The following is a 144179-nucleotide window of genomic DNA, read 5'->3' on the forward strand; positions in this document are numbered from 1 at the left end:
AAGGGGTCATACAGGCCTACATGCACTTTTTTAAGCTGTTTGGACTAAAATGTGTGTTAGGAGAGTGCGTACACAACCACTCTATGATGATAAAGAGCCGTCCAGTGGTTTTCTTTTCATTTATTACAATAACATGCCCCTTCTGAAATCAGGCCAATCGCAAATGCCTGTCACTGTGACGCCACACCACAAGAGGTCGCTCCTACACTAGTTGATTGACACTGGTGTTTTAGCAAAGACCCGCCCCGAGTGAGAAGAAGCTGTCGGCCATTGTTTTTCGCCGCTGGAGCAAAATGCCGCCTACGCGAGTGTGGTGTACAGTTGTTGGGTGTAATGGCGAACACAGCAGTCGTCATTCACTACCGACATCTGAGCCGTTTAGGACGCAGTGGCTAAATTTAGTTTTTAAAGCTAACGTCCCCGCCGATTTACCTAAATGCGTTTATGTTTGCGATAATCATTTTTTACCAGACTGCTTTATAAACGCGGATCAATATAAAGCAGGTTTTGCTAGAAAGCTGCTCCTAAAAAATGGATCTGTACTAACGTCGTTTTCCTGCTTCATCTTCACAAGCCTCAGTGAGTAATTTCTTTTTCTATGAATCTTTGCAGATCGCCTTTTCTAATAATCACGATGAATGCGGAGTGTAAGTTAACTTATACTCTCATAGGACATGGTTATGGTTTCTTCTCTATGTACATCCGTCTCTATATAATCCCTAATCGACCGTTTATAATAAACAATGCATTAAGGTACGTAACTGTGTACGTAATCGGAAAACTATATTATGCTTACCTTTGTTACGTTAGATGGTTTATAACGATGTGTGTCGAAGATTAAGAAGACATGTAAACACATCAGTAAACACATCGCGTCGATGCATGTCCATTCTTTTAATTTTTGCGTTGTCAGGCGATATTACAAACTTCCGCGTAGGTTCCGTACTTAAATCAAACCAAAAACTACTGAAGAAAACAGGCTCAGGCTCTATATTCCAGCGTTTTCCAGTTTGGACTGCATTACCCACAAAGCACTGCGTTGGGGGCATTGCTTTGTGGGTAATGCCTTCCAAAGCATTGCCTGCACTGGACTACACTCCTGTGGCTATACCCCACGTGTGTTGTGAAGAACATGTACTGAAATACAGTGGTGTGAAAAACTATTTCCCCCCTTCCTGATTTCTTATTCTTTTGCATGTTTGTCACACAAAATGTTTTCGATCATCAAACACATTTAACTATTAGTCAAAGATAACATCATTGAACACAAAATGCAGTTTTTAAATGATGGTTTTTATTATTTAGGGAGAAAAAAATCCAAACCTACATGGCCCTGTGTGAAAAAGTGATTGCCCACCTTGTTAAAAAAAAACTTAACTGTGGTTTATCACACCTGAGTTCAATTTCTGTAGTCACCCCCAGGCCTGATTACTGCCACACCTGTTTCAATCAAGAAATCACTTAAATAGGAGCTACCTGACACAGAGAAGTAGATCAAAAGCACCTCAAAAGCTAGACATCATGCCAAGATCTAAAGAAATTTAGGAACAAATGAGAACAAAAGTAATTGAGATCTATCAGTCTGGTAAAGGTTATAAAGCAATTTCTAAAGCTTTGGGACTCTTTGAGCCATTATCCACAAATGGCAAAAACATGGAACAGTGGTGAACCTTCCCAGGAGTGGCCGGCCGACCAAAATTACCCCAAGAGCGCAGAGACAACTCATCCGAGAGGCCACAAAAGACCCCAGGACAACATCTAAAGAACTGCAGGCCTCACTTGCCTCAATTAAGGTCAGTGTTCACGACTTCATCATAAGAAAGAGACTGGGCAAAAACGGCCTGCATGGCAGATTTCCAAGGCGCAAACCACTTTTAAGCAAAAAGAACATTAAGGCTCGTCTCAATTTTGCTAAAAAACATCTCAATGATTGCCAAGACTTTTGGGAAAATACCTTGTGGACCTTTTTGGAAGGTGCGTGTCCCGTTACATCTGGCGTAAAAGTAACACAGCATTTCAGAAAAAGAACATCATACCAACAGTAAAATATGGTGCTGGTAGTGTGATGGTTTGGGGTTGTTTTGCTGCTTCAGGACCTGGAAGGCTTGCTGTGATAGATGGAACCATGAATTCTACTGTCTACCAAAAAATCCTGAAGGAGAATGTCCGGCCATTTGTTCGTCAACTCAAGCTGAAGCAATCTTGGGTGCTGCAGCAGGACAATGACCCAAAACACACCAGCAAATCCACCTCTGAATGGCTGAAGAAAAACAAAATGAAGACTTTGGAGTGGCCTAGTCAAAGTCCTGACCTGAATCCTATTGAGATGTTGTGGCATGACCTTAAAAAGGCGGTTCATGCTAGAAAACCCTTAAATAAAGCTGAATTACAAAAATTCTGCAAAGATGAGTGGGCCGAAATTCCTCCAGAGTGCTGTAAAAGACTCGTTGCAAGTTATCGCAAACGCTTGTTTGCAGTTATTGCTGCTAAAGTTGGCCCAACCAGTTATTAGGTTCAGGGGGCAATTACTTTTTCACACAGGGCCATGTAGGTTTGGATTTTTTTCTCCCTAAATAATAAAAACCATCATTTAAAAACTGCATTTTGTGTTCAATTATGTTATCTTTGACTAATAGTCAAATGTGTTTGATGATCAGAAACATTTTGTGTGACAAACATGCAAAAGAATAAGAAATCAGAAAGGGGGCAAATAGTTTTTCACACCACTGTAGGTTGCTGGGAACAGAGCTAGTTTTTACCAGTTAAAAATAGTGTTTTTTTTTAAACAACCATTAAGAATTTTTAATTAAATATATTACAAACTTTTCATCAGGACCCTAAAGATCATATTAACATTTAATGAAAAATGTTTCTGGATGATCCCTTTAATAGCAGTCTGTACTTGCTTAACAAAGCTTATACAGTACAGGAACATGTGGAATCACAAACAGCTTCTTTATTGGAAATATATGATCAATATACAAATGAACTATATACATGCTGTTCTGACAAGGTTGCTTTGTGAAATCATGGAGACCTGAATTGAAAAAGAAACAAATACACGTGTAAGTTCACTTTTATTTAAATATGAGTGTAAATATAAGCATATTTGTACTGCACCATCCAAAACAGAAAGTTCAGTTTTCAAATGTTCTAAAAGAGACTGTAAAATGTTTTTCCATAGTTAAAATGTTTAATTAAAACAGTCATGAATGCTGTAAAATTTTAAACCAATGCAATAATAATAATTTAAAAAAGCACAGCCTCCTTTGCCAGATAATGTAACATCTGTAACCTCAGTCTGGGGGAAAAAGATCTGGGTCGCCAGATTACTGAGCCACCGCTTCGTCTCCCCCTAGTGTATCTACATGTGTACTTCTTCCCCAGTATCTGTCTAATCACCAAAGCAAGTTCACCTGTGTCTACCCCTGTGTGTCTCTATATATACCACCCGGGCCCGTAGCCCTTTGTCTGTTAACTGTTATGCACCAGCGTGTTTTATTGTATGTTTGTGTACCTTTTGACTCCCTCCCCCAGGAGTGAAAGGCGTCTGCAGGACAGGGCAGGTGGCCGAGGAGTGATCGGGTCTGTACAAGGACTGAAAGACCGTGAGTCATCCCAGTCAGAGTGTGAATGAACTTTACTAGAGAAGATATAATTTGTGTATTTCCTGCCCGCCTGCAGACCCAGCCCGGTAAGTCTCTAACCTCTAAGGAGGGTAGCGCCATTTCCGGCGTTTTTTCTTGATTTCGTTGTGTTTGTTTTTTGTTTGTTCTGTCAATAAATAGACATTGCTTATCCCTGCATCTGCGTCTGCAGTTTCTACAACAGCACAATCATGACAGATGAACAGACCTTCCTAGACGCAGGAAAAACGCCCCTACCCGATGAAGAAGCCCCGACATTAGAAGGCAGCGGGGAATCCGGAAGGATGTAAGCGGTTCCTCCTGGCCTATGAGCTCTACCTGGCAGACTATCCAGAATTTGCAGAAAGAAAAAAGATCAGTTTCATCACACAGCAGCTCACAGGTCCAACGATGGACTTGGCGGCAGCAGTGTGGAGCGCCGGCGGGATCACGACAACGGATTACAACCAGTTCATCAGAGCCTTTCGCGCGGTCTTCGATCTCCCAGACCACAGGAAATCAGAAAACAATCTCGTTCATGTTCGTAAAGGCGATGAAGGTCAAGGGGGTGCAACAATGGCCGGAACCCAAGTCAGTCAAGGCGCTACAGAGTTTTCTTGGGTTCGCAAACTTCTAAAGGCGATTTATTCAAGGCTTCAGCACCGTGGCAGCACCGCTCACAAACTTATTAAAAGAAAAACCACAGGGCATTCCAGCACCTCAAACGAGCTTTCACCTCTTCACCTGTCTTAAAATTACTCGACTCTGAGAAGCCATTCGTAGTAGGGGTCGATGCGTCGGAGGTAGGGCTAGGAGCGGTGCTGTCACAACGCCACGGCAATGTCAAGAAATAACCCAAGGAGATCAGAAAACGTAGCTTAAGCGGTTAGCCTAGTGTAGCGTGAATGGTAAACCCAAACGCGAAGTGGCATGAATAGGCAGGATAATCACACTGTTTAGTCTAAGGACTCTCACGATTGGGGAGTAAGGGAAAAACACAATCTAACCCACAATCTAACCCGCGTCCTATAAACACACACTCAATACGAAAGCAAAACCACAAAGTGAGTACTCAAGAATTGGTGAATGCATCCGAGGTGACATCGGCGAACTCAATGACTGAGCGTTGTGCTGTGGTTTGTTTACTCCTCCTATTCTTCCTGATTCGCGACCGCATTACTTTCGGGTACCAGTGCCGGTCGCGGATTAAGTGTGCATGACAGGCAACCCAGAAAAACTCCACCCCTGTGCTTTCTTTTCACAAAAACTAAGTCCTGCCGAACTAAACTATGATATCGGTAATCATGAACTGCTGGCAGTAAAAGCGGCGTTAGAGGAGTAACGACACTGGTTGGAGGGAGCTAAACATCCTTTTTCTGTGCTCAAAGATCATTGGAATCTGGAGTACATCCAACAAGCCAAAATACTAAACTCTCGCCAAGCCCGATGGGCGCTGTTTTTCACACGCTTCCGATTTGTTATAACTTGCTCGCAAAATAAAAAAGCGGATGCGCTCTTCCGCTATTACACGGCGCCGGATCAAAACCCCTATCCGAAAACCATCTTGCCCGCGGGGCACTTGTGGTGGCTCCAATCGTGTGGGACCTCGATTCGGAGATAGCCCAAATAACACGGTCACAACCCGTGCCCAGGGGCTGTCCTCCGAATCGAACATACGTTCCGGAGTCACTACGTGAGCGAGTGATGATAGAGGCGCACACCAGTCTAAAATCTGGCCACCCCGGCGTTTCACGCACCATCCACCTGTTAGAACCAAAGTACTGGTGGCCAAATTTACGGGAAACCGTGAAAACAGTAGTTTCGTCTTGTGTAATTTGTGCAGCAACCAAGAGCCTTGGTTGCCAGTTGGAAAACTAATGCCCCTACCAACACCTCACAGACCGTGGTCCCACATTGCAGTGGACTTTGTGACGGATCTGCCGGTGTCAAAAGGGTACACAACAATTCTCGTAGTGGTGAACCCAGTGATGGGTCTATTTGTGGTCACAGCATCATTCCTAGCCTGTCATTGACAGATAAAGAAAAACAGATAATTTGGAAATGCCTGTCAGCCTTGTTTTACATGTTCTATTGTCCTTTAAAATTAAAATTAAATTAACACTTGAAACTAAATTATAAAACAACATATTTTCTTACATTTAAAATTACTGAAAATAAATAGAAATGTATCCTATTCACAGCATGAAATTGAAATTTACAAAATATATATATAAGAAAAAATCCCATAAATCTAATCACAGCTTAGATAGGATAAACTGTTGTCAGGACAAAAAAATGGGTCAGACAAAGATAAATTTTATAGAAGAGTGGTCAATCTGTTTGGAGTTTGTCAAAGAGGATGCTAGAGACATAAATATGTGCAAGTATAATTGATCAAACCAAAACTCACCTGTTTGTCTTGTCAAACTCCAGTGCTAATAAAGGCATGAAAATGGTAACATTGTGTGATTTTCTTTCTTAAACTTCCTGGTTGTACCACTACAATGTATATTTTTGTATTGTGGCGTTTTTACGCCGGAAAGAATGCTGGAGAGACGAGTGAGCTTATTTGCTGCCCAATGCAAATGGCTGGGAGTATTTTATTTAGCAATGGCACGAAATAGCATACACAAACACTTCCCACCATTACTAACACACCTAAAAACATACACACATACCCTGGCCGAAGCCACTGACTCAAACACCTTTTCCCAACAGGGTGAACACATAACAGTCCCATCCCGCAAAGCATAATGGTTCCCAAGCGAAACCCCGCCCACGCCACAGTATTTTCCCTGCACCAACATTAAGTCCTAATAAGTTATATATTCGAATTAAGTTGTAACAGGTTTTACATGTTCAAAGTCTGGGTAGAATAGGCAAAAAGCACTTGCTTTAACCACTTGAATTACAGCGATTAATCTAAATACAATGGAACTTGGATATATATCTGGCTGACGTTTGCAATTTGAACATATTTAATTTAAATGATCTGTGCTAAATAAGGATACAGGAATATAAGAGTGGGAAGAGTGAAATTGTGAAATCCCCATTTATTTAGCCCGTCTCTTTCAAAGTTTTTCAAAATTTTCAAAAATGTACAGCCTCAGACCATATTGAAAAGCAGGAAAACATGCCTCATAGCTGCCTTTCAAAACAAGGCAAAATGGGATGTGTTTGAATGTCACAAAAAACATTGTGGCTTCGTGCTGCTTTCTTTGCCTGTCAGTCCCTTGTGTTCTCATAGTAGTTTCATAACTCTTAAAGTGCAGAGAGCTAGAGAGAAAGACAATGAAAAAGCAAAGAGAAAACTACATAAACATTAAGCATGGCAGACTGGTGCACTCAGTGTGTGTGTGTGTGTGTGTGTGTGTGTGTGTGTGTTTCACTGGAAGAGGTAAGCTATGGGTCACCATGCAGATGGCACATGGTGACCACAGAGAGGGGGTGAAAGAACGAGATTATGGATAGCTTCAGTGATCCTGCTGGGCACTGGGAGGTCTTAATCCTACTCTTTTGCTTCCTTTTCTCTCTCTATTTCTGTCTCTCAATTTCTCTGTCTACCCAAGACCCCCCACCTCCGACAGAAAATGTTGTAAAGAAAAAAAGAAAAAGGCTCCAGGTCCCATATCTCAAGTTAATTTGCTGGCATTCTACACCTCATTTGAGTCCATGCATACAGCACATCCAGCACAGCTTCCTCTGACCCACTTTTTGCAACAGTGGCACAGCACTGTTTGGACAGATATGCCAGCAGAACAAACACATTTTGGACACAACGGTTTGACATGATACCCTCCATTGGGTAAAAAAACTATCGAGATGTAAGCGCTATCTGTCATTCACACATTTGCTTCCACTGGTTTATAAGAAAAAGAAATTGTCCCATCTGAGCTGCCTTGTTATCCTGACCTTACATACTGTGTGTACTATATTTGAATATTTCACACAGAATAAGTAGTGCATTGCACAGCCAAGCGTAACCAAAAACAAATCTCTCTCTCCCTCTCTCTATCTGTCCATTTCTTTATTTTTCCTCCTCTCTTTTTGTCCCATTTGTGTCCCGTTCTGTCAGTGGACTTCACCATGTTGTTATTTTCCCAAACAAAGACAATTTTTTTTTTTTGCATCTCCTCTGCTCTTCCTCCGCTACACATGCCCTCAAGCCTCTTTTGCACTTTATAGTCTGACTGAAGGGGATTCTTAATAATGACAAAGATGAAATGATTTTCTGTCTTTTCTCTTTGCTCCTCTCTTATCTTTTGTGGTGAGCTCTGCTGCTGCTGCATGAACATAGATGGACATGGTTGGATTGTAAATAGTCACATTTTTATTAAAATACTAAATTTGTTGTATTCAATTGTGCTTTTTTCTTTTTGCTTGTTTAGGTTATTGAACATATTGTACACTATATAGAAACAGCATTTTACTAAATAAAATACCTAGCATGGTGCAGTGCCATGTGCAAAAGTCCAATCCTTGCTTTGGTTCAACTGAGGCTTTTCTTATGTTTACTGTAGTATCAGTAAACATGGTAAATATTGAACTTCCTTTGTACATACTGTACTGTATGAACTTGTTATTACATGTATGGATAGCAGCGGAGAAAGTATTACTAATAATGAATGTAAATAACTTTTTTATTTTCCTCTCAGTGCTGAGTAACTGTTGATACCAGCAGTTACTTTAGTCAAAAAGAAGACTTTTAGAAAAAGATTTAACTTATTGTCTCAACAAGGCATTAAACCCAACTCACAAACTTGATGTAGTTTAAAACTATTTTCCTCGGGTTCAATGAGCCATGACTTAATCAGTTAAACAAATGTAATACTATAGGTTCCTAGATAGCATAGCATTTGTAGACATAATATTTTGCCTTAGTTTACTATTATTTGCATAATTTAAGGTTCAGCCATGGTTTGTTGTCATTCTTAGTGCTTATTGTCCCTAGTTTATATAGTGCATGACACCTGAATGAGGTTTCTAGTGTGAATACAATAGGCCTCATTTACTGATCTAGTGATGAACCAGTAATGATGGCCAAACCAACCAAAAAATTACCTTACCAGATTTACAAAAGTTTTGGGAATGCTGATTTTCTTTGTGCACTCAGGTAAATTACCAAGCTTGTTCACATTCTCTGATTACAAACACATTTACTGTCACGTCCGCAGGTCTTGTGTTTGCGTGGCATAAATGCAGAGGCTGTGATGGTTTTAAATATGCTCTTTATTGACAAAGTAAAACAAAGCTAAAACAAACTTCACTTAGAGCACTTCGAGATCTTTAAGATGACTTTTACTAGAAACACAACAATAATAACAACAAATGCTAGGTGCCTGACTGAACTTCATATAATATAATATAATAATCAACTTAATTACTCTCCTCAGTTCAGGTGAGTGCTCCCCTCACCTGACCGAGGTGCAGTCTGGGACATGAAGTCCAACTCAAACTAAACTACAAAACATAATCAGTGGGTGTTTGGCGCCCTTTAGGGGTTAACCCTTACAGTTGTTGTTGGTCTTTCGGCTGCTCCCGACAAGGGGTCGCCACAGTGCACTATCCAGTCCGCATTACAACTTGGCACAGGTTTTATGCCGGATGCCCTTCCTGACACAACCCTCCCATTTTATCCGGGCTAGGTAAACAGTACCCCCCTTAAAAACGCTCCTCCGGAGCATCACCGGAGGTCCGGGACTCCCATGCCAATGTTCCGAGTCTTGCCTCCTAACCCAGAGAACCCCTGAGCAAGGCTGCAGTGACTGCATAATCACACCCCAAAGCCCCACATTGGCTGAACCGGCACCGGGCCGATGTCCCGGAAGCAGAGTGACGTGGCTGCCATTGGGGCTTTAATGCTGGGCAGCCCAGCTGGCACGATGTCTGCTGGGTCGGGCTGAGGAGGGAACATGACGTCCTCGGCGTTGGGTTGAGGAGCGGGTACGACCTCCTCTGAGCCGGGCTGAGGAGCGGGTATGATGTCCTCTGAGCCGGCCGGGGGTTGAAGAAGTGCGAGCTCCTCTTTGTCGAGCAGAGGCGGAGGAGGATGAAGCACAACGTCCTCGCTGTCGACCTGAGACGGAGGATGAAGAAGCGCGACATCCTCGTAGTCAAGCGGAGGCGGAGGATGAAGAAACGCGATGTCCTCGATGTCAAGCTGAGGCTGAGGAAGAGGAAGCGCGACGTCCTTGCTGTCCAGCGGAGCTGCTGGAAGCACTGTATCCTCCATGTTGAAGGTACAGTCTGGGACATTAAGTCCAACTCAAACTAAACTACAAAACATAAACATAATCAGTGGGAGTTTGGCGCCCTCTAGGGGTTAACCCTTACATTTACCTGTAAGTTACATTTAGTGATGCCTATCTAACTCCACAAAAAAGGCACCAACTGACAGTAAGCTAAAAAGTATAAAATATTGATTAATGCGCTAAATCCTGTACTTTTACAGCACAGCACAGGACACGGTTTTAGCACACTGCTTTGTATATCTGTCTCTGCCCAGCCAGAATTTGTCATAGCATCACACAAAACTAGTTGAATAAATTGAATACAATTCGGGAAGTAGTTAGGTATTTGCCAGAAGTTAAACCTATACCATAAATGAAATCAAAATTTTAAGTAGAAGTGAAGTTGTAATTCGTTAGGTGCCAGATTATGTTACAGTATCTAGCACTTTTTTCCAATCAAGGTGATACTTTACAGTGTGTAGACAAAGTATGCAGAGGACACATAAATGACTGTAGTCCACCTAAGCTGCCGAAATCCTCACGAAACACATACTAACGCGTGACACAGCATGACGTTCTCTAAAAAAAGGCAAGTAGACTATGAAATGACTACCAAAGAGCAAAGGACTGATTAATGTATATTTATTCTTTATACAGGATGTTTAAAACCAGTTTGTCTGGTTTGTGATGAGGGCCTATAAAATACCCAAACTGAGAGCGCAGTGTTAAGTGCTAAAGTCTAAATGTTGAGTAGAAGTGAAGATATGAGCAGTTATGTGCCAGATTATGTCACAGCATCACACAAAATTTGCTGGACAGAATTTATTTGCAGTAATTACATATCTTATTGAAATTATACCTGTATCATAAGTGTAATTACAATCTTAAGGTTATGTGCAGGATTTAATATTTTACTTTAAAATAAGCTACTAATAAGCTACTAGCTCAATGTAAACACACACCTAGCACCATAAAATATTATTTTAAATTTTAAACTGAATATCTCTCTGGGATTAGTTTATATTTTCACCACTGAAATAACAGCACTGAAGTAGTTTAATTGAATTTTAACATGCTGGAGTTAGCATGCTGGTAATTTTAAGACCAAAAAATAAATAAATTCACTCTATGATTACCAAACAGGGCAAGTACTTGAATAATAATGAAAGAAATACAATGAAGTGTAAACAAGCCATAAGATTCTTAACCTTACGAAATTTCAGAGAGTTCTGCCATATAGAAAGACAGGCAGACTTGTATGTGGGCTTTAACCTAAAATAACAGTATCACAGATTACATTAAAGCTAATCAGCTTATTGTTAAGGAATGTTTATGTTTACCCACTACCTCAACATCATATTTTATGTTCTGTTATGTTGTGGTTGCGCACTGTCACTTTGTTGTTGTTGCTCTTGTTTGCACATTTGCACATGCACTTTATGTTGTCTATAAAACCTGTAGTTATACTTAGCTAGTTAGTTTTTGGTAATTTATGTCGTCATTTATGTTAGGTCTTTCTGTTCTGTCTCTGCTAGCCAGCTAACTAGGCCTCTTGGTTAGCTAGTTTAGTGTTTCTGTTAATTTATGTTGTAAATTTATGTTGCATGTACCACCTTGGTCCTAGAGGAACGTTTTTTTGTTTTACCGTGTACTAACTGTATATGGTTGTAATGACAATAAAGCCTACTTTAACTTATTTTTAGATTTAACCTTTAAGCCTTTTGTACGTATAAACTATTTTCTGTCAATGACAGATAATTACCCTAGTCCATATATAAAATTGTATAACTTAAGTAAAAAGTACCTCTATGTCAATTACAAAATTTAAAGCCTATCAATTGAGATTCCCATCACTGTGTATTTACATTCTAAAATTGCAACTCGGTAGGATAAAAATGTTTATCCAAACTAAAAATATTTTCATAAATTTCTTGTAAACAGTTAGTGTTTCTGTGATCAACTCATAAATAAATGCATTCACGTTCACTTGTTTTTATATCTGAAGCACAATATTACAATAAAAAGTGCAAAAAGTATGACAAATATTTTGTTTTTTAAAAATTGACCTATATAGGAAGAGTAACCAGGGCTTAGAATTGGTCATTTATGGTCTTTATATGTGTGAAGCCTTTGCTTGGCTACATTTTAATGCCAGATTTTCAGCAGGTGTGAGAGGCAACTCAGTGTGAGGTTTAACATCTGTGTGCTCAAGGACCAGCAGGTGGTTGAGGCAGAGTGCAGGCCATTCAAAGTCCCAGCACGAAGGCTGGTACACAGTAAGGTGTGTTGCCTTTTCATATCACGCATGTACAGTACACACAAGTGCAATGCGAGTTGATTTCATGGCACGTGTACACACTGAAGCAAAATAACACTAGCAGCTAAGGCTAAAATATCCAGATGAGAATTTATGGAGTGACATACAATCGCGTCCCCAATTATCCTTATTCTATAAGACATAAAAAGATCTTTTTAAAAGCAAAAAACATTGTAAGTGCTAGCAGTGGCAATTACCTGCCAAGCCTCAAATGTGTGTGTGTGTGTGTGTGTGTGTCCTTCAATATCAAGCAGTATAAAACACAACTGAATTTACTATTTTAAATAGTCCTAAGTAAGAACTGAGCTTATCTTTGTTACTTTTTCCCCTATGTGTGCTTCTTTTAAATATCAGAATCTACCAGGCAAAGTCAGTTCCATGTGTGTGTGTGTCTGTGTGTGTGTGTGAACTTCATGACCTCTGAACATGTGCCTTTTCATCGGATGGACTCTTTTTTTTTCCACAATCCTGCAATTTGCATAAAAGATACAATAATACACAATCATGCACAAAGACCTAAAAGAATTAATTCACATTGCAATCAACTTTGTTCAATTTAAATTTTTCCAATTTTATTAATCCTTACACATCTTTTAAATAACAGTTAATTGTGCACAATGTACTAAATAAAAGTCCCAAACTACAAAACTAGTTGAATAAATGTGTGAAAAAAGTTGAATATATGTGTGAAAAAAGATCTAAGTTATTTTTTCATGCTTTTATTTCCCAATTTTTACATGTTGAATTTATCAAAGAATGTCAGCTGTCAAATATTATTAAGGTCATAATTTAACAATGAATTCTCTTTACCCATATATTACATTATGGAAAGGTTTAATATATAATTGCATTTACCATGATGTTCACATGACTGGCTAGCACCTTTTTTTTTTTCAAATGGCATCATTTTGTTATGCATGTTATGAAGAGAGAAATCTAAATGAACATAGGGCACCTAATGTAATGGAATTTGAAGAAGTGGAAATAAATAGCTGACAAAAAGTGGAATAGATGCTTTATGCTAGAAATTAAAAACACACCTATCTTTTCTACTTATAAGAAATCATGGCTTTATGCATGGATGGCGCTATTTTTACTATAGGCTGTGGCAATGTGGAAAATTGAACAAGATGCCACTGGATTGACATTATGAAAAGTTATAAAGGATGCTTTATCCTAATTCTAATGAAGGTCATTTCTGCGATAGCACATGATCTGTGTGCAGGATGAAAACTTAATTTGATGAGTTGTTTATGTTCAATTAAACAATTATATATTTTCAATTAACATGCTAACACCAATCAATAGATCAGTTTAGACATATCTACCCAAGATCTAGAGGGTTGATTGTGGGATATGATCGGGTTGCATGATTTCTTTACCTTTGGCTAAGATTCTATCTGTGCCACTCTCTCACTCTTACCTTAAAACCACCCATTCATTTAAAGCTTAATCTCACTGAGGCACAAAGTGCATATTTTTCATCAGGTTACTGAAGCCACACAGAGATATGGGAGTTTGAGATAGCACCATCACCAGGGTGATACTGTAGCATCATCCTCCAAAACAATGGCACCAGCTACACACTAAATCCATGGATCTGCTTTTAGTCAGGCTTGAAGGGGAAGTAAAGCTGCACAGCTAAAGAGTCTGTTCTACCAAAAATGCAGTCAGAGCCAATACATTCACTGAAAAAGGGCACTAAATATGTTAACACTCACATCTTTAGAGTGAGGTCAGAGCACAGTTGTGGTGTACCAGCCCAAGGGCACTAGCTGCAGGCTGTTTTGGGCCCATGAGTCAATTTGGATGGGTACTGGCCTAGAGCCTGACTTGAATCACTGCGCTGAGCCCTAGTTAGCTCAGCTCAGTCAAATCATATTATAAATATGATTCTGCTATCAGCCTGACTAGTACAGAGTTGCATAATTCATGCCAAGCCCATGACATCTACACCATTACCTGATGAGCCCATTTGGCTGTTAAACATTCAAAACCATATAACTTTGATAATATGCCGGATAATTCTGCTCCTCAGGACATAGAAAAAGGGGTTCGAGCAGTTAGGGGGCCTAAAGGGATACTTAGCTTTGCCCTTTTGCTGCTGCCTATTACACTAATAACACAGCTTTTGCCAATTATATTCATACTCCTCTCCCTAACAAGCTAACCTTTTCAGATAGCCACTAATAATATTACCTTTCTCTTTCTAATCTTTAAGACTGTTTTAGAGAGCCAGGAGGCTGTACTGCAACAGACATTGGAACTGGACACACACACACACACACACACACACACACATACATAATGGAAATTTTTCTAAGAAAACTTTGAAACAATTATAATAATTTTAATTTATTAACCTGTTTTAATGTTAAGGAACTTCCTAGTAGTATAAAAGTATATACAGCAATTTATGTACAAATAATATTTGGTCTATTTTACATATTGGTAGGGAATGTAGTTCTTAATGATAATTTTGCTTTTGACACATCGTATTGTGACCATTGCACCATCACAATAATAGCCAGAAGGACGTATTGCAAGATTTATTAAAATAAAATAGACCAAATGAAAATAGAAACCTGAAACAGAAGTCAAAAAACGGAAATGTAAGCAAGGCTTTGGCTTCAAAAAGAAGGCCTCATATTTTCCTCCAGAATACCCTGTTATACAAAGGAGTTCAAGGGGGCCAGGTCCTGTGGCTGAAAAACAAGCCCAAATCATTACCCCTCCACCGCCCTTTTTGACAGTGAGTAGAAGGTGGTTCTGTTAAAATGCTGTTTAATTTTTCCCAAATATGGAATTTGGACACTGGGAATTAAGGCATTTAACTTTGGGTTAATTTGTCTATAGGACAATGTTCCAGAAGCTTTGTGGTTTGTTCAGATGCAATTTTTTTAGATCCATGTACTTTTTAGAATGTTTTTTCCTGGCAACCCTTCCAAACAAACCATACATCCAAACAAATCATAGCCTTCTTCTAATTGTCCTGTCATGGACATTTATCATGCTTATAGAGGCCTGTAGGGTCTGATATGTAGCTCTTGTTGTTTTTCTCTGAGCACTGGACCTTGGGATGAATGTGCCGGGGCATCCACTCCACAGAATATTAGCAGCTGTCTTAAAGGGCTTTCACTTGTAATTAATCCTACTCACTGAATAATGTAGAACTCCAAATATGGACATTGTTTTAAACTTTTTCTTGATTAATGTGCAGCAACCATTGCTTTTCCAAAACCATTGCTTACAGTATGTCTTTTCCTTTAACACAAACTTGTCACACACCTGAAACCTACAAATCAGCAAAGTGTCAAAACTTTTGCACACTTCTGCAAGTCTGCACATTTGCTGATGATTAATTAACCAAGGGCTGATGATTAGCAGCACCTAGTTGCAACTTCTCACTCACTTATCTTCTATACCGCTTTATCTTGTATTCAGGGTCACGGGGACCTGGAGCCTATCCCAGGAGGCTTAGGGCACGAGGCAGACAGGGTGCCAATCCATCGCAGGAAACACACATATACACACACTATGGGAAACTTGGGAGCACCAGTTAGCCTAACCTGCATATCTTTGGAGGAAAGATAGGATGTCCTGGGAGGAAACCGGAGTACCCGGAGGAAACCCACCAAGCACGGGGAGAACATGCAAACTCCATGCACACAGAGACGGGAATCAAGCCTGGCTGGAAATCGAACCCGGACCCTGGAGATGAAAGGCGACAGTGCTAACCACTACACCAACGTGCCGCAGGGCTGCAACTTACCCTTTTAAAATCTGTGAAAGCATTAAAGAGGTACTTAATATTGCCCACAAGCTTTTTTGTTGTTGTTTCATTTTTGTTACATGAATAATGACCTGGTAAAAACATTATATGTAATTATTCATCTGAGGTTGTATTTCCCTAATGCTTAGACCCACTTAGATCATTTTATTATGTTTTTATACAAAAACACAAATAATTAAAAACCTATATTAAAATTAAGAGGGGTGGTACTAATCTTTAAATGTAAAATTATACAAACATGTGCTTAAGGAAAAGAGTAAACCCCGTTTGACATGATTGTATTGCAAAATATTCAGCATCAGGATTGTCAGGCTGCATCACACCATTACATCATTTATTAGTTTCCTATAACAACATATACCAGGTAATACTCAAAATTCAACATTAAAATTAAACGTAAATATAAAAAGTATATCCCAATAACGAATTGTAAGTGCAATATGCATACCTATTAAATACACTATATTAGTGGTTCTATTCCTGACTGACCAACCCAGCCCTGCATTATTTTAGTATTTTTTCTGCTCCACCACACCCAGGTCAATTAAGAAAAGTCTGTTAATTAGTTTATTTGTTACACCAGGTGTTCTGGGAGCTGAGAAAGCACTAAGATGTGCAGGGCAATGGTCCTCCAAGACCGGAGTTATGAACCACATAACAATATAGTGAAAAGTTGGTGGACACCTGACCCCGCAGACCTTTTCGAACAACCCAATCCAGATGTAGTCTCTCTTTGCAGTTATAATTGTATATAGTCTTCTACAAAGTCTTTCCATTAGATTTTGGAGTGTAGCTCTGGACATTTGTCCATTCAGAGACAAGAGCATTGACAAGAGCATTGACAATGTCAGGTCATCTCAAAGGTGGTCAGTGGGGTTGAGGTCTATCTTCGGCAAGCCAGGACTAGCAGGGCATGGACCTGATTTTATGCACAGGACATAATGAAATGGTTGTGGAAGAAATGTTACTATGTTTTTGAAGTATCGAATTATTGAAAACAACGAAGGAGATTGCTGAAATTGGATTATGAACTGTCTAACACATTATTAAAACCTGCACAGTAAAATCCCCACTGTTGAGTTTCTGAGACTTTCAGAGTTCATTAGAGTCTAAATGAAACTACAGTATGTAAACAATCTTAATATAACATTGGGTACTTGTTCAACATTGGGAATGTTGGTGCATGAAAAGATAGTGGTACACAATCAACTTTGTGGAAGAAATGTGGTTGTAAAAAAATCAAGAATGAATGTGATCAGAGCTCTGATAAATGCTTGGTGGAGTGGCATAATAAACAAATGACAGTGGAAATCCAAGCTAGGCTTAACAGTAAACGTGAGAGCATTTTCATGCACAATCTGACAAAAAAAAAAAAAAAAAAAAAAATCTAAGAGCTAGGACTAAGCAACTATATGGCCATAAGAAATACAATTATTAGAAATGCTAATTGACAAAAAAACTTAAATTTGCTAGAAAGCATAATGAGAGGATTTTGGAGCATTGAAAAAAGGTTGTATGGTCTGATTATGCTGTTCAATGCAGATAGGTGTGTCAGTGTAAAAGGGGGAAAACATTGAAACAATGCACTCATTATGCATATAAATGGGAAATGAGACAATATTGCCAGCTGAAACATATTAATCATGGCACTATTCATCTAGTCAAAGGCTCTTAACTATTTGCTTGTTTAAAAATCACCTTTTTCAATTTAGCTAGGAAGTGGCTAGGCAGTAGTTTAACAGATTTTACACGTTAATATGAACAATTTTACTGCAAAATGCAGAAGTTGTGGATTTTCACTCATTTTGCTAAATTGTTTTCCTGAGGCTCACAAGGTTGTCTTTAACAAAAAAAAGTGTTAAAGGGTTATACATTCTTCTTTTAGAAGCTTTAAACTATTACTAGAACTGGTTTTGCAGCATTTATGAGCCATGATGCACTTCAATATTTACATAAGTAATATTTATAAAAGTACATTTAACAGACAAATAACACCCACAAAATTCAAGCGGCAGAGTTATAAAACACGGTAGGGAGTGTAGCTCATGGTCTGTTGGGCTGTCTGTCTAGTGGTCTGTTTGTATGGACCTGGAAAGTGACAAAATAAAAGAGCAAAGTTGCGACGCAGACACTGAAAGCGGAAGGAGTGGTATGCGAGAGGTGTGCAGTGGCCAGGGGTAGCACAGTGGTTAAGGCATTGGACTACGGTTCGGAAGATCCCAGGTTCAAACCCCACAACCACCAAGTTGCCACTGTTGGGCCCTTGAGCAAGGTCCTTAACTGCTCAGATGCGTAATGAGATGAAAAAAAAAATGTAATCTGCCAAATGCGCCCATGACAGGAAGGCATAAGTGGAATGGTGCCCTTGATCCTCGCACTGAGGATAGCCGTGAGCACTGCGAGAGCTCCCCCCAGCACTGAAACTCTTTAACAGAGCCAGATTGCAGGACCCTTATGATCTTCATCATTCTTTATTAAAATGTTTTGTGTGCAACACAGCACACAAATTTCCATGATCTAATAAGCTGCCAATGGTTCACTACAAAAACACAATAAAAGCATAGATTTTCTATGTATTCTATTGAAATTCAACTTTAAACTGCATGTTTACATTGCACAACACAAATATTTGATTTATAAATTGGAGGGAAACCTGTTCGCACTGATATCACCCAAGCAAGTTTTCACAAAACTCCCAATATGGATGTATGTTGTTTTGCTGTGCATATATTACATAATAAAAACATAATGGAAATGATATATAATAGCAATAGCATGCATAGGTATAAGTATACACAAACACAAAAATACACAATTGGAAAAGTGAAACCAAACACTTCTCCCTGAAACAAACATACAGGATACAAAGTTGAGAATCACATAAAATCAAAGAAACGTGCATACTGTAGAAACATCCACCCCATAAAACAAAGGAAATAAAACACACAACAATAAATACAAGAAAAATGCAGACATAAGCAAACAAAAACATACAAAACTATACGAAGTCCAGAAAGTGTGAACACGTAAAATATAAGAAGAAAGAAGACAAATAAAACACACATACTGACACATACTATCACACACACTTACACTGGCTACCCTCTTTGTATCATAAGACTCTCACAGTAAGGCAAGCACACAGGAATAAAGCCTCTGAAACATGGGGGACAGATTATAAAGGAAATAGAGAAATGGCGCACATTTATGAATAGTTTGCAAGCTGCTATTTCTGAATGCACACTGAGGAATTATCATTTGTTGAAATGTGTGCCAAGAAGTGTATAGCTCAGCGCAGCCTAGTTTAAGCTTTGTTGGTCTGCCTTGCTTGTGCACATTTTATGACTGCACAGGAAAAGGAAGCAGCATAGAATGCCTGCTGCTGACAGCGCTTTCATTTTTAATGTGTATAGCTCAATTTTCCCCTTCTACCTCTGGGAGATGCAGTGAATTAACACAAGCAAAACCTCAGCAATAAGCACGACCTAAATAATCTCTGGCTTAGTCGCAAGTACCTGGATCATACACACCGGGATGGTACGAGGCTGATAGCGCAGCTTTGCGCAAGCTCAGCTCTTATGATATGCAGAGACACAATGAGGAAGCTTTTATCAAATGCCTGAATAGACTCATAGCTGGCTTTCAAGGAGACAGATTAGCCAGGCAACCAAGCTGAAAAGATACACTGTAGATGAGCACTTCTTTATAAATCTGTGCTTGTGTGCGTATTCAGGATACACGGAGTTCACCCATTCACATACTCACAGGTTGTCACAAAGCAGTTCAAGATGCAATGCTGTGAAGTCACTTGGTTTCCTTTTATACTGATGCCTCTTTAAAAACTGTTTGAAATGTTTTACTGTGTGGTTATAACCAAGAGCTGTATCTCTTGGTATGGACAATTTATGTAATAACAATCCATAAAGCCCTGGTCAAGATAATAGGGAGATGGTAATTGTACAAACAGTGTATGACAAGAGAAAAAGGAGTTATGGTGCTTAGAGACAAAGACATACAGCCACTTCTGTCAGATTTCCACTTAGCTATTCATCATAGCTCATGGCCATAAATCTCTAGAAGCGACTAGCAGGGCAGACAGTTAGATATCTCAGTATCCCCTTGGTCTTTCTGTCTGCCTGTTTTATTTGCTTCTAAAACAGTCAATTAGAGAGCAGCATCAAATCACCTGCTTCCCAAAATTTAAAGGGTCTCATCTGGGCATCACCCATCACAGTAATACTTTTTTTTTACTTGAATACTTTTTTTTTTATTTAGTTTGCAATATTATATATACCTGTGTGTGTATATATATATATAGTTTGCAATACCCATCAAGCATGGGAAGAACAAGCAAACACTATGCAGAGAGGAAGCCAAATTTTAGATTTGTCACTTTTTTTTTTGATTAAATACTATATCTATATATATACTGTACTAGGGCTGGGCGATAAAACAATAACGATATGTATCGCGATAGACACGTGATCGATATCAATGAAAAATGATAAAACGTTCGATAATTTTTATTCTTTGTCGATAGGTGTTAGCTTCCCCGCTTTATTTTGTCGTTTCTTGCGGCAGCGCAACAGCCCATTAATTCATGCCCATGCAGTAATGAGAAAGACCAACGAGTCGCATGCATGTCCATTCTTTTATTTTCTGCGTTGTCAGGCGATATTACAAACTTCCGGGTGGATTCTGTACTTAAATCAAACCAAAAACTACTAAAAGAAAACAGGTTCAGGCTCTATATTCCAGCTCATCTCACATTTCCGCGTTCACGCACATTGGACTGCATTACCCACAAAGCATTGCCCGCACTGGACTACACTTCCGTAAAATCAACCTCTCTCCCGCAACAGCGGGTATAATTGTGTAAACTCTTGCTCTCGGTGTGAGAAAGTTCTTACAATGACTCGCGTCCACGCTACAAGGGCTAACTGCTAGTCTTCTGGTCCGCTTCCGGTTGCCCGTGACAGTTGCATTAACAAAGGCATCTGCTGGATTCCTCTTCAAAAGCAGAAAATGCACTTTGCACTATTTTATTACGCTGGAAGACCTCCGAGCTGTTGAGCGGAAGGACTGGGCAAAGCTGCGGGAGTCGCTCCACGAGCAAGCCTCCGAGGTGTCGCCGCAACGTCGAGGCCCGCAGGACTACCGCTGCAACATTCTCAGGCCTGAGGACAGCATACCCCAGCAGCCGTTTAAACTAGTTCCAGGACATCCTAGACATTAAGGATGAGTGCATTTTGGGGTTGGACATTTTAGAAAAGTGGGGTGCGGTGCTGAATTTAAATGACGGAACTCTGCGTGGTAACTTCGGGTTAGCTAGGTTGTTAATACCCAAACCACAGCCGCACGTGTTGGTAGCACACACCCGGGGGGGCGGAACTTCCGGTGGTCGCGCCATGTAAACATCCGGTAGCAGACCGAGCGAGTAAACTGGGCGGCCTTATGCAGCGTAGCAGTGCGGGGTTGAGTCAGACACAGACCGACATTTGGAAGTCCTTTTTACAGAAATTTGCAGATATTTTCGCGGTAGATGAGCGTGAGTGCACTCATGCCAATTTGGTACAGCACACGATCGATACGGGAAACGCAGCCCCTGTTCGGCTACATTCGAGGCGCCTTCCATTAGCTAAATGAGATAACAAAAGTTGGTAAGATGGCCGAATCGTCCGGACCGTGGTCTTCACCGGTTGTGCGGTTAATTCTTGACGGTTTTGTGTTGATTACCGGCGGTTAAACGGCGGTTATCTCCGTTGCCGCAGATAGATGATGCGCTGGAACATGTTGTGGCCTCGGCTTGGTTTAGCTCGTTGGATCTGTGTAGCAGGTACTGGCAAGTAGAGCTCGCCCCGGAAGCACAACCTAAAAGCGCGTTTTCGAGCGGGCTATGGCAATTATGACGCATGCCTTTCTGCCTATGTAACGCTCCAGCTACTTTTGAACGGTTGATGGAGAAAGTGCTGGCAGATATTCCTCGCAACCGTTGTGTGGTCTGGATGATTTGTTGGTGCACGGGAAGGAGTTTGAGGGCACGCTAGCTAACCTACGCGAGGTGTTTCTGGCTATCTGGTGGGCGAACCTGCGGCTTAATCCCAAGAAGTGCCAGCTGTTGCGGCAAGAGACGTTTTTCTGGGTCACATAATTAGTGCCCAAGGATTGCTACCAATCCAGCCAAAGTCGCTGCGGTAAAGAATTGGCCTGAACCGCTAAATGTGTTGCAGTTACGCACCTTCCTCAAGTTAGCCTCTTATTACCGCCGGTTCGTGAATGATTTCGCCACGATCCCAAGCCCACTGCATGGGCTAACGAGGAAGAACCAGCCATTTCGCTGGGACAGAGTGCATGTGTGTGCTTTCGCTCAGTTGTGTGAAGCCTAGGTCACGTCGCCCGTCCTCGATTATCCTGACGTATCTCGCACGTTCATCCTCGCTCACCACACAACTTACCATGCTTACCAGCGATCGGCAGAAGGATTGGGATGAACATTTGCCTCTCGTGCTCTGGGCATATCGCACAGCAGTGCAGGAGTCCTCACAGCTAACGCCAGCTGCTTTAATGTTCGGCCGCGAGCTTCGCACTCCCGTGCACCTGGTGTTCAGACCACCTCCCCACTTGGACTTACCCACAAGCCTGGGTTGGATTATTTTTGTTCGTTAAAAGACAAACTGTTCTGTGTTCACGAGTTGGCCTGTAAACACTTGGCGGACGCCGGTGTTAAGCAGCGCCGTCTTTATGACACTCACAGCCGAGGGCAAGATTTTGCTATTGGAGAGCAGGTTTGGGTGTATTCCCCCGGAAGGAAAAGGGCTTATGTCTCATTGGGTGGGCCCCTGTACGATAATTGCCCAGCTCTCCAATGTTGTCTACTGGGTGCGGTTGGTGGGGTGGGCGCGAGTGGTCGTGCTTCACCGAGGCATCGCTCCCTATCAGCCGCATGCCCGCCTTAGGGAAATGGTTGCGCTCCTCCCTCCTCCGCAAGAGGTCATGGTGACCGGGGACGGTAGTGTGGTTCCGGCTGGCGACCATCATGCCTTGCGGGAGGGGTTGCTGTGTATTAACCCTGTTGGGGAAATGTGTTTGGGTAAGTGGCTTCGGCCATATTGTGTGTGTGTGTGTGTTAGGTGTGTGTCCTGTTGAATGTGCTCCGGTTCATGCTTAGGCTGAATTGCTGGTTCTCTGGAGTTAATGTGCTGTTCATGCTATACATGCTGTGTGCTGAATAAAGTACTCCCAGCCATTTGCATTGGGCTCACTCGTATCTCCAAGTTCCTTTCTATATATATATATATATATACAGTATATATATACAGTAGTTCCTTTCCCTTCCTCTCATCTCCCAGCCCTTCTGTTCACCCCAGGCTTGCTAAATCCCTCCCCCATAGTTAAAAAAAAATAAAAAATGTTTACTGTATACAATGCATATTCATTCTATGGCATTAAGTATATGCCATAGAATTTATCCCACGTGTGTTATTGTAACTAAAATGCTTTGGGAAGGTGTAACAAGCTGTAAATGTGTGTTCTCAGCATACTGTTTATTAGAGGTAATCCACTAACTATTGTCTGGACTAATGTTTGGTACACAGGTATGTAGTATAAAGTAGGGATGATCTACAGTATAATGAATTTTTTTTTTTTATTGTTTTTTCTATAAATTTGAAAAAAAAATAAAAAATAGGCAAGGGTCAAGAAAGGAAGTTCAGAATACAAAAACTAGTAAGAGGGGAAATAGGGCTCAGTAAATTATGCATACATTGACTAAGAGTTTGCATTCAAACAGTAACGCATGAAGCTTAAATAGGCTAATCATCAAATAAACATTTAAGAGGTGACTATTAAAAACAGACATGCATGTAAAACAAGGGTAAAATACCAGCTAGTAAAAGCAAACAAATTTACTATAAAATGATGAGCTGTGACAAAGCATTGTGAAAAACATGGCTTTATGACACCGGTCTCTAGAATAAAAACACATGTATGTATTGGAAACAATAGCTGTGACTTCTAGGCTAAGTATGTCTTGAGTGAACTGTATTTCTAACCTGGTCTAAAGTAAAATAATTAAAAAACATTTAAACTTTCAGCTGAGGGGCACTGTATCACATCTAACAGATAATGGCAGGCAGAGGAAATAATCTGTTTTGTTTAGTTAAGAGAGAGAAAGAGACATTGCCAGGCTGTTGACCAGTTTTTAAACTGGTACTTTGTTTTTTTTTGTTGCTTTATTGTTTTGTGTGTGTAATCCTGAAAACTTGTGTTAGAATAAACAGTATATATTTTTTTTTTACTTTTAATTACTAATGACACTTGGGGGGCATCATGCTATTGTCATAGATCATTTTCAGTAAGAAGACTTTACAATGTTTTACAATTAAGATTATTTAGTATGTTTCACTAAACATGTAGATTTTGCTCCAATAATAATATATTTTCCAATAAGATCTTATTACTTGACAAAAAACTTGAAAAACCATCTATCAGCAGCTGTGGTTTATAGGCAATTAATTTCATATGATTGAACAATCTCAGATCAGGCCTAGCTTCTCTACATCTGTCTCAACCCCCATTTCATACAGAAATTTTGGTGTAAAAGCAATGGGACTCCCTGAATATTTTCTTTTCCTGAGTGTTAGGTAATACACATACTGTATTCCCATTGATTTGGTGCTAAGCCATCTCAGTGTGGCTTTCACAGAATCTCGCTATCAGAGTAGGCAAGGTGTTTAAAACATAAAACATAGGCTCTCTGTTAATTACCTAATGCCAGGGGAAGCTCAATATTAATTGGGCCCAGGAGTGTACAATGGAACCTTGGATTTCGTAATTTGGTATGTGAAAGTTTTACAGAATGAGCAAAACATTTGTATAGAATTTTAACCTAATAAATTGTCAGACTCGAACCCAGGTCTCTGGAGTGATGGCTGAGGAGTTTACCAATAAGTCACAAAGGTGATAGGTTTGGACCCAAATGAAAGCACTCAAGTTCCAGATAGAGTAGATTTATTTTAAAAAGTAACAAAATATCCACGGACAATTTATAATCAACAAAGATTCTTCGCAACTAGAGAAATTAATGAAAATAAACAAAACCATAAACTCTTGAACAAACACAAAACCCTCCACGAGGGGAGGAAACAGCGAGGAAATTAACAAGCAAATATAAAAGGACTGAGGGGCTTATGAGGTTCAGCAGGAGATGCAGAGCAGGGGCTCAAAAACCGAGTGATAAGGGGAAAAAATGAACGGCTTAAATACACGGGGGGGCGGGGGGGGGGGGGGGGGGAGGGGTCTGAATAACAAACACGGAAACAAAAGGAAGAACTAAGGCTAAGGGGAACACAAAGGACCTCTAGAGGCCTGAAAAACAAACTACAGGAGGAACAAAAGGCTGAGATAAATGATATTAAGTTCCCTTCCAAAGGCTACACTCGATGCAGCTTGAAAACGCTACAGGAACATCTTTTCGTGTTGCTGGTTGTGAAGCATGTGTGTATCAAACACGCCAAATTTTGGCTTATTTTACCTCGGTCAGGTGACGTCATCTGATAAGACGCACCTGCAGTTTATAAATAGGAGTAAACCAGAAACATTCCTTAGATCTTTTTGTCTTCATGACAGCCTAGTTGTGTTTGCGTGTCTGTGTGTAAACCAGCATAAATAAGGAAGTGTTTAATCACCAATATGGCAGAGTTTTAAAACGAGATGTCCCTCCGTGTGTAATAAATCCATATCGGAGGGCGATCTCTATACTCACTGTTTCGATTAAAGTGCTTCGCACGTGGCTAAGAGAAGCTTCTAGCCGCGGTGCATTCCTGGGGCTTACGCGTGAATCTGGCTGGTGCAGGAGACGGATTCCCCTCCTTTCTCTCGCGCTCTCGCCAGATCGGGAAATTCCTCCAACCACTCTCAAGCGTGCCCTGGCGCTTCTTGTGAATGGGCAAGGATAGACATCCTCTCTCACTTCCGCAGAGATTCAAATAGCCTCCAAGCACTTGACATTAGACGGCAGGTTCTGTCGGTTGGCCCGGGGGGGCGGAGCCTTAACAACGCACTCTCCCTTTTCTTAGCAACCTCCATGATGAGTTAACCCTTTTATGGAGTGAGCTGTATTCATCCTGTGTTTTCCTGCCATCGACTTATTTATTTATTTAAATATAGTTGATGTGGAAGCGCAGGGTTATATGATGACGCCCAGATAGAAAAGACGCTTCCAGGCTATCTCTCTCCTGGGACATCATTCTCCCTGAAAAGCTAACACTTCCTTTCAAGCTGTGTAGACTTTAATCTTCCCTGGAGGAAAAAGCAGCAGCAGGTCAGGTTGGTGCTCCATTGCACACCATGGCGGTTTTGCAGGCCTACCAGGCTGACCTGCTGAAAGACTTGAGCACTGGCGGGACTCTTGAAGATAGGGCGTTCTGGAATTACGCCGGGCCACAGACTTATCTCTTCGTGCAACAAAGCAGACGGCTCATGCTATCGGCCATTTTATGGCTGCGATGGTTTCCGCGGAGAGGCACTTGTGGCTGAATCTCATGGGCATCAAGGATAAGGATCGTGCATTCCTCCTTGATGCCCCCATCTCGCCTTCTGGCCTGTTTGGCGATGTCGTTAACTCGGATGCCACTAGGTTAGTGAGGCAAGGTTATATGGACAAGCCTTCAGGAAATTCCTTCCCCACCGTGCTCAAGAGTCAGGACTGTTGGCCACCCAGTCTCGACCGGGTCTGACTCTTGCGAGGCATAAAACACTCAAGGTGTTTTTGAGCTGGGCACCCCCTTGTATAGATTGGGGTGCGGCGCCCCGCGCTTCACAATCCACCTCAAAGAGGTCAGACTGGCATATTGTCTTCTTCACAAAGAAGTCCTGAGGCTCATGTGCCCAGGACAATGGGGGTGGCCCCAAAATGGGGAGAGGCACGTCGAATTCCATTCGAGAATGAAGTGTTCTCCCTGGCACCTCCAGGAGGTTGGTGTTCATGCTCCGCCACCACTGGTGTTTCGGGCAACACCGGTTTCCAATAAAGTGTTAGTTCTTTGGTTTCTTCCTGCCATGTTTCAGGATGCTGAACATTTAACATCCCCCCCGTTTAACCAAGCCGCCGAGACTTAGTATCGACCAGTATCGGGTCCTTCCATTTGGTCTAGCTTTCTCACCCGCACGACTGGCTGGCCCAGTCTCAGTAGCTAGCGCTTCGACATCAGGATGTTGTCCTAGCTTATCTGTGTTTCTTAGGATTGAGAACCAACGCCACGAAAAGCGTGCTCTTTCCTGTTCAGAGGACAACATATATGGATATCACATGGGATTCGATCAAAGGCGGGCACAGCTGTCTCCCGCTCGTGTCAAATCCATTCTCAACACTTTCAGGAAATCAAGCTAGACCAGAAAGTGACTGTTCATCACTTTCAGAGATCTTTAGCTCTCATGGCAGCTGCATCCACGGTGATACCTTTGGGCCTTCTGCACATGAGAGCATCTCAGTTGTGGCTAAGAACCATGGGATTTCACTCAAGGGCCAATCCCCAATAAGGGTTCTGCCCCAGGGGCTTCGTGCCCTTTCTATGTGGTTCAGACACCAGTTTCTGACTCTGGGTCCCACTCTAAGTCCGTCTTGTCATCGCAGGATGCTAACGGCAGATGCTTCCCTCACGGGCTGCGCTTGCGCCGCTTGAATAAGCTTGCGCACCAGGTTCTGCTTTGGGCACAGGACAAGTTCCTGTCCCTCAGGGCGATTTACATTCCAGAGCATATGAATTTGGGAGTAGATGTGCTGTCCAGTCAAGTTCTGACACACGGGGAATGGAAAACCCACCCCAAAGTAGTCAGTCAATCTGGGAGATATTTCATGTAGCAGAGGTGGACCTCTTTGCCTTGCAAGAAACAGCAAATGTACTACTATCTGACTCTTCCAGCTCCCCTGGGTCTGGACCCCTTGACCCGTACGTGGCCCAGATTCCGCCTTTATGCATTTTTCCCGATAGCTCCGCTCCCGGGAGCCTTGGCGAGGGTCGCCAACAGGGTTGCTGATAGCGCACTGCTGGCTGACCAGAGTGTGGTTCCTAGATCTAATATCTCTCCTCGAGGGCTCACTGTCGGTGATTCCAGTGAGGAGGGATCTTCTGTCTCAGGCGCAGAGGACAATATTTCATTCCCGGCCTGAGCTTTGGAACCTTCACATTTGGCCCCTGAACAGGACCAACTAAGTCAAGCTGGTCTTCCAGCCAGCGTAATTGAGACTATTCTAAGTTCTAGGGCTCCCTCCACTAGAAGAGATCTGCCACGTTCTGATTGCTGGGGTTTCCGTGGGAAAGCACTCTGTAGTTGCCAGTTTCATTCATGGAGCTAAACGGTTGAGGCCACCCACTAGAGCCACTGTCCTTTCGCGGGATTTATCTATCGCGCATTTCGAACCACTAGAGTCAGCGCCTGTCAGGTTTCTGACCCTTAAGATGGTTTTTCTATGGCCATTACCTCTCTGAAGAGAATTGTAGATCTGCACGCCTTGTCAGTCTCCCCATTCAGCCTAGACTTTCTTTCCTCCGCCTTTTACAGCTCCGGAGCAGGAGAGACTTCACTTACTGTGTCCAGTACGTGCTCTCCAGATTTACGTCCACCGCACCAGCTAGTGGCGAAAGTCAGAGCAGTTTTTTATATGCTATGGGGGCCGCAACCGGGGGGCGGCCATCACTACACAGACCTTGTCACACTGGGTGAGAGATGCTATTGCCCTCTCCTGGGCTCACTTCGCCTCTAGGAATTAGGGCTCATTCAACCAGGGGGATCGCTTCATCCATTGTGCTGGCAAGAGGTATTCCCCTCCAAATAGTGTGTGACGCGGCAGGTCGGTCCTCTCCGCACATATTTGTTAGATTTTATAGCCTGGATGTTCATGCTACTCCGGGCTCACAGGTCCTCGAGTCAGCCTCCCAGAGATAGTTCTGAGACCTCCTCGTGCCTTTGTGCGCACACGCTACACAACCTTGGGGTCCAGACACTTGCAGTGCGGTAGCGTTGGTATTCTCGTTCCCATAGCGTTTTTACGCAGCATCGAGTGTAGCCTTTGAAAGGAAATGCCTTGGGTTACTTTGCTGTAACCCTGTTCCCTGAAAAGGCGAGAACAAGATGCTGTGCTCCAATGCCGCACTGCCTGCGTGACTGGACGTCCCTTCAGACAAAATCGATCTGAGAAATGTTTCCGGTTTACTCCTATTTATAACCTGCAGGTGCGTCTTATCAGATGATGTCACCTGACCGAGGTTATATAAGCCAAAGTTTGGCGTGTTTGATACACACATGCTTCACAACCGGCAACACAGAAAGATGTTCCTATAGCGTTTTCACGCAGCATCTCATTCCCGCCTTTTCAGGGAACAGGGTTACAGCAAAGTACCCCAAGACGATCTTGATATACAAGTATTACGAGCAGGCAAACATGCCCTTTGTCTGCCAAGCTTCACATGATCACAACTAAGTAAACGGTTCTTACCCATAATCCCTTGCTACGGGATTATGGGTAAATGTAATCCCACGCTCAGTCACTCGTATAGTCAACATCCGTGTGTGTGCAAATACTGTTTATTATAACATGTGTGTGCGCTCACATAAAGCAAAAGCAAGTGTCATTAGAAAAGTTCCTTGTTAAAGATCCAAAGTCTCTCTCTCTCTGTAAGAAAGCAGAGATTCCTTTAGTGTGTGTGTAAGGGTCATTTAAGAGGTTCCATGACACTTGTGCATGCACTCACACACTAATGGAATCTTTTTTTGTTCAATGTGCTCTATACAGTATAAGATATATGTAAGTTAGCTGCTGACTGTTTCCTGTTTTTAAACCTATTGGCAGCATTACTTTTATCAAAATGTGATTCCCTCATTCCATGATGGGTGTTTTGCCTTTTACACAGATCTTTTTTCACCCCTGCCACAGCTAAAAGGCACAACAACAATGGCACCTGATTATTCATTGCCTACAGAACGCTGAGACCCAAGCACAGCACAATATTCCCACTATAAACAGGTTTCAAATTCCTCTTCTTAGAGTTGGGTAACCTAGAGCACAGAATATTTCTCTTGTGTTGACTCTTTGTGCTTTTTTTTGTTTATATTATGTTATGCAAAGCTGTATAATAATTTTATAAGCCTTATAATAATTTTGTAGCATTATGTCTCAGTAGTTTGTTTTTTAACTCTAAAGACTCCCAGTTTTGACCCTTCCTTATTTTTTCACATTCAGGATCTGACCCCTAAACAGTTACATCCTTCTTTTAATACATCACTCATGTACTTACAGTAGATATATTTTAGACACATATGTGTTAGTTAGCACCCTTAAAATCTCTTTAGTTTGTCTCTCAAGGGATATGGTTTTATTTTTTAATTCTATGTATAATTGAATGTTTCACTATTAGAGGTGTTTAACATATATAAAAAATAAATACATAATTATTGCCATATAAGGAATGAGGAAGAATGGGACGATTTGAAAAGGTCAATACAGTCAAAGAAAAAATTCAGAAAACGTAATAACTTAGAATATATAATTTCTTGATATATTTAATGATTATTTGATACCAATTCAATAGGCATCAAGTAAAGCACAAGCTTTTAAAGTTCCTATGTTCATGTGAAAAATGGACATGTGTAAGGGTCTGCAAAACTTTGACAAGATCCAAAATGTGATGCTAGCTGACTGACTCAGAGCATCTCCAAAATGACAGGTCTTGTGAGAATATGATAAGTGCCTACTAAAAGTGTGAACTGGAAACAGGGTCATGGACACACAAGACTCATTGATCCATGTGTGAAGTGAAGGCTGGCCCATCTGATCTAATCCGATAAAAGCTACTATAGCACAAATAGCTGAAAAGGTTCATGCTAGCTATGACAGAAAGGTGTCAGAACCAAAGTGCATTGCAACTGGCTGTGTATGAGGCTGCATAGCTCCAGAACATTCAGAGTGCCTATCTTGATCCCTGTCCTCTCCTAAAAGGACCAATAATAGGGATGTAAGTGTCAGAACTGGAACATGGAGCAAAGGACCAACAATAAGGATGTGAATATCAGAACTGGAACATGGAGCTAAAGAAGATGGCCTGGTTAGATACTGGTTAGTGATTAAAAATCCTCAAAGTGGCTCACTTTTTGGTCTTACTTTAAGGAGTAAGAGTAAAAGCAATTTATCAACTTTATTGAAATAGTTTTTAACTGCTTAGGAATTTTAAGGAAATTGTGTTCAGACAGAGCATGCATGGTGCAGAGAAATTTTGGTAACAATGAATGATAAAAAATGGAATAATTTTTGTGATAGATCGCATGCAACTAGTCATTTAACAAATATTTCTTATGCTGTCTCTGCAGGTGATGGCTACTTTTTTTTCTTTTTTTTAACAATATCAAAGATTAAGATGGTTAAGATGGTTTACTTGGCACTAATTGGCATCCACTACGCCCCCCTTTTTTTCTTTTAAAGGTAAGAGGTGGGCAGAATTTTGTTTACTTTTTACTAAATCCTCCACAAGTAAAAGGGTATCATCTTCTCTCCAGTTTAGATTTGCACAGCTTAATTATCGGGGCTTGAAACTATTGGGATGGGAGCCATCTAATTAGTTTTGTCTATATGCACAAATTTTCCACAGTTTAAAACTACCAAACACTATTAATTTTAACTCACATTCTGGCTCTGAGTGTCATTAAAAGTGATGTCACATGCTTCCCTAGGAGCAATCCCATTCCCTCCTGAAAATAGGTGTAGAAAACTTCATGAATACATTTTATTTTCTACTCTAAGGTTGAAGTATTTTTAAATTACAGTATTTGTGTTAAATTAGCTTTTAGCATGATTACTATGAGTGAATAGGGGTCAGGGGTAGCTCAGTGGTTAAGGCATTGGAATACGGTTCGTAGGATCCCAGGTTCAAATCCCACAACCACCAAGTTGCCACTGTTGGGCCCTTGAGCAAGGCCCTTAATCCTCAACTGCTCAGATGTATAATGAGATAAAAATGTAAGTCGCTCTGGATAAGAGCGTCTGCCAAATGCCTAAATGTAAATGAATATGGGGTGCTTAGTAATTATGAACCATGGTGTTCCCTTTTACATTGAGTGAATGGCGGGGTGCATGTGTGCCACTTAACTAGGGTAGAGATGGCACCAGGATGCACAAATAGGAGGAGACAAGCCAGCAGAGGCAGGATGGTGCCATGGGCAATGTACTGTTTAGAAGCCTTGGGTTGTGGCATTCATGACAATGTTTCTATGACAGATACTGTGTTAAACCTTTACAGCATGGAAATCGTATTCCATATATTTTCACTAAAAAGGAAATCCTGGATGGGTCAGAACTTTTTTGGTGGCACAGAAGGGCCTGCATTCAATTAGGCAGGTGGTTTTAAATGCTATGGCCGATCAGTGAAGACTATTTTCTTCGAACTTGTAACGGAGCAGTCGGCTGCATGGTACTTTATCTTCTGGCAGGGTTAAAAGCAGGTTTTCCTAAGTGCTGTCCTTTGCTACAGCAATACAAGTCATAGTCACATTAGTGGCAGCTTGGCAGGTCCAAATTGCCCCTACAAAATAGACAAACACAGCATGGCACACATCCAGGGAACAATAAAGAAAACAAAGTGGCACTACCAACCTCATGAAAGAGAGAGAGAGAGAGAGAGAGAGAGAGAGAGAGAGAGAGATGGAGGTGAGTGACTCCAATCGTTTAGCCTCAACTTTAATCCTCAATGCCTGACCCCAGCACAACCAGTATATAATGAGACCCTTGTGTTCAGTCACTAGCCCTGTGGAACTAAGTGCAAAGGCCAGTGTCCTTGTGGGTTCCATACACTGACTATGATCAAGACCAATAAAGAATTTCTCATTAAAGAATAATAAAAACAATATCTATGGAGAAGGTAAAAGAGTGCAGACTTATACTTATACTTATACTGCAGACTTTTTTGTTTTGCTGTCTCTCTCTCTCTCTCTCTCTCTCTTTCTTTTGCACACACACACTCGCACACACACACTTGCACACATACACACACACACACATATAATGTCTGTTGCCCCAATTTTTCCTGTGCAAGGGTTATGTGGCTTCCAGTTTATCTGCAGTGTGTGGAATGGACAAAAGGATGAGGAGTGGATCAGAGATGATCATTTTTGTTCACCTCACTGCCTTTTTCCTTTTTACTCTGATTAGCTCCAATAATGCAGAGTACTTATTTCCAACACTAATGGAAAAAAACAGGGAATAGTGGGGATAAAGATGAGTAGAATGGGTGGGTGATGGATTGGTGGCAGAAAGACCTATTAACCCTTATTTAAAATTTTAAAGTTGCTACTTGTGGACTGTACTGTATGTGTCTTTCCTAGAGAATGTACTGCAAAAAGGGCATTCTACAGTACCCCTGATTTTCAGGATTCACGTAAGAGTAATTGCAGCTGCAGCTGCAAAATTATTATTATTATTAGTAGTAGTGGTAGTGGTAGTAATAATTTTGTTGTTTTATCTAGTTAAACAAAAAAAATTAAGATAAACATTTCTTACAATTAGGTATTTTGTATTATTATTATTATTATTATTATTATTTTAATCTCTTCATGTTCTGCAGAGTTAAGTGAGTGTAAACTGCCCATATTCTTTTGCCACAGAATCAACATTAAGATCACAACATGAATTGTCCATGAAACATTGCAATTGAACAGCTTTTGATATAGAGTGAATAAATGGCAAACAATAAAATAATACACATTTTAGTAAATTTTCCAGAGAATTGTTTGTCTGGTCTTTGCTCACATCATCATTAACCTACTGTATTGCCTTCAGTCAAAATTGGGGCCTTTTTTCCCAAGCATAATGCCATATATGTAAAATGTTGTTTTTTTGTGTGTTTTTTTTGTCTTGTACCACTGACAAAGCTATTGCTAGTGATATTGTGGATGCAGTCTGACATTTTCCTAAGCTTTTGAAGTTGAAAAAGAACTTCTTGTAGCTTGAGAGAGGAGTAGAAGTTTTAAACTGTGTGTGTGTGTGTGTGTGTGTGTGTGTGTGTGTGTGTGTGTGTGTGTGTGTGTTAATGAACATAAACCTTTGGCGGGTTGTAACAACAGGCTTGGGGAATTCCTGCTCCCAAGCACACTGTGCAGTAAATCATCAGAAACAGAAGCTTCTTGTGACAGGAAGGAAATAATTATCATAATTCATCATTACTATAAACACATATCATAACTGATGAACTGTATGAGCAGATGGCCTGGGGGAATATTACAGAATGGCCATAAAATGAAAATTCTTTCTGAGCACGGTAGGAGAGCAGAAGGTTTGAGTTTTCCAATTTATCACACAGATTTCTAAATACACAGTACTCCCAGGATCATTCACTTGTATTCTGCATAAAAAGAGGCACTCTAATGGGCAAAGTCTTTTATTATTACAATACAAATTACATATATCAGTCTATATACAAATAAATTGAATATAGCATTCATTTAATTCAGTATGTCCTGTATAATTATGTTGAAATGCTATCAGAAAGTGTACTGAAAATGTTACAAATTGGAAAGCATGAAATCACAGAGCTGTTGATTTCTCCAGTTAGATTGGTCAAAAGCTGTTGATTATATATATATATATATATATATATATATATATATATATATATATATATATATATATATAATTATTATTATTTTTCCCCCTCTCCTTATAGTACCATCTAATTCACAGGGATGTAGATTGTGGAGACTTCACAATATATGGCTAATAATAAATTGATTCAAACAAAACTGGAGCTTTCTGTAAAATAATGGTGTTTTAATGTTAATGTTAAGAGTCCTGTGTGTTGCTGCTTTGTAAGCTCCACATTCTGCCACAGGAGTATCTTAAGAAAATTTATGTAATGTAACGATCAAAATGTAATGTTATAATAAATTGTTAAGAAGCATAATGCATCTGGGATAATCTGGGAGAAGCTGGGATTATTTATATCCTATAACAGTAGATATAGCATTAATGTAATTACTCACTTATGTCAACATGTTACATACTATAATTTAGTGACAGTTACAGAATACTGCATGTAAATAAATAAAAGAAACAGAATTGCAATATGTTATGTCATTTTACAGTTGCTCTACTAAACTGCTTCAGACAAGTATTTTCCAATACACCATTTCACTTTAGAAATAGCTTATGAGGACTAAATCAGTAAATAAAATGTCATGTAAATGTTCTTATTCAGGACAAACATATCTATCTACAGTGGTGTGAAAAACTATTTGCCCCCTTCCTGATTTCTTATTCTTTTGCATGTTTGTCACACTTAAATGGTTCTGCTCATCAAAAACCGTTAACTGTTAGTCAAAGATAACATAATTGAACATAAAATGCAGTTTTTAAATAAAGGTTTACGTTATTAAGGGAGAAAAAAAAACTCCAAATCTACATGGCCCTGTGTGAAAAAGTAATTGCCCCCCTTGTTAAAAAATAACTTAACTGTGGTTTATCACACCTGAGTTTAATTTCTGTAGTCACCCCCAGGACTGATTACTGCCACACCTGTTTCAATCAAGAAATCACTTAAATAGGAGCTACCTGACACAGAGAAGTAGACCAAAAGCACCTCAAAAGCTAGACATCATGCCAAAATCCAAAGAAATTCAGGAACAAATTAGAACAAAAGTAATTGAGATCTATCAGTCTGGTAAAGGTTATAAAGCCATTTCTAAAGCTTTGGGACTCCAGCGAACCACAGTGAGAGCCATTATCCACAAATGGCAAAAACATGGAACAGTGGTGAACCTTCCCAGGAGTGGCCAGCCAACCAAAATTACCCCAAGAGCGCAGAGACAACTCATCCGAGAGGCCACAAAAGACCCCAGGACAACATCTAAAGAACTGCAGGCCTCACTTGCCTCAATTAAGGTCAGTGTTCACGACTCCACCATAAGTAAGAGACTGGGCAAAAATGGCCTGCATGGCAGATTTCCAAGGCGCAAACCACTTTTAAGCAAAAAGAACATTAAGGCTTGTCTCAATTTTGCTAAAAAACATCTCAATGATTGCCAAGACTTTTGGGGAAATACCTTGTGGACCGACGAGACAAAAGTTAAACTTTTTGGAAGGTGCGTGTCCCGTTACATCTGGCGTAAAAGTAACACAGCATTTCAGAAAAAGAACATCATACCAACAGTAAAATATGGTGGTGGTAGTGTGATGGTCTGGGGTTGTTTTGCTGCTTCAGGACCTGGAAGGCTTGCTGTGATAGATGGAACCATGAATTCTACTGTCTACCAAAAAATCCTGAAGGAGAATGTCCGGCCATTTGTTCGTCAACTCAAGCTGAAGCGATTTTGGGTGCCGCAGCAGGACAATGACCCAAAACACACCAGCAAATTCACCTCTGATTGGCTGAAAAAAAACAAAATGATCTTTGACTAATAGTTAAATGTGTTTGGTGATCAGAAACATTTTGTGTGACAAACATGCAAAAGAATAAGAAATCAGGAAGGGGGCAAATAGTTTTTCACACCACTGTATTGTGTGTGTACACACATGGACACATGCACTCACATGCACACACACACACAAACAAACATATACATGCTCACTCACGTACACACTCATTTGGCAGTCTGGTGGTCATCACAAAAGACGGTGACATGTTCATTAAGCAGCAGGGATCCTATTACGGCACTTAGAAGCCTCTCTGTCATATCCCTCACACATAATTAGTCAACAGAAAGCTAATTGCCCTCCTACTCATGCTCTCTAGCCATTTCTTTCATACACACACACATAATTTAATTTTTGCTTGTGGTTGTCCTCATGTACACAGGGGCTCAATGTCCTTGTGTATAATGTAGTTAGAGTATTATGTTTTGTGTGTGTATGACAAAGACTCTGCGTCCCGGAAAGAACTTCAGAACCACCAGAGATGACACATGTGTCTGTACTCAGAAGCTTCAAAAGCAGTGCTGCATTACAATGACACAAACACAAGCTCCCTGCAGGTTTGTGCAGAATGGCCTCCTAAGGTGAGGAAATGGAAGAGTTTGAAAAAAAAACTTAGAGTTAGCGCATAGAGACACTGAGCGTGGCAGTGGACTCCTGTACCTGGCTGCAAGGCACACTACTATACTGTACTGCAGCCTCAAAGATCTCATATACTTTATTATATAAAAAATTAAAATAAAAGGGAAAATGGCCTGAAGAGGGAAATAAATATTCATTATCTCTTTTTTTTCCCCTGAGATTACTCACAGAGAGTATGGAGCCAGAATTTTTACCCAGTGTGTACTTTTGTGTGTGCAACTGCCTGATTTAGCGAATTTGTTTGCCTGTTTAAATCTGCCTTTGTTTACTCATCATTTCCTCAGCCTTTTAGGCAAAGTACAGTATATGTGGGTAAAATGTTCTATAACAGAACATTACTGAGCTCTTCACCGCTGAGGATTTTAGAATTCCTCCTTTTCACCTCCCTAGGCATAAATGTCAGTAGACTCATCTGAATATTCATGTCAACAAATTTTTCTTTTGAGATTGGGTCTATAAATTCTGTTATTTTTGTCTGTGACTTCTGAATTTGTGCTAGTCTCTTTATCAACATTGTGAGCCTGCAATACTCACAGTACGAATTCGAGCCATATTAAAATTGGAGGCAAATTGCCATTAGTTTAATTCTCTTCCCCAGCAGTGAGGCTGTCTGTTTGCAGTACACATGCAGAGTAGTGTGATGGTGCTATTGGAAGACTCTAGGGCTCAAGAGATTGGTTTAAAATGGCGCCTGAGGGCTGCTGGACTACTACCAGTGAAAAGACTTATTGCTCTACAGAGAGCTGTATTCATTTAAACACACTGGGATGGAAGCAGCTGCGAAGAGCCCGACCTCATAAAACTGCATTCACAGTCCACTGAGGCTGTGGCCTTGCTTTAATTAGGAGTCTTTAGTTCCTGTCTAGTGCCTCTTACTCTCTGTCTTTCTTTCTTTTACCCATTCTTTTATTTTCTTCTTTCCATCTTTGCACACTCCATAGTGTTCTTTCATCTCTATCTTTTCTTTCTCGCCACCCACATCTGTGTCTTTTCCCCCGTTCTCATCTTATATTATATTTTGTTGGCCATCATTATCCTGATTAATTTACCAGCTAATTCACACTTCTTATTCATGCTTACTCCAACATTCACATATATAAACTGTGATAAAACACTACTTTGTCTAGAGCAGTGGTTTAGTTTTGGCTATTTCTTGTGAGTTTACTGGGCAAAGAGTGCCACCAAGAGGAATCAGGTAGATTACAATGCAGTGTGTGTGTTTGCGTGATTGCATGCGTGTATGTGTGTGTGTGTGTGTGTGTGTGTGTGAGAGAGAGAGAGAGAGAGAAAGAAAGAGAGAGAGAGAGAGAGAGAGAGAGAGAAACTGTCTGTGTGACTTTAGGGGGAGCAGGAAATCAGGCACAGAATGTCATAACACACTGTAGCATGTGACCTCCCAGTTCGACTCTTGTAATTAGATATTATCATGTCATTACACAGAACTGTTGTATGAAATATGCAACAAGTGGACATAGCATGTACGCTGACTCACACACATACACACACAAACACACACGCAGAGACCGAAAGAGAGAAAGAGAGAGAGAGAATTCCACTTTTTTCATAAATAATTCCTAGACTGCTGAGCTGGATAGAATAATTACATACCCATTGTTCTCTTTAAATACAAATACATAAAATAGTAATTTAGCCCAAGAAATTGTAATGTATATCTGTGTCTATATAAAGATACCCTAATAAAGATGCTCACTCTAGGTTCTTTCTAGTTAATTTTATCATCTTCTTTATGTATCTGTACAACTTTGTACTAATAAATGTGTAAAATATTAATGCATACTGTTTAAAGAATGAGAAGGTCAATTATATAGAGTTTATATTATATAGACATTATATATTATATATGTAGATATTATCATAGACTCCTGGTGTATTGCAATGTATGGTGATATTATCTTTTTATTAAACATTTGATTTATGTTACACATAGGGTTACACTTCATTGAATGTATGTAACATTAATGTGATTGAATATATTGGAATGGAATCTCTCCTCCAAACTGTATGTGCAGAGTTTGCATATTCTTCATAAATTTCTTCCAAGTACTCTGCATTTCTCTTACAGACCAAATAATGCACTATAGGCTGATTTGTCAGTTCCATTTGGCCCCATAGTGTATGATTGAGTGTGTGCTTGTGTCCTGTGATTGGTTGGCACTCCATCCAGAATGTCTGCCACCTTACTTGGAATCGGCTCCTAGCACCTATGCCCCCTACAACCTCCTCCCAGATAATATTACAGAATATTAATGCAATACTTTAGAAAAAAGAAAATCGAATTCACAAATTTTTTTTACCATGTCGAAAAATTCACAAATGTTGCTCATTTATCACAGTGGTTTGCTGTGAAGACCAAACTAATGAAAAGACGATTCAACATCTTTATTTTTGTGATGTAATATCATCATATGTAACATCATTAGTAATATCATTTGTGTCTCATCAGTGCAGACCTAAAGAAGGTAATGTTGAGCAAATATCATGTCTTTTTGTCTACAAATGGTGAACTTGGGTAAAACTGTGCACATTTAATTGCTGTGAATACAAATTTAACCACCTAGTACAAAAAAAAAAAATCAAACACTTAAATCAATTTGATAATTCCCAAATGAAATGTATTGTGTAATTCCTAAAATTATTTGGCTAAAGTTAATTAATTTAATAAAGTCAGTAATCAGCAGAAGTTAACCTGCCATGTGATCTTAGTATAAACACTGGAAGGTCACAGAGCCAGTTAGAGAATCAACCTAAACAAACAGCATCATGATTACCCAAAGAGCTTTTCAGGAGTAGATTCTGGCAAAGCACAGATTAAAGCTTGGTTAGCTTTTAAACTTTTACCATCAACTAAGGTATGTTTTTTTGTTTGTTTGTTTTTTATTGCATTTACAGTATTTTCCCCCTTACCTAGACACTTTAAATCTATTCATTTTCTTGTTGTAACACTGAAATATATGGATCAAAACTTAAGAAAGTTGTTGTACATCTTGTGCATTTTGTGGCTACAAATATTTGTTTTTTCTTTTCCAAAACCTTGTAATTAGACCAAAGTAATCTCATAACCTCTAGAACAGTAGTTGAACCTTTCTCAAGGTTATGATATTACTCTGGTCTAATCACAAAGTAAAGAGATCTAATTGTTGTGACATGAGTTGTACTACGTCATGAATCTGGTTATACATACAGTATATTAGACAGGTCACATTCGCACAAAACACTGGTAGCAGTTTAATTTACCAGTGTATATAATTTGTTAATTGTTTAAATTGTATCATTCATTGTATTAACAGTGTAAAGCTCACTGTCACTCATTAACTACTAGTACCAAATCTTTAGACAAATGACAGTGTAGTTGATCCAGCTAAGGTGGAGAGCAGACAGACATCAGCATGATAATTATACACAACAAGTGATGCTTACGATGAGGGATGTCACTGAACTGACCCTGACTTCTCTTATATTTTCTAAAAAGATAACTACTTAATAGAGCCACTTCAGTCAACAACACTATTAGCAGCTCTCTGAAGCACCACTGAACTCCCACAGCCTCACTGTGAAGAGCATGAAGCACAACGTCATGCATATGTGTTTAGGTTAATAGGAAAAGGCTTGAACATGATTATTATTATTATTATTAATTATTTTATTTTTTATATATATATATATATATATATATATATATAGAGAGAGAGAGAGAGAGAGAGAGAGAGAGAATTTTCATTCTTTGCAAAAAGGCCTACTGAAACCCTGCTCTCCCTGGAAAAGAACCTCACTGTTGTTTAAGATTACATGCAACCCTAAAGACCTTGTGAAGAACTTTTATGATGCTGAATACAATCATAAATTAAAGCAAACTGAAACTGAAAACAAGTCAAAAGTTAAATATATCAAATTTGTGAGAATATGAACTGGTATAACATTGAGTGCAATTCAGTGTACAGCTTATTGTTATAATGCCATTAGTACATGTGGTGCCATAAAAACAATTACAGAATAAATAAGGGAGGCATTACAAATCAATCACGATAAATACCTTAAATTATTATTATTTTATATATATATTTAATATATAATTAATATTGTGGATTCAGTATGTGCGATTTAAATTAGGTGTCATGCTTCAGAAAGTAAGATTAGAATTTAACAAGATTAACATACAGAAAGAGAGAGGGAGAGGGAGAGAGAGAGAGAGCAGCAACAGGTACACTTTCTCTTCCTCCTTAGTACGCAAATACTTACCTGTTGAAAAAAATAGACCAATCCAAGGAACAGGAAGCAGACAGGCTAAAATTCTCATTGGTGAACCAGGACTCACATTCTCCATTATAGTTCTGTAAGCCAAAGTCATTGCAAAACAGTGACAAGGACACCTTACAAGTCTGCACTGTGCAGTGAACATTATTCAACATCTCTGGTAAGTAATAACTTTATGACTTACGCACAAGCCCCTATCAATTATATATATAATATTATGTTGTATTACACTTAATTTTATGACCTAAATTATTTAGAAATCAGGGATTAATAAAGGATTTCTATGGTATTCAACTCTATATTAATGTGTGTGTGTCTGTGTGTGTGTGAGAGAGAGCTAAAGGGAGAGAGAGAGAGAGAGAAAGACAGAGAGAAAGAGATGAGAGAGAGAGAGAGAGAGTGTTTGTGTGTGTGTGTGTGTGTGTGTGTGTGTCATTCCATGCTTTGGAAAACAAAGTGGCATATTTATATTTTGAATTTCTTAGAAAAATATGTTTCTAAATTAAATGAATCAATAAGTCAATGTAAAAAATTTTTTCAATAATAATATGAATTATTCTTTATATTGTGGTTATTTTAAACTAATACTTGATTAATTATTATTTATTGATGTGTTTACCATAGCATATTTTGAAAGATAATTTACAGCTCTAGATATTACTAAGGGTCTAGTCTAGGGTTCAGGTGTGTAAATTACATCAGTGAAAGAAATAATGCTGATCATGTAATCAACCTCATTTCACTGGCATTGGGACTCTCCAGATGAGATCTGATTATAATACATTATTAATCATATATTTCAGTACAGTTTCAGTTGCTATGAATATAATGGCAAAAGTTTATAATAAATTAAAATAAACATAGTTTAAAATAGAAACTGCCAGTGTGACAAGTAATCAATTCTTAGCACCGTAACAAAAATAAATACTGTATAATACCATCACTGAAACTTACCAACAGTGCATTTACCAAGCAGTCTACACATTCATAAGTAATTATGGGGTTGGTTTGACATATTTTTCACACCCCACCTCACCCCACCGAAACACCCCCACCACGCACACACCCACAACAAATAAATAAATGAATAAATAATTAATTAATTAAAGTTTGACAAAGAGAGTAGCAGCTAGAGGCATAGATTAGAGAATGTGCCTCTGTGCCAAAAGAGCAATGACTAAGGCCTAGATTGTACTGTTAACTGAAAAAGAACAGGTGAACCTTTATTTATGCAAAGCAGTAAGTGTCATTCCTGTGTAAATGCGTTTTTGTTTGTTTGGTTAAGCAAGGCATGAAACACACCCACACAATTATGATATACATTTTGGGCAAGATACAGGTTCTTTTATCTTACTTTGGTTCAAATTGAAAATTTTATCAGTTATATAGCTTATAGTTTTCTTTGATTGTAACACCTTTCCAATTGCAGAAATGTTACTTTTTTTCATGCATGTAGTTCTGGACCATGGTCCTTCATAGTGGCTGCAGCATGAGCATCCCTGCTAGTATGAGTATTGAAAGCCAGCTGCCCACCTCCTGGAGCCCTCACTACAACAGCACAGATGGTACTGTCCACCTTCATTATATTAAACCACCCTCATGCTCATTTCAGCATGCTTCCACATGCAGCCTCAATAATCAGCTAATCAAATCAAACTTTTATATGTACAAACTTTCAAAGCTAAGATAAAATCACTCTCTCTTTACAAGTTCATAATATACCACAATTTTTAACTTTTATTATTATTTTTATTGTAGTATAGAATGTAATTAGGGATTACAATAGTATATTACTTTTGACAAACATATTTTTATTGCTTTTCTATTTATTCCTATTTTATTGCCAGACCTATTTAAATATTATGAACTATTTAGCGTTTTGTTATTTATTTGTTTTTGTTTGCCTGTTTGTTTGAACTTTTTCCTATTATTATTATTATTATTAGTAGTAGTAGTAGTAGTAGTAGTAGTAGTAGTAGTAGTAGCCACTTCTGCTTCCAGTAATATATGAATAGTAAATGCACCTGATACAATTATACTGTACAAATAGTATGCTGTCTCCTGCTATCATAAGCAAACAAACTTCCAATACCCAACTCTGTCATCTTTTTTTTTAAAGTGCCCATGGTGTCATCAGGTTATGCTAGTCGTCTGTGGACCCAGGATCTCCATCCACAGTATTGGTCCAAATATCAGGTGTGGGAATGGCTTCAGCAGACCCTAGATGTGCACCAGATTGATGCCACATCCATCCCATTCAGTAACTTTGACCTGGATGGAAGACAGCTGTGTAGCATGAGCTTTCAGGACTTTACTCATTTGGCAGGATCTGTTGGTCCTGTCCTCTACCAGAGTTTGACTGATCTCAAGTGGAGCAGTAAGTTTTAGCTTGGGCTCAAAAATCTTACTGTATACTTAATAACGAAATAAACTGAACAGGAACTGCTGGCATCAGGCAAATAATTTAATAATGACTGGTTCAAAGTATCATAGCTTTAGACTGTTTTGTAATAAGTAACAAAACAATTACCAGTGTGTTTACTTTAGTCACATACAGTATACTGTGTGTGGCAGACACCTAGATGTTTACTCCAAATTAAAAACTAATGAATAAATAAATAAATCTCCCATGTAAAATGTGCATTGTCTAAAGTAAATGATATGTACTGTATAGCCAGAAAATGGCCACAGACCTGTTTTCACAATAACAAGATGGTGTACTTGGTAGCATTTCCACCTCACAACTTTAGGGTCCCCAACTCAATCTTAAGCTCACGTTACTCTTATGTTATTTCAGTGTTTTCTCTTGGTTCTTCAGTTAGCTTCAAAATGTAAACATTACCAACATTTCCCAAAGGTGTGAATGAGTATGTGAATGTGTGGGTGTACTGCCAACTGACAGGCCGTGTGCTTTAGTTAGGTTCTGGCTTCACTGTAACCCTGACACAAATGAATAAATGCTACTTTTAGTTTCAAGAGTGAACTTTTTTTTTTTTTGCAGAGCTATTCAGTTGAAGTGTGAGAACAAGAAAAACATGTTTTACTTGTTTGAATCAGGGAAATAAAGAAAATCAACACCTTACAGCCTGTACTACACTGGGCTTCATACTACAGTTAGAGAAATAGAAAGAAAAAAAAGACTTTTCTTAGCATAAACTCATTTTTATGTCATTTGGACAGGTCAATATGGCTCTTCGGCAGACATGTTTACGCCAGGGGATATTAAAACAGAATTAGATGGTAAGTATGTTTTGACAAATTCATAAAACATTTTTTCTTTGTAAATTGTTTTAAAACTGTTTGGAAATTGTTGTAATTATTAATGATGACTTTATAAACCAACATGTATGTTTAATAGATCTTCCATGTTCAATCTGCCCAGAGGAGCCCAATTTCTACACCACCTCAGGTAGATACCTGTTTAATTTTGATTAATTTTGATTGAGGATATTAAAGTTTCATGCACTAATCATCTCACAATTATCCTTTAACAGAGCATTTTGACATTAAAACCCCGTTTCAGCCAACGACAGTTATGACTCCACCAGCTCCCTGTAGTCCAGGTATGAAGCATAACCCAGTCCAAACCAATCAATACACACCTACACAATGATCATAATGGCAAATCTGAGCTGATCATGTACTACACGGGAGATGTTCTTACCACATTAGATAGTGACATTACTGAACTGTAGCTCTTATACTATTACTTACAGAGTCATACTGTATAAGGCAGTGTTAACGAAAAAGAAATTATGAGCTATGCTGACACTACCCCACATTATGTTCATTTATAAACCAATTTCCTGTCAGGTCCATAAAATGTATCCTTTAATGTAGTGGCTTTCAATTATAGGCCATGTCAAAACCCCTTTCAGTCATTTAGTCACGTATACTACTTTTTTCAGTGCCTTTCTATTAGCTTGCCTTGTGTATTTGATTCTAAAGGTCAACTGGACATGTCACAATTAACATTAAGTTTTCCCCTACTGAAATTATTTAATCCATTAGTTCATTTGAACAAACCATGAGCTATATCTGTAATATAATGAATGAACACTTGTTAAGTATCTAATACTTTTATTAACTGACATTTGGCCCTAGTCAACACATGCCATACCCCATGTTCATACTAACCATGACTAAAATGAGCCAGCACCTTGTGGGTGTTTAGCTATCAAATTTCAGAAATGAGGCTGAATATTGAGAATGGAGGACAGTAGTAAGTAAGGTATAAAATGTTCCGTAATGTTTTTGAAGTCAGACATTGATTAAACATTAGTTAAGGCAGACATATTTGAGCAACTGTCAATTAACACTTATTAATTTCTGAGGCATTTTTAGGCATAAGTATGTAGTAAATAATGTTAGTAAAGGAAACTATAATGTAAAATATTATAATGAAATGTCTAGTTGTATATTTTCCATTACTCATTTTGCTGATCCTTTTGTCCAAAGCAGCGTATAATACAGAGAAAATGCAACTGGGCAATTGAGGAATCCATAATAACAACTTTCTGATGGCGTGTACATCTTATTCTTTTAGTCAATTTATTTATTTAAATTTTGTAACTATAAACTTTTTTTGAATATACAGACCCTAAAAGACCCCACAGTCGCTCTCACCAAGTGAAAAAACACAGTGAGTATTTCCCCTAAAAATCTTTTACACATACTTCAACCATTTCTGTAAACGTCATGTATTTTATATCGAAACAATTAAAGCAATGTTTTTGCACATTAGCTATATGGATTTTTTAAAATCAAGCTCTTCTCAGCAAACTTACATTCCTGGTTGTTTAGACCCTCGTGGGACCCATCTGTGGGAGTTCATACGGGATATTTTGCTAAACCCAGAAAGGAACCCAGGGTTGATAAAATGGGAGAACAGGTCAGAGGGTGTATTTCGCTTCTTGAAGTCTGAGGCTGTAGCACAGCTATGGGGCAAGAAGAAGAATAACAGCAGCATGACCTATGAGAAGCTTAGTCGAGCAATGAGGTAATATACATCTTCCTTTATCTTCCATTATTTACTGGCACAAATATTATACACAGCGTTTTATTTAATAATTTTTTGCTTCTGGTTGTTTCTTTATAAAGATATTACTACAAACGAGAGATTTTAGAACGCGTGGATGGACGCAGGCTGGTCTACAAATTTGGAAGGAATGCACGTGGATGGAGAGAAACAGAGAAGTGAAAGAGTTGGCCACATGTTTATTTTCTTATTTTTCTTGTGAAGTCTCTAATTTATAACATTATGACTTTTACATTATGTTGTTTCTCTATAAGAAGGAGTGTGTTGTCTTTTTTATGTTGCTTGTATTTATAACTTTTTTTGTTTGTTTGTATGAATCAAAAACAAAGTTTAGCTGCATTGATCTGTGAATTAATAGTGTCTCTCTTACAAGTTACAGATAAAAAAAAAACACTCTTATATTGATGAACCTCTATATAGCTTCCATGCAGTGCATTTAACATACTGTTGAGTTGGATAAGCTGGGTTAAAAGACACTTTATACAACTCACAATAATCTCATTAATTCCACCTAAACCAGAAAACCAGGTGTTTTAACATATGATGAAACACTACTGCTGTATTTGCTGTATGTTTTCCAATAGAACATGAACATGAACATTTTAAAAAATTATTTCAATGATACTTTGAAATCAAAACGCATGGCTGAAATAATATACTGGCTAGACAAAAACAAAAGTCACACTAATACTAACAAGTTAATATGTTGTTAGGTGATTTTTATCCTTCATTTTGGCATGACATTGAATTGTGTCAAGAATTTTATGCAACATTACAACATTTATTTGCATCCACAATAACATTAATTTCTTGCTGACATCTTGTATTGATGACAAGAGAGTCCAACCTATCCCTACAATATTCTCCATCACATTTCAAAACCTCTCAATGGGGTTAAAGTCAAAACTCTATAGTGGCCAATTTGATTCCTTATGCTCTCAACAGCATTATTTTTTATGTTGAGTCCTAAAAAAGTACCCATGCCATTACAGAAGGAAAAAAGTGGAGATTCAGAAAGTGAACTGACTTCTTTTTATAGCCGTATGACAATGCTGAGCCTAGGCCTGACCAACTGAAGCAGCCCCAGATCATAACACTGCCCCCAGAGTCTTGTACACTGGGCACTATGCAGGATTGGTGCATTGCTTCTTACCCTGATGCACCCATTACTGTGGAATAGGGTCAAAACTGTTTAGCCTCAATCCTGTGAGTTCTCATCACACTGTGATTGTGGAAACTCTCTTTTACTACAGAAACTGTCTGGGGTTTCTATTGTAAATTGTATGTGCCTTTACCAAACATTCTAAGTGATTATGCTCATTTATGATTTTGTTTTATCTAATTTCCTCACTTTTCCACAAAGTAGGTGAGCCATCATTCTCCTTCCAAATTTTAGTATTGGATAAGCAGATTTTTAAGACAGATAGGACTTTTTGACCCAATTTAAGTAATTTCAGCAACCTCCTTATTAAATGTATTGGCTTGTTGTAGGCCAATAAAATTACCCTTAAATGCAGCAACATTTGTTCTATGAATTGTCTTCTATTCTATGATTTGTCTTTTGACATGGCTGTGAGAAGCTAGTTAAGGTCAAAGAAAGATTTGTCTCCAGCTGAATATTAATTACTGCAGTAATTTTCCAATAAAAAGCTCTTAAGAATTCTCTTATTTACATTCAAAAGTTCATCTATTTTAACCAGGTTGTGTATGAGAGGTATCTTTTAAGCAGTACCTCTCTTAATACTGATTAAAAAAAACAACTTTCAGTCTTATACTGCCTTTCTCTATGGCACTTATTGTTGGTCATATTTTAAATATATTTTATTGTGAACCACAAAAGGCTGGAAAGTTTACTGTATAGACTATACAGTGTTTCAACTGTCTTTGATGAGAAAACAATGTGTGTGTACAGAGCATTTGTAAACGTTATGCTTCAATAAAAAAATGCTGAAGTAATTTTTATGTTTTATACTTTTAAAATGTGTTTTTACCTTAAATACAAAGAAATATAACTTTGTTCACTAATCAGCAGCTAGATATCAAGGCAAATCAATCAGCGCGAATGTGCTACTAATTTATCAGAGCAATCACAGCCGACTAATCTCTCATAAAACCAAATGCCAGGGTGTTAACTGTTCTGTGATCTGTGCCATAGCCACATTGGCTGAAGTCTGTACCTCCAGACAATAGGCAGCTGCTGGCCCTTTAGATACTCTCTAAGATTAGCTTCTCATCATTTTATGGCCCCATCTCTCTCTGATCCTGTCTAATACTTTACAATTAAAATCCAGCATGCATGATTTGTCCATCGTCTATCATTCTTCCAACTATAAACGGTTTATTGCTATTCCATAACAACCATAACGACATACTGGAACTTATTTAATCTCCTCAAAAGCTTATAAAAATTAGATCAAGAATAATACTATTACTACAGCTGTCAGGGGCACTTCTACCCAAAAAACTGTAACCTACTAAAAAATATGTAAGTTTTTAAGATTTTTTTTTCTAAATTGAAAGCATTTTGTCCAGGAGAACTCAACATTTTGTTTTACCTTAAGGTAAGTACATTTGCAAAAATAGGTAATAATCATGGATGTATTATATAATTATGTAATTAAAATATACTATTGCTTTATTTTAGCTATGTTAATGAAATTTCACTTGCCAGTATATTTGCTAACATATTTCAAACAAAAATACAGAAAAAAGGTAATGCAGAGTTGTACGATTTGACAGCAAAGTTACAATAACCTAAAAATCGCTAATTACCTTAAGAACTGGAATCTGAGTCTAAAGTAGGCACAGGTTCACCAAATTTGGGCAGTTGAAGATAAAAATTATCCCCTGGTCTAATGAAACCTACATTCTATTATAGGACTGGCCTATATGCACAGTCAGAATTTGGCACCAACTGCATGAACGCATGGACTGGCTTGAGTCAACAGTTCAGAATAGTGAAAGTGCTACAACAGGGTATTATTATATGTAATTTATAATATATAGGAGTATTTATAATCACTAAATTATACAGGAGTCAGTGTGGTTCAAAAAGTAATATACTAATAATATTTAGTAACTAAATACATACTACATGTAGTTTATATTTATTAACTACATGGCCAAAAACGGCACATTTCAGACAGCCCAACTACATGGGCTGCAACAAGCTAAGAAAACAACTATGGAGATTTTACTTACTGCTATTGTGGTAAGAAACCTTTAAAACATCATAAAATTTTGTGTAATGCTGAACAATCTACCTCACAGAATAAATGTTTATATAAATGGTTTAAAAAAAATAAGGAAATACATTTGAATTGAATAGAAATCACAGCTATGTTTAATAGTAAAAGTAAGCACATTTTCACACACACAATGCCTCAAGAGCTCACATGACTAGGAATAAACAGCTGCATGGCTATGCTAGCGGGGCTGAGGAAATGAGATTTAAATTTGCTAAGGAACATAAAGATTCAATTTTGGAGTAATGAAAAATGTCCAGGCTGACCCTAAGCCAGAGCGACTGACACTTCAGGTAAGTAGAGAAGCACATGATGTGGTGTACCGATCATGCAAACGGCCCACTGTACAAGGCTCTGGATGCAGTCCTATGATCTGGGTTTGCCTCAGTTGGTCAGGTCTATGCTCAGAAACATCATGTTGCAATAAAAAGTAAAAAAAAAAAAAAAAAACTTTTTATACACTATAGGCAGTGTATAAATACACCTGATTATCCTTCATACTTGTTCATGCTTTATTCACTTCATGTTGTAATATAATAGCACTGTATAGGGAGAGGTCTAACATTACCAGTTAGGCAAATAGCTTGGTGTGATACAGACTCCCTTTTTTGCACATAAGCATCCATCTCATTTCCCTAATGCACCAGTGCAGCAAGAACATGCAAAGGAGAGGCCCGAGCTCTGATATCTCTATAAAGGTTATGCTCTGATGAGGCTATTTCGCTCATAAACAGAGATTTCTTAACATCGACATTTTTGACCAGTATATACAGTGTAATTATATATATATATATATATATATATATATATATATATATATATATATATATTCCTAGTATGAATATGAGGGTGTAGTAGGCAAGCTGTGTTTGCAGTTTTGCATGTAACAAAACCAGTTGTAATTTAGTCACATCCCCTCTTTCCAAAAAGAAACACAAAACTATTAAATAACCAGCCATTCTTGTTATGTGCCAACAGAGGTGTATAATCTGAACCATGCATGTGCATTTCTGTGGTCTGTCATTTTCACCCCCCAAAAGAATTTGCTTCGGTTACGTTTAGTTAAAGTATGTGGAACTAACTGGTCCAAATAAATGTTTCTTTATCTCTCTCTTTTAACCTCATCTGAGCAAAAGAATAATTTGGAGCTGTATTATTCTGCATGATTTGATTATATATAGCCACACACAAGCACAGAGCATGTCATTTTAGCATGTCATCTCAACTGATGTCTCCCATCGGACATCTCAAAGGGTTTTTTGAATGTGGGATGCGGTGATAAGAGCCTGTGATTCAGTATCTGCAGAAAGAACACAATGGCTCCTGTGAACTTCTCAGACCTGCTAACAGCTCTGCCATCTGCACTGTTGTCTTTCCCCTTATCTGCCATCACTTCCCTGTTCTTGCTACAGTACCCGATTGCCCTTACTCATAAATGATCATGTTGCAAGAACTATAAGCTAGTATATTTAAACTGCGGCTCATTGTGACCCTCGATTAATTTTACTGTGCATAACACCAAATACAGGCAAGGTTACCAGGATCAGGATTTATAATTAGATCCACATTACAGAAATATAACATGTGGCACATCTAATGCATTACAATGTTTGCTAGGTTCTGTGCAATTTTCTTATTTATAATGAAAAAAAAATCTTTTATTAACATATTTAAACTAGCCTTTTCATTTAAGACAATTATGTAAATGATAAATAAAATAAACATAATATCAATACGTAAAGGCAACATGAGGCTAGAATCCTTTTCAGTGTAATTTCTGTGTACTTGTGATATTTTGGTTTAAAATGATTTCTTTCTCTTTGTGTAGGTCATCAGTTAAGTTAATTGCTTCTAGTGGCAATAATGACTTCACATACTGACTCATCATCTATACCCCTTTATCCTGTATTCAGGGTCACGTGGGGCCTGGAGCGCACAAGCCGGTGTAAACGCTGGACAGGGTGCCAATCTATCGCAGGGCACACACATAGTCACACACTACAGGCAGTTTGAGAATGCCAGTTAGCTTAATCTGCAGGTCTTTGGACTGTGAGAGGAAACCCACCAATCACGGGCAAAACATTCCATCTGCATGCACACAGAGACGGCAATCGAGCCTGGTCAGAATTCTTATGGGGGGATAATGACATATGTTGTTTAAAATGCAAACAAGGTCTCTACAGAAGTCCATATCATGGTAGTGCTAAAGAGGCACTATAGACTACATTGCCCATCAGTTCCAGCACATCTTTGCAGCCACATTTGGCTCCTACTGTAACTATAACAGAAAGCTATTCCTAAAATAGAAGGGGCAGAACTATTTTAATGCATGTGGATACAGATCAAGCAGATCTGGGAAAATCAGATGCAGTTTAACCAAATCATGTCTAGCTTTCCCCTAATGATTTTTTTCTAGGGTGGAGTCTATAACTGGTGGTTTGGCCAGCCCAATGTAGCCAAAAACCAACAGTAGCATTACAGCTTTAGCCAAGCCGGAGGTTGATGAGAAGGCCTATTTAAACCAGCCCAAGCCAGAGGCCATTGAGTTGGCATCACAAGCAACATCTGAGCCAGATGTCCCATGTCCAACCAAGCTTAACCGCTGAGTAAAGTGAGGATGTCTTGTTTCCCTGTTCTGCTGAGGATACAATTTTACTTCATGGCCTGCTACTCGTGTCACTCCATTATCCTGCTCCACCTCAGATGTCGCCATATCATCTGGCTTCATCTTTCCACTGCATGGAGGCGATCACCCTGTCCTTTGTTGGACTGAGAATGTTGCTCTGTTTCCCCTTCTTAGCAAAAGACATTATTCCACCTCCATGCTCTGCTGAAATTGTGCCACCACCTCCACACACAGACAACTCTGCTCCCCTCTATGGCCTTGCAAAGAACATTGCTTTTTCCTCTGGGTATGTTCCTCTTTCTCTCTATCTTTATATATATATATATATATATATATATATATATATATGCTCATACACAGATATTGAATCATACTGTATAGTAAAACATATCTTTGTGTTTTAAATACTGTGCATTACATTGCATTCAGAACAAGGATGAGTGACCTGACAGCTGAGGTGCTTTTGCTAGCCCTGCATATTTACATCACACACCAAACAGAGCACTTTTCTCGTGGGATGGGGATATCCCAGACCTTTCTGTCCCCCAATTTACTGTCATTTTGGACTGAAGTCTATTCGCAACCAAAATGCCTTCTTCTCATTTGCTCTAGATCAGCTGAGAATCATTCAACTTATATTAAATTTAACCAATGGATAAACTGGATTTAGTTTACATGGAAGAAAAAAAAATGTATTGCCTTGACATAGCTAGGACAGGCGTTAGATTAAATGTATAAGTTCTTCAAGAAGTAAAATTTACCCCAAATACCCTGATTTCCATTTCTTGTCAGTGTGTCCGTTCTGACAAGGCAAAATAATTCTTTGTTAACCCCAAAATATTTAAACAATAAATTATTTATTTTTAACAATAACAAAAATTCTTAAATAAGGAAATAAATAAGTAGATATTAAGTGACTATAATTTTTTTATTATACTTTTTTTTTTTTTTTACAAAAATGTAAACAATAATATATTGCCCATTCTGAGCGTAATTTCGAAAGGCATGTAAGGAACTTCAGATAATTACTGCTTTAAAATTCTCTCCTTTTGTCTTACACATATAGCAAAGTTTTATTTCCTGTTGTGATCACATGTTTTTTGTGGGGTTTCCCCAGGCAGACTAACTCCCTATGCAAATTTTTAACTCACTTATTTCCTTAAGCGAAATGAATAAGTTGCTCAATAAGCTTCATATTAAACATGACCAGATTCTATATTCAGTATATTGCTCAAAAAAATTAAGGGAATACTTAGCCAGCTCTCGTTTGTGTATTTATATGAGGGGCATATTTCTTCAGTTATTTGTAAAGAGATATTTGTGACAGTTTTGAAAATCAGTCCATATCTACATCTGCATGCATCTGCAGACTATCATTGACTAAATTTTTCTTTCTCTTTACGTGCCTCTTTATCAGCGATCCTGGGCTTGATACTGTCTGCACACTTATGTTTTCCACTTTCCTCCTCATATCCCAAAAATATGCTTGTATTGGTAACTGGTAAATCAAATTTTAAATAAGTTTATGAACTTTTTTATTTTAAATCAAATTTAATTGCTATTTTAAATTTTAAGTGCTATTATTTTCTAATTCGTTTTATAGCTATCTTCTTCTCTTTTATGTAAAGCACTTTAAATTCCCATTGTGTATGAAATGTGCTATACAAATAAACTTGCCTTGCCAAACCTTACCTTGTTAGATAGGCCAGTGGGATATAGCGGCTCCCTGGCATGTCCTTTGTAATCGTAAGATGACCATCCATCGGAAAGGCTTTTTATACCACTTAAACTTTTCCACAAATAAAAATGTTAAAAGTGTGGCATGCATTGTATTCAGCGCGTTTACTCCGATACCCTTAACAAAAATACATTTACGTTTGTGCTTATAACGTGACAAAATATGAAACAGTTCAAGAGGTATGAATACTTTTTAAAGGCACTGTACAAGTCACAAGTATTTCCTCATTTCCTGTAAACATGGAAGAAAACTGGTTACTGGTTAATGTAATTCTTGTATTTCACAAGATACTTGTATTTATTTATCCAAAGTTCTCCTGTACTACTATAATCTTTACCTTCACTACCTGCTTTAAATTCAAAACACTGGTGCTTGCCTACCAGGCCAAACCACACCAACATGAAATCCCAATAATCTCATATTACAAATGAGGTGACCCACCATCTTTCAAGGCAGAAGGAAGACATTTAAACATCAAGACTATTGACTAATCTGGCACTCAGGGAGTGAAATGCACTTCCCCTGGCTGTCTGAAGCACAGTTACTGGTGCGTAAAACAATGACAGTCAATCAAGGACTAGAACAGCTGCCTCATCACCAAACAATTACATAAAAAAATGGGTTTTATGCTGTTAAATGCTGTTAATGTAAAAAAAATAAATAAATAAAAATAAAAACGTCTTAACCAATAGGAATTCCCACATATGATAAAAAATAAAGGCATTCCCTTTCCCTCATTACATGTATTGTTGACTGTGGTAGGTATCTCGACAACCATGTGGGAGACCTGGGTTTGATTCACAGCCAATGCCCAAACCTCAGTCACTGGGCGCAGTGTCAGTCCCAAGCCCCGATAAAGTGGAAGAGTTGCATCAAAACATGCGCCACATTGTTGTGCGGATCGAATCGTCCACTGTGGTGACCCCTTTACGAATGCACTCGAAACACTATCAAAACCCCTTTTCCTCACCTTTTTTTTTTTTTTTTTTTTTTACCCCTTTTCCTCATTGCACTATGCTACACTAGGTAGCGCTGTTTATCAGCAATACACTAGATGGCACTGTATCATGAAAACTAAAGAAGGATTTTATTTATTAGACATGCGTACATCGGGGGAAACTGTTAGCAAAATAAATGTATTTGGTTTCATTTATATTTAGAGTATACCGTCCCTATTTAAAATAAATTTAAAAACAACAACAACATCAAAAGATATATCGACATCGTTTTGTGGTCAGGCTTGTTTGGGGCAGGCTTAAGGACGCAAACATGGCGGCCTCCTTACGGCTAGGACAGCGAGCCGTTTTAACTGGTTTGAGGTTTATTTCGTTTAAAAGATGTCCTCACCTAAGTCAGAGTTCGTCCAGGAAACTGTTTCAGTCAGCATATTTATTAGGTAAGTGTGTTTTTTTTTCTGTTTGAACTGCATTTCGCTAGCTTGTTACACGACTACAGCTTAACTCTAGGTGCGTCTGCTAGCTAGCAGGCTTCTTACCTGTAAAGATAGCTGCTGTTCGGGAAGTTGCGCATAACTTTGCTGTTATTTTACGGAAGATGTTTTTGTCCTATATGCTGTGTGTGTGTTTTGTAGTGATGTTTCTGATGTATATAACTATGTGCATTTACACTAGCTCTGTGTACACCGTGGTCAGTCGTTGGAGGTCATTCAAGTAAGTTGTCTGTGTAGCTTTAATGGCATTCGTTCAGTTGTCAAACCGTTTTGACAGGTTATTAACAGATTTATTTATGTCTTAATCTTTGCCTAATCTGACGCATCTTCGTTTTTGTGGAGAACCAAATTCTATTATTTCAGTATTACATAAGGTTCGTGCTTAAACTCGTATTTCAGCTAAACATTAATTCCTAAGACCTTCATGATTTTAAATCTTACGTGACAGCGGACAGAACTGCGTGATATTTCAGACTGGATTTGATCAGCAACATGTCTATAATAATGTCTGTATTGCTACGAAAATTAAATAAAAATCTATTTTCTTATGTGCTGCTGCAATCTGAATAGCTTTCTTATAGCTTTGTGTACCTTTACCATAGGCCATCAGCACAATAATGCACAAACTAATGATGCACAATAATGACATTAAAATCACTGACAGGTGAGGTAATAAAATGAACATTATCCTGTTGCACCTATCAATGGGTGGGATCTATTGATTGGCACTAAGGGAACAGTCAGTTGTGAAAGTTGATGTGTTGGAATCAGGACACTGTCCAAAAGTGTAAGGACATAAGTGACTCTGACAAGGGCTAAAATACGTTGTGCATCTCCTGATATGAAGTGGTTGGCACCTACCTAAAGTGGTGCAAGGAAGGAAAACTGGTGAACCAGCAGCAGGGTCAGAGGAGCACAAGATTCACTGCTGCACTTTGTGAGTGAAAGCTAGCCCATCTGACCCCATATTTACTAGGCGTCTCAGAGTAGGACATCGCTCCTAAGTGGCCAAAAATTTGAGCAAAAGTTTGAGCAATTTATCAACGTTCTTAAAATAGGAAGTCATTCCTACCTCCACCAAAATGTTGGAGAGCTACACAGGTGTCCTAACTGGTAAGGAGTAGTGATAAAATGTCATTCAGGCAGAGACACGTGTGAAGAAGAGACGTTTAAGTGGCACTAGAGTGACACTGAAGTAATAAAAGTTTGGACAAAAATTTTAAATCATAATTTTTTTTTTTGTATAACAAAAATAAACATTGTGTGTGCTATTAAAATTATTTGAGTATACACAACTTTTTTCTTCAGATTCTCTGTTATAAGCAGTACTTCGTCACATTATTAACATAGTGTTACCCCTATTTTTCACACTCCTTAAGATTATGTACAGTAAGTTGACATTGATGTTTTCAGAAATTGCCATACACTAACTTTTTATATTTAATACAGAGGTAAGAAAAGGGCAGACTTTTCCTTTGATTATTTATTTTCTTTTTACTACATACTTCACAAGGAGAACAGTTTCATCTTCTCTTCAGTTTTGCTTTCTTTTCAAAATAATTTTGGTCAGATTTTAACAGTCCTAAACAGTTCTATTATAGAGCCTTAAACAGGTGTGATTGGAGCAGTCTGCAGTAAAGTCACGTAAGTTGTGCATAAAGCTGTCACACACCTGCTTTTTACACCATACGCAATATGCCATTTTGCGTTTCAGCCATTTAAAACTACAAAAACCTGTCACAAATACAACACCCACTATAAAGCCGCAAACATAATTTGTGTTTCAAAGTGTCATCAAAACCGACATCCAGCACTTTTCTTGGCGCAGTCCTTCTCCACACTGAAAGTAAGATTAGGAAACTTCTTAAACAACTTTTCTGTCCTACTCTGAGCTAGGACTATTTTCAGTCCTAAATTTATTTTGATTGCGATTTCTAGAAGTGATTCTTAGTCGCCTAGTAAATATACACCCTAATTTTTACAGAAGAGCTATTGTAGTACATATTGCTAAAAATGTCAGAACACATAATGCATCACAATTTGTTGATTATGGGGCTGCATAGCTGCAAACTGTTCAAAGTGCCCATGCTGACCTGTCTACCACCGAAAGTGCCTAAAATGGGCACATGAGCATCAGAGCATTTTGAGTATATTGGACAGTGTGTTGCATATCTCAGACACTGTTTGCTGATATTTTTCATGTTGTACATTTACACGTCTTGTGTGCATATAAAATGAGCACAAAATTAATATCTTTCTGTGCAGTATGAGGACAGAACGCAAAACTTACATGTTCACCAAAGGGTTTTATATCATGCATCTTGTATTATATATATATATATATATATATAAAATAAAACCCAAATCTTTAAAACTATTTTGATGTGATCTTTCTATTTGGTTAATCATTAGCATTTGCTCCAAACTGAGAAACTCTGGGCTTACTGACTGACATTCTCCACTTTTTTAGTTATAACAAAATTATTTTACACCAGAAACATTATGTGCAGATTTTCACTTTAGAACAACATTTAACATATTAATATTGTCGGACTTGACCAAACATTATTCATAAATAAGCACTGGATTCTTGTGCTCAGGTGTGTCCAGGAAAAGCACACTACGTGCCATCATCTGAAGCCTCCTTGGTAGATGGTAGCATCTTGCCCTCTAGATGGTAGCAGTTGACTCAGACAGACAGTGTTAATGAGAGAGTCTTGAGCTGTATGAGAGTGCTGAACTGTAGTGTTTTAGTAGTTAGTTGGAAGTGACTTTCTTACTGATCTGTATCATCACTGAGGTGTTCTTAAACATATCACTTGTAATTATTATATATCCTGTAGTATGTGGTGTCTTCCAGTCTCCATTCCTTCTCTGTTAAAACTTAACAGACTGGTTGAAACAATGTACAGCCAAGTCATTCTGACAGCTCTTTCTTGGTTGTGAAATGTGCAAGTCAGTCTCAAACTCATGTTTCATCTCATTACAATGAAACCATTTAAATCAAGGGTAGGATGAAGCATGCATGTCTAGACCTATAAACTGTGTCAGAGGTGTTGTATGCGAGTTAGGTGTGTGTATACAAATTGACAGCAAAGAAGGAAGAATATGAAACTATCAAGTACGACTACCAGAGAGTTTAAAAATAGTTACATGATATCAAAATGTACGAGTACTCATTATTAGATTTAGTGTAGATCCAGTGTTGCTTCTTAATGACCGCCTAAGAGTTTTTTTTTTTTTTTTTTTACGTCCATTCAGCACCTGGCATTAATTACACAAAGTTGTCCTTCCTTTCCTGCAAGCTTAGCAGTGGTGAGTCTGCTACTGCAAAGGTTGTTTCTAGATTACAGCAGCTTGGAGTGACTGCTGCTCTGGAAGGGTTTTGAATGCCTCTGCCACCCACTAAAACATGCACTCTGTCTACGGTGGTCTGTTGTCTTTTGTTTTTGAGGTTTGTTTGTGTGTAAACATATTGTTATTCACTAACAAATGTAATATTGTTAAGCGTTTTGTTTGTTTGTTATTTTTCCGTTTCGTCCAGGAAAACTGGCAAAAGTGAAATAATTTCAATTACAGATGTCGTCTGCCTTTCCTAATGCTGCATATCTCTGTGTCCCCTGCAGGGGTCACCCCTTTCAAAGTGCAGATGCCTGCCCTCTCACCCACCATGGAAGAGGGCAACATTGTAAAATGGCTGAAAAATGAAGGTGAGAGGGAATTGTTTACTCAGAGAGACAAGGTAGCTTGAGGTTACATATGTTAAATGTTGTAGCATTAACACATCATTAGATGGGCTAAAATTAAATAAACTTTCACCACACACTACTTTACATCTTTTTTAAAGCAGAGGTTCTCAAAAAGGTGGGAGTCATGGACCCTAACTTTTCAAAAATTTTCAATGACCCACTCAAACACAATCCAGCTATTATTTATTAAACACTTTAGGTTAATTAATACAAATGACCAGGCAGACAGGCTAATCAAATATTTATAAAAAATAATTAAATAAAATTGTAGACATCTGGGCCCTGTCTAACAGTAGATCGTCTGAGACAAAAAAAAAATTGTAGACAGCTTGATTTATTATTTTTTAAAATAAGTTTTTGAATAAAAAAAATAATTACCAAGAGGAAGCATATTCCCTCTCTGGCCACTATTAGCAAGGCCCACTACTGCTAGTACTGGGTTGGATGCCCTTTTCACTTAGGAACTACCCTAATTATTCAAGTCATAGATTCAATTTGATTGAGAGAATTTTTTTGCTGTGTAACATGATGCATTATCCTATGGTCATAAAGAATGGAAAGAAACAATTATAAGGTAGGTTGTGGCATTAAACAATGCTCAATTTGTATTAAGGGGCCCAAAGTTTGCCAAGAAAATACCCTGCACACAATTACACAACCACCTACCTGAAATCAAATCTTATCAGATTAGGTAACAGAGGTGCTGTTTGGAATACCTTGGTTGTAACGAGATGATATTTGAGTGACTGTTGACTTTCTTTCAGCTTTAACTAGTCTGGCTATTTTCCACCAACCTCTGGCATGAGCAAAGAACTTTTGCTGAGAGAACTGCTGCTCATTGAATACTGTCTCACTTTCCAACCATTCTCTTTAAACCATAAACAATCAAATTAGACTTGAGCCAGGACCGAGTTTCTTTAACTTCTACATTTTCTTATCTATGTAGGAGAATAGGATGATCGGGGTATCAAAACTTCATGCAATGCAAGCAAGCAAGGAGACATGACCCTGATCAGTAGCTGATATAACATTTTAACCAGGGCTATCTCTGTGCTATGATAAAGCCTTAATCAGTGGTTCTCAAAGTGTGGGGCGCGCCCCACTAGTGGGGAATACAGACATGACAGGTGGGGCGCAATGAACGGGAGGGAATTAGTGGAAAATAATAGGAAAGTACCTATTCTAATTCATGCTTTTCTTAATTGATTTATTTAATCTCTATTTTCTTAATCGGACACTCGAAACTAAATAATGACACACAAAGAAATGGATCATTAATACAAGTAAATTAAAATAACATCAGAGAAAAAGTGGAACCATAGTCCAACAATAACGGTTTAACGTCGGCATGTTATTTGCAGAGGAACAATATATAAGGAAACATTCGGTATTATATATGTAGTTTCATTTATTCCAATGTGTATGCTGATGTTTCTGTATTTTTGTTAAAAAATTTATATTTTTTCAGGCAGTACTAGTCTGGCATTTCTAGTTTCCAGTGTGGTAACAAAGTTGCTTTTTGATCCTTCAGGCGCTGAACAGAAGGGAAGATCAATATCGTTCTACGCTTTTTGTTGGTGTGCGGCATTTTGCGATGATCCCTAAATCATTCGTTGCGCCGTAGAGAATAATGGTGTTTATGCTTTTAAACATGTATAATTTAAGGCGGATGTAGCTTAAAGACGATATAGAGAGGAAATATATGTGAGTATCTTATTTTCGGGTTTATTTACGCAGCTATTGAATTCGGAGATGCGAATATCAAACTAACTTTACCGCGGACACAAACACGTGTTATGCGCTAAAATGCCCCCCTGCCACGGATTGCCCCCTACATAATCTGTATCAAATATTATATTATACATTTAAAGGTTTATTATTATCATATATATTATTACTATTATAATTAACCCTAGGCACGTGACAGCCGTCGAGACGATTAAAACAAATCCCCCAAAATGATTATTTTATGGCACGTTTATTTTGCAGGGGTTTGTCAATGTACAAATAACAAATTATTTATCACAAATTACACTAAATAAATATTGTTTGTGGTGAAAAATTACAGGAAACGATTTTTATTATAAAATAAGCAATATAAAAATATACATGTTGCATATGAAAAAAATATATAGGCTAATTTATATATTTTTTCTTCTATACAAAATTTTTTTATATTGCTTACTTTATAATTAAATTCATTTGTTATAATTTGTCATTTGTAAACCATAAACCTATGAATTTATGTTCTAATATATTATTTGAAAGAGATTATGTGTGTGGGGGAGCAATCTGTGGCATTTTAGACCATAACACAGTAGCGTACTGTATGTAGTGAGCATAATAACATCAATGGATACATTTGTTACATGGACCACAAAAAAGCAGGTGATTCAGCACTATCAGCCTAATCAACCAAAAATCCAGCCGAAAGGAAAACATGATGAAGCCTACTGTATGTTGCGTTTGGATTCATGGTGGGGATGGTGGGGGCAGAGGAGAGACCCGTGTGTGTGTTTTGTGTCTTAAACCGCTGGCAGCAGACAGCATGAGACAAAGTAGGAAGACACTTATCGACAACACACCCCAGTCACGTTAATTAGCCACTCGACTTCTTTGAAAGAAAGCTCTAGATAAGTGACGAAGTAAGCCTGTTATAACAAATGCACGTGTATTTTATCTGTTTTGAACTTGGTGTTATTTGATCTTACTGGTCTAGAAATTGATTTTTCAATAAATAGTAAACTTGGCCGTTTTGGTTATCATTTTGTTGACAAGTGGGGCTTGAAAATTCGCCTACCCCCATTAAGTGGGGAATGACAGAAAATGTTTGAGAACCACTGGCCTAAATCATGACTAATACATTTCATGAATGCTATTCTTGTGTAGGTATGAGCATTACTGCTCTTCTAGAACATTTTTACAATCCTGGAGATGAAGCTAAGATTTTATATTAATCTATTGTTGAACAACTGACAGGTGTCAAGATGGGTTTTTTAAATTATGGGTTTAATAACTGCTATATACATAGTCATTGCATATAACTGGACTGTAAAATAAATAAATTAATTAACTTAAAAAAAAAATTGGTAACACAGCTTTTTTAGGTTTGCTCAACTTTTAAAGAATTTTGCTGGCCAAACCTAATATTTAACATTTTTCTTAAGTTGACTCAATGTGTACCCAGTTTAAAATCTTAAGTTGAATTAGAATATTTAAGTCGGCTCAAGTAGTATTGGTTGTGGGCTCAGTTATATTTCTCTAGGGTTGACTTAGCCTGACTTAGTTGTCTCCCATTGTAACCCACTGATGTAGTTGGTTCAAATGATTGTTTTTTATGAAAAACGTGGTTGTCCAATAATTAAAACACAAACATTTATTTTAAAAAATAGTGGTCTGCAGAAAACGGGAATACAGGGTTTACTTTTTGAAGTTAGTCATGCTGAGACATATTCTGGCACATAACTGATCATAACTTCTCTTCTACTCAACTTTTTGATTTCATTGATAGTGTAGGTTTAACTTCAGGCAAATACCTAAATACAGCCAAAGTTTCATAAAATTATGTCTTTTGCTGTATGTACACTCACCTAAAGGATCATTAGGAACACCATACTAATACGGTGTTTGACCCCCTTTCGCCTTCAGAACTGCCTTCATTCTTCGTGGCATTGATTCAACAAGGTGCTGAAAGGATTCTTTAGAAATGTTGGCCCATATTGATAGAATAGCATCTTGCAGTTGATGGAGATTTTTTCGGAAGCACATCCGGTGCACGAAGCTCCTGTTCCACCACATCCTAAAGATGCTCTATTGGGTTGAGATCTGGTGACTGTGGGAGCCATTTTAGTACAGTGAACTCATTGTGATGATCAAGAAACCAATTTGAAATGATTCAAGCTTTGTGACATGGTGCATTATCCTGCTGGAAGTAGCTATCAGAGTATGGGTACATGGTGGTCAAAAAGGGATGCACATGGTCAGAAACAATGCTCAGGTAGCTGTGGTATTTAAACGATGCCCAATTGCCACTAAGGGGCCTAAAGTGTGCCAAGAAAACATCCCCCACACCATTACACCACCATCACCAGCCTGCACAGTGGTAACAAGGCATGATGGATCCATGTTCTCATTCTGTTTACGCCAAATTCTGACTCTACCATTTGAATGTCTCAACAGAAATCGAGACTCATCAGACCAGGCAACATTTTTTTTTGTCCAATTTTGGTGAGCTCATGCAAATTGTAGCCTCTTTCTCCTATTTGTAGTGGAGACGAGTGGTACCCGGTGGGGTCTTCTGCTGTTGTAGCGCATCCGCCTCAAGGTTGTGTGTGTTGTGGCTTCACAAATGCTTTGCTGCATACCTCGGTTTTAACGAGTTCGTTATTTTAGTCAAAGTTGCTCTTCTATCAGTTTGAATCAGTTGGCCCTTTCTCCTCTGACCTCTAGCATTAACGAGGCATTTTCGCCCACAGAACTGCCGCATACTGGATGTTTTTCCCTTTCCACACCATTCTTTGTAAACCCTATAAATTGGTGTGTGTGAAAATTCCAGTAACAGAGCAGATTGTGAAATACTCAGACTGGCCCGTCTGGCACCAACAGCCATGCCATGCTCAAAATTGCTTAAATCACCTTTCTTTTCTATTCTGACATTCAGTTTGGAGTTCAGGAGATTGTCATGACCAGGACCACACCCCTAAATGCATAGAAACAACTGCCATGTGATTTGTTGATTAGATAATTGCATTAATAAGAAACTGAACAGGTGTTCCTAATAATTCTTTAGGTGAGTGTATGTCTATGTCTAGACAGTCAGACATACATGCAGACAGAAAGATTTTCTGAAAACTGTTTTTTTGTTTTCCAATGTATGAAAGGTGGGCAAGGGGTAGCTCAGTGGTTAAGGCATTGGACTACGGTTCAGAAGATCCCAGGTTCAAACCCCACAACCACCAAGTTGCCACTGTTGGGCCCTTGAGCAAGGCCCTGATGGAGATGTGTAATGAGAATTAAAAAAATGTAAGTCGCTCTGGATAAGAGCGTCTGTCAAATGCCTAAATGAAACGTAAAGATATAATCAAAGCAGTTTGTTCTGACCAATGTACAGGCAAAACCTTTTATTATATTTATATAGCTTTCCAAGTGGCCCTTTGACCTAGGTTTTACAATGGGTCAGAATAACAAATGGTGTGTGCTTTACATGAATGGCACAGTGTGTCTGGATTTTTCTTTACTTCTCTCATATAGTGAGATGCACTATATGGTATCTCAGGGCTGTTTGTCCTGATATTGGATTCCAGCACACTTGTGGTGTGACAAGAAAACATCAGTATGGGTTTCAGAATCCAAATTATTGCTTTTAAGTTTTTAAACCTCACAGCTTCGTTTTGATCCATAGTGTACATGCCACACACGGATACGCACACACTCTGTGCCCATGTGAGACAGAGATAGAGACACACAGAGACAGAGTGAGGGAGAACCCATTGTCTTCTAATTGCAGTAATTTTTCATGGATAATTAAATGCAAATGTATTCACGAGCACTCCCATGTCTGGAATGCGAGTGTGGATGACGGTACATTATCATGTGCTACTGTGTTTGATGACCTGCTGTGCAGCACAGAATATCTAGGACCATGGTGATGGAGCACACATAAAAATTTGTCCTTGTGGTAGCTTAAATTTAATGTTGAATATCTAGATGTGGATTTCTTCAGAAAGCTTCAAAAATCCTTTATAATTAAAATGCATAATTATATTTTATTGTACATATTGAAATATGACATTTTCCCCCTCAGCTTGGAAGAATATGCTAATGATTTTCTTTTTAACAGACAGTCTGGGTTTTAAGGCGATCTAATCATGGATCATCGGACTTAGTCAGTTATACAGGATTCATATGTGCATCAAACATTCCTATGTAGTGAAGAAATTCCATGCATGTCAAAAAATTACAAATACAAGACATCTTTGCTATTTATTGATTGTGTGTTTGTATGTGAGCAGGTGAGACAGTGGCAGTCGGCGATGCTCTCTGTGAAATTGAGACAGACAAGGCTGTGGTTACCATGGAGTCCAACGACGATGGAATACTAGCTAAAATCCTGGTGAGTGTGTGTGTGCGCACGCATGTGTGCGTGAATGGTTGAAGAAATGAAATGGTTATCGAGTGAAAATGAAACTGATTTCACTATATTAATTCTATCCCCTGAGTCCTTCCTCTATAAGCTTTCTCCCTAATCTCATTGTGTGTGTGTGTGTGTGTGTGTGTGTGTGTGTGTGTGTGTGTGTGTGTGTGTGTGAGAGAGTGTGAGAGAGTGTGTAAGCATTGCCTCCTCCCATCACAGCTCCTCATTAAGCCTGCTATGGACTGGAGAACATGGAACAGTTCCTAAAAAGGCTTTGGCAAATTTTCTGGTTTTGTTACAGAAGTTAGTGCAATAGCTGATCATCCTTTTTCTGGACTATTACCTTTTAGTGTTTTTACTTTTAGTGAAGCAGGATTTTTTAAACAGAAGATTTGAGGGATGTGCCTGTGTCCTGTAAATACATCCCTTTTGCCTCTTTATAGTAAGAAGCCTTTCATCAGCAGATAAAGGAATTGACAGTCAATGACTTATTTCCATAATCTAGATATCTCTGTACAGCTTAAGCAGCTTCCACAGTTAAACCATCTCGGCATCCATGTTTATTTGCAGTGGATTTTGTAAGAATGAATACATTTGCATGTACACTCACCTAAAGGATTATTAGGAACACCTGTTCAATTTCTCATTAACGCAGTTATCAAATCAACCAATCACATGGCAGTTGCCTCAATGCATATAGGGGTGTGGTCCTGGTCAAGACAATCTCCTGAACTCCAAACTGAATGTCAGAATGGGAAAGAAAGGTGATTTAAGCAATTTTGAGCGTAGCATGGTTGTTGGTGCCAGACAGGCCGGTCTGAGTATTTCACAATCTGCTTAGTTACTGGGATTTTCACACACAACCATTTCTAGGGTTTACAAAGAATGGTGTGAAAAGGGAAAAAACGTCCAGTATGCGGCAGTCCTGTGGGCGATTGCCTTGTTGATGCTAGAGGTCAGAGGAGAATGGGCCGACTGATTCAAGCTGATAGAAGAGCAACTTTGACTGAAATAACCACTCGTTACAACCGAGGTATGCAGCAAAGCATTTGTGAAGCCACAACACGCACAACCTTGAGGCGGATGGGCTACAACAGCAGAAGACCCCACCGGGTACCACTCATCTCCACTACAAATAGGAAAAAGAGGCTACAATTTGCACGAGCTCACCAAATTTGGACAGTTGAAGACTGGAAAGATGTTGCCTGGTCTGATGAGTCTCGATTTCTGTTGAGACATTTAAATGGTAGAGTCAGAATTTGGCGTAAACAGAATGAGAACATGGATCCATCATGCCTTGTTACCACTGTGCAGGCTGGTGGTGGTGGTGTAATGTGTGGGGGATGTTTTCTTGGCACACTTTAGGCCCCTTAGTGCCAATTGGGCTTCGTTTAAATGCCACGGGCTACCTTAGCATTGTTTCTGACCATGTCCATCCCTTTATGACCACCATGTAACCATCCTTTAAAGGGTACTTCCAGCAGGATAATGCACCATGTCACAAAGCTTGAATCATTTCAAATTGGTTTCTTGAACATGACAATGAGTTCACTGTACTAAAATGACCCACACAGTCACCAGATCTCAACCCAATAGAGCATCTTTAGGATGTGGTGGAACGGGAGCTTTGTGCCCTGGATGTGCATCACACAAATCATCAACTGCAAGATGCTATCCTATCAATATGGGCCAACATTTCTAGAATTAAGGCAGTTCTGAAAGCAAAAGGGGGTCAAACAACGTATTAGTATGGTGTTCCTAATAATCCTTTAGGTGAGTGTATGTTATATGTAATCCAAACCAAATTGGTGAATATGAGGCCATTTTATCATGTATCTTATCATAACAAGCACATGGCCCCTACAAGTAAATTTAGTAGCCAGTGTGATTTTATTAACGTCAGTCTTTCATTCAGCATGCACAACATTGAAAAAGCTCTAGTATGGTGTTAAGTAGAACAGTAATTAAACATTAATTATGCGTTTAATTTTTATTTATTTATTTATTAAATACGTATATTTTTATATAATTTAATAAATATTAAAGTACACTGCCGTGCCAAAAAAAGTTGCCCACTCTAAGTTCAGTTAAGTTTAGCCTTTATTCATCACATATTTAACTGTTTTTAACTTTGACTATTTGATGCAATGCTTAGAATAATTTCTGTGTGAAAACAATTCCTCATGCCCACAGAACCACTCTTTTACAATTTGAGTTCTGGAATATGCCTATGCCATCATGACCTAATTTTATTGTCGCATAACATTGGTGAGCCTAGACCTGACCAACTGATGCAACACCAGATCATGCCGCTGCCTTCAAAGCTTGTACATTGGGCACTTGGCAAGATGGTTCACTTCATCACTTCATACACATCTGTAGCGTTTTAACGTTATAATGACAATGAAAAGCTGCCGGCATTCTCCACCATAATACTGTATATAGGTAGAGTTTTAACATAATAATGACCATGAATAGTTTCCGGCATTCTTCATCATTAATACGTAGGGTTTACATAATCAAGACAACGAATGACGGTTGCATTGTCCACCAATAAATATAGACATTTTAATGTGAACACAATGCCAACGCATCCGTCATCATTAATAAGTAATTTTTAGCTCTGGGTCAGAGTTGTATCGAATCTTTAACGATTCGGTTTAATTTGATTAATTGAATCAAAATTTATAACGTACACTATATTGACTACCCGTTCAGCGTTTAGCACAATTTAGTGTATCTTACTAGTTCTGGTTATCACATGGCCAACAGCTATAACACAAAATCTAGTATTAAGCAATTTATGAGCAAGGTAACACGATCTGGGCAAATGTTTAGACTTTAAAATACATGACCAAGACAACAGTACTTTATAAAGAAACGAGAATTTATTTGACTAATCTACGATACATGAAACTACACTACTTGAACGCACGCGCACACACACACACACATACACACAAACAATTTGGCAAGTGAAAATGAATGAAGTTATTCTAGTACTGGTTACTAGATCAACGAAAGTCACAAGAGCAGAGTCTTGGGTTCAATCTTACGGTTTAGTTATGAGACGAGCACCAACTTCAGCAAGGTATGCAGCATTGTTTGTTTACTTGCGTTACGTTTCGTTCTCATCCTTTGGTTCACCTCCAACGAAGGGAATCACGGCGTTGCTGATTGGTTGGTGCGCTGTTGTAGAGATGACGTCAGCCAGGAAAGCCCTTCGGTGAGGCGTTGGTTGCCTGGTTACCGATGGCTGCGCTCTGGAACTTCTCCTGAGGTTTCCTTCGTTGCGGGACTTTGGAGTTCTGGCACGAAGTCTCGTTGAGAGTTCTTGAAGAGCGGATGACGCCAGCAGCGGCGGCGCAGCGCCCGCAAGGGCGGAAGCCCGAGCTGCTTGGAAGATGTTGTAGGTTGTAGTTGTGATGATAACTTCTCTTCTCCTTTCTTGTGGACTTCCTGAGGGTTTTTGTCCCTTGGGGGTCAGGTCGTCCCACAGGTGATTCATCCAATCGGATGTGATTGCAGGGCTTAGCCACACCTCACGTGGTTCCTCCTTCCATGCATAAATTAGCCAGGTGTTTCGGCAGTCACGTGTGACCCATCCGGTTGGAGTTTTTAATACTTTATAAAAAGTAATTTTGCATGAGCTCTGTTCATGCTACCAATTACCCATGTTCACCAACATTCTTAAAATAAAGCCAGCTTGAGATTGACACCAAACATTACATATCTTACCCACTCATTCCTTCCTTTATCTAATAAAAAGGTTTGTAAATGCTGATTACACCTTGAACGTTATGCAGATTAATCAAACATATACACAGGAATAAAAGGAACTGAGTAAATATATGTAAATACGTTTTGCCCTACTGGCACACTTTAAAGATGTTTAAAATAGTGTCCATGCCGTATGCCTTTGTTCATGGAAAGGCATGTCTTCCAGAGGTCAAGAGACTGTCCAGGTGTGATGAGGCCTCTTCCTCCCCAGCTTGGGGTGGAGCTGTAAAACTGTCTTCTTTGTTTACCGGATCGCCGATTTACACCCTCAGTTTCGGGGTCTACTTCAAAGCATCTGGCCTTGTGGAGTTTCTTAGTTTTACAGACGTCCCCCTTAAGATAGCAAACCAGATAAGGTTATCAGGATGGTGCCATGCATGCTGGAAGAGGGTGTTTAGGAATGTGATCCATTGACTGTTCTCTCTCTGGGAGCCCTGTTATTCGCTACATATCCCCCTTTTTGCTCGGTGAAGTTCCATTCGCGAACATCAGCGGGCACTGGAAGTAGAAACATAGAGAGAGAGAACAGACACACACAAGACACAAACAACACCTCCATAACCAACTGAGTCATGGTGCATAACCTAGTTACCTCGTATGGTCTGGTTACGAACACTTAAAACGACATGGGGTGCTTTTGGCTAGGCTTTATCCCGAATCGGGTTGTTTAAATTGACTGACAATGATTTTACTTTCACTTTGGGAAGAAAGAGTCAATCTAATTTTTGGCAGCTGTACTCAAGCTTGGTTAGGATAATTCCCTGATCAAAGAAAGCGAAAACACAGGGAAAGAAAAAAAATAAAAAATAGACAAACACAAAGAGAAAGGGCCACAAGGACACAAATAGGTTGAGGAAACTAAACTAGTGTCGCATGTGTGGAGCAACTCCTCTCTACCAGAGGTTGGGCCTAGCAGTGCAGACAGAGGAGGGTGATTAGGTGTTTGTTTACAAAAGTGAATAAAATATCTGTATGTACCTTCCTAGAAGGACCAAAGTATGTTACTGTGGTGAAAGGTATAAGACAGTTGATCTGTGTCAGTGGTCTGTTTTTCCCCCCCTTTTCAGTTTGGAACAACTCTTTAATCATCCTTCTCATCAGTTCTTAAAAGTCTTGACATTGGTGATGTCTTCAGCTCATTTGTGGCTTGGGCTGGGGCTGGATTAGCTTAGACTTTTGACAAGTTTCTTTGTCGAATCATTGTTCTGAATTGAGGTCAGCTAATTCTTTGATGAGAGCTTCCCGGAGCAGATGGTAGTCAGTCTTTGGGCAAGCTGCACACTTTGGGTAGCTGCACACTTTAGGGCTGTATGTTGTTCAAAGCCAGAGTTTACCTTGGTCAGTGATGTGGAGTCTCTTTTCTAGATGGAGATCACTTTTCATACATAAGTCTGGAAATCTTGGCTGCCTGGCAGACGTGGCATAAATTTATCAAGGTGCCTGGCGAGTTGGTCAAGTTCTGCGCCATGCGATGCTCTGTGGCTGGAGGGAGCAGGTTCCCGGTGTTCTGCCATGAGGTAGGGTTCTTTGAAGGGGGCTGGGGGATGCGTCGCCCCGCCCGTCGCTTCTTCCACTACGTATCGGTCCAAGAACAAGGGACCTGGTCCTGCTCAACAGGGTTAAGATGCATGCATGTCGTTACCTTGACGGATCGTGGCACCATTCACAGGCGGGCTTGAGTTCCTCGGTGACGCTGTAGGACTCTTCTTTGCTATGGTCCATCTGTCGCATGAGGTAGCTGAGCTCGTTCCTTGCTTGTCCAGGTGAGTTTTGAGGGCTTTAATTCTGCCATTTTTCTCCCTGGGGTCAGACGTGGCCTTTTCTAGTAGCTCTTTTGCATACTGCAGCCTGTCGGAGAGATCAGCCTAGTTTGCCTTGCCTTGTTCACTTTCACGTGTAGTAGTTGCCAGAATTGCTTGCAGCACAGTGATTTCCACTTTGTCCTGCTCTACCTCGTCACCCCCTTTCTGTCGCTCCTGAGCTTCCAGTTTCAGTTGCTTGATGCGTTGTTGCACACGCCAGCTCCTGCTGTAGATAGGCGGCGTGCCTGTTGCGCAGCATTAATGCGACAATGAGTGTGTGACATAAGGAGCCGGTGATGTTGGACAGTTCATTGGGACTAGAGCACTGACTTGTGTCTGGTCTCGTACGGCTCGTTAAGTTGTCATCTAGCTGGTCTGGCGTCTGGTACTTTAGTGTTTCGGCAGCCTTAGGTAGGAAGCTGTCGGTTGCAACACTTGTCCATGTCTTCAGATCTTTTCAGCGACTGACAGGTCTGTGGTGCGAGACATGTTTTGATGGGGTTCTAGAACCACGACTGACACAGATGTGAGAGAAAGAAACAAAACAACAAGCAAGAGAGAAAAAAAAACAACAAACACAGCAAACAGATGTGTAAGTGTGGGCTACTGCCGAGTGTGGTTCTCTGTGACTGTGGTCCTCTGGTGGGCATGCTACTAACTGGGAGTTTCTGTGGGAAGAGCTAGTGAACACACAGTTAGCATGGCTAGAGAACCGATGCAGAAAAGAACAACAACACAGAGCAAGGGAAAGAGTAGTAATGGTAATTTTCTACTTTGCTATAAGAGGAGGTTCCTTTTTTTTTGTATGGAAAGGTTAGAGCTAATGTTATGCTGAGGAAAAACAAAGCGCCTTTCTGTGGCAGAATAGGTTTAATGCCAAATTTTGTTTTTCCCTCCCCCTTTTGTTTTTATTAAGTTTGATTTGGAAGGGTGCTCCTAAGTAAAAGGGGTTTCAAGGTGGGGATCTCTCAGTATGTGATTGTTATTTAAGATTTTCTCTAGGCGAAAGAAACAATAACAATGACAGTATTGGTTAACTCAGCATTAGGGTTGACAACCATACACAGATTGAAACACTTTTAAACGCGTCTTCAAAATTTTATGGACGGTTTCCTAGTTGACCTGCTTTAACCTTGGCTAGGTAGGATCCCAGCACGAAAAGGGAAGGTACGGTGAGAGTCGGGCGCATTTGAACCTAAGAATTCACGCTTCAACAATATGTAACGTTTCTACCGTTCTCTGCTTTTGTGACTTTCACAGGTACAATCCTAGAATAGCAGCAGTAGTCAAACCAGGAGAAAAACTGAGTTAAAGGGAAAAAGAAAGTGTGGGGTTTCCTCCTAATGTTATGACACTTAACAGGGTTGACCAAATTAGTTAAACCTGGGTGACAAAAGACCTGGTGGGTAATGCAAAAACTCGTAAATTTGAATTTTAAATGATAAATTATAGCTAATTATTGAGCCTTAATTAGCACTAAAATTGGTAGGAGCAATTTGTTATTAACTCCATTGATCGTCTATCATTAAATTAGAGACACGACTTCTAATTTATTACTTAATTAAAAAAAAATTCAAAATAATAATGATAGTCGATGATCAATTTTAAAAGATGTTTATCATCAAAATCATATAAGTAGTTACAGTGTATGATGAACACCGAATCTGTGATAATTTATGAAATTGAATTTAAGTTTTAGATTAAAACAATTAGACAATGATTAACATTTCATGATGTCATCAAAATCAATGAAAGTAATTTTGCTTAATCCATTACCTATAGGTAAAGTAATAAAGAGGGGGTCAGAAGCGAAAAAGAAAAAAGACCCAATGGTGTGAGTTAAAGTTGGGTGTAACGAGGTTAGGTCACTAACAACTTTCGAACAGTGCATTCACAGCTGAAAGATGCTATGTGCTAACCGCTAGCCTTGAATGCTACTAGCACAGATGCTACATGCACACAGGCTACAATGTAAACGCGCTAGGTTTGCTAACTGACGTAGCTCATGCTAGACTTTGTTTACAACTGGTATTAAATAGCGCGGGCGGAATGCGCTTGCGCACTTAAAAGTAATCCCGGAAGAGGTTGTTTAGAGTTTCCGGGTCACAGTCGTCGCTGTGGTTACGTCGCTATGGTTACGTCGCTATGGTTACGTACACTTAAACGAGCGTGCTAGTTCAACAGTTATGGGTGGTCAGTGACAATGGCAGCGCATTTAACAATAAACAACCTGAACAACACTAGTTAGCTCTTTATAGCTGAACGACCTCGACTCCACTCGTTAGAGTGGGGCACACAACTTAGTTGTTACTACATTAAACACAACAATGTTGCTGAGATCCCGGCGGATCTCAGCCCTTTGTCAGATAAACATACCGACATTAAACACATGAACAAACGTGTCTTTTGACCGCACATTTTACTTTAACGAGATTAACATTCTCCCATGCAACGCATTTGCCACTCTCTCAGAGCACCGCGTTTAGTTCACTAGTTTAAGCATGAACTGCAGTTTACTTTAACGTATAGCTGAGCTTGAAAATGGAATACGCATTTCCCGCTCGCTATGAAAGCCTTTAAAAGATTAGAGGAACATCGCTCCAATCAATATTTATCGCAATGAAGGAAGATTTCTTCGTTCCAACAAGCGATGTTGATACTATTAAAATGTACAGCGAAGAGGTTGCTTCGTCTTTAGCGCACAAGTTTAATATTATAAACTGCAGTTTACTTTAACCATTAACCGTGACTAAATGTTATGCAAATAGCGGCTGTTAACGTACAATACTGAAGGTGGTCTTAAACCATTCAATTAAAAGAGTAAGTTCGTGTTGCATTTCATTCATTCACACAGTGGTGTGTCGCAAAACAAGTACGTATACAGTATCGCAAAACTCTGTTTCTCCGCCTCTAATCTATTTTTGGACAATAGAAGAGATACAGTAATCGGTCTTGGTTTTATGGATTTTTAAGCCAAACAATGCCCGCTTTCATTCTCCACCATAATATATGTAGCGTTTTAACGTTATAATGACAATGAAAAGCTGCCGGCATTCTCCACCATAATACTGTATATAGGTAGAGTTTTAACATAATAATGACCATGAATAGTTTCCGGCATTCTTCATCATTAATACGTAGGGTTTACATAATCAAGACAACGAATGACGGTTGCATTGTCCACCAATAAATATAGACATTTTAATGTGAACACAATGCCAACGCATCCGTCATCATTAATAAGTAATTTTTAGCTCTGGGTCAGAGTTGTATCGAATCTTTAACGATTCGGTTTAATTTGATTAATTGAATCAAAATTTATAACGTACACTATATTGACTACCCGTTCAGCGTTTAGCACAATGTAAAGTTTTTCTAAAGTTACGTAGTAGGAGAGGCGAGTTGCTCGGTCTGTCCGCTGTGCTTCGGTAAGCTTTTCTGGCGCCAGGAGAGACTCAGTCAAACACACACACACACGTTGTCTGTCAGAAAGGTCTCTGTTTATTAACAGCAAAAGATGGGGTTTATATATGTTTGACCAAACGCCTGTGCCATAGACATATGTTACTACAAAGAACATGAACCATTGTAAATGTCCTGGTGAGATCCTGAAGAATCAAAGGAGAGGAAGATAGAGAGGTGTCCGTCCAGAGACAGATCACAAGATGTTGGCTCAAGTTAGGGGGAGAGGGGTAGGAGACAGAGGGGGAGAGAGAGAGAGGGGGAGAGAGACATGAAGAGAGAATGGGAAGGTGAGCGTGGGAGCGTTCACACCTTAAGGAGCAGATGCAAGAGGAGACAGGAAGATAGCAACAGGAAAGATTTAACATGTTAATATCAGATCTATGAGAAAGAGAGCAAGAGAGTAGAAATAAATCCTTTATATATAAAATAATTCTAACAGTTGCCCCCTTAAATTCTAAAAGAATTTTTGAATGTCAATTAGTTAACATAGCAAGAGATATTAACGTGAAGAAGCAGAGATTCATAATTAGTAAAGTCAGCAAAGATGATAAGAAGGATAATAAAGAGAATAGATAGAATAGATAGAACAGTTATAGAGAAGATCAGGATTAAATCACTTCTAGAATCACAATTAGAAATGAAATTAACAGTACATAGGTCATCAGGCGTTGGCACAAAATAAAATAAAATGTGGAAAAAGAGCTAATACAAAGTTGAACCTATATGTGTATGTGAAAAAGGTGAGAAGCGACGAGAGCCCCCTTTTGAGGTGTCTTCAGGACGTGTGTCGCTCCACTAGCCCCTCGGTGCGGGCTAGGAGATCTTGTGAAGTAGTGGTCGATTATCTCAAGCAGTCAGAGTCGTCTGCGGTGCCTTCTTCACACGGCTGGCGTGAATCCACTGTGGCTGTGAATCTGTGAGAACAGCTGTGCGAGTCACTGCAATTACAGTTGTAGGTGTACTGTAGGCAGCGTCCCCCACCTTCCTGGGATTCAAACTTTTCACCAGCACTGTATCACCTGGGATGAAAGAATGAGTAGGCTTGTCTGTAGGCAGAGGGAGAGAAGCAGAGACATTACCATGAACACTGTTCAGTTTTTCAATGAGTGCTTGCGTGTAATTGCCGACAATCACGTCCAGATCACCTGTAAGGGAAACACCAGGGTTACCTTTTACCCAGGGGGTGGGGAATGGTCGTCCCATTATAATCTCAAATGGTGAAAGTTTGGTTGTAGAATTGGGTGTCATTCTAATTTCACAAAGCACAGACGGTAACAGGTCAACCCAGTTCTTACCTGTATCCATCATGACTTTGGTCAACCTTTCTTTGATTGTTCTGTTCATCCGTTCTACCACACCAGAACTTTGGGGATGGTAGGGGATGTGAAATTTCCAATCAATGCTTAAAAATTTACACAATTTTTGTGTCACTTTAGAGACGAAGGGCGTGCCATTATCACTTGTCAATAGATGTTGGAATACCATATCTAGGAATAATTTCTTTAGCCAGAATTTTAACTACTATTGTTGCATTTTCTTTTGAGCATGGAAATGCTTCTACCCATTTAGAAAATCTGTCCACAATTACAAGCAGGTATTTAAGATTTCTGACAGGTGGCATGTGTGTAAAGTCAATTTGTAAACATTGAAATGGTGCAATAGGCATTGGCAAGGCATCATGTTTAACATGTTGTCCTTGTGTATTTGCGCGAGCACAGATCAAACAGGAATCTAAAAGAACAAGTGTAGCCTGTTTGATATTGCGAATGCAGAATCTGTCCTCGATCATACGGATTACCCCCCGTTTTGCGACATGTGAAATACCATGAAAATGTCGCACTAATAACGGGAGGACAGATGCTGGAAGAGCTATACGGCCAGTCTCATCCCGAATTAGCATATCGCTGCCAGGTGAACACTTACGGGAGGACCAAAAATGTAGATCTTCGGGTGATGAATGGGTTTGCAAGAAGGCTATGTCAATGTCAGATGACAAACTTGGGACGGAGAAATGGGACGTCAGAGAGAATACTGTATCCCTACAAACCTGTGGGGACAAAGGTGCTTCTTTAGCGGCCCATTTGGCAACTTCATCAGCTAAACAGTTACCCAAAACCTCTTCAGAGTCACCAGATGCATGACCTTTGACCTTCACTATAGCCAATTGCGATGGGAGTAAACTAGCCTGTAAAAGATTAAAGACAAGATTAGCATGTGACATCTTTCCAAAATCATGTGTGACATCATAAGCATAAAGAGACACATATTATGTAATGGGATGGCCTGAGGCATCTGGTGAGCCTGCGGAGCAGAAGAAACAAAACCATTTTCTATATCTCTCTTTTTCTTCCTACACTCCCGTTCCCAATGTCCTGATTTATTACAGTATCTGCAGATTGTTTCTTTACAGTGACGTTCCCAGTGTCCTTGTCTTTTGCAGTTTCTGCATATAATAGTGTGGCATTTAACAGGTTTCTTTGTACCATTAGCATTTATTGTAGGTGACGTGTCATTAGATTTTCCTCTGAGCGAGGCAATAAAATTGCTTTTAACATCCAGATCACATACCATCCTACCCATGAGTTGTATGGCAGGTTAGTGTCCGGTCCCTGCTAGAGAAATTTTAAAGATTTAGCAGAATTACGGTCTATATTATTAATAAAGAAAGTCCCTGTGTAAAAACCATGCAGTTTTAAAATTTTTTAATATAGTTTAATTCCTAAAACCTACTCCTGTCGAATAGGTGACACAAAAGGTTGAATAAAAATCCAAATCCTTAATTATACATCCAATCATTAGGTGTAAGAGACTGTTTGGAACGACCATTACCCATTTTGTTAGTAAGTTACAGTTAGTAAACAAACCAAGCTTATCGAAGTTAAGCGGACACTTTAAGCTTTTTTTTTTTTATTATTATTATTACGGGTGGTGTGACGTTCGAACAGAGTGTATCAGAATCTATTTAAAACTGAAGAATACTGTAATTTATAAGTGTATTATCAAAATGTGCAATATCTCCGCGTTCCTGATACACTATCAGGAATATGGATTCTATTTCAAATCTCACGTGCCTCTACACCTTTGGAGATGATTCACACATTTATCAAATACCAATATAGTGAATTAATAAGGCATTCGGCCAATCTACCCTGTTTCTGAGAACACTCTCAGAAAAATGAACCTCAGGTGCGCCGGGCTGAGTCCACACGCCTCTACGTCAGGGAGACAATAAAACTCATGCACCTCCCACGTGTATAACTGCAACTGCACGCCGCTCCCTGTTCCAAAGAACACTCTAAGGAATATGGCTATAACCAATTAATTTATTCATTTTCTAGCCACGCGCCTCTACGCCAGGGCCAGCTTATACACCAAGTGCACGCTACAAATGCCTCACTAAATTACTAATATTGTAATGCATAAATTACGTCAACAACAGAAGTTAGTGAACGTAAAACTTTTTAAAACACACCCGATGTAGCGCGTCTCCTCTAACGGGACGCGGTTTTGATGACGTAGGTACTCGCGACGACAGCGCTGTGTATGTTTTTAGCTTATTCCTTACAACACCGTTCCGTTTCAGTTAAACACCTAGTTTTATCTATATCTTTCAATTAACCACAATCGCTACAGCCGCTGTAATTTAAATCAATAAATCAACGCGAGTAATGCCAAAAACAACGCAAGAAAAAAACAAATTAACACGCATAAAGTATCTTTTTTCCAAAATATACCCCAAATATACGCCAATTAACTACGTAAAATGAACTATTGGTTCAAAAACTTTTCTGACCAAGGAAGGAAGTACAATAGCAAAAATAATGCTTAACTTACCTTCCTGGAGAGAAAAGGTTAGACGAGCCCCCAGATTGTAAAGTTTTTCTAAAGTTACGTAGTAGGAGAGGCGAGTTGCTCGGTCTGTCCGCTGTGCTTCGGTAAGCTTTTCTGGCGCCAGGAGAGACTCAGTCAAACACACACACACACGTTGTCTGTCAGAAAGGTCTCTGTTTATTAACAGCAAAAGATGGGGTTTATATATGTTTGACCAAACGCCTGTGCCATAGACATATGTTACTACAAAGAACATGAACCATTGTAAATGTCCTGGTGAGATCCTGAAGAATCAAAGGAGAGGAAGATAGAGAGGTGTCCGTCCAGAGACAGATCACAAGATGTTGGCTCAAGTTAGGGGGAGAGGGGTAGGAGACAGAGGGGGAGAGAGAGAGAGGGGGAGAGAGACATGAAGAGAGAATGGGAAGGTGAGCGTGGGAGCGTTCACACCTTAAGGAGCAGATGCAAGAGGAGACAGGAAGATAGCAACAGGAAAGATTTAACATGTTAATATCAGATCTATGAGAAAGAGAGCAAGAGAGTAGAAATAAATCCTTTATATATAAAATAATTCTAACACACAATTTAGTGTATCTTACTAGTTCTGGTTATCACATGGCCAACAGCTATAACACAAAATCTAGTATTAAGCAATTTATGAGCAAGGTAACACGATCTGGGCAAATGTTTAGACTTTAAAATACATGACCAAGACAACAGTACTTTATAAAGAAACGAGAATTTATTTGACTAATCTACGATACATGAAACTACACTACTTGAACGCACGCGCACACACACACACACACATACACACAAACAATTTGGCAAGTGAAAATGAATGAAGTTATTCTAGTACTGGTTACTAGATCAACGAAAGTCACAAGAGCAGAGTCTTGGGTTCAATCTTACGGTTTAGTTATGAAACGAGCACCAACTTCAGCAAGGTATGCAGCATTGTTTGTTTACTTGCGTTACGTTTCGTTCTCATCCTTTGGTTCACCTCCAACGAAGGGAATCACGGCGTTGCTGATTGGTTGGTGCGCTGTTGTAGAGATGACGTCAGCCAGGAAAGCCCTTCGGTGAGGCGTTGGTTGCCTGGTTACCGATGGCTGCGCTCTGGAACTTCTCCTGAGGTTTCCTTCGTTGCGGGACTTTGGAGTTCTGGCACGAAGTCTCGTTGAGAGTTCTTGAAGAGCGGATGACGCCAGCAGCGGCGGCGCAGCGCCCGCAAGGGCGGAAGCCCGAGCTGCTTGGAAGATGTTGTAGGTTGTAGTTGTGATGATAACTTCTCTTCTCCTTTCTTGTGGACTTCCTGAGGGTTTTTGTCCCTTGGGGGTCAGGTCGTCCCACAGGTGATTCATCCAATCGGATGTGATTGCAGGGCTTAGCCACACCTCACGTGGTTCCTCCTTCCATGCATAAATTAGCCAGGTGTTTCGGCAGTCACGTGTGACCCATCCGGTTGGAGTTTTTAATACTTTATAAAAAGTAATTTTGCATGAGCTCTGTTCATGCTACCAATTACCCATGTTCACCAACATTCTTAAAATAAAGCCAGCTTGAGATTGACACCAAACATTACATATCTTACCCACTCATTCCTTCCTTTATCTAATAAAAAGGTTTGTAAATGCTGATTACACCTTGAACGTTATGCAGATTAATCAAACATATACACAGGAATAAAAGGAACTGAGTAAATATATGTAAATACGTTTTGCCCTACTGGCACACTTTAAAGATGTTTAAAATAGTGTCCATGCCGTATGCCTTTGTTCATGGAAAGGCATGTCTTCCAGAGGTCAAGAGACTGTCCAGGTGTGATGAGGCCTCTTCCTCCCCAGCTTGGGGTGGAGCTGTAAAACTGTCTTCTTTGTTTACCGGATCGCCGATTTACACCCTCAGTTTCGGGGTCTACTTCAAAGCATCTGGCCTTGTGGAGTTTCTTAGTTTTACAGACGTCCCCCTTAAGATAGCAAACCAGATAAGGTTATCAGGATGGTGCCATGCATGCTGGAAGAGGGTGTTTAGGAATGTGATCCATTGACTGTTCTCTCTCTGGGAGCCCTGTTATTCGCTACACATCATTTTGGTATATACTCAATCTTCTCTCATCAGATCACATGGCCTTTTTCCATTGCTATGGTCTTTATATTCGAAGCCTTTTGTTCTGATTAGTTTTACTAACAAATGGTTTTCTTATGGTGTTCTTATCATGTTGTGGGTGGAAATGCCAAGCATTAAAGTGATTGCTGTTTAAAATGTTCTTTTTGATCTCATCTCTTTCATTACGTTTACAACTTTGCTTTCAGGTTTTAATGAAAAGCATAGTTTTGATGTACAAGTGCATCCAATGATGCATTGGATAGTAATTTCAATTTTCTTTGTTTGATGCACACCCATCTGAAATGCAAGTTTAATTTAAATGAAATTGAAACCATCTTAATTTAGTTTTCTTTTATTTTAGCCATTCAATATATGGACTGGGAAGTTCACATGGTATAAGACGTGTATGTTTCAGTGCACCTCTAAGCTTAAATAGAGTAAAAGGCAAGGCAGAAGCAGCAAGGAGGATATGATCGTTGATTATATGCCTCAAGGAGCCGTTACCGATTGAAATGCTGATTATAATAGATGTGTATCTACTGTGTGTGACAAGTCTAAAATTAAGTATTGAGTGGATTCTGAGTTGATTGGTTTTGAATTGTATCGCTCAGTGTTATGATCTAAAAAAGAGTGAAGCTTCGAAGTGTGTGACTAAGAATGTATGTGGTGTAACCTGTTCTTTTCATTGTTATGAAACTAGAATAAATACAGTAAAGAGATTTAGGAGTGCTATAAGCTTAAATTATAAATGCACATGGCAGTTACTTCCACATTAATTTTGGATTGCACTGCACTCAAAGTGTACCAATTGGACAGAAAGTGATGAAGAATTTGTGTGGTATATCTTCATGTTACAAGCCAGGTTGTTCATTCTAAAATCTTATTTTTTATTTTTTTATTTTATCAGATTGTACTTGCATGTCATGATGGTTTACTTTCACAATTACAGAGGACATTTATCTGATTTTAATGTTGATGTGTCCATTTTTTTTGTAACAGCGTGCATGCGCAATTAGATACATCTTTTCTCGTGCCATTTGGCTTAAAGCACCATTCATTTATTTAAAAAAATCGATGTGATTTTAATAGAAATATGCTTGGGATTTTCCATAAAGGGGGGCAAGCAGTTAGTTGGCTGTTTTTATTTGTTTTGTTTTTTTATTGTTTGTTTGAGGTCCAGCATAAGGAAGAAAGCCAGATGCCTTGCTTTAGCTGTTTTAGCAGGTTTTGCTAGCACTGGTAAAAAAAAAAGTCACACGAATTCCGATCTGACCAATCTCATTCATCTGACATATAATTGAATTTCAGGTGTGTATTTTTTTTTTCTTTTTTTTCTATTTCAAATAAAATGCCAATAAGAAACATATTAGTGAATTATCAGATCATTAAGCTGCGTAAAAACATAGCTAATGAATGTTTTATTTTCCACGTTTTTTCATTTTTTTTTGTCTGGAGTCCAGCTGAGAGTGATAATGGGAAGTGGGGGTCGTGTGTCTGTCTGGTGGGATTGACTTCATCTGGATGTGTTTTTATGTGGAGTGCCAGATCAGAAGTGTATTAAAAAACACATTTAATATGCAGGGACACATCACAGTACCACATTTATTTGTTCATTTGAAAAGAGATTGAGTTTTTTGGACTGAAGTCAATGTTCACTCTGTAGTCACATTAAAATATTGCAGTAAAAAGCTGACCTTTAGACACCCACATATACACACAAGGATACACACCTCAGCTTCCTCTGAAAGGGAGTTTCCATGACAACAGGCTATGGGAATGGGGGTTGGGGGCTTAAAGTAGGAGCAGAAGAAAAAAATGGCCTGAATTGGTTAACCACTTCCATCTGCACCATGAATACATCTTCGTGTTTATTGCTATGTGATCATAAATAAAAATAAGCATGTCTTACATTGCATTTCTTTCTCTCTCTCTCTCTCTTTTAGAAATGTATGATTTTTATTTCACTAATTTTACATAAGGTGGCACAGTGGTGTAGTGGTTAGCACTGTCTCAATGCACCTCCAGGGTCTGGGTTTGATTCCCGGACAGACTTGATTCCCGTCTTTGTGTGAATGGAGTTTGCATGTTCTCCCTGTGCTTGGTGGGTTTTCTCTGGGTACTCCGGTTTTCTCCCACAGTCCAAAGATATGCAGATTAGGTTAATTGGCGATCCCAAATTGCCCGTGGTGTGTGAATGAGTGTGTGTGTATGTGTGTACCCTGCAATGGATTGGCACCCTGTCCAGGGTGTACCCTGCCTCGTGCACTAAGTCTCCTGAGATAGGCTCCAAGGCCCCACGACCCTGAATACAGAATAAAGCGGTATAGAAGATCAGTGAGCGAGTGAGTGAGTGATTTTATATACTTTAACATAGATGTTTGGAGAGGGTGTTGTTTGGAAAAGTTATTCATGCAGGGTTATGGCACCATGTGAAATTCAATGAATCGCTGTACTTGCATGTTTAGGAGTGGGAAGCAGCAATATAGATTTTCGTTTACAGATAATCATCAAAAACACCCACCAATTCAGATAAAATTAAATCCATCATTTTAAATCCTTCAATTTGATATAGCTATAATGGTGTTGACATGGAGAGAGTGGCTGTTTGGTAGAGTATTAACCTTAGAAGTGTGAGATAGATGCATGGGCTGCGTTGATGTGCTAGGTTCAGTAATCTAACTGTTCCTTTCAGGTTTGTTTCATGTCCAGGAGCAAAGATAGAACCTACATCGTAGTATTGATTTTTCAGTAATTGCATCCACTGTGTATCTGTGCAATGTGTCTTTAACATCTTAATTTCTCCTGGTGAGATTGCTTTGAAAATCGTCTAAAAACAGGTGTTTGTATGACCTTGAAAACAGCCTGACATCGAATCTGACCTTTATCTGGTTGGTTTATACTGCTGGTATCGTGCACACATCATTAATATTGATCTCTCTCTCTCCCTACAACCCCTACAATCTCTCTCAGATTTTTTTCCTGTTTCATTAATTTTTATATTACATAGATTTTAGAAAAACTCCCCTAGTTTGCTGCCTTTTTTTTTTTTGGGGGGGGGGGGGGGGGGGGTGTTTTTTCCCCTTTTATGCAATGTCTATAGATAGTAATAATTTTTGTTTTGGGTCAGTGAACACTTGCTGCTTTCACTTCATTAGCTCTCTTTCATTATACTCAGTCTGGTGCTTCCTGTCTTCAGTACAAGTGCCAACCACATGCCCTGTGCCCCCATGCCATCTGCCATTTGCAGTTTCTGTGAGAACCCACCTTTGCTATTTTACCCGATTTTTCGCCAATTGGAAAGGGGCAAAAAATGCTTTGATTTTTTTCACTAAAAACATGGGGCACTGGTGGTTTAGTGGTGGGTGTTTCACCTGCCATGATGAAGGCCTGGGTTTGATTTCCAGCCAGTTCCCAAATCCCCACCCATAAATGCAGTGCCGATCCCAAGCCCGGATAAAATGGCAGGGTGGTGCCAGGAAGGGTATCCGGTGTAAAACCTGTGCCAAGCTTGTGTGCGACCGGCAACCCCGCTGTTGCGACCCCTTGCCGGGAGCAACCGAAAGACCAACTTTTTTTTTTTTCTTTCCTGAAACCATTGAAATGTAGTGCTTTTTATATTTGGTATATAATAACTTCAGTTGTATCTGCTTTTAAATTACAATATGATTCATACAGACATTACATATGTAACCCAGCATCATGTGTTTATTTATAAAATATTTTCTCTGGTTATCTTCTTTATATTATCAAAATGATTCTTGGGAATTGACCTTGGGGGAAATTTATGGGAATTCTGTGTCTATACATTTTAAGGGGGCCAGTAGTCATGACTAGCCTGTTAGCTCTAGATAGATAGCGAAAATATAGTGCAGAGAGACAAAATACGTATAGTATCCCTTTTTGATCCTTTTGTTTTACTTCTGGTCACCAAAGATTTGACAAAAGCTAGCTGAAACCAGACCATAGAGTAATGGATAATGAAAGCAGTGTGGCGGTATTCCAGTTAATTTGACTTTTCTAAGCTGATAAGATGTGTACAGTTCTTTTTTTCTTTTTTTTTGGTGAAAGGGCAGATTGCTGATTGTGAATTGTATGGCCACTTATAAATATATAAAGTATTTATAAGTATGTATATACTTATAAAGTATTTTTGTATTTTATAAAATTCTTAATTTTTTCATATTTTAGTTTTAACTGATACCATTTTAATTTTATATAACGAATCATATTCCTCCTCTCACTGATCACAGTAAACACACCTGTAAACCTGATATGCTTAGTGCATCTCAAACATTAATAACTTTTTTATTATAAAGGGCAGTGTTGCTGAATGTCTTGCAGAAAGCCAGCTCACTGCCATTCTGCCTAGTAACAAGCACCAGAGTGTTTGGTTAGATCATGGCAGTCTTTGACACTCTTATGACCCGATCAATACACCTGGTGCTTTTTTTATGAAGTGAAGAAGTGGGCTTCTTCTCCTACCTTCAGAGTCTCTTATGTGTGATCAGTAATCAGGATGTACAGGGTTTTCATGGGCTTCAAATACACAACACATTCTAGTTTATTATTAAAGTGCTTCTTTCTTTCTTTTCTTCAAGTATTTGTAAAACAAACAACCTTTTAAACTAGCTGGAGTTACAGCAAAAAGCTAATTTATAGTTTGCTGTTTTTTTGTCCATCCAAGTGATGGCAGTGTTGAGCTCTTTTTTTTCAACCAGAATTCAATTAAGCCTCATCTGTGACAAAAGGAAGAATGAAAGAGAATAGCACTGACTGATCTAGTAAGCACAGTTTTTCAATCATTATAAATAAGCTTTATAGATGAATAAATCATCACATGGTATTTTTGAATGCTTAAGAAATTACTAAAATATACTAGGGACATCTTGATACTTTTAACCTTGTGATCTGTGATAATTAGGGTGGGTAAAAATTTCCTATTTAACTTTTCTGAAATAGTAAACTGCGAAATTGTTATACTTGCTCAGCTTTTTGTTTATGCCAAGTTTCAGCACTAATAGACATTTGGAGGTTGCTCGATGTTAGTGAAATTCCCTTGACTAGCAATTATAGCCTACCACTGTCGGCACAACACGGATGAAAAGCTTGTCATGAAACTAAAACATTTTTGACTTGCATTTATGACAAGTGTGTGGGATGTTCTGGTACACCTCGTGCAACAGCTGAAGTTCCGTGTTCACATTGTAGCTACCAGTTTGATGCTGCTGGAGCCCACAGTTCCTTGGGAAGAACCCTGAAGAGTAAATTGCTGTCCAGCATCCTTGGCATGATTAATTTTCTAGGATTGGAGAAACAAAGCAATTTGTAATTTAACCTAGGAAGAGTTTCAAAATGGCTTAAGACAAAAAAACCATGGGGACACAAATTAGCTAGACATCTGGACACAAGCTGCCATCTGATCAGCGTCATATTGGATAAGCTCATATTGGATAAGAGAATGGTCCAACTTTTCCCAAAGGTGTTCAGGGGGTTTTGTGTCAGGGCTTTGTGCAGGCAACTCGAGCGATTGCCTTCCAACCCTGGAGGACCATGCCTTTTTTTTTTATAGATTTTTTTTTTGTTTTTTTGGATTGTTCCTGGTGTACTGCAACGTCCTTGTGTGATGCTAGACCATGCCCTTGGCTCACATTTATGTAGTGGCCAGGTGTCCAAATACATTTGGTCACCTTTAAAGCCAAGCTCAGCTGTAGTTAATTTATGCAGTATGCTTTTGAACCATTTTCATAGAAGAAAGAAGTTGCACTCTGACTGCAGAGACGGATGTTTTGGTCAAATTTGGTAACAGTTTTTTTTTTTTTTTTTACTTAACCATGGAATGTTTTTCCCAGGACTTAGTGTTGTAGCTAAAAATCCTTGCTAAGTCACATTTTAAATGTTTCAAAGTAATTGCTCTTTATTGATGGTGATTTTATGTGGGTGGTATATGTTTGTGTTATTATAAACCTTACAGAGGTCTCTGGATGTTCTGCTTAATATGTGGCAGCTTTTTTTGTTTGCACAATTTTTAACTTGCTTATTGTAAGTGCTTTTATGATTCATAGAGCACATGACTATAAATGAAGAAAGACTCATGGCAAAGTGGGGCTTTTATTAAGCTTTTCCATTGCCGGATATTAAGTAAATACTCAGCACTCCCAACTAACAATAGAATGTATTAAAAAAAAATGCAGACACAAAGTCTCCATGTCCACACAGCTTTTGTATAATACAGGACGCATAACTAACGTGTTCATGGTCTATCCTGCTGAGAACCAAACGTTATCTTTTTATTAGCACATAGTAACAATGAATTTAATCAGTGTTTTCGAATGGGAAAAAGACACTCAAAAGAATTATACCCAACATATACTTTAACAATATATAGACACTGGATAAAGATGTATAGGCACTGAAGTTGCGAGAAAATTTCATGCCCAATGATGAGGACATATGGGTCTGGAGAGGCTATATTACAGCATACTAAGTACTTTTGTAAATCCACACATCTTTTCAGTCATAACAGTTCCTATATCCTACTTGTGTATTGTTTAAATAATTAGACTCTTGGATACATAATGCTAAACTGTTAACTGGCAACATTTACCTCTAGAACCAAACTAAAGAATCATATTTTGGAAAAAAAAAAAAAGTCTTTGGTTTGATTTTGGTTTAGACAAAAATGGGTTCCCTTTTATTTTTAGTATTTTTAGCCAAATTGCACCTGTAACTTTGATTCAGTTAAATATTATGTCTGGTCTTAGTCAAGACTTGTTTCTACTTTGTTAGAACTGCACCATGTAAAGGAATAATGACTCAGATGCCATTCAGCCCTTCTTAAACTGATTTCTTTCATGCTTCCTTTTTTCTTTTTTTATTTTAGGCTTCTAGCCTTTCAAGTACAGATGTTTTATGCAAAAGATCTCAATATGAAAAATCTCAAGTTTGCATAGTATAATTTACCTAAACTCAGAGGATGTCAAACCACACATTAGTTAGGAGGAAATGGACCATGCATGTTATGATGTTGTGAGGGTGTGTATTTACACTTGTATAAATATTCCTATGTTTGTAAATAAGTGCATTTCTATAGCTTCTGGTTTCTGTCTTTAATTCTATTAACAGTGGTCTTGCACTGAGTAGTTGACTTTATTCCACTGGTCTAGATATGTTCTTTAATACATTTTTGAGGTAAAGTATTTTTTACCCTCCTAGCCCACTGGCTTTATGACAATCTCTCTCTCTCTTACACAAACAGATGGAGGAAGGTAGTAAGAATGTGCGTTTAGGAACTCTGATTGCTTTGATGGTCCAAGAAGGGGAAGACTGGAAACAAGTGGAAATCCCTTCTCTTGTCTCCTCCCAGCCTGCTCCAGCTCCACCACCTGCAGCTGCTCCACCCTCCTCAGCTGCTCCACCCTCCCCAACACCTGTAGCCCCCCCCTCAAGAGCTGCACCTGCCGTTGGACCGTATGTAAAAAAGACAATGCTGCTCTTAATATCTTGTTCACAATAAAATATAAGACAGTCAACATAACAGACTGCTGAGTTGTAATAATAATCATGTTTAATATTTCCTATTTAAATTTGGGGCAGCTATACATGGACCATGATTAGATCAGAGGATTAGATCACTTTTATCACCATTGTGAAGATATTTTTTTAAGAGGAGGTTGCAGTAATCAAGACAGTCATATCAGCTTATAATTAACTTGATTATCCTCTAGTGTGGTCTAGGCATCGCATGCTTCATAATGAAATTTATACCTTTTTATATACTGTAAAGGCTTGAGTGTGTAAGGCGTATTCACAATTTTGTTTTTGTTTGCTTGTTTATGTTATAGGTAATGTGTAGCAAATCTTCTATCTGTTTATTTTAGCTATGTTGTAAAATTGTTGTAATGTCAGCACCCCCTACTTCAGTACCAGTGCTAAAATTATACTTTAAAATGGGCCTGGGGAATTTGGCATTGAAATGTAATTGGTATCTTTCAAAATTACAATTTATTTAATACTAATATTGGGTTGATTTTAAGGTTATAAAAGCACTGCTGTAAAAAGTTTCACAGAGTTATCCAGTTCCTTTCTCTTTTAATTTGCAGTTTAATCGACAAATAACTTAAATATGCCAATCTATGAGCTAGTTAGAGTCTGAGCTGAAGCCTAGCATTACGACTTTACTGCTAACTGTGGTGTCCGTACTGAAACAGTTCCTGTCATGTTTAGTGACTGTGGTGTACTCTGCTGAGGATTTTAATGAGAACAGAACGACAACTTCACTGGGAATAAAGGAGTGTCATTTTTCATACAGACAACTGTGTTCTGTGGTTTTAGGCAGGTTCATTCTGTGGGTTTGTTTAAATAGGGTTGGACCCAGGAGCAAGGAGACTTCCCCAGTATGTTTCTCTTTTAGATGCTTACTAGTGCAATAGAATGATTTAAGAGATAATGATATTAATACTACTGATACTGATACTACTACTATTAATACTAATACTACTACTTAGAATAATACTAGTAGTGATGATGGTGTGTATAGAGTAAGTTTACTTCTTATTGTGATTCAGTATGAGCTTCATATGAAGGGATAAAACCTAAGACTGATAAATGACTTTGGCTATATACTCCTTTATACTGCCAGTTACTATAACATTAAACTTAAGAGTGACTCATTTAACTTGTATAATGGCCCTCAGAGAAAAAAATATATAGTACATACATATGATGGTACAACACAGAAGCATTTTGTTGAATAAACGGACATCAAATGTTCAAGTGAATACCCCAACAGCCACTGTAGCTCTGGTGATGGGTCATTCATTTATCATCATAATTCAGATCAATATGCATTTTCCTTCTCAATGTGTTGATTGATTTTGTGTGTGTTTGTGTGTATATTTGGTTTTCTTCTCAGGTTGAGGTTAAGTCCTGCTGCCAGACATATTTTAGACACCCATGGCTTGGATCCTCACTTGGCTACAGCCAGTGGACCAAGAGGGCTCATCACTAAGGAGTGAGTATGAAAACACACAAACATATGCTCATGCACATACGCTTACATGCAGGGAAGGGTATATTAATTCAGTTGTCTTAGTGGGCTTTGTCTCAAAGAAGGTTGAATGTCTACTAGAATGTAGAATGAGAGAGAAAGAGAGAGAATGTGCCTTGGGATCTCTCTGTGTGTTTTTAATGCGTTCTCTCTGCTCCTGGAGGCGAGAAAGAACGCCTGCTACATTGACCAGCATTCTCATTAGCAACATAAGTTACCATGGCAACCCTGTCTCCCTGCTCCTTACAGAAACAGTAACCATGGTGTGTGTATGGTTGTGTGTTCAAGTACGAAAGAGGCTAAGCAACCATACATACTGTATAGAGGACATGAAGTCAGTTTGGGGAAGTAGATTATGGCAAACAGAGAAGTATAAAAACCACACACTGCCTCATCTTCCTACCTCATCTTTATTCTTTCCTTCTTTTTTGGTGTGGTCATTATACCATATGTACTAGCTGCTGACATTTGCTTACTGCTGCTGTTTATAGCAGCTTAGTAAAGTTTTTGTAAAATAAGGTTTTAAAGTGTTAATGTTTTGTTTCTACTAAAAAAAAAAATATGGTTTCATTACATTTTGGTTAATACTGCTATGACATTGGTGTGGATTGTATTTTAGCATGATCCACACCATTTTGTCTTATAGTTACTTGCTGCTTATTGTATAGAAAGATAGCACCCTGCTTAAGCATCCCTATAAGTCTGCAAATAGCCATGCTATTGTTCATTATTGTCTCACACGTACTATACACTGATTTCCTAGCTTTATCTTCATAACCTATCATTTAAGACTTAATAAGTTCCTTTACTGTATTGTGCAAGTTCATCTGCTAATATTCCCCAGCATGCAGCCTCTCCTCTAAGTCTACAAAGTGGCATGACAACATGGCACAATCCATTTGGATGAGTTCAGACCATTATATAATATTTTGTACAAAGAGGAGGGGCATTGACAAATTTTCTCTTTGCTGACAAAAATCTCAGTTCATATGAAAGCTGATAGTAGTATTTGTTAGATGTTTTCAGTTTAATAAAAAGCATCAATATCATACGTAAAGCATTTATTCACAGTAGTTCACTGCAGATCCGTGGGATTTCCCACAGACCGTAGGCGTGGTTTAAAATAACAAGTCTTACACAGAATCCCAGTGTGGGCAGGGTATGACGCATCTCTTTGAAATGCATACTGGTAGGCTTGTTGCATGGAAATGCTGCAAACATTAAGGGAACATTTTAAAGGGATTTTAAAATGGGTGTTTAAAAAGAAATTTTCTTGGCCTAAAAAAAAAACCTTGAAAGTTTTGAGTAGATTGTTGTTTAAGCACTAAACTAATTACTAAGTAGGACCTAAAGTTAATATTACCAAAACTAAAAAATGACTCCGTTATTACACTGATTAATGTTTTACAGTGCTGTAAAAATGATTAACACTAATTTAAACGCTATAAATGACAAACTATTTTTTATATTTCACGAAGACAACCTGAATAAATACCAAAATGCCGTTTTTTAATACCGATTTCATTTATTAAGGGAAAAAGTATAAGTCGTAACTGGTTGTGGCAACTGCAATTGAATGATTTTGATAGCTAGCAATTAGCCATTTACATCGCTTTAGAAGAATTTTGAAAAAAAATTTTCAGCCACAATAGAGGGTTTTCGATCATGAACAAGGCTGTTTAAGGTCATGCCACTCCAGTGGATGCCACTTTTGCCCAGTCTCTTTCTTATTATTGAATCATGAATACTGACCTTATTTGAGGCAAATAAGACCTGCATTTCTTTTAGATGTTGTTCAGGGTTCTTTTATGAGAAAGTTTACCTCTGTTCTAAGTTTTCTTCATTTTTTAATAATGACTCTCACTTTCGTTCCCTGTTTCCTTTTGGAGTCCCAAAGCCTTAGAAATGGCTTTGTAACACCTTTGCAGACTGATGCATGTCAATTACTTTGTTTCTTATCTGTTCTTAAATTTTTGATTTGCCATGATGTGTTGCTTTTTGAGATTTCTTGATTTAACAGGTCTAGTAATCGGGCCTGGGTGTCACAAGTGAAATTTAGCTTGGCTTTCCAAAAATGTGGTTTATCTAAATAATTACTAAATAATAAATGATTATTATTAGTCATTATTTAAAAACTACATATTGTATTATCTTTGGGTAATATTAACATTTTTTTATCTCAATATTTTAAGCGTGACAAATATGTAAAAGAAAAATCAGGAAGGGCGAAATACTTTTTCACAGCACTGTATTTAACCTCATTTACAACTCCATTGTCAGTGTAAATTTAACATGTCCTTTGCTTATTGGCATAAATAATGTATTTAAGAAAATGTTTTCCTAACAGTTTGCCTTGAGAAAAAGCTAATGTAGACAAAAGAAGAAATTATGGAACTCCACCCAGGCATTATTGCAAGCTCAGAATTAAACCTGGCGCTGTGAGAATTAGACTCTGGCACTGTGAGAAAGCAGTTCTATTCTGTTTCTCCGACTATATTTATCTTATTCGTTTATGATTATATTATTGAATTTTCAAGTGAGCTGTGTGAGTGTAGCGTCAGAACTTTTTCATACTGTTCCAGGTCACTTATTAGGTATTGATCATGCTGGAGCATGTCTATGTGGGCGCACTGATGGTTTGTGTTTTGAAAGAGCCATTAGGTGTGGTACACAGGAACTCACTCTGCATCATCATCAATTCCCTCTTTATATTTAATCACTGAGCTCAAGATAGACAAATTTCAAGCCTTTGTCACATGCCATGAGTCTCACTCAGGGCTTTTCTCCTATTTGAATTATTGTTGTATGACTCCTGTTCAGCGTGTCGGTTGTGTTGTGTATGCAAACGCTTACACGCAAACGCTTACACGCTCTAGAGAGTGTACTTTGATCCCGTCAGCTGGAAAATTCCCATCATCTCCAAACATTAATTGACAATTATATCAACAGAGAACAAGCAATGAGAGGAATTGGAGGAAACAGGAGACTGAATACTTGTGAATTGAGAGTGTGAGGCCAGCTGGCTGACACTGAAAGGCCTAATGTGTGTAGAGAGAGAGCAAAGTTCACAGTGCACTGGGCTATAACAAGCTAAGAGGGATCAGAACACCTGATTCCTGCCCATCATGGCCTTATAAAACCAGGTGCTCACTGATCCATGAGCACCCTGCTTCAACTGCTTCTCTTTCTCTCTTTCACTTTCTTACTCTCACTTTCAAACATTCCTTTGCATTTGATGTGACTTGAATGCTTTTCTTCCCTTTCATGCATATGGCATTAAATACAGGATTCTACTTTACTCAAGTCAGGATAGCTTATGCCAAAAATATGATTGCCCTCTTTGCTCTGAAAGTCCCATGGGTAGCATGTTGTATTTTAGAAGAACTTCTGGAAATCTTCCCTAAAATGAAAAGATACCAGTCTAATTAACTTGGTACAGATTGCAAAAATGTTGGCCTGAGGACCAAGCTCTAAAGATTGGGTATTAAGTGTTGATGAATGTCAGAAAAGATGGTTTGGTAAAATGAGTGATGATGAACTATAGTAGAACTGTTCTGATTATAATTAATAGCTTACAATAGAACAAATAATCTGATAAATTATTTAAGATTTTATACAGGTTTATGCCTAGTGGTTTACTAAACAATGATAAGGGATTCCAGTAAAAAGAAAATGCTTTATTTGGAAATATATTAATGCTGATCTTGCTTACATCATAAAAGCAGTATTATGCACTGTAAGCACCAAATCGACATACTGGAAAAACTCATAATGCAGTTACTAAGAGTTGATGACCTTAGTGTGCAAATTTTCTCTCACACACACACACACACACATATATACAGACACACACATACATACATACACACTACCATTCAAAAGTTTGGGGTCACTTTCTAACTCCATGATCGTTCTTGATTTTTATTTCTTTCTACATTGTAAAGGAATGTTGAAGGCGTCAAAAAAAATGCAATAATCTCCTTTGAACAGTTAATGGTAAGATGTGTCTGCTACTTATGCTCTGTAAAGACTTCAAAACGCCTCTAATCTGAGGTGCTGTTAATTGGTCATTTTTATTTTATTGATACATACATACATACATACATACATACATACATACACAAATGAAGTTATTAAATAACAAATTTACAGTTCTTAGTTCTATTTGTATTTTTGTTCATTTTTTTTTATATGTGCCAAACAACTGTTCACTTTGCTGATTTACATAAGGACAGCTACCAAGTAGTTACACCCTCACCAGCTTCTAATGAATGCAGGTCATCTTCTTACCCAAAAAAGAGAGTGCAAGCCCTTTGAACTGAAATTATTTTCTTTCATTTGTTAAATTACATGTTCAAAGAGGTCTGTATATTATCATTGAGCTTACATTATGTGGTGTGTTCACTGTACAGGTCCCTGTGAATAAGGTGTTGCTATAGAAAACCTAGCTTCTAGGAATAAAGTATTAGAATTAGAGCATTTAATATAAACTTGTGATTGGAATTACAGTGCTGACTTCAAATATTTCACAACTCATTTTATGAGGCTAATTATTGTATTTAAAAAAACTCACTTTCTTTAATCATAGATCAGCCTACAGATATGGGCTTTATTTAAACTCTTCACGTTTTCTTAATTGCATTGACTTTCATTCATTTGTTTTCAGACATTTGTTTAGTAATAGTTTACTGACTGTCAGTGATTTCTGAGTTCTGACTGAAGTGTCACGGTTGATATAACACTGGTATTACTAAGTTTTAAAATATAATAATTATATTGCTAAAAATAATTAAAGTCAACACAAACAGATCAAGAAAATTGTTATTTAACTTCTTGCACTATGTTGAATTATGTTATGCGCAGGTGTGATGGTGGGTGATGGAAACTTGAGTTGTTTCTTCTGGCTAACTGTTATTTTCTATATTTTCTGTCTATTACAAGTTCCTAATGTAAAAACATGGTATACATATATATTGTATTATTAGTGTAGAAGGGTTTACTTGGTCTATCATGGCAATCACAAAATTAAATGCTACTGCTACTGCTGAGCCAGGCCTTTCCAGACGGCAGAACAATATGCCTAGGGAAGGGTGCCTTCTTATACAGTAGGTTTCAGAAGAGGGAGAAAAAGTTACAGGGGCTTGTTTATGCCTTGGCCAATGCAAAAAAAGGAATAAAACACAAAAAGCAGGGAATATTTTTTCCTCATGTATTTGTTTGAACATGCACACTGGAAATCCAACTTAGTGCCCGCTAACTAATTAGAAAAAGTTTTAAACTTGTTTAATGTTTAAAGTCATTTAACCTGGCTTCATATTATAAGATTCATACTACTTTCTTATAATTATTCTATTGGATGAGAAATATCATTTGTAGCAGCTGTAAGTTTAGTTTTTAGTTAAATACCATAGCCACATTCTCTCTTTTAAACTCTTGGTCATATATTTCCTGCTCCTGTGTGCAGAGATGCTCTAAACCTCCTGAAGAAAGGAGATGCAGCCCAACGAGCAGCACCAATGTCTGCGCCTCCTCCTGTTCTTCCACATGCTCCTTCATCTCCTCCTTCTCCTGCTTCCTCCCCTCATGTTCTTTTACCAGCTCCAGTCTCAGCGCGACCCCCTTACCCAGCCATTTCAGTTCCTGGAAAACCTGGAGCTCCAGTGAGTGACTTTATTTGAGTGATTAAATCCTAAACTAAAGTATTTGTTTGTTCTTTAAAAATTTAATTTATATGTTTTAATGCTGTCGCAAAGTTTTTCCTGACATTGTGATGTTGTTTATTTTGAATAGTACCTAATAAAAGCAATGATAAAATATAATGTCATAAAACCTGCTACTTCCTTGTAATAACGGCCAAAACACAGTATTGCTGCTATTTTTTTTTATGTTATACATATAATACAGAAAATGTGTGGGCCAAAGAAGCTACTTCTGAAGATTATAAAACATACTGAATTTACCAATTTTGTTTCCCTAAAAATTTCAAGTTTCTAACTCCAGCTGTTTTTTTGGGAAAAACTATTGGTGTAAGCTTCTAGAAGCAAAGTGAAATTGTTGCTTAAATTGTTGCTCAGAAACATTATGGACACTACATAAAAGGGCATGAAACTGTATTTAGCAGATGTATTTCTTTTTTCTGATAAAAATATAAATGTGTATGCATATTTCCAAAATAAAAAAAACACAAACCCTGGATCGGGAGATGAGAAGCATTAGGCATTATGAAAAATGGTTTAGATGATACTATTGTCACCTAGGTGAGAGACTTTTTAGCATCAATGTTTTGGCTGTAAGTATTCCCTTGAACAGTGATTTTAAACTCATTTTCTTCATTATAATTATAACTCTTGAATGATTTTGTAATTAGCAGAAGGTTGTGTAGGATTCCAGTGAAAATAACATTTCACCACGAGGTATCTTCAGTGATGCTTGAAAAATTACTTTTCAATGATGCATGAAATGATTAAACCAGACAGTTTTCAAAATACATTTTGCTTTTTTTTTTTGTTCACCCTTTTTTCTCTAAGCTTCTATGACAACTCACATCCTGTTGCACATCCTGTTTAGTAGTTTATCTGTGTTCAGATAACACTGCCCAAGTACCAAGTCCTGATTTAAGAGAAACTATTTAAGAGAAAAGTGGCAAGAATTTACATTTTGTTCAATATTGTCCTTTACATCTATGGGGAAAATAACCTTTGACTTCATGAAGCATTATTCACTTTAAGCAAAATGAGTTTGGATTACCATGAGTAGACCTTTGGTAGACATCTATGTGCTCAGTGGTGAGTGGGTAAAGCAGGCGTATAGAGAAATATTCTTCAGAGTTAATCATTTTTCTGCTGTTAATACAATTTCATTGATAGAATTAGTGGAATGAAAATATAGTGCAGTCTTTTTATTAATATACAATTTCCTGTGTTTTCACTAATCTGCATTAATATTCCACTCCAAATTTAATTTAGTTTTAATAATACAGCATGCACACCAAATAAGGCAGCAGTAACCCAGTAAAATTGTTTTAGTGGATCTCTGGACCAAACTTTTTTCTTTCTTTTTTTTTTTTTAACTCTCCCTTACTTCTTTAGGGCACATTTACAGAGATCCCAGCCTCTAATGTGCGGAGAGTGATCGCACAGAGACTAACACAGTCCAAGACCACCATACCCCATGCTTATGCTTCAGTGGACTGTGAGCTGGGTGCTGTGATACAGCTTCGCAAAGAGTTAGCCCAAGGTAAGAGCATACAGTACAGTCAGGACACAGTCAGAGAAATTAGCTTTTTACTTTGCTTTACTTTGCTAAACCCTGTTTTAAATGAAAATGAATAAATGTAATACATTAAGCAACATGGTGTCTGTAAATCCTGTTTCTGTAAATCCTAAAAACTTTGTTCTGGATCTTAAAGAGGTTAAAGATCCATTTTCTCTCTGTGTATCAGCCTGCTCTTTGTGTCTGTGTGCGCGCACATCATTGGACACCATGCCACACACAGGCGCGCACACACTCTTTCTCTCTCCTCTACACAAAAAACACTGCTCTGTCGCGATTCTTTTCAAAGGTAAAGTGCAGGTTAATTTGTTTTATTTTTACTTTACAGCAGTGATTCCGTTAGTGTGTCGCTCTAACAAGTGTCATTAGAGATTTCTTGTTTATTTTTCCGATAAAACAGTGTTTCCATCATTTTGAAATACAAGCCCGCTTCCGGAACGAATTATGCTCGTAATCCAAAGTTCCACTGTAGTTGTTTTGCTAAAATTGCTTGTTACCTTTCACATGTGGCTTTGACGTGCAACTGACCACTAAGCCCACTTCATAGAAAATAACACGGGATTTATTATTCATCAACATTTAGCCTAAAAATACACACAAGTATTTTTCAGATAGCTTACCCCTGGTCAAGGTTGTGGTTTACACAAAGTAAAAGTGTGTTACACCCAGTAACACTGTGAGGAAGGTGAGAAAACCCACCTGGGTTAGTCCTCCAAATTATTGGGTGATGCTGCATGCACTCATTCACACCTAGGTGTAGTTAGTTTATGATAGCCAATCCTCCTACCAGCATATCTCTGATACAAAAACTAGAGAACATGCATTGCCTAGCCAAAAAGAAAAGTCACATGCTCAGGTATTTTGTTGGACTTTTGCTTTCATTACGACTTTGTTATTGTTCCATAAGCTTATGCAAGGTCACAACAATTATTTCAGTCTAGATATTGCAGATCAAAGAGTCAGAAAGCCTTTTTCAGCAAATTCTAGATATACTCAGTGAGGTTTAGGGCTGCACCACTTTTTCACAATTTGAACGTGAGGAATCCTGGCATTGTCATCTTGGAATATGCCCATGCCATCAGAGAAGATTTTTTTTTTCCAATTATAGGGGTGAATCCTGGTCATGCAGTGTGCTTATCTTCTATACCGCTTTATCCTGTATTCAGGGTCGCGAGCACCTGGAGCCTATCCCAGGAGGCTTGGGGCACGAGGCAGGGTAGACCCTGGACAGGGTGCCAATCCATCGCAGGGCACACACCCATTCACACACTACGGGCAATTTGGGATCGCCAATTAGCCTAACCTGCATATCTTTGGACTATGGGAGAAAACCGGAGTACCCGGAGGAAACCCACCAAGCACAGGGAGAACATGCAAACTCCATGCACACAGAGATGGGAATCGAGCCTGGCTGGGAATAGAACCCAGACCCTGGAGGTGCAAGGCGACAGTGCTAACTTTTTCAGTATATTCTTGTTTAAATGTAGGCCTGACTAACTGTATCAGACACTGATCACAACATTAACCCACAGGCTTATACGGTAGGCACTGGGCATGATGGGTGCATCAGTGTGTCCAACCTCTCTTCTCCGCTGTTGCTCCCATTACTCTGGAACAGGGTAAATGTGAAATCATTAGTCCATGACTTTTTTTTTTTTTTTTTTTTTCCACAATGTTCCACAATACATTCATTATGCCCCCTCACAAGTTGAAGTGGGTTTTTTTCCTTGATTACCTTCACAGCTGTTTAGTCCCAATCCCTTGAGGTTTTTTTGCATTGTAAGTGTGGTAATGCTTACATTTCTTCCTCAAAAATGATGGATCAGCACTATCCTTCCAGGTTTTAATAAAGCGTTTTACAGTGCGTAACCCAATTTTAGTAGTTTCAGCAGACTGCTTAGTTGTTTTCTTTTCTTGATGCAGGCCAATAATTAGACCCTTCTAAAAACAAAGAAGCATCTTTGCCGCAACCACAAGATGTCTTCTGACATGATTATTTTAGAAATTAAAAGCTATTCACTGCATCTGTTAGGGTTAAATTTGTTGCCAGCTGAACCATAATAATCACTTCAGTAATTATTCAATATTAAAAACCAGATGGTCATTTTTTTTAATTATTATTATTATTATTTTTATTTTTTTTGCAGACAGTAAACATGAATAAGATAAGAACATGAAGGGAAGCTTTACAGTAGAGATGGGGCAATTCATTTATTGCCACACTGACTCCAAAATCGCTTTTTTACACAGACAATTGTTTCTTGACGCAACAGAAATGCATTTTATGGTGTTACATTATTAAAAACCTTTTTCTCTCAACTCTTTAAGCAAATTAGTCTCAAACACACTCATTACACACACAGTACTTGAACAAGTCACAATGAGCACTAATTAATTGAACTCAAGTTGAATTTTTAAGGCATTTGAGGGGATAAAACATCACCTTTGCTTTATAATCCTAAAGATGGTATACAGTACTCTATCATTTACACTATTACAATATTAAGAAATAATAATTATGGCAGATGACAGCTAATTGCTGCTCAGTTAAATCTTAAAAGGCTTAGGAGAGACACTGTGTTTGTGTGTGTGAGACATTTTGAAAATTAAGTCATTTTACAGTATTACACTAATATTTCTTAATAGTGAAAATCGTGCATTCTGTACTATTTACTCTTTTACAAAGAAATAATTATGGCGGATGACTGATACACATGCAGCTCAGTTAATTGGTAAACTATTTTATTCGCAGTATTGTTTAAATGCTACGTTTAGTTTTAAGTGAGAAAACTAATTCTATAAGGAACGTTCTACACTGAGACAAAATTGGGAAAAAAACTGTAATATTAAATAGGGATATTTATAAAATTCTGATACATGTAAATTGTACCAAGTTTTCGTGATAGTATTGTAGGTGGTATCTGAAGGTGGCTGGTGATTACTGTCCCACATAAGCTCTGAATCAATCCCAAGAACCTGGAGCTTTGAGGTACAAATGCTGTAACACATTTTATTGGTTCTATTTCATAAACAAACTTAAAGTCTTACATAAACCATGACCTTGTACAAATATTTGAGGTATATAACAATGTTCCAATATGAAAATGAATTAACACAATGAAGTCTTTTAGTCTTACCAAAGTGAATACTCATTTACTCCTCTCTTTCCCTCTCTTTCTAGAAGAAATCAAGGTATCCGTCAATGATTTCATTATTAAAGCTGCTGCTGTTACTTTAAAAGTAAGTTTCTAAGATCACTTTGCTATTTATATTGACAGGTTACATGCCAATAAAGAAACTGATGAATATGTAGTAAAAAGTGTTGATTTTCCTCACTGATTAACACTGCAGCTTTTTAGGATCAGTCAGTCAAAAATAAATCTTACTGACTACTACTCTAAAGCTCTTCACATACGTCGTTTATGCCTTTTGGAAAATGTGTCTGTAGCTCTTAAGCACAAGTAACATGCAGTGCACTTCAGCTTAATGGATTTTTTTATTCACAGGCTTCAGATGGATCAGATAGCAACTGGATACTTATTTTAACCTGGGCTGCTTTGAGTATTAAATCATAAACACAAACGTCTGTGATTGTAAATGAAAATGTGTTTTGATTTTTTTTTATTTTTATTTTTTTAGTAACATACTGTGACAGTATTTTAAAGGCTAGCTTCCTAGGTTGTTTTCTAGGATTTTGTTAAATCAGTGAGCTCAGACATTTAACAGGTGACTGGAAAAGGTGAAACACATCATTATTAAGCAATATTATTGTGAAATATTTTATTTACTGATTATGAAAACAAATGCAGAATTCAAAATATCTTTATGAGCTGGGTGATAAGGTCCCGGGAGATAATTGATGATGCCATGAATTAACACTGATTAAATGAGAGCAGCATGAGCATTCGAAATCAGAAAAGTTTTCCAGACTGATTTTGTTTCCTTCTTCTTCCCCCAAGCTATGTATTACACAATGAACTGAGTTGTTGGCATAACCTGTTTGTTATAGTTAAATCATTTCTAGTTTTCTAAATTATTTATACTAATAATAAATTTAAAATATTTACTATTACATCTTTAAGGATTCACATATAGTATAGTTAATAATCACATGGGATTGTGTGTGTACAGCTGGCCTATCCTGATAATAAACATTTACTACTCCCTTGCTGTAATTTGCAGAGAAGCAAGAATGTACAACCTATATATTAATTGGGCCAAATTAAACGTACATAAATTTGGGCCCAGGACAAACGGTAGAGTTTGCAGATTATGCCTAAATACTCTCTAAAGACAAGTTATTACAGTATGTGAAATAGGAAAACAAGTTGATCCATACTTTCCTCTTTTTGTTACAAATAGGAAATAAATCTCCCCTCCCCCCATTTTTTCCATTTTTTTTAAAAATCACACACATCACATTTTCAATCGAGAATAAACACACTTGGCTTATTAGCGTGACAAGTGTTTATAATTGCAATGAAAAACACAAACAACTTAATATGGTTAGGAAAAATTCAGTGTGAAAATGCATTTTAAATAACAGACATTTGGCAGCAGTCTGATGCCATAGAGTGCAAGATGTGTATCTGAGTGAAATAAGGAAGAGTGATTGGAAGTTGGAGTGACTAAGTTTCTCTTCAGAATTCCCAATAGAAGTTCACCCTGCAGAACAAAACAAGTCAGTAGGAACACTGTTATGTAAGGACTAAACCACAACAGGGGTGTGCTGTTATAGGTGAAATACACAACATGGTGAGATGCTATACACAGCAATGAGTAGCGTGGTGTGTAACACTGTGTCCAGGTCTGATTTATTACACTTGTACCCCAAGAATAATTTTCTTTTGCATTAATTCCTAAATAATAAATTGCCATTTTACCTGTTCAAAGTCATTTCATTTTGTGGAACGTTTACATGGCAGAGTAGATCCTATAACCATGTAAAGGCAGCTTATGATAGCCGTGGCTACCCCACTAGCTTTCTAGCTTTTTTTTCCCTTCTTAACTTAAAAACAAAAATCCACAGAGCTTGTGATATTTCTGAGTAACCAGTTATAAGGACTCTTATGACACTCAAGGCAGCTGTCATAAATATAAAATAAACATAATTTTACAGGAAGACACATTGTGCTGTAGAATCTGTTTTTCTTAATTTAACAATATTTTCCCTGTTTGTTTTTTAAGATTAGATTACTGTGTGTCTGCTATTTATGTTCTTCTAAATAAGTTGTTGCTAAATAATAACAAATTGAACTAGCACATTAACATAAACTAGTGATTTGACTTAGACAACACCATGGTCCTAGTCATGCAGTTTTAGAATATTAATCAACACATTTTGAGCAGTCAGGTTTGAGAACACAGCACTGCACTTTTATACTACATATAATACTGTTGGCTTGTTGGCCTCATGAGACACAATTAAAACTAAACAGTTGAAAATGTGTGCTTTACAGTTTAGAACTCTAAATCTGTTGTTTATACCAGATCCTCACAGTGTCTTTGAACTGTCTTTGCTGGGTTTCATGCCTGATCTTTGACCTTTTACCCAGGAAATGCCAGAAGTTAATGTGACCTGGTCTGGAGAAGGACCTCAAGCACTGGACTCTATCCATATTTCCATCGCTGTGGCAACCGAACGTGGCCTCATCACCCCCATCATCAAAGATGCAGCGCACAAAGGCATACAGGAGATTGCCATCAATGCCAAGGTAACAGTCACCATGGCAGCAGTGCAGTTTCTAACATAAATGAAAGAAAGTAAAAGGGCAGGCTTGCCTGCAAACTGATGTTTAATACACCTGAGAGAAAACCTTCCAGCTTATAGGGAAAATGACCTGCTGTGTTCCCAGACTAATGTGACTCATTTAGCTTTGATGAGGCATGAGGTTTCTTGTCTCATTTATTGCATGTGGAGACTTGTGTTGTCATAGTGGCGCTTAGTTACGATTTAGCCTAACTGTTGGTTGGAGGAGATTAAATAAGAAATGGAAATCGTTCTATACGACAAATTGAAAGGAAAACATTTTAATTTGGGTCTGCTGAAGTCGGGGGACAGGGGGTGTGGGGGTGTTCTGAAGTATAAAAGTGGACTCTTAACTCATTACTGAGTCCAAGTCCAAATGCAAAGGTCAAGACAGATTTGTAAGTTAATTAAAAAAATGTAAATGTTTAATGTAATGTAAATGTCCTTAACAAGTCAAACAACTGTCCATTATAGGCCACTCATTTAAAAACTTAAATGTGCAGCAAGTAATAAGAACACGTTAGTTAGCTAATGCTAGGTTGTATTTATAGACAATTCTATTCTTTGTTTTGTTAAAAATTAAAAACAGCAGTTTAATAATATTATTATTATTTTATTTATTTTTTTTTTTTGAAGGTCAATGCTTAAGTAACCAGACTTAGCTCCTTGGCTCCAGTTTCATTTGGACATTCTGTATAAAAAATAAAATTTACATTGCTACTGGGTGACAATTTGTCTAGCGTTAATTTCTACACACAGCATGGAAACACAGTCGTTATCTCTCCTGTTGAAAAAACAGAAAGACATGGCATCTGTCACTGCTAAATACTAGATATAATCTTACTAGCCTCACTATTCCCATTATTTGTCCAGGTTCAGATAACAAACGGAATTCAATGCAACTGTGCTTACATTTGTAATTTGATCTGTACTTTCTCCATATTGCAGAATTTTTTTTCTTTTTGGAAAAGGCCATAATCTTTCTCATCTCTTAGCACCCTTTTTTAGCTCCTTGATTGTCTCTGATTGGACCCATAATCTGGCAAATAAGGGTGAATCATCTTCTGGGGAGGAAAGATCAATTTAATTTGAAGTATACAGTACATTTTATATTTTAATTCACAGTACTGTGCAAAAGTCACTAATTTTTTCATATTAAATTAGCAGATTGAATTAAAGAAATTGGAACAAATGTTCTGCTGTAACAGGCTGTAAAGTGCCTAAAGATACAGTTTAAAAATTGTTGTTTATGTAACTTCCTGAGCAGCAACCTCATTTCCCCTGTTATCTACTAATCCTATACTAATCACCGGCTCTTGTTAGCAGTTGTTTCTTAGTGGTTTGTGCCTTAAATTAGATACTTTTTTTTTCCTTTTCAAAACTGTTTGGGGACTGGACTAAAAATAAGAGCCTAAAACTTGCCAAAAATTTTAGCCAAAAAGTTCGTCACAAAGGCTGGAACACTTTTCTTCAAGACTACATAAAATACAAGCAAGTGTGGCTCTTTGGAACCATTTCATAAGTGGTCATTAAAAAAGTATAACAGGAACGTTTAATTATGTGTATCACTCCGTGTTACAGGGGTTTATTACATTATTCCATACAACTTATGGTCACATCGGTAAAAGTAGGTAGGTACAGTCTGCAGTACTGAGCAGAGAGCAGATCCTAGCCAAAACCCATATTTAAATAAGAATTTATATAAGAACTTTAAGCAAGAAAACACATTTTATAATGTTATTTCATATCACACAACACTTTCTTCTCCTTAACAATTGCTTCTGGACCCCCTTTGTTATTTTATTTACGGCTACAAAGCTAACTACCATCTAACACAAGGCTGATTCCCAAATCCCTCTCCGACCCATGATTAACGGCACTACAGTTAAACCTCGGCCTGTAAGTAACCCGGTTTGCGACTGTTCTGCGAGACGAGCAAATGCGCCTCTTTTTTTTGTTTGACGCCATGCGGCACGTGATCACAACTGAGCCAATTTTTTGTTGCAGAATTGTTTGTAATCGTCTTCCCTGCTTGGTCTTAGTGGGCGTCTCTTAATGGTATAATTAACATCCGTGGACGCATGTACTGTTTACTATAACACTGCGACAATGTATGTCCGTGTAAAGCCTTTTTTATTTTGTATGTGTGTGTGTACAGCACGTGTGTACTGTTTATTATAACACACGTGAGGTTAAGGATCCATTTTCTCTCTCTCTGTGTGTTAGCCTGCTAATTCAGTGTGTGTGCGCGTCATTGAACACTGTGCCCCTTTCCACACACCCCTCCTCCTCTCGCTTTCACACACCCCTCCTCCTCTTGCCTTTACACACACTCTTAATGGAAACACTGCTCTGTTGCGATTCTTTTCAAAGGTAAAGTGCAGGTTAATTTATTTTTTTTTAAAAAATCTTTTTACTTTACAGCAGTGATTCCGTTAGTAAAATAAACACTTGGTGGTTCTTCAAGATCTTGACTGTAGCCTATTTCTACAGTTTCCTTTTTTTAATATAGTTAATTTAGAGTTAGTTACATTTCTACAAATGGTGCAAACTCTGCTAGATTATAGATAAGATTCCCATTCCCCTGCCACTCTGTGATTGGCAATCGGCAGATCATAATCTTGATCGGTGATTGGCCTCAAAAATGCTGATCGGAGCATCTCTACCCGTGACAGTTGCATTAACAAAGGCATTTGCTCTCTGGTAACCTAGCAACGTAGGGAGTGATACGGAGATCATGTAACAGTATCATGTTTGGTTGCGCCATATTTTTGTCTTGTGCTGGTCTCCTGGATTCCTCTCCATAAGCAGAAAATGCACTTTGCACTATTTTATTACACTTTATTAAGCATTTCTTACATTTTCTTTCATTTTGCACCTTAAATGTTAAGAGATAATTGTTAACATTGTGACTTTAGACTTATGTTTACATTTTAATTATTTTCCATGGTTATTGACATTTCTGTCTTAATAACTGAGGGGACTATGATCAGAGGAAGGTTAAGTTTAAAATAAAAATGTTTAAATGTAATATATTTTTCTCCTGCTCCTTATTTTAAATGGGTCATAAAAAATATCAATAATTATCTATATCGACCGATATGAAACACTGATATCGTGATAGTTTCCAGCCATATCGCCCAGCCCTAATTTGACAGCCCCAGAACTCATGTAATCAGGTTAATCAGGTTGATTTACAAGTCACTTTTTCTACATTTAAATTTGCTTCCATGATAACAAAAGGGCATGGGTTAGCTGTGCTTCTTACTGGGTCTGCATCAGTTTGTTAGCTAACCTGCCAGACTTATTATTTAGAAGCACTTAACCGAAGCACTTTGAAGTTTTCATGCTCATTATGAATAATGCATCTGTTTTAAATACTAAATATTGCTGTATCACTAAGGGAATAAAGAATGAGAGCAATGTTTTCCCCCTTTGCTTGGATTTGCTCTGAGTAACAGATGATTTTGTTCTAATTTCAGTGAGAAAAAAATAGGGTGTGATAAAGGAGAATACAAGGCTATTGTGTAAACTGACACAGGGTTGAGCATTAAGCACAGCTGCTGGTTAAGCAGATGTTTTATAGTCAGTAGGTTATGAGGATAAGGCATATGTCTATAGTGTACTCAAACTGTATTTGTCACAGTTACAGTAACTTTACTTCTTTCTCTACTTTCCCCTGTTCCAGGTTCTGGCTCAGAAAGCAAGAGCAGGGAAACTATTACCAGAAGAATATCAGGGAGGATCATTCAGGTAAACTGTTGCCTAAAGCTTATAATTTAATGTTTTTTTTCTTTTATCTTTATTTTAGTGCCTAAGATTGATGAGGAATGCATTTAGTAACCACAAATCATTGACAGCATATCATCCATTCATCCATTCACTTTGCTTGCTGTCTAAAAGCCATTTTAACACACCGTTAAGCTCATGAAATCAAAGCACTACCCTGTCTGAGAAGACCTCTAAAAAAAGCACAAGTCCCTGCATATTTTATTTTTACTCTCCCATGACTATGAATTCTCTGTGTAAAATCAACGAGGATAATAAATTGTGGTCATCAATTTACTAACTTCCACCCAAGGCTCATGCTGGCACTTTTTTTTTATGTCATTTGAGACTTAATGGGGTCGATAAGAAATAAATGGGTGCTCTGTGGTAAAGATAGAACAGAAATCCCAGTAGTAAGACATCACTCATGGTCTTATTACTGAGCTTTTGCATTTCATGCTTTGTTCTTACTGTCCTACTGATCCCTATTACCTAAACAGTATAGTTTTTTTTTTTTATTTTATTTAGCTTTTTTTGCCAGTGCAGACCATTGACTACTAGGATCAGATAACTATTTGGCTATCTAAGTTTGAGAACTGCAAATGTATTTCTTTGGTATTACTGAAAGGTTAGAGGTAGTGAGAACCTGGCCTTTAATTAACACTTCTGCTGCCACCACCCTTCATGTAATCACATGACAGATATGGTCTCCAGTTACTTTATAAGAAATGTATCTAGTGGAAAATAGGATGATGTTTCTATCTGTACAGTGGCCTGGGAAACTCTTCAAGTGGTCACATTTTGATATTTTCTACTATATAAAGTGATCCCTCCACTTAGGGTCCCCTGTAGTCCACTGAATTCCAGTCAGTGTGAGGAATGCTAGTTTAAAGATCTTACTTACTTACTTAGGAATGCTAGTTTAAAGATCTTATCTCTTACTTAAGATCTCCTACTACTTAAGTATTTTCACTGTTGTGTCGGAATATATCCGAAACATTTAAGATTTTTCTAAACATTGAAACATTGAAGATTTTTCCACAAATCACATCTTTGTTTTTCCTCGATATTTCTTTTCTCCCCCCCCCCCAGTATCTCTAACCTGGGAATGTTTGGAATCAGTGGCTTCAGCGCAGTGATCAATCCTCCTCAGGCATGTATCTTGGCAGTGGGGCGCTCCAGGGTTGAGCTGACACCAGCAGCAGAGGGCCTTTGCAAACAACACCTAATGACTGTCACCCTGTCCAGCGATGGGCGTCTCGTAGATGATGAGCTTGCCTCACGCTTCCTTGAAAAATTTCGCCACAACATGGAAAACCCACAGCGCATGGCCCTTGCTTAAGAAAGAGGACAGAAAAACAGAATTAAAGTAAGGAGTATAGCAGACTGAATGTTACCAGTGATCTAGTACACTGTAGTAAGGTTAGTTGGCAGTCACTAAAGAAAGCTATTTTAAAATACTGGCGCACACATAAAATGAACCGTGTTACTCAAGTCTTTAAGTTATTTGCTGTTTCATGTTAATGAAAAGATGATATTGTGTTGGTACATTTGAACTTATTCAAATATTAAAAGGTTTAACTAATATATTTCGCAAATGGGTGAGTATAAAAAAAAAACAAAGTAGGTATTGAATTTTGGCCACCTTTTCACAAACATGCATTCTTTCTCTGTCCTTTGAAATATTAAAAGAAGTACAGGGGAACCTCAATTTCTTACCCGCTTAAGTGGAACAACTGGCTGCCAGCACACGTTTACAGAAGTGGGCAGTAACTCAGCCCTCTTCAGCTGTCGTACAACACTGCGTGAGCAACCGTTTGATTACCACATATAGCATGGTTATATAAGATTAAGACATAAGAGATGTATACATCTACTGGGAAAAAAGAAATAAAGGGGATCTCTGTGGGGTCATACACCAAACAGTAACACAAAATAAAGTTTTCTACTGAACCAATATATTGTGTAATATATTTGCTACAGTACTAATGTAAAAAAAAAAAAAAAGGATACTAAAGAAGTCTCAGCAGACAATCGCTTTAGCGACCATGCCACTGCATGGAGCAATAGTGCACAGAACATTGTGTGCTTTTGAAGAGGTGTGTGTGTGTGTATAAAAGAGTATGGGTGCACAGAATAGGCGTGGGAGTGAGAAATACTCTGGCGAAGGTGTGTGCGCTCGCTTGTCTGCTTGCTCCTCACAGCTGCCTACTTCATTGTGCCAGTGTGTACCCACTGTTCCTCCATTTCCCCATGCCCCCCTTGACTGTCTCCTAGTAACCACAGAGATGGAAGGTGCACAACAGAAGAAAAGCAAAGCACAAACTCCTGTCTAGACAAAAGGACTGATTTCATAACCACCAATCCACAATGGACAGCATTGATGCTGTTTTTGTCACTCACCTTCTCACACAAATCATTTACCAATCTCCCTTTAAAGGTCCCATACTTTACTATTTATTTTTAACAAGTTAACATGGGTTTTAAGGTCCCTTAAAATGTGCCTGTTATTGCTTAAAATAAAAAATAATACCCTTTGATGTACTTAATTTTTTTATACTTCAAGCTCCCCCTGTTTTGCTCCTTTTACAAACATAGTACTGTACATGTAAATAAGCTAATGCTGAGCCCCCCCCCCAACCAGAGGACAACATTGCCATTGTAGAGTATGTTTTTACATGATGATACCCTTCCCTTCGGAGGGAATCTAATCAGCATGTTAACGCATCGGCCAATATAAAATTGGAAAAGACAAAATGCAGGAAATGTTTTGTTTTTTACATTTGCTTTGTTTATATGTACACACACATTAGCGAGTCTGAATGTCTAAAAATAATTTTGTACGATAGGTCGTCTTAAGAACACACCTTAAAACCACCAGCAAAGTGCTGCTTTCATGTTGTCTCTTTCCAAATTTGAAAGGTCCACTGTTTGAAGCAATTAAATGCAACTATTTTGTTAAAAAGGAACCTAAACTATGTTCCATTATTGCTTTTAAAATCATTGACAGTTGTTCATGCTCTTGAAGTGGAGAGCTGAAAAATTCTACTGATTAGTTACTTACTGCTCCTCTTATGAACGCTTTATGGTTGAGTTTTGTATCAGAAGGTCTCACCATAGGTATAAAACTTGCACATACACAAAGGGACATATTCACTGAAGGACAGCTATGTCATTTGAGTTTACTGTTTATTTGATTTTTTTTTTCCATAAGTCTATAATTATGCTGTATCATAGCAAGAACGGTAACCAGAAAAGCTGAATTTTCTCTGTACAAAATATGGCTTTTATGTAATTTTGTGCTTTGACTGGTAAAGTTGTCTTAGTCTTTTTGCCAGTAGTTTCTTCCTCAAATGTTTTTTGAATTCAGTAAGAGATTGTGTAAACCTTGTTCATATTTTTTACACCTGCTATTGTAGGTATATCATGAGTTTAGATCACTTCTCATGTAAACGTAAATGCTGGGGGTTATGTTTATTTATATGACCTGACTGACAATACTATTTTTGTAAGACTTCCACGCAGTGCAACATGAATTATCCGACCCGTCAGTAGGCTAGAGACTGTGAGCTCATGTACAGTATATGGATGTATTCAGATGAGGGCAGATAGCATTTTCCTCTGATTATATCGCACTGCCCAGTGTCACAGTATAAACAGCAGTTTGAAAAGATGAGATTGGCTAGCTTAATGTGTCTCTCTCCGCATTGGTGGCTGTCATATGATAATAGAGAGCTGGCTGGTGGCTGGGAATTTTCCAGATGACCAAATTGGGTAAAAACTGGCTGGAAACTGACAGCCTGTACTAGAAAGAAATCTGACCAGGTCTCTCCTTTATAACGTGCAGGCTATTTTAAGACCATTGCTGGTGCTATTAATGCGTGTCAAAAATTTTGACGTATGTACTTTTTTTTTCTTCAAAGACAGGCCTTGTCTGCAATAATGTTCTGATTAAAGCTCAGTCTTTAATCTGTTTTTTTGTTGCTGTTTCAAGATTAATTGGTATGCACAGATGACATGGCCATAGTACTGTAGTGGATTATTTCTTGTTTTGGGACCAACTCAGTTATATCTATAAAAGGCCTATAGAATCGATAACGTTTAGCTGAGCAGATGTAAGAGGGTGTTCCATAGCGGGTCATTACGGATAGATTAAATATATGCTATGTGCACTGTTTTCAGACATGGAACGAGCAGTGTAGGCAGAATATCAAAATCTTTAGCACCACACCAGTTGTTTTTGCTTGCCAATTCATGCATTTTTCCTATACTGTACTTAAGATCAACCAAGTTATTGACCTGGTTAATTACTAATGGAAAAGTGTTTATGGAATAAGTTAATGTTAGAGCGCTCTCTTAAGTCAGCCTAGTTTGGTTTTACAAGCACCTTCAAACCAGGGCTAATTCTGTTGAAATGGAGTTGGAAAAGTCTTGTGAAAAGCTTTTCCGGCATGAAGCCACATCAGCACAGAAAAAGCTAAATTTGACATTTTACCTGCCTCTAGCCACAGTTTGACATTCTTTGCCTTTGGTAAAAAAAAAAAAAAAAAACAAGCTTAGTGGGATATGGATATCTCGTTAAATAAAACGGTTGGAGGTAAGGCTGGTGGAAAACCAAATTTGCCACAGAGAGTCTGTTAGTCTTATAAAACTTAGGGATAAAATCCCTTCTTGCCTGATCCTTCCCTCCTTGTCCTTATGCATTGTTTGGTGGATTATGTACCTTGCATTAATCTACTGACCCAATGCGAGCATAATTCGTTCCAGAAGTTGGTACCAAAACACATTTCAAAAATCAGAGCAAGTTTTCCCATAAGAAGTAATGAAAATACGATTTATTCGTTCCACAGTCAAAAAAAGTACATAAAAATAATTAATACAAAATAAAAAGTTAAAATAAAACAAATTAACCTGCACTTTACCCTTTAAAAAAAGTAAAAATAAATCCCAACAGATAACTGTTTATGTGCGCAGGCGCTGTGTATGTGTGTGAGTCTAAAGTAAGAGGACAGACGGAATCAGCAACTCCCATCTCCCCCTTCTCATCTTACACAGTAAACCTTCCTCCTCTCTTACTTAAATTTCACACAAACAATCTCACAGACACATTAACGGAAAGACTGTTTTGTCTGAAAAATTAGCAAGAAACTTTGCTAATGAACTTGCGGTGAGCACACACTAATGGAATCACTGCTGTAAAGTAAGACAAAGTAAAGGCGAGAGTGTGTGTGAGAAGGGGCACACAAGCTCACAGGCTGAAGCAGAGAGAAAGAAAATGGATCTTTAACCTCTGTAATGTGACTTTCTTTTGCTTTACACGTGTGTGGTATAATAAACAGTACACGCGCACGAACACAAAATAAAAAGTTTTTTACGCGCACACCTGGGATCACAGTGTTATAGTAAACAGCACACGCGTCCACGGATGTTGATTATACCAGTAAGAGACGCGCACTAAGACCCAGCAGGAGAGACAATTACCCACAATTCTGAGAGAATTCAAGAGACGAAAAACATTGACGGTACTCGTAAACCAAGACTTGCTAATTTTTTTTTTAAGTCAAAATTTATTTTAAAAATCTTTACTTGTCTTGCGGAACACTCGCAAACCGTGTTACTTGCAATCCGAGGTTCCACTGTAGTTACAAAGTAGTGTCATAATGTTATTTTCTGATCCTTTTTTACAATCCCAGGAAGCAGGCTATCGTCGAAAAGCTTTCTGCCTTGCTTATTTAAAATTCAAGCAGAGCAACATTGAAATGGACCTCTGTTTCAAGCTTGGATCTACACGTAAGTATTACGTGAGTAAAGCTAACAGAGCGTGCTGAGAATAAAAGGGAAATAAACTTCCCCTGTCTGTGCAGAGTCTGAGTCTCCTGTCTCAATGAGCTCCCTTCCAAAAGGTTAGAAAAAGGAACTGAGACTTGTTTCATCAGAACGAAGCTCTATCGAGATGTCCTAGCTTGTCTGCTACTTCAAAAAACATTTGTGCTAGCTCTTGTTTAAAAAAAAAAAAAAAAAAAAACTCCCTGTGTTTGAACCATTCTTCATTCAATATAAATTTGCTTTATGTATAACTAGCATTTGAATTCAAAAATAAGAAATAGGTTTAGTGATGAAGCAACAAAAACATAAAGAAATGTCTAGTGTTCTTTTTGACAAGGATTTTAAAAAGCTTTTGTCATTTTTTGGGACATGGAAATAGGATCGCCTTGTTTCACAGCTGGGCTAGGTGTGGATAGTAAACTGGTACCGTGTCATCTTTTATTGTTCCTGTCTGGATTTGCCTTTCTTTCTTAACATCCTGCAGCTTGTCCAAAGATTCCCTGACAACTTAATGGATGACATTAATTTAATAATTTAATGTTATAAACCAAGGACATCATTTAGTTATGGCAAGGTGTGGCAATTTCGACACATTGGAAACCAGATAAAAGCACAGATGTCTCAGTGTTTTTAGTATCAGTGCAGTATTAATGATTAACATTCTGTTATCAAAGAATGTTGTGCACCTAAGGAAGCAAATGTGGGGAACAATTGACAAATTTTTCAATATTAGTCAGCCAGCTTTCTCCTTTTTTTTATCTTGGTTACAATAACCACTCTTATTTTGTTACCTTGATAGCTTCATTTATACTTTCACTTTCAACTTTTTTAGTTTTTGGACCTGAATGCATTTGTTGTTGCTTTGTTGTAAAGCTGTAAAAATTCTGTTGCTATTAGGGATATTCAGGCTTTCACCTTTTACATTTTTATTTATTATTGTCACACCGTTAAATTTTAGGCCGCACAGTTACTGTAGCACTGTCGCCTTGCATCTGCAGAATCTGGGTTTGATGTCTGGTGTCCAAGGTGTACCTGGGAGTCTTCAGATACACCATAAACCTGACCAGGATAAATTGCATCCTGAAGATGAAATATCAATTAATGCAACTAGCCTTCGCAATTCATCTGTCTGTAGAAAAAGAATACTGCAATTGTCTCGTGTGTGTTCTGTCTTATTGTCAAGAAGGAACATTTGGGTGATGTCAACACATGATGTCAGAGTTAATGTTTTCCACCTTGTCACATGATTAGTTGAGTTTGTTGGTTTGGTAAATGTACACCTCTAGTATGAACACGGGTCTCTTTGGAAGGAGAATAAAATGGCAAAAGAAAAACATGTTAATCTACGTAGTGTTCTAAAGTAACCTACTTTCAGTACACTTATTATTGTTGTTTTTCCTCTATACTTCTACAACTGTTCAGTGATTTATAACCCTACTATCTGGGTTTACCCAGAAAGGAGGGATTTCCATTTAAGTCTTGATTTTTCGATCTTGTGACATCTCAAGTTTTTTCTTGGCACTAGAGCAACTGGCTTGATCATTAGGACTATAAATCTGCATCCAGATTTCTATAAAGCTCCTTTGTGATCTGTATAAAAGGGCTAAATAATAAAATTAAAATAAAGATGTTTGAGAGCTGCATGTATGCTAGCTGTACTAAGCGTGATATTTAAAGATTTTGATTGTGTATGTAATTTGGAAATCAATGAGTGTGACCCTCTCCTGACTATACCATGCCACGCCTGGGCTTGTACCAGAATTGCGACAGGATTTCCACTTTATTGCTTTTTGCTGTTGTCTGTTTTTGCTTTTTGCCTGTACATGAAGGCAAGCTTATAGGAAGATTTCACAACCCACTTATAACCCTGATGTCTTTCTCATGAAGCAACCTGTGTTTAAGGAAGCTTGTGGTGTTGTACTTAAAATGCTCACACAGTTGTGCATTTCCTTTACCCCGAGTCAATATTTGGTTCTTTATAAAGTGACTGAGTTGTGAGTTTTTATTAGTCACGCATATGACACTCAGGGTTCCACCTGACTTTAGACAGTGACGCCTGGGATTTCAATTCAAATAGTACTTGTCTTCCTTTTCAGCGCATCCAAACACAAGCTGGTCTCTCTGTGTTTACACAGCACAAAGCTCTAGTCTTTTAACCAGACATAGTCATAGGCCTGTGATCCTGGCTGCCCATCAACCCACTTAGCCCACTCAGCTATGTTAATCAGCCATGGAGTGAACAGGAGAAGAGTCCCAGCTTATGTTCTCTGACCATGTTTTAGAAGCCTATACTGAATGACTCTTTTTCTTTTTAACATGCCTCCACTTGACTTTTAATTGAGATACCTGTGAGTCAGATATTATGAGAGTTGGTAATTGGACCTTATTTAAAAAAGAGTGTCAGCCTGAAAACACTGGATTAGCTCTGAGGAAATTAGTTAAAATCACATAATGACCAACCCTATGCCACATTCCTCTTTAATGTTTTCTATTTTCTTTTACAGTAAATCATGATATTGGCCACAATGGTATGTCTGGTTTTCAGTAGGAAGGTTACAAAGTTTGGTGCATGTTTGCGTGGTGATGTTTCATACCACAACAACCTCTCTAGTTTCTGCCACCAGCCACGTCCCGTCACCACACTGACAGCCCTGCTATACCAGTCATTTTTTACTTCCTATTTTCATGTAGTTCTTTTTTTCCATTATTTTACATTGGAAGCAAGTAATACAAGTTGTCAGCCTCCCGAGTATCACTGAAGGTTCAAAAGCTTTGAAATGTTATTGTTTAGGAAAATGTGATTTTCACACAGCCTCACAAGAGAGCCGTGCTAGCTGGTTTGGGCTAAAAAGGAAAAAGCACGTTGCTTTTCAGGAATGCAGAGGAAGTTCCATTAGTCTGCAAGACCGTTACCACAGGATTAACCAACCACCAGATATTAAGAGCTCAGATGGCCTGAGTCATTCCAAAGACCGCACTGATGGAAAGTCCTACTGGATGACTTACTGATGAGTGAATAGTCTAGGATGTAATTTTTGGATAAAACCTCTGGCAACACTGATGAACCTCCTGCTTCCTTTTATAACTCACTGAGGAGCATTTGTGTTTCATTTTTCCATTATATAATGGGTAATTCTGATGTCACAGGGCAGCGTTATTGGATCTGTCTTAGTCCTATTTAAATTAACCATTTCTAGTATTCCAAACATGTAAAGGTTACATTGGTTTATGCTCTAATTAGCATTTGTTTCAAAGGGCCCATCTTTTTATATTTAAAGATAATGCATTTATAACCCCAGACTCCCTTTATTTCACCCCTCCTCCAAATGCACCATTTTCAGTATCTATGTAAATGAGCTATTGCTGAGCCATGCCCAGAGTGAGCTTTCTCTTAATTCTATGAGCCATTTGTTTTGTGGGTTTTCAGTGTGACTTATGCTGAACATATTCAGATTCCTCGTGAGTAAATGGGGTGTAAAAATGAAATTATTTATACATATATTTGGTAGACATAATTTGCTTAATATATCCTTTTAACAGGTACAGTTTTAATATTTGAATACTATTAACATGTACTTTAAAATATCTGTTTAAACTAAATCTTGATATAGACATATTCTAAGTTGCAGATATGCAGAAAAGTATTTTCTTTATTGTAAATTCATGTGTAAACAGGACACTTATTAAAGTGTTAAAAAAAAATGCCCCGTAAGAAGCATTTCATAAATGCTGTGCACCTACAAGAGTTTGGCAGCATTGTGTGTGGTATTTTTTTATCCCCAGAGAGAAAAAGTGGGACAGCTATCATTCTCTGAGGTGATATGAAAATGGCATTTTTCTTTATACAATGTGCCTGTGTGTAAAATAAATGATAGTCATTATCAATGTACAAAAACAGTGCAAGGAAGGTATATTATAATGTACTCTTCTTACATTGGAAAATGCCTAAAATATTTATTTTAATTGTGTGGCTTTGACGCCGAATTTACTTGTTTGTGTATATAGTACAGCAATTTCTAATTATTATGTTTAAAATGCTACTATTTCTATCTATATACAAATGTCAACAAGTTTATGGCAACGAAAAACAAATATACGTTGCTAGGGTAAAAAACAGGAAGTCAGCAAAGGAGGTGTTGGATCAGTTAGTGCAGGCAGCAGAGTTACTCATTACCCCATGATTTACTGCTTACCCACTTCCATAAACAATATGAACATGTCTTAGTGTATCATTCATATAACCGTGACTCAAGTCTGGTCAAATATCAGTGCAAGGTTAATACAGGGCTGTGAGGTCCAGCATGCTTTGTTTCCCTGTTTTTTAGGGCCACTGCTGCTATCCCACTTAGCAGTATCACCTAAACAAGGAGTGAAAATTGGGCTACATGTAACTAAAATATACCCTTCACGACAATTTAAGTAAAATTAAACAAACATTTATTAAATAGCTTATCTCAACAAGCTTTAAAATGATTTTAATTACTTTATCACCTAAGTAGCTCCACCCCCTACAGCTATAGCTCAGTATCTGGTGGAAAAGGGTTTTTCCCGACACAATTGAATGTTTTTATAATAGCAACACAGCAACAAAGTAGGACCCACTCCATATTAATGAACATTGTTTAGGGATGGGATGGTCAGTGATCAGGTGTTCAATTACTTTTTCCACATGGGAACTTTGCAGATGAATTTGTACACTACTGTTCAAATGTAAGCCAGTATGGAAAAAAGTGTCATGATACATTCTTAAATCAGCAAAAAATATCATGTAATTCATGTGTCAATTCACCTTGACATCAATATTTCCACAGATGCACTTGGAATGTTTATATAGTAGGCTTCTTATGTCAGTTGGCATGGCATGCTTATGTAGGTGTCGTGTAGTCTTGTGAACCCTTTGCAACTGTCTTTGTCTCTGCCTTGTAATGTGTTGCAGTCCATTTCAAGTTTCAGTTCAAATGTTTTCAAAATATACTCAGCAAAAAAAGAAACGTCCCTTTTTCAGGACTGTGTATTTCAACAATAATGTTGTAAAAATCCAAATAACTTTACAGATCTTCATTGTAAAGGGTTTAAACAATGTTTTCCATGCATGTTTATTTAACCATAATCAATTAATTAACATGCACCTGTGGAATGATCGTTAAGACTGAAACAGCTTACAGAAACTAGGCATTTAAGGTCACAGTTCTAAAAATGCAGGACACTAAAGAGACTTGTCTACCGACTGTGAAAAACACCCAAAGAAAGATGCCCAGGGTCCCTGCTCATCTGCGTGAACGTGCATTAGGCATGCTGCAGGGAGGCATGAGGACTGCTGATGTGGCTAGGGCAATAAATTGCCATGTCCGCACTGTGAGACGGCTAAGACGGCGCTACAGAGAGACGGGAAGGACAGCTGATCATCCTCGCAGTGGAAGACCACGTGTAACAACACCTGCACAGGATCGGTACATCCGAATATCACACCTGCGTGACAGGTACAGGATGGCCACAACAACTGCCCGAGTCACACCAGGAACACACAATCCCTCCATCAGTGCTCAGACTGTCCGCAATAGGCAGTCCATGAGGAGGAGATGCACTGCAGTACTTCAAGCAGCTGTTGGCCACACCAGATACTGACTGGTACTTTTGATTTTGAGCCTACCTTCATTCAGGGACACATTGTGAAACATTTTTAGTTTATGTCTCATGGTGTTGACTCTTTTAGTGTTTATATAAATATTTACACATTAGGTTTACTGAAAGTAAAAACAGTTGAAAGTCAGAGGACGTTTCTTTTTTTGCTGAGTATATAAACAGAAGTGATGCAGATAACAATTACTGCCCTTATTAAGAGCATTAACAGCACAACCACAAAAACAGCTTTTTCTATTTTCCTGTTTGTGCTAATAGGTGCCACAGTGCGTAAGTGGAATGTCCAGCAAGCCTAGAAACACAGCTTTTCTTATAGCATCTCTGTGTGTAGAAGAGGGTGGATTATACTACTAACGTAAACTTTGTTAGCTTAGGTGCTTTATGAAAACTGTAAAAAGATATTACCATTTATTAGTGTAATTTCCTGCATGGATAATGTTCAGGCGCAGCAACGTTCAAAATTTTTACCCCGTCTGTCACCTGTTCATGAAATGTCAGATAGGACACAGAAGTTCAAAGCATTTACAATGTGTACACATTACTGGTCTGATCCATCATGCACATCATGTTCATTAAACACAAGAAAGATAGGATTTACTTTTTAACACATTACAATGATTTGCCTCTTGCCAGCGAGTAACTAATACTACCTGGAATTATGGTTTCTGAATCAGCATGCTGATGCTCACCTTATTGGTTTAGCCGTTCCTCCAAACCTTTTTAATGGGTGGTGGCTGTTGGAGATATTAAAACACTTCTCTTTTTAAATTGACATAGAGGCAGTGACTCATGCTTTTATGTTTGAATGTGCATTATGAGGGTTAGATTCTAAGAAAAGGTTTATCTCAGGGAACCCTGAAAGCAATAGCTACATTTACATTTTTACAATGTGATTAAAATCATTTCGATTAGAGATTCCAATTTAACTACTTACATGAATGTTGATTAGATATGATGTGCATTTACACTTACTCAATGCATTTGTTCAGAATGTAATTTTTTGACATGCACAAAAGGTCTACCGACTATGAAAAACACAAGAAGAAGGAGGAGGTTTTTTTTCCACAAGCTTCCCATTTTTTTCCCGATAGATCCCACTATCTACAGTATGTTATAACTGAATTCAGTCTCATCTAGGATTGGTTAGATGTTTACTACACATGCCCCTTTATTCACCAAAGACCTAGTGATTGCAAGTTAGTAAAGCCCGGTGGAAGAGAGTTGTTTGCTTGTTAGAAATGGAAGCAAAATAAACTCATGACGTATGTAAAAGGTTATTTATTTCAATAAGAGAAAAACTATCAGATCAGTTGTTTAAATCGATCAAATTTACCTACTGAATGGGTTATCAAAAGTTTACACCACCCCCTCAGTATGATTGAAAATTCATTACAGTTGGGCCGGATTGCATCAGACTGTTCCACTTGAGGAGGTTACATCATGCAGTTTTACTTCAACTGGGGTATGACTCCATTTGTTAGTGGAATATAACGCCCATACCCCCACCAAGTAAGGATGTAGTATTGTCTCCCTTGACGTGAAACTACTGCATTTTTTGGACATATTTAAAAAAGAGCCTGGTGAGGATGCAGGAAGAACTTGGTGAGAATGTATTGACAATGTCAGTGACCAGGTAATGACATAACTAACACTGCTTAGGGACTTTGATGTACTACAATCATGGTGCAGACAGGAAAGATTAGATGGAATTCTGACTGAGTTGTTATGGGGATGTCACTGCATTGTTGCTATATGAATAGAGTTTTCACAACAACTTCAGGCTTGTGCCTGAATATAACGCCCATACCCCCACCAAGTATGACCGCGGTAGGTGCATACCACCTTGTAGAAGACCGCTTTTGTTTATATCACTTTCTTCTGGTGCATACAAGGTTTATGGTACTTATGCAGATTATCAGCTTCTCTATGTCACATACAGAGAATGGAGTATGGATACAGTTCCTCACACCATCACTTTGTGATGAAAAGCACTGCACATGTAGAGGTATTTATACCAACCCTCCAGATGCAATGAGAACAAATTACTGTAAGCATGTGATAAGTGCCTGATTAGAACGTGGGTCGATCTGATTGGACATGGTGAGTGTGTGATCTTGTGCAAGATAGGAAATTAATGACAACATGATAGACACATTAAGGACCTCACAAGGACATGGCTAAGAAGTAGTATGAACTTGATAAATGCACATTTTTTCATGCCATGGTTGTCATTGGAGTGTGCCTAGGCCCTTAGGACCCTTAGTCTTTTTAGTATCCTGCACTAGCATAGGAGTTTAGTAGCACTGTGTCTCATATCACATGCTAAATACTATTTTTTGACCACTATTGAGTACTAAAACTAACTAGTTTTTCTTATACGGATAAAGGACTGTTTGCACACCCGTCTTCTGGATATTCTAAATTAGTAAATACTTTGGAATGTAAATTCTTTTCAATATGAGTCACAGCTCATGACCATAGTCTTGTGAAAAACTGACAATAGAAATCACAGCTATGTTTAATAGTTGATGCATAGCTGTAGTTAAACACAGCTGTTGGAGGCAATAGAAAAAGGTAATTTTGTCTGATGAGTCCAGACTGATCATATACCAGAGGGATGGGTTTATCAAAGTAAGAAAAGAAGCGCATGAAGCAACCCATCATGCACTTATGATCTGTGGTTGCATCTGTTGGTTGGATCTAGGCTCAGCAATGTTATGTGGCAATAAAATGAAGTGAGTTGACTATCTGAATTTACTGAATGACCAGGTTATCACTTATATGGACTATTTTCTTCGCTGATGAAACAGGCATACTCCAGGATTCAAAATGTGAAAAGTGTTGTTTTGGAGCATAAGATCATTTTCACAAGAGTTTGCCACCACACTGTGCACCGTAATCAAAGAAGGCGGTCAATGAAATCCTGAATGTGCAACTTTTTTTGCCATTTTTTTTTAAGCCAGTCCCGCTTACTTAGCAAAAAGAGGCAAGTATATGCAATAAGACCTTTTTGCCTCACTTCATGCTGTATATCACTCCAGCATGGACTACTTTTCTATAACTAGCCATGTTAAATTCCTTAAGTAATGTTAAAAGGCAAAAGTAGTCATGAAAAGGGAAACCTCTGTTCAAAAACATCACCTGACTTACAACTTGTACAGACATACAAGCTTATAGTTAAAATGTTAACAGTGCTTATTATAAATCTGGGGAGAAAAAAACACATTGGTTGCTCAAGGCTTGTAATGGAAATTTTGTCATATTTTCTATTTAGACCATTACCTGGTCACTGACAAAATGAAAAATTTTCAGGAAGGTTAGAGTTAAGGTCTGTATCTCTCTTAAGAAAATCTACCAAAATTCAACCACATTACTCTTGCTTTTTTAAATTCATTTGAAATCTGCAATGAGGTTCAGTTTAAACAATGTTGTGATTTATGCTATATTCACCGAAATTAAATAGGCAACAGTTAGAATCACTGTGTAATTATTGGTTAGAACAGTATTTTTGTGTGCAGGGTGACTGTTGGATACTTCTTCATCTTGCATTCTGTGAGAGGAGGAGTGAGGGGAGAGAAGTCTGGCTGAAATAAAAGGTAGTGAATTGAGTGCCAGTTCAGAAGGAGGCAATTACAAAGGAGCAGATGTGTGCTGTGTGGATGTTGAGGACCTTGGCACACTGAAGAGCCAGAGAAAAGGGGCTGAGCAGTAAGAGAGGCTTTGACATGGAGCAACAGGAGACTTTAACCGAAGCAATAAAATCATACAAACCAAAGCTGAGGGGAAGAGAAAGGGTGAGAGAAAAGCAGGCAGGGAGGGAGCAGTAGAGGGGAGGGGCAGAAGGGTGTGTTCATATACGCACCACCCTCTTCCATCACAGCAGTGAGACCTTCTCTCTCTCTGTCTTTCTCAGGCACGGACGCACACACGCGCACCACTGAAAAGTTAGAACAAAGTCTCTTATCTCCGACAGGCTAAGAGCCACCCACTGCACACTCCCCTGAGGGCACTGGACCCCTGCTCCCTCCCTCTCTCTTTTAGTCACTCGTTCACTCTTTCAACCACTAACTCATACTCATATTTAATCAATCCAAATTTTCAGCAGCTTTGGCAGAGAGGAGGTACAGGAATACAGGAATCTGCTATACTCTCTGCTATACTCTCTGCTATACGCTATACTGTCCGACAGCATGTGGATTCTCCTGCTTGGACTCACCTTTGGATTGGTGTCCCCCTCTTGGGCAGACTTTCCCCAAGGTAAGAGAAAAGCACTTGTTTTAATGATAGTAACTGTGTCATTTTTTTTATCCATTTATTAATATATTTTACGATTTTTTTTAAGAAACTAAATGTCATTGCTATTCTTTCTGCTATTTCCTGCCTTGTCCAAAGTGTGTTTTTTTTATTTATTTTTAAATGTGCATGCAAATGTGTGTGGCTGTAAGTACTGAGTGCACCGATGCCGGCGAGGCAGCATGCATTACATGTGGCAGACAGAGCAGACAAAGGAGACGGCTGCCGGCTTTCCAGACAGACAGAGAGAGAGAGAGAGAGAGAGAGAGAGAGAGATACTGTATGGAGGGACATAGACAGCTGAAGAAAGATAAAGAGAGGGTAAAAAGGAGTCTGTCCTTTAAATACAGTATGTAGGCTTGTCGTTTTCAATGTTATCATTGAAAAAAGCCTAACTGGATCATTGTGCTGTTTCCTTTCATAGGTTTTCCAGCTTGTGATCAGAACTTAGCTACACAAAGGAAATTGATCAATCGTGTTGCTAGTCTTCTGTTTTTTTTTTCCCCTACTCATTGTTCCTAGTTTGCTCTTTCTTCATTATAAAGTGGGATTTTGAAATTTTGGTTGGCGGTGTAGAATATCTCAGCTTTGGAAGTTGGTAGTGAAGGTAACAGCTCTAACTGTATGTATATTTTTGAATGGGGACGTAGTTAGTGAATATATCAATATATGATAGTGAATCTGGTCTAGGTGTGTAATATTGAGGGAGAATGGGGAGACACTTTGGCTGTCTGCCAGTGAGCCACCAGTGTGGAGCTGTAAATTTCTGGCACTGACAAACAAGAAAAACAGAGGGTGGTTTAGGATGGTGTTTGTAGGTTTAGGGCTTTGTGCTGTGCCCTGTGTAAACGTGAAAATGGAAAAGAGTGGGTGTTAGAGAGAACTAGCCTTGAAAGTAACAAGTCATGAGATAGATCACGACCTCCTTGGTGAGCTGAGAAAATGAGATTTGTTGTGAGATACCCCAAGAGTAAAGCACCCAGCTGTTCAATATCCATCATACCATGAGGCAGCCAGGGTGGCAGGAAGTTAATTTGACATTGAGAGAGCCAACACTGCTCAACATGGTCTTACAAATTTGTAGAAATATGTTAAGGTTACTTTGAACAAAGGAACAAAGACAAGAATAGGAATAGAAGCAGGGTTTGTAATCTTAACTTTTCTGTCTGATGGCTTGATCTGAACAATTTTCATCCATGGATTGGAATGCTTGCAATCACTGTTTTTCATATTATTTCTTTGAATGAGCTCTCAATATCTCAATATTTCTGAATTCATGCCGACACAGCACAGCAATGCACATCATACAAATACTTTACGTACATAAAAACTACCTGGGTGTGTACTACTGACTCCAGGTTGTGGTTGTGTGTACTGTAGTCTTTTTTTTATGTTAAGGGTGAATAGACTGCCTAAATTTCCTAAGTGTCAAGCCACCGCCAGATGGGGTTTCTCTGTTACTCTCAGGTACATGCTTGTTTCAGTTAGGCTTTGGAGTTATACCTGACCTTGATTTTATTTTCAAGGACATTGTGATGAGACAATCATATTTTATTACTTTTTTTTTTTTTTTTACGTTTACTTCAATTCCTTGCTACACATTAGAGGAAGTGTAAGGTGCACGTCTGTAGTAAGACAGAGTAGTGAAACTGGGGCTGGTTTACTCCCATGAACCATTTTTACAGTTCTGGGACTTGAACTTAACTGGTCAGAAACAAAAAATAAAGGAAATTAATTAACCATAAATTAAACATAAATAAATTTTTCTATTTTGAGCTTTCTAATTGTATTTTGTATTTGTCAAATTCTATTAAATATGCAGGTTAAGCGTTAAGCTAAGATAAGTGACGTTTCCTGTTTTGAAAGTCAAAACCCAACCAAATGCAGCCCCTCCCTTTAGGGCATCCTCTAAAGTCACACACTCAAAGCACAGGGTGCAATCCTTCCTCATTAGCTCTGTGTCCATATCTTACCAATTTTAAAAGTGGGTGAGATTGTTCTAATATTACCATTACCAATATAAATCCTTAAAAATCTTAAGTCCTTTTGAATTTCTTTTACTGATCATTCATAAATGAGTTTCCTGTGGATTTTTTTCTTCTAACCTATAAGATTAAAGGGTGTTTTAGTAAGTGTTTTCTTTCTACATTTCTCCCACATTAGATGCAACACTTCATGATCAGCATTTTTATTTTATATAGCCACATGAAGTGTGTGTATGTGTGTTTACCTAACATGGTGTAACTGGCAATGCCTTCATCCATTTGCAGTTGAAGTTCGAGTCAAAGTGATATGTAGATCATTGAACATGCACCTCCTTACAAACACATTAAAATGCACACACACAGTGGCACATTTGAAAACCCTCACGTTACCTGGAGTGTAATGTTTCAAGGTGAGGAAGGCCATTTGGTGTTGACCCAAGCCTCACAAAGAGGACTTACATGGCCAAGTGTCACCTGCTGATTCCAAGCTTTTCCACATGCTACTGATTTGGCTTCGTACCTTCTTTTAACTTTGATCAAAAACATGCTGGCATGCTGACATGGTATGTTTGGTAGCACTGCATGAGTGAAACTGGATTTGTGATATAATCTTAAAGATATTTTTACACCCTTCCTGTTGGACTAATGAGCAGTAAAGCATTTATCGAATTTAGCCCAAATCAGTAATTACCTAGTATTCAAAATGATCCATCTAAGTCATGTTTCATAGTTACATATCTTATTCTCAAAGAAATCCATAGAAGGAAAAAAAGTTTGAGTCCTGGCCTACTCACATAATTCTTCCCCTTGCTTATTTTCACTCCTTCTGACAGTAATGTTGCTTTAAACTGATCCTAAATAGATGAAAAGGCCCTCACATTTCAGCTCAACTGTGTCTCCTGGACTGCTGTTAAACCTCTTAATTACATTTTAAAGCCTTTCTGTGGGGCTCCTGCTCCCTGCTCTCTTCCCCTCCTCTCATTTGTTTAAACACACACTCAGCCCTTTGTGTGGTAAAGAAGCTATACTTCTCGGCTATTATTTGCAACAATTGAAATATATTTGTTTCAATTCAGCTTCCAAATATTTTTAAATATGTTTAAATAAAGAGATGTCTTAATATAATATTGTAGCAAGAAAGCATTGAATGGAAAAAGTGCACTTATTCAAAACTTGTGTTTTGAATAAAAACTTTTGTTTTAAAGAGGATGCATTGAAGCCTGTGTCCTCCAAAAACAATTAAGGTGTAAAGAATAGTAGGTGAGGGTAAGGGGTGTCCTTCGGTTGACTTTGACATAGCTGCATTCAATCTCTGGTATCACTGCCTGCCTACACTTGCGAGTTAATATAGATGGAACAATATTAAAAGTAGCTATGACTGAACACCATGTCATGGGGGCAAACAGTACTCAAAACATTGTGTTGAACTGACATGAACTTTGCTTGGAATTCATTACATGGGTAATTTAGTTGATTACTTGTCAGTGGTATTTATAACAATAGTCCACTAATTCAACTGACATATTATGAGCTAAATGCATAATTTCTACTAAGTCAAATATTCTTAAATAAGTAACCTCCAGTTTGGAAGATGTTTTTTACCCTTGGCTTAAAGTCAAGGAAAGGTCATCATAAAATGTTGGAGTAACATTTCATATGCCATATTCTTCATGGTGTTTTGCTGCTGCTGCTTCTCTGTGTGGTTTGATCGGAAACCCACAAGCCAAGGCAGAAATTTAAACCCCACCTACAGCAGCTGGAGGTTCTGGCAACTGCTCTATAGACAACATCACTCATGCTTTCTCTCTTTTCACATCATTTGTTTACTATCCAAATCCCTTAACTCCATTAGGAGACAATGATGCTTTCAGAATCAGCGCTATTGAACTAGCAGGACTCGGCATGCTGAGTAAACCAGCTTGACTATCAATTTTGCATTTAAATGAAGTCACCTTGAATGTTGTTGTTTTTCCCCCCTTGATCCTGTAATACTGCCATTCATCTCTAAAGTAACTCTGCAGGCCCACAAGTTATGCCTTTCCTTCAGGTCTATGTGCAACTGCTAGTTTTATTTTGAATATGTCAGAATAACCCTCTGCCCAACGGTCATTAACAGCCAGACTAGGTTCTCTTCTTCTCTCAGATCCTGATGTGTGTTAAGGCAGTTTGATGAGCTATGAAAGTAAACTGCATGGCTGTTAAAGAATTTTCATCTCTGACCACAAATGTAAATTAGCTTGTTTGTGCGCATGTCAACTAAATTAAAAGCTGTGATATTTCAAATGCAGACACAGGTTTAGAAGACAGCATTCCTAATGTAATGAATTTAAAATGAATAAACCACAGAGCCATGTGCTGCCCAGGCTGGCATGCAGTTCATGGAACCTCGAGAGCTATTTCCTGTGTCTTTCTTTAAGTCATTAATACATAGCCAGATAGACTTGACTATCAGACACATAAGGAACTGGGTTTTTTTTTCGCGTTACAAAACAATAATTTTCATATGTTGAAAAGTTTAAATATGCGTTTCATATTCAGCATATTGTAATACATGCTGTTTTTAATATGAATTATATATTTGATCTTCAACTTAAAACTTTTCAGTCAGAATATATACATCTCAAAGAAAAACCTTGAATCTTCTTTTGTATATTAATTATTGCTAATGTTAGGAATTTATAATAAAATAATAATAACTATAATAATAACAACAACAACAACAACACAAATCCTGGCCTTTCCAGATATAGTTACTTCATAAGTTACAATTTAACATTTTTTATCCCCACATTTTTTTCTGTCTTAAAGGCAGATGCTTGTGTTTAAATTTAATGGTCCAGGCCAGGGTTTTTCAGGTTTGGTTCTGAAATGCCAGTGTTCAGCAAAGTTTGATGATTCTTCTGCTCAAACACAGCTGATTCAATTAATTTTTTTATTACCAGCTGAGAGTCTGATGGGTTGTACAGGCCCAATGGTTGGGATTGATTCCTGGACCAGGAACAGCAGCGAAAGCACCATATGCTAGCCACTAGTCTGCCAGGAAACAAAACAAACCAACTCTGAATATGGAGTAAATATTGGTGTGTCATTTGAACTCACTAAGGTCATTGCCATCAGCTCTGAACTGCACCATTGACTTAATTTAGTATTTTGCCAAAAAAAATTTAAAGCAAGGGAATAGTTAAGAAATTGATTAAGAGTATTAAAATTCCTTACTGGATTTTAGCGGATAATTCTAATGAATAGCATTTAAACGTAACACAAAAATTATGCCAGAAGATCCTAATTGAAATAGTCCAGTGTATCTCCCTAGCCCTTAAAAACTTTACTACTTAATTAATGACTAGAAATCAATAAACAATCAAAAAAAAGGTCAGTCAGTCACTTGCATTTTTTATACATAAATAGGTACATGCTGTTTGTGCATGTTCCTATGGTAACTTGTCAAAAGCTTGCTGATGAGTATTTTTGCAACAGCGTATGAGATACAGAAGCAGGATATGAAAACTGCAGTTTACATAAACAGAGAAGTGGCCTGTGTGTGAACTGTGTGCAAGGCTAGCTTGTGAACATGTAAAGTGATTCGTGCTTTCCTTGTTGCTATGGTGACTGAAAGCCAGAAAGTTTTGTGTCTTTTAAGCACTACACAGCCAATTAATAGACATAGTTTATCTGCACATATGATATGTGGTTGGCTAATTGAAAAATAAGAAAATATAGTCCATATAAAAGAGATGCAAACTTTTTTTCCCTACTACTTTCTAACAATGACAGGTCCTGTAGTACATAACTGGTGGTACGTTGTATTATTATTATTATTATTATTATTATTATTATATAAGTTAAAGTGGCATTTTACTTTAAAAACTTTGTTTCCAGACCTTTGCAGTGTTTATTATATTTTAAAATGAAATAAAGCTGCTTTCCCTAGCTGATATGATTATAAAATACAAACCATAACTTAGAGTATATACAGTATAATTAGGAAAAGGGAACTAAACAATGCATTTTCTTGTCATTGGATTAATGCACTTTATTCTCTTAAGTATGTATTTTGTCTTGAAATGGTAAAGGTACTGTGCATGTTATATATTTTTTCTTACAGCAGATAATGATGATTATGATAGAGGGTGTGTGAAGTATTATTAATATCATATAAAAATCACTGCAAATATTATTACCTTTTTTTCCCCTCAAACTTTAATGATAGTAATAGTATTTAAATGGTTATGTATTGTTTAATATTATACTAGAAGTAATCATCTTCTTGTTGCAAATGACGTATATTGGCACATATTTGTTGGTCAGAGGTCTGGTTTTCCAAGTTTCAGGAGTAATGAGAGAGTGTGTGGCCATGGTGACCAAACAAAACTGTGCCCTTGAAAATCTCGAATCCATATTCATAGTCTCCCTCCCACAGTCAATATGGAGTGAAATAATATTTTAATTTTCTCTGCTGATGTTTCTTGATACTGTTCTGGTTGCTGTTATGATGAAAGTTTATATTTTATAGCTTTGTGTCTGACAGCATCTGCATGTCTGTCTCTCTTTCTGTTTGAACATAAGTGATTTAAAATAAATGTTAACATGGTTCGGCTTTTACTAATAATAATATAGTTTTATTGTTGCAATATGTCTGATGTATAGCCACTAGAGTCAATCTGGTCTCTGGTCTCTCAAGTTTTTCTCTGGTTAAAAACAGCCTAAATTAGGCTATAAAGTCTTGGAAGTTATGTGTGTTCATACAAAGGGGCATCCTGGGTGGGGTGTGTGACAGCTGTCAATAGATATATTTCATATTCATGACAACTGTACAGGTGTATATTTTTATGTAACTCATCAGTTACAATTATGTTAAGCCATAAAGTTATGCATGACTAGGGGCATGGCCAATTTGAGTGTCAGCTGCATTACAGGTGTCAAACTGCTAATGTATCTGCCATGCTGGTTGTAATTCAGTTTACCACAAGAAATTTAATACTTGACGCAGGACAATGTGTAGATATGAATGACAATTTAAATAACATGCATTAGCATATAAATTAATGTTAGCAATCATAGAATTTTAGCTAATCTAAAGCTAAGCCTGTTAACTTGTGAATGGCAACTGAGTACATGGTAATGAACAGTCTGCTGATCTTCAAAAACTCTCTTCAGAAAACCTTGTCAGAGCATTTGTGCAGGTCATTTTTCTCTTATCAGCCAAAAAAACTATATCTCTTCGTTTTTTGGCTGATAAGAGTAATTAGCAGTTGGAATGATGACCTGGACAAATACAGTTTGTGGTTTAGACTTTAATTTGAAATTTCTGTGGATATGGGGTATGGGTGTGGGTGTACGTGCAGGTGTTTATGTGTATGTTCACTTGAATTTAAACTTTAGTAAGAAGTTTGGTTTTAAATGCACCAGAAAACTTTGCTCCATTGCCTATAAAATAAAAGAGATTAAAAAATAAAAAAAATAATTTAAGCACCTGTATAAATATTTTTACAGCATCGTTCCACAGAAAGAATTGCCTTACAGAATAAAATTACTGGAATTAAGGGAGAAACGAATGGATTATTTAAACACCATCTCAGATTTGGATTATATCTCTTAGCTTTTTGGCTGATAAGAGTAATTAGCAGTTCTTCATCTCTTTGTCTTTCTCTCTCACAGAAGTGAAGCTACGAAGCTGCAGTTATGCAGGAGTATTCCTTATTGAGGGGAACGATCGATACTCTTTGAAATTTTCTGATGCCAAGGCCATATGTGATTCATTGGGAACAGAGTTGGCCAATATAGAGCACTTGTCAAAGGCTTATAAAATGGGGATGGAGACCTGCAGGTGAATATATTTTTTCTGTTTTTTACATGCCTATACACATACAGGATATCAGTTGACTAAATAAGAAAATTGCTAGAGAATCCTTAAATGCATTTGTTGAAGTTTTTGGAGGACCCCCAAATGCGACAATAGTCAGAGGTCTAATCCAGCCATTTTTTTTTCTAGCCTTACCAATTTGTATACCATTGCTAAAACTAGGCAATCACAGGCATGATAGCTAGTGTATATAGAATATTGGTACTACTTTTCAGTGCATTTGTCTTTTTACAATTTTACAAGAGCTGCAGTTTCAACAGATGCACTAAGTGGCTTCTTGTTTCAGGAAGGAAGCATGAGTTAGCATTCTCTGTCCAAAGTTCATAAAAATGGCATTAAATTTGACTAGCTCAAGTTGGACCAGAAATAACTTACCTACATAAGGTAAATTATATGTGCCTTTATATTTATCTAATTTAGGATTTGTACAGCCTATTTTTTGCTCATAGAAAGAAATGGACAGTTATAATTTATATTAAGTCTATCCCACCTTTTCCAAGACTTTTTTAATTCTTCTTTTTTTCCCCCCTTCAGCTTTAGGATTAATTTAAATCTCGCTGCATGTGAGGTTCTGCCCCAAAGTAGCAATCTGCCCTAGGACTAGCCATTTATTAAACAAACTTACAGAAGTAATTAAGACTTCTCTGGTTTATTATTGTAGAACAATTGAAATTCAGTCTTAAGTATAACTAATTTATTGAACATACTGCAAATATTACTGAGATTGATAAATCTGTACTGGAATTTGTAAACAGATATGGCTGGGATGACAGTCGAAACATCACTATTCTTCGACAGGAACCAAATGATGTGTGCGCAAAGAACATGACAGGTCTTCTCAGTTTTGTACCTACAGATGAGACCTATGATGTCTACTGCTATGATTCTAAAGGTAGTTAGATTAAAAAAAGGAAAGCTGTATGCTGTAATTTATGTACGTTACAGATATGTAACCTATATCTGTTGTAATGCACATAGATCTTTAAAAATGCAACTCTGTCTTCCAAAATAGATCAGTCTACTGGCAAAAACTGCACCTTTGAAATAAGAAAGCCATCCAGTAATGTTTCTGACAACGTTGGTGAGTCACAAACATATAATGCATATATATATATATTATATACAATATTTCAATGGAAGATGCATACATACAGTACATACATACACATGCACATTATATATATATATATATATATATATATATATATATATATATATATATATATATATATATATATATATATAAAGATGCACAAGCAACAGGGATAACCGCAGCCTTAAGAGGATTGTGAAACGAAGCCCATTCAAGAATTTGTGATTCACAAAGAGTGGACTGCAGCTGGAGTCAGTGCTTCCAAGCACAGATGTATCCAGGACATGGGCAACTGTTGCATTCCTGGTATCAAACAACTCTAGGACCAGAGATGTCAGCGGCATCTTTCCTGGGCTAAAGACAAATAGAATTGGACTCTTGCTTAGTGGGCCAAAGTCCTCTTTTTAGCTAAAAGTAAACCAGGATGTTTTAGAGTACTTTATGTTTCCCTTTGCTGACCAGCTTCGTGGAGATGCTGATTTAATTTTCCAGGAAAACTTGGCACCTGCCCACACTGCCAAAAGTACTAAGATTTACTTTAAGGACTATGGTATCCCTGTGCTTAATTGGCCGGCAAACTTTTCCAGTCTAAACCTCATAGGAAATCTATGGGGTACTATGAAGAGGAAGATGAGGGACACCAGACCAAACAGTGCAGAAGTGCTGAAGGCTGCTATTAGAGAAACCTGGGCTTTCATAACATCTCAGCAGTGGCACAGCCTGATCGCATCCATGGCGCACCACATTGGTGCAGTAATTCATGCAAATGGAGCTCCAGCCAAGTATTGAGTGCTGTACATGTTTATCCTTTTAGTAGTCCAACATTAAGAAATCTCTCTTTTTTCGGTCTTATATTCTCGTATTCTCGTTTTCTGAGATACTGAATTTCTATGGCTTAGCTTTAAGCCATAATCATTACAATTTAAAGAAATAAACAGTTATATAGGGGTTGTAGTTTGTGCGTGTGTGTGTGTATGTATGTACAGTATGTATGTATGTATGTATGTATGTATGTATGTATGTATGTATGTGTGTGTGTGTATATATATAGGGTAATGTGCACATATAATACACACACACACACACACACACATATACACACACATATACATATATATATATATATATATATATATATATATATATATATATATATATATATATATATATATGTGTGTGTATATGTGTGTATATGTGTGTATATGTGTGTGTGTGTGTGTGTGTGTATTATATGTGCACATTACCCTAAGACTTGTCATCCTTTTGTAGTTGTGGAATTGTGAATGGATTTATGTACTATTGTTATAAATGACATATTGTAAATAAGTGTGTTTTAAAGTTATTACATACTGAAAAACAGTAAACTAATGGCTTGTGCACTTTCACATTCCATTATACCCCCATTTGCAGGAGACTCTGAAAGGCGAGATTCAAACAACAATGCAAATTTCTCTACGACTGTTGCTCCAGTAGAGTTGCACAGCTATAGCACTGTTATAGATGCCATAGAGAAGATGAAGCCCAATTCATCCAGCTTTCCTCACAAGCATGATAAATTAGAAGACACACAGCCTACTACTGAACCTACTACAGATGAAAGTTCTGATCTTCCAAAATTGGATTTAGGGGATACAGAGGAAATGACCACTATCACAGCTACCCTAGACAGCCTTGGCTCAGGTATGGGAGAGATGACCCACACCACCATAAGTGAATCAACATCTGAAGACCCCAAGATCATCTCAGAGGATCATGGCACAGTTGAAGACAACATATCTGAAACAAATGGTAAGAAACAAGACAATTATTTTCCCAGCATGAAACTTTTTTCATCTTGGCTCTACTTATTATTAATAAGTCCATGCAGTTTTACAGGGTGTACCAAAATTCGCCATATACATGAGCAAATTAAAAGTTTTAGCAAAATGTAACTTTATTTACAAAAGATCTTCTACATGATTGCCATTCCTTTGTAAACACACTTTGTAAAGTCATCTCTCCTACTCATCATGAACTTGTGTTAAAACATCTGGTTTGCAACAAATGCGTGCAGTTGCTTAATTATGATTAATTCGCCGTGTGTAAAAAAATGTCCTCTATTGTAACTATGCTCAAGTTATGTGGCAGATGCCCACTTTAGCATTTTTTTAGATAGATAGACCATAATAAAAGTTTCATCACAGGAAAGTCTTCAAAAAAATGTACTCGAATGTTTTATCGTAGTATAACAAACCAGATTTTTAACCCTTTGATGTCATGCTATTGTACACTGTTGAATGCACAAGACAGTCCAAAATTACCCTAATTTTTTCAATGCTTTTTTATTCTTAGTTAAGTGGTTTATTGTGGTATCATTATAATAAATTAATGTCATTACAAATTATTTAAAAATAACTGCTTAGTTTTACTGTTAAGTTGTTGTTGTTGTTGTTGTTGTTGTTGTTATTATTATTATTATTATTATTATTATTATTATTATTATTATTAACAGACCCAACTGAAATTTATATAAAATTTGTTTTAATTGGCATGATTGCAACCAGCCATGGCAGGGCTGTTAAGCAGAGGCACGAAAGCACAGCCCAAGTGCCAAAAGCACAACAACAGCACAACTACATGACCTTGATCTTTATATTGGCTCTATAGAACAGTTCCAGAAACACCATTTATTATTAGTAGACTATGATTTGTTTGTTTATTTAATTATTTATTTTGCATCGCCGACAGACATTATTTCAGAACTAAGTTGGTGACCGACCATTAGAAATCGACAGTTAGTGTAATTAACGGGGTGAAAGTAGGTCTTATTGGTATGATGTACCCGAAAGGTGAGAAAAATCCAATTAGGTTAATCTGTCAGAACTGATTGTTGTATAAAGTATAATAATGTATTCATACAGTATGTAGTATCACGTTTCCTAACCATAGTCAAATTTACAGAAACTTTAAATGCTGTCTTCTATATGAACTAGATGAAACCGTGACCCTAATGTGAGTGGACTACAATAAAATAACTAGAATTATATAAAACAATTAAAGGCCCCTATTAAATTCCATTGAGAATACATACAGGTGCTTTTACCTGTGTTGTGCATTCACATAACAAGCCTTGATAAGAGTACTCATACATAAATGTATTTTATTCAAAAATACTGCTTAAGACTAAAATACTGACTAATAAATGTGCATCGCAGATATAAAATAAAATGATAATTCACTCAGATTAAGGCGTTAAAAGAAATACAGGCTGGTGATGGAATAACAGTTCATAGCTGTTATGTTAAAGTGTAAAAGATAACATGAATTATTCCTTGTTTATATCACAATTTTTAGATCTACAGTACTACTACTTAAAAAAAATTAACAGCCCAACAGGGCCACTACAATGTACTAACAATCTGACTGAAATTCCTTGCATCATATACTGCCTAGCCAAAAATGTCCCAATTTCATAAGGATCAAATTATTGAGCTGCATCGCTAAAAGAAAATAGTTAGGGAGATTTGAGATTACTGGAACTGTGTAGTTGGGAAAAAAAAAAAGCCATACAATGTGAGGGGAATTCACTGCATTGTGACCTTAAAAAAAAAACATTTGTTAGTAATCAAAAAAATATTTTTTCAATACTCTGAAAATAAAGACTTGTTCAGCTCAAGAAGTAATGCACCCATCTTGCATAGTGGCTACTGTAAAAATCTCTGGAGGCAGGCTTATAATCTGGGGTTGCTTCAGTTGGTCAGGTCTAGGCTCAGCAATGTTATGTGGCAATAAAATTAATTTGGCTAATGAATTTACAGAATGAGCTTTTCTTCCCTGATGGCCGTGGCAGAACCAGGACACAGATTATGAAAGAGTGGTTCTGGGAACATAAGAATCATTTTTACACATGAACTGGCCTCCACATTTTGTGCTTTAATCAAGGCTAAAGATAATTCAATGAAATTTTGGAGTGTGTGACTTTGTTGCTGTATACTACTGAACAGAATGGGCAAATGAATTAGTAAATATCCTTTAGTGTATTTGCCTTCCCTGTCCATTGAACTGCATTGTAATATTTTTCCCCATTTGCTATCTGGTGGAAACGTTTCACACATCAATATCCACCTTTTTAGTGTAAAGCCCCCTCTGCTGTTAGAGAGTTAAAGTTTCTCATTCGGTATAACAAGTATCTGCTCATATTCACCCACGCTTGCTATACACTCGCCCCCTGCTGTTTGGAGACGAGTACTGCAAGCACTTATTCCTTTTTTTGTGTGAGATTGCCAGGTTATTTTTTTCTAGATTGCTAATTTATGTATTATATACTCTAAGCAAAACTAAAAAGGAGAAGAAAAAGAAAGAATCATAAATAAAAAAAATTGCTATTATCTAGCACCTGGAAGGGTTTATTCACTCATACAGAAAAGCTCCAATGGAGTGTAGAATAACCATTTAAAGAAATATCAAAAGGATTTTCAGTGTGCTTTATAATTTATATTGCAAGGCAATCTATCTATCAGTTAAATTATTTGAAAAAAAAAAATAAAATGTTAATGTGCTAACTTCTGCATCTTATTTACAAACCAAGCCATAGAAGATGACAAAAGGAATACAGATGACACTGATCGCAAAGGGCGCAAAATAGGAGGAGAGAAGGAGAAGACGGAGGAGGAGCCCGGCAGTGGCAAGTCTTCAGCTACACAAATTCACATGCTCAAATTCTCATATGCCTGGTCAATCTTTATTTACATTGCAAAAGCACAAACAGGAAATCCGGCTCCTTCCCATTTTAGGGACCATGAACAGCAACTATTCATGAATCATTTGATACTAACATTGGAGGTGTTTTGAATGGAATTTAAATCTAATGTTAATGCATTAATTCTAATATGGTATAATTTCTATAGTAGGGGAGAGCGGGGTAAGTTGTCACACTGACTAACTTTTACTGAGCACCATACATCACAACGTAATAAATGTTTCACTAAATGAAAGAAGGAAGTCTCGGGCACATATGATGTATTCATTACATTTATATCTTATCTCATAACGGAGTTGTAGACTGTTGAATGGAGAATGTGCACTTTTGACAATTTGCCCCATCGGCAGGTAAGTTGTCACACTAGATTATCTTAAAATAACAACACAAATACTTAATTGTGATTATTGATTTTAATTGTTAAATTCAAACCAAAACTGGAAATTTGAACAATTATGCCAATACACATTTTAATCAAAACATTAAGTAGAAAGAAAACTTTAGTTTGAACTTTAAACTCAAATGTTCTCTGGCTTGCACATAAATCCATCATAACTGAATGGAATGCTGCAAATAACTTGCTTTACTTAACATGTTTATCCTCTGAACAAAACAGATGCCCTATTTCTGATTAATCAGACTCAACTTCAGAGTCACAATTCTGGCACACATAAATTGCCTGGCCTGAGGTGCAAGCATCTTTTACGCATTTTATCCAGGTCTCTTTTGGACGACTGTTTGAAAATGGCTCCATACAGAAAGGCAGAAGCACTCTTTATCATCTGATGATGACTCTTGAATGATTTTTCTTCTTTAAGCTGCCTTGTTCTTCGTAGGTCCAGATGTTTTCCCCCCTCGCTTCCCTCTCTTTTGAAACAGCTTTTTGCTAGATTCAGCCTTATTCTTTTCTTTTTCTAGTTGCTGCTTCACTGGTGTGTCGGTTAGAATTGCTGATTTGCGTCGTTTTCTTCCTTTGCTGGATGGTTTTCGGCGGCCAGCTTTTGGATATGGCCGGATGTCCTCTGGAGTTGTTAGTCCGCTGTCAGTAATTGCAGTGCTGGGTAAGGGTGAGCTGGTGATAGAGATGGTGCTGGAGCTTGGCAGTTCAGAGTTGGTGCTGGGGTCTGGCAGTGCAGAGTTGGTGTTGGAGCTACTGTACTTGCCCTGCCAAGGCTAGTTGCTTCTGGCTTTCTCAGTGACAATTTTGTATGCCGCTTTAAAAAGCCTGTAAACCACTCTTTGCTGCCTTTTTTTTTTCTGCCCACAAAGGCACAAACTTCAGTTTGTGTGCCACAGCAAACTGGTAGGCAAGCTTTCTGACCTCACTTGGTGACAGACCAAAATAAATGTCAGCTGACCTAGTAATATACTCAACAAGCTGCTTTTCCAAATCAGGGGAAAAAGTTTTCCTTGGCGTTGTATAACCAACCATTGTTGTTGGCATGGCTGTCTGACTTTAAATTTTATCTCTAGTAATCTTTTGACTATACCGAGTTAGAATACGGTAATTTATGTTAAAATCCTTTGCTGTACTTCTGATTGATTTGTTCTGCATCTTTACCTGCCTGACTGCCTTTAACATACAGTAATGTCAGGTGGTGTACTGCCACGCTCTGTCTTTCGTTGATAATTTTGAACCATCTTACTTTCTTCCTTCCTTCCTTCCTTAATTCCTGCCTCTCCTTCCGTTTTTCCTTTCTTCAAAAACCTTATTACAAATACAAATGAATTACAATATCACAATTTTTTTGAGCATTTATTTGTACTGGAGACTCATTGGGGATTTATTTGTAATGAGACAACTTGCCCCAAACTGACATTTATGCTAATTTTGGCTAAATGTCAGGGTTAGCTCAACATAGCACGTCAGCTGAAGTATCAAAAGACACGTTAATGTCTCCTCTATTTTGTGCAAAATAATAATTTGTAACATCTATACCTAACAAAGTAGTACTGAAAAAAATTTAAAGTGATTTAGTTTTCCTTTTAGCTCAAAAAAATAAATAAAAATGTGCTCACCTCAGATTAGAGCAGTCTTGACCACATCTGAACAGGAGGTTAACTATAGACGAAGAATTCACACAAAGTGGCTATTTCATTTTTGAGATAGAGCCTCTAGTGTTGGAGTTATGAACAGTGTGACAACTTGCCCGTGTGACAACTTACCCTGCTCTCCCCTACTTTATTTATATTTACATTTAAAAACTATCTTGTCAATTAAAAATGAAAAATAGATAAATCTTGATGTGTCACATAAATGTTGATGTGACATGTATAACAGCAATGAGTCTCCAGTATCAGAACTTTGTTACAGTCAGGTTTTCATGCCTTGGAATGTATTCAGGCGTTTTCTAATTTATATACATACCTGTATTATTAAAGGTATTACTTTTATTATTATTATTATTATTATTATTATTATTAATAATAATAATAATAATAATAATAATACAATCCAGGGGGCAGAAAACCTGACTGTAACAAAGCCCTGATACTGGAGACTCATTGTTGTTGTTATTATTATTATTATTATTATTATTATTATTATTATTATTATTATCTTCTAAACAGAAAATAAAATATTATTGCTAAGAAAATTACTATTTAGAGTAGACATGCTACAAAATGATTAAAAACCTGTTTTGTGGACATTACACAACATAAATTGTAAGTACAATACAAACTTATAAAAGTATGGCATATCATTATTTAATTAATAATATCAATGTCATCTTTAGTATATCTGTGAGGTATAAGTAATGACTGAGGTTTTTGGAACTATTTTCCAAAGAAAGCATATTTGTGTATTATTACTTTCTTTATAAATTCTATAATATAAGCTGTGGTAAATATATTCTGTCTCATTTGCAGATTGGTTGGTCATCTTGCTTGTGATTTTGGCCGTTCTTGCTATTATTCTTGTGGCTGCTCTTGTGCTAACAAGGAACAGGTAAACATAACTGATTGGAATTTCTTTTTTTTTTTACACGAAACAGTTCTTACTTTTTACCACTAGGAACAATGCCTAACAAGTGTGTTTCGTTTCTGAAGCATTAAAATGTCATATTTTTACACTGTTAGTGATTATTTGACATAATTCAATAAACAATGAACTAGATTGTGTCCTTATAGCTGCAGCCTATACTACCCTATACTACTGGGAGGTGATGTTTTTAACACAGCTAATGTTCTGTTAAGTCACAGTACACAAAGTGAAAAATAAAAAAAAGGGCAACAGGGCATGAAGCATGCATCACAGTGAACTCCTAAAGTTACATGCTACACTGCAGCCTAAATGTGTGTTTGGTGTACTGGCATAGGTGGTGTGGGAGGAGCCAGACTCTGATGATCACCTCTAAGAGCAGCAATGAGGGCAATGGGGCAGCAGCATCAGCAGCCAGCCCCCAGGATCAGGAGAGAGAGCAAGAGATGGTGACACTCATGAACAAAGAGAAGGTCCAGGAAAATGGCAACACAGAGGAGTTTACTGTGATCACTCTAGAAGAATCACCAGAGAAAAACCCGCAAGCATGAAAGACTAAAAGAATGATGAGGTGTGGATGAGGGGTGGAAGTATAAGAGGAAAGAGAAATGCGTCATAGCTTAAGCCTTGACCAGAGAGAGAGATAGAAGTCGTGAGACAGGTAATGAACCAGACACACACATACTGTTGGTGTGTCTAACATCTGTAAGGATTGTAAAAAAAAAAATCTGTTTTTTTTTTTGTTTGGCCTTTTTATATGAAAAACGTTCGATAGTAAGGCATCTTCTATAATTCCCCTGTAGCTTCAAAACAAAAAATACGACAAAGTGTTACAATTTAGACAAAGGCGGAAAGAGAAAGAGTTTTCAATATGCCATGGACACATCCTAATTTTAACCCTTAATATGGGTTCTTAATTCTTTCCAGTTTTATTGTACCTTTGACATTAAAAGAACCTGATGGTTAATATAGCACAAATAAAAATATTATTTTGGTTTAATTTCATTTTTTTTCCCCAAAAACAATTAAGACTGACCAACAACACATTTCTGAACTATAATAAATAATGTTACGGGAGAAATAAGCTGGTAGAAACCAAACTCCTGATTCCAATAAAATACTTAAACAGAGATGATATTGCTCACCAGCACATTTTTTAACTGCCCCATTTTTAGCCTATTCCTACTGATGCCTTTTACCACGGTTAAGACACATTTATAATTTCCTAGTGTCAGTATTTAGATGTAAAAACTTGATTATATCTTCATGCTTTTTTAAAACTCTTTAATTATAATTATTATTTATTTAAACTGGAATTGTGGGGGAAATCCAGTTCAACTTTATTTTAATTTTGTGATGTGCAGTGTGTTTATGGCATGTTGATAGGATAGTAATAAAAAAGGCTGGTAAAGATGTAAGGTTTAAATGCAGGCCTTTAAAATGTTACAGGAGTGCTACAATTTCAACTTCAGCGAGGCAGAGATGCTTATACATGTTTAAAACTTCTTTAAAAGTCTTTTGTGACTTTATTTTTTTAAGCTGTGCGTAAATTCAATTTCCCCTGCAAATGATGATTTGTTTGTGTGTTTGATTGTTTGTTTGTTATTGCTTGGTTGATTTTTTTTATATTTAATTTTTTTTTATTTATCCTGTATATACCACTATGCCTGTTTACTATTGTGTTCAACTTGAGATCGGAAAAGTCAGACTGTCATATCCATTTCTTTGGCCAGTGTAAGTGAAAACCCATTTGCACCTGTATTAATTATGTAATATGATGCTATACCAATGTTTTAATATTAATATTTTCGATCTTCAAAAGTCTATCAAAGAACATGTTGGAACAACAAAAGCTAATGAAAAATTATATATCGATATTCTTATCATCTGATCATGCATATGCAATTTACATATATTTATTCTCATGACAGTTGGACAAAAAGTGCCAATAATTCAGTGTACCAACATCTCCAATGATTTATTTTAAGATGCTAAAATGATGTATTTTAACGTCTATTCTTTGCACCTTACATTGCATCCAAAAGCTTGAAACATATGTATATAAGCTTTCTCCTTACACACACATTTCTTATTGTTCATATTTTTTGCTTTGTCTTTTTTATGATGGCATCTACTCTTGAACGTACTTGTTTAAGAAAGATTAGCATATGCAGTAGTGGTAGGAGTGTGTACATTGATAAAATAACAAATGAGTGTTAATTAAAAACAGAATTTTGTGAAGTCCAGGCTAAAATAAAAAGAATAAATGTGTTTTTTGCATATTTTTTATGGATACATTGCATGAGTAATTGTAAAGAGTACCATGTATTTAAAAGACTTTTAGGCCTTTAATTTGAATAAGACTGTATATATGAGAAAGCAGCCGGAGGGGGTGCGTGTAGTGAGCACAGTTGCCATGGCATCCGGGTCGTCATGGAAGACAGTATTTCTGCACCACAGTTTAGAGACACTCTAAAAAAAAATATATGGTCTGCTGTGGCGACTTCTCGATGGGAGCAGCGCAAAGACTAACAACATATATGTGTGTGTGTGTATATGTATTATATATATATATACAGTTTATATATGTATATATATATATATATATATATATATATATATATATATACAGTTTATATATGTATATATATATATATATATATGTATTTATATATATAAATACATATATATATATATATATATATACATATATAAACTACATATATACATATACATATATACATATATAAATATATATATATATATATATATATATATATATATGTATTTATATATATATATATATATATATATATGTATATATGTATGATATTTATACATGTATATATGTATATGTATATATGTATGAAGAAAAGACAGGAGGCTGAGTTGGAGATAGCAGAGCAGAGCTGAGAATGTTGAGGTTCTCCTTGGGAGTGACAAGGATGGATAGGATCAAGAATAAGTTTATCAGAGGGACAACCCACATTAGATGTTTTGAAGTCAGAGAGGCCAGATTGAGGTGGTTTGGACATGTTTAGAGGAGAGATTGTGAATATATTGGTAGAAGGATGCTGAGGTTGGAACTGCCAGGCAGGAGGTCTAGAGGAAGACCAAAGAGGAGATTTATGGATGCAGTAAGAGAGGACATAAAGTTAGTTAGTGTGAGAGAAGAGGATGCAGAGGATAGGGTTAGATGGAGGCAAATGATTCGCTGTGGCCCCTGAAAGGGAACAGCCGAAAGACAAAGAAGAAGAAGATGTGTGTATATACACTCAACAAAAATATAAACGCAACACCTCAAGATGCTGATCTGACATCATGAGTAGTGCACAGGTGTGCATTCAAAATGCCAACAATAAAATGTACCTGTGTTCTTCGTCCATAACAGATGCCTGCCCATACCATAACCCCACCACCACCATGGGCCACTCGATCCACAACATTGACATCAGCAAAGCGCTCACCCACACGACGCCACACACGCTGTCTGCCATCTGCCCTGAACAATGTTAACCGAGATTCATCCGTGAAAAGAACACCTCTCCAACGTGCCAAACGCCATCAAATGTGAGCATTTGCCCACTCAAGTCTTTACGGTGACGAGCTGGAGTCAGGTCAAGACCCCGATGAGGACGACGAGCATGCAGTTGAGCTTCCCTGAGACGGTTTCTGACAGTTTGTGCAGAAATTGTTTGGTTATGCAAACCAATTGTTTCAGCAGCTGTCTGAGTGGCTGGTCTCAGACGATCTTGGAGGTGAACCTGCTGGATGTGGAGGTCCTGGGCTGGTGTGGTTACACGTGGTCTGCGGTTGTGAGGCCGGTTGGATGTACTGCCATATTCTCTGAAACGCCTTTGGAGACGGCTTATGGTGGAGAAATGAACATTCAATGCACGAGCAACAGATCTGGTTGACATTCCTGCTGTCAGCATGCCAATTGCACGCTCCCTCAATGCTTTTGGCATCTGTGGCATTTTGCTGTAAGACAAAACTGCACATTCCAGGGTGGCCTTTTATTGTGGGCAGTATAAGGGACACCTGTGCACTACTTATGATGTCAGATCAGCATCTTGATGTGGCACACCTGTGAGGTGGGATGGATTATCTCAGCAAAGCAGAAGTGCTCACTATCACACATTCAGACTAATTTGTGAACAATGTTTGAGAGAAATGGTAATATTGTGTATCTGAAATGAATTTTAGATCTTTAAGTCCATCTCATGAAAACATCTCACCCGCCGCTGCACTGGCCCTCCTTACACCAGCCACTGGTGGCAGGCCAACCAGAATAAATTTCTTGTGGCTCTCTACTAATGTGCAGATCCTGACACCAGTTCTTGATGATGCTGTCTACTGTTACAGTTGTGAGGAATGCCTGTGACACTATGATATAAAAGTTAATGTTGATGATGCCTACTGCCTTCCTGCACAAACATTACCCACCATTCCCTGACGAATTTACAAACAAACAGAATTTCAATATTAAATATACTTTGAATGAGAAATAATAAAACTTTCTAATGAATCAATTCTGTTAGGTTTCGTCTATAATCCTAGTAGCTCCTGTTTACAAAGAGAAATGAAACAACAAGCTGTTTTTTAGCTCAATTATTTTACCCTAATTTAAGCCCTTGGATCTAAAGCTTCGTATTGGTTTTAGCTAAGTAAAGTAAATAACTCAGCACTAAATAGAAGTATTAATCATGGGTATCTGGTGGCTATGTCTTGAGAAACAAATAATGGTCAGAATTAGTTATGAATCAACATTTATTAGTTATAATAATTGTATGTACACCAATGGTACAACACATATTGATATGTATGAACACATATTTTATTTCATGGATAACATTTTGTATTTCTTTTTTTCTTTGTTCTTCCTTTTAAATCAAAAGAAAAGAGACATCATAAGAATAATGAGAGGAATTTAGAAACAGAACAAATGGTCCCAGAGGTGAAAGGTGAGATCTGGTTATATCTCACTCATATCTCATTAATGTTAAATCAAATGGTTAGAAGTTTTGACTTAATACATCAACTATGCATGAAGAATGACACAAGGTAAATAGTTCTGTGGTACTCTGTGGTATATAAGATAGTGTTATAAAGGTTTTTCTTGGTCCATTCAACTCTAAAAAGCAAAAAGGACCAGTCTGCCTTAGGGTTTGTGCTTGTCAAATTGATAAATTAAAAAAAAGAACAGAGCTTATGAAGTACACGACTGTATAAGAGGTGATTGTTTTTCTAGTTTTCCTTATTTCTGGAAGACCACAAAGACCACTGGACTTGAACTGTGATTAAAAGCAAAGTCTCTATTGGATAATCAGGCAGAAATCACATAGGCAGTTTAACAAAAAATACTGCCACAAGCTTTCAGTGAAATAGATAGCATATAGGTAATTTTTTAAACTTTACACCTAACCACCAATACTAGTCCATATTAGAAATCATTCTTGGCATCCTAGTTGAGATGCTTTCAGTTCACATACATACTTACTTTTCTTTCTTTTCTTGCCTTCAAATAAGTTGTACTAAGCAAATGTCAGAGTAATATTACAGTGGTGGACAAAAGTGAAATTTAATGTTTTAATGACTAATATATATTTTTTAAATTAATGACAATCA

At 37.8% G+C, this 144179-nt stretch overlaps 4 protein-coding genes and 1 long non-coding RNA gene across 8 annotated transcripts in view; 3 read left to right on the forward strand and 2 right to left on the reverse strand.

Moving 5' to 3' along the window:
• The first annotated feature begins 41418 nt into the window (after window positions 1–41418).
• On the forward strand, window positions 41419–48308 carry ehf (ets homologous factor). The gene is made up of 9 exons (XM_053484434.1): window positions 41419–41489; window positions 42786–42894; window positions 43449–43706; window positions 44510–44569; window positions 44688–44738; window positions 44824–44892; window positions 45927–45971; window positions 46133–46328; window positions 46430–48308. The coding sequence occupies exons 2-9, from the start codon at window positions 42795–42797 to the stop codon at window positions 46527–46529; spliced, it is 879 nt and encodes a 292-aa protein (XP_053340409.1). The 5' UTR covers window positions 41419–41489; window positions 42786–42794; the 3' UTR covers window positions 46530–48308.
• Window positions 48309–55052: 6744 nt separating this feature from the next.
• Window positions 55053–108668, forward strand: pdhx (pyruvate dehydrogenase complex component X). Its single transcript, XM_053475757.1, has 11 exons — window positions 55053–55372; window positions 59053–59136; window positions 65187–65287; window positions 87551–87762; window positions 89207–89305; window positions 94806–95001; window positions 96430–96577; window positions 99795–99853; window positions 102169–102327; window positions 106051–106115; window positions 107223–108668. Exons 1-11 carry the CDS (start codon window positions 55246–55248, stop codon window positions 107470–107472), a joined length of 1500 nt encoding a protein of 499 aa, XP_053331732.1. The 5' UTR covers window positions 55053–55245; the 3' UTR covers window positions 107473–108668.
• Window positions 74378–78680, reverse strand: LOC128505392 (uncharacterized). 2 transcript variants are annotated; one of them, XR_008355584.1, is made up of 2 exons: window positions 78190–78680; window positions 74378–75401 (listed from the first exon to the last, which is right to left on the reverse strand). It is a non-coding gene; the product is annotated as an uncharacterized LOC128505392 (long non-coding RNA). The 2 variants fall into 2 exon arrangements; XR_008355585.1 differs by lacking the exon at window positions 78190–78680 and adding an exon at window positions 77828–78183.
• Window positions 108669–121480: 12812 nt separating the features above from the next.
• Window positions 121481–140822, forward strand: cd44b (CD44 molecule (Indian blood group) b). The gene is made up of 8 exons (XM_053486970.1): window positions 121481–121853; window positions 129533–129701; window positions 130493–130629; window positions 130750–130818; window positions 132241–132618; window positions 135398–135493; window positions 138440–138518; window positions 138889–140822. The coding sequence occupies exons 1-8, from the start codon at window positions 121787–121789 to the stop codon at window positions 139100–139102; spliced, it is 1209 nt and encodes a 402-aa protein (XP_053342945.1). The 5' UTR covers window positions 121481–121786; the 3' UTR covers window positions 139103–140822.
• Window positions 140823–143303: 2481 nt separating this feature from the next.
• The window catches only part of slc1a2b (solute carrier family 1 member 2b), a 25396-nt gene continuing 24520 nt past the window's right edge, over window positions 143304–144179 (reverse strand). For all 3 annotated transcript variants that reach the window (XM_053481798.1, XM_053481790.1, XM_053481806.1), the window contains exon 11: window positions 143304–144179. This exon is cut by the window's right edge and continues 3264 nt beyond it. The gene's annotated coding sequence lies outside the window, so the exon portion shown is untranslated.

This window comes from Clarias gariepinus, chromosome 2 (genome assembly GCF_024256425.1).
Source record: "Clarias gariepinus isolate MV-2021 ecotype Netherlands chromosome 2, CGAR_prim_01v2, whole genome shotgun sequence".
NCBI classification, from domain to species: Eukaryota; Metazoa; Chordata; class Actinopteri; order Siluriformes; family Clariidae; genus Clarias; species Clarias gariepinus.

Coding starts and splice junctions, on each gene's coding strand:
- ehf (XM_053484434.1), top strand. CDS start 42,795: ATGGTCCTTCATAGTGGCTGCAGCATGAGCATCCCTGCTAGTATGAGT. Junction 43,707..44,509: donor GACTGATCTCAAGTGGAGCA/GTAAGTTTTAGC, acceptor TCATTTGGACAG/GTCAATATGGCTCTTCGGCA. Junction 44,739..44,823: donor CAATTTCTACACCACCTCAG/GTAGATACCTGT, acceptor ATCCTTTAACAG/AGCATTTTGACATTAAAACC.
- pdhx (XM_053475757.1), top strand. CDS start 55,246: ATGGCGGCCTCCTTACGGCTAGGACAGCGAGCCGTTTTAACTGGTTTG. Junction 89,306..94,805: donor AGAGGGCTCATCACTAAGGA/GTGAGTATGAAA, acceptor TCCTGTGTGCAG/AGATGCTCTAAACCTCCTGA. Junction 106,116..107,222: donor TATCAGGGAGGATCATTCAG/GTAAACTGTTGC, acceptor CCCCCCCCCCAG/TATCTCTAACCTGGGAATGT.
- cd44b (XM_053486970.1), top strand. CDS start 121,787: ATGTGGATTCTCCTGCTTGGACTCACCTTTGGATTGGTGTCCCCCTCT. Junction 130,630..130,749: donor CTACTGCTATGATTCTAAAG/GTAGTTAGATTA, acceptor CTTCCAAAATAG/ATCAGTCTACTGGCAAAAAC. Junction 130,819..132,240: donor TAATGTTTCTGACAACGTTG/GTGAGTCACAAA, acceptor CCCCATTTGCAG/GAGACTCTGAAAGGCGAGAT.